General features: G+C 40.3%; 3 protein-coding genes across 5 annotated transcripts; 1 reads left to right on the top strand and 2 right to left on the bottom strand.

Moving 5' to 3' along the window:
- Positions 1–32,245: 32,245 nt before the first annotated feature.
- On the bottom strand, positions 32,246–44,051 carry CBLN4 (cerebellin 4 precursor). Of its 2 annotated transcripts, XM_074605388.1 has the most exons (4): positions 42,285–44,051; positions 40,503–40,619; positions 37,551–37,686; positions 32,246–37,459 (listed from the first exon to the last, which is right to left on the bottom strand). In XM_074605388.1, exons 1-4 carry the CDS (start codon positions 42,558–42,560, stop codon positions 37,251–37,253), a joined length of 738 nt encoding a protein of 245 aa, XP_074461489.1. In that variant the 5' UTR covers positions 42,561–44,051; the 3' UTR covers positions 32,246–37,250. The 2 variants fall into 2 exon arrangements, with proteins under 2 accessions (XP_074461489.1, XP_074461490.1); XM_074605389.1 differs by having other exon boundaries at positions 37,333–37,686.
- A 12,400-nt stretch (positions 44,052–56,451) lies between these two features.
- LOC141750189 (disheveled-associated activator of morphogenesis 2-like) lies at positions 56,452–100,743 on the bottom strand. 2 transcript variants are annotated; one of them, XM_074604882.1, is made up of 18 exons: positions 100,339–100,743; positions 87,904–88,008; positions 85,955–86,041; positions 83,824–83,997; positions 82,151–82,299; positions 79,788–79,964; positions 78,752–79,172; positions 78,406–78,568; positions 75,166–75,277; positions 71,434–71,524; positions 70,782–70,868; positions 68,437–68,589; positions 66,708–66,837; positions 66,552–66,584; positions 64,688–64,791; positions 63,280–63,363; positions 59,579–59,707; positions 56,452–58,417 (listed from the first exon to the last, which is right to left on the bottom strand). In XM_074604882.1, exons 1-17 carry the CDS (start codon positions 100,372–100,374, stop codon positions 59,603–59,605), a joined length of 2,211 nt encoding a protein of 736 aa, XP_074460983.1. In that variant the 5' UTR covers positions 100,375–100,743; the 3' UTR covers positions 56,452–58,417; positions 59,579–59,602. The 2 variants fall into 2 exon arrangements, with proteins under 2 accessions (XP_074460983.1, XP_074460982.1); XM_074604881.1 differs by having other exon boundaries at positions 56,452–59,707.
- Positions 100,744–118,504: 17,761 nt separating this feature from the next.
- On the top strand, positions 118,505–119,706 carry MC3R (melanocortin 3 receptor). The gene has a single exon (XM_074605018.1). The coding sequence runs from the start codon at positions 118,555–118,557 to the stop codon at positions 119,704–119,706; it is 1,152 nt and encodes a 383-aa protein (XP_074461119.1). The 5' UTR covers positions 118,505–118,554.
- Positions 119,707–144,179: the final 24,473 nt, after the last annotated feature.

The following is a 144,179-nucleotide window of genomic DNA, read 5'->3' as shown; positions in this document are numbered from 1 at the left end:
TGGGAAACTCCAGGTGAGTGCACAACTGACAGTATCTGGTGCTGACAAGTCAAGTAGATGAGCCCTAACCATCTGTATGAGCTGCAGAAGAGAAACTCTCCAGCTTCAGAAGCACTTTTCTGTAGGCACGGTCTCAGCAGGACCACCTTTAAGTTCTGGCAGAGATCCAGACTGTGTCTGAGTATGCAAAAGGCATTTGTGCACCTGGCATGTCAACTCAACCCATTCGCAACACGAAAAAAAGACTCTGGCTACACAATTTGAAACCAGTGTCTAAAACAGATTAGCACAGGGTAGGTTAATAAAAAGCGGAATATATATTTTTGCTGCTGACATTTGCTGAAGGATTGTTCTGCTCTCCAATGGCTTTTATAGCAGAAGTAGAAAAGCTCGTTCTCCCACAAATGCTTGAATGTTGTATTGAGCCGGATAACTACTACAAATTCCTTCCCTGTATGTTATACCTTTAAATCTCCAAGGAATCCTCTGGCTTTCAAGGTAGACATCCATTTTGTATTCAAGGCAGCACAGTTTCTTGCAGAGATATACAAACACTGGGAGTTTTCTTAGGGATATTTTCTCTCATTTTTAGCTTGGTTCCCTAAGGAAATCCTCATGTTTTGGGGGTGGATGGGAGGTTTATGCACGTACATCTGTCCTTCTGTTTTCCCTTCTAAAAATTCCCGTTGTATGATTTCAGGCAAACAAGTGAGAAAAGCTGCAGTGGGAGTTTGCAGCTTATTAGACACCAGAGAATCTACCCCAGCCAGCAGCATTATAAGCACTTAAAGATTCAAAATGCCAAAAAAGCTTTACTGGGGGCATGCAACTTCTTGAGCTCCAAAAATCCACATGAGGGAATTTGTGACCTGGGAGAAACCAGCTTTCAAACTCTAAACACACTAGGCATCAATCAGGAGATACACCTGAGGCTATAGGTAAGGTCTTAACCAGTGAGTCTGAGTTCAGAGCTTGGGGCTGGTGGGGTTGGAGGGAAGGAAGAGATGGTGGATTGCTTTAGTCCTTAGAATCCAGAAATCGCTATTGATAGGGACTTAGGAGAGGCTGGGTAAAGCCAGGCTGCTCAGGACTCCTCTGTAAGCGTAGCAGCACCAGGCTCCAGGGGTTTTTCTATGCTAGAAAATATTGCAGGGAATCATTATATATCAATGTAGCTAACTCGGGAGATGGTAACTGCACGCAAAAACTGGTAGATGCAGATGACAGGAAACCGTAGCAGAATTCAGGCAGAATTAGTTAATCAGGCAACACAAATCCATAGGAATCAGAACTCATTAGTTCTCGTGCTCAGCAACTTGCCTTTTTTTCCTCATTTTCTCTCGTTCAGGCTGGATTTAAGAAGCTGCTTCTCATGAAGGGAAAAACATAGACTGCCTATTCTGGATTTAGAGCACATCCCAAATCCTTTGAAGTTAGAATTTTGTTTGGCTCTTATAAAATGTACGTTCAGAGCTGCAGCATATTTCTCCGTCTTATTCCCTGATCTTTCAAGAGGCCAGGCAATAATTACTTTCAAGCAAGGTTCCTTACTATGTGATCATAGCAGGCTCTGAGTTTCTGTGCCAGCATCGGGAAGGATGAAATCTACAGGGTCTTTTTTTTTTTAACTTCATGAAGTCAGATTTTTTCATTAATACCTACAAGCAGATCTCCTTGTTGGTATCTGAGCTGCAACCTGCTGGGCTCCATGCGGCAGTCCTGCCTTGTGGCCTCCCCCTGTGGCGGTGTGCTCTCCCCTTTTCCCCTTCCCACCCACCCCCGCCCCGGCTCCTGCTCCTGCTCCTGCTCAAGCCATGGCCATCAGCGGGAGTTGTGATGAGTTGCACTTGAACTGTGGGAGATGGCTGGCAACATAACCAGAACACCGTCTGGAGTGGGGACCTAGGTATCTTGTTCCCATGAGAATATGACTATAGGTCAATTCTCTTACTCCATAAATAGTGGGCAGCCCAAGAGCCCTTTGAGCTCTCCTGCACGGCAGCGGGCTGCACGACAGGATCTCCCTTTGAGTGGGGACGCTCGCTTAAGGTTCTACTCCTTGAGGTTGAGAGATTCCTTGCCGCAACAGATTCTCGGTAAGTGACTAATAGCATGCTAAACTTTGAAATCTTAGCTAAGATACGGGATAAGGACTGATTGCGCATATATAATCCTTTAGACATAAACCGTTGACCAAGTCTGGGACTAGGATTGGATCCAGCCGCACCTAGACTCCTCTCTGAGAAGGAGTTTAGAAAGCCAGGGGGTCCTTTCTGAGCCTCGTGACTCAACGCGAGGGTCTCCCTGAGAGCTTGTCTGACCCTGGCCTCTATGCAGTAAATAATCAAGTGTACCCTGGCATCGAATCTCGTAAAACACTGTCGCATTCACTACTAACTTTGTTAAATCACTGTTTTATGTTAATAAACATTTCACTACTCTCTTACAAGTGAAGTTATTCACTCCGCCCACGACACCCCCATGCCAGGACGAGGAGAGGGAACCCAGGTTTCTGCAGTCCTTCCTCCCCTTGGGACAAAATCAAAGTGCAGGGAGGGAGCTTCGGTGTCCGGCAGTACCTGGATGACTTGGTAGAGCAGGAACACGGTGCACCTGGTGTGTAGTGTAGGAACCTTCTCGGGAGCAGAGCTGGGTCCTCAGCGTTAACCACAGGAGCTGCATGAAGCAAGGGCGAAGCAACACTTGACTGTTTATTCACAAAGCTGACAAAATGAATGGCTATTAGGGGCTTTTATAAAGTTTGTTAGGAGGAAAATTAATTGCAAATTGGTTTTTGCTATGTCTTTTCCCTAATGAAACAGAGTAAAAAGTCAATTCCTAAAGTGTCAGGTAGAGGAGGAGAAAGCCTTTTTTTATTTCTTTTTATGCCTCGTTTTATAGGTCTGACTTCACCTGCTATTCTGATTTCTTTTCTTAGTTTCTTTCATTGTCTTCATCCCAGGGCACCAATCCATGATTATTGGCAGATTGCAAGATAAAAACTCAATAATCTGTCTTGGTACTTTACCCTTCCTCTACCATCTGCTTCAGTATTAGTACTTTCTATCAAGAAAATACCAAATCCTCATCCTGTGCCTGTGAGGAGTTTCACTTGCAAGAGAGTCAATTGGAACTGCGTGCACGGCAGCATATAAAGGGATTTAGAAGGTGGTAGGCATTGATTGATGCTACCCAGGGCTTCATCCAGCCCTACTGAATCAGTGCTCACATTGGCCTCCTCGCTCTGACCTGAAGCGCTTTAGTATCTCCCTTAGTAAGAGCCTTCTGGCAAGCTCTGGTAAGGTAGTGGATACATACAAAAGAGTGTCTGAGCCACTCTTTAGGAGACTGGTGGATCACCTGATTTAGCAATCCTGCTAAGGGTCCACTCCTGGGTACGTAACTTTGGGGGAACTTCTATGCAGAGACTTGAGGGAAGGTCAAATAACCTGACACTAACACTAGTGCACTGGGTAAAAACTTTTTGTATCCTTCTTGGATTACCCATTTATGACCCTGGAAATAGAAGTAAGAAAGGTAGTTAGTATTAACTATCATAGATTAAGAGAATGCATGTAGAATTACCCTTGTTTGCTGTAAATGTGTTTGACTAAGCAGATATTTGTATTTATATATCTTTTTATTCTGGAGTCCAAGGCACAAAAGATATAAAAGCAGAACTCATACCCTACTCCCTGTTATCTGTAGAAGTTGGATTACAGGCTTCTCAGGAGTGAGGTGGTAGCAATATTTTAATTATTTTTTATAAAAACTGCACAATAACAAAAGCTGTTGTAGGCTGATGAATACCTTCAAACTAATTATCAATCTGAATATGATATGAAGAAAGGCTTTTCAGAGCTTAATCAGAATAAAAATGAATAAGACTGAAAATTAAAGGAAAAATATGAGAAAAGAGACTAAAACAATTTTTGGAAAAAGCCAGAAGAAAGAACTTAGGGAGGATTAAGGAGTCCTGAATTGCATTATAAGATTCTGAGTAATATCCAAGTATTCCTTTAACTGAAAGGGTATTCTGAAATCAAATACCACTCTTTACATACTGGGAAAAAAACACCGTAGTTTTGCTACCCAAACCAGGCCTGTGTTACCCTTCTGAACCCCTAAACTAGAAACCAGTACAGCTTGCGTGCACTTTCTGTGAATAAGAAGGTTGAGTGGTAAAACCCAAATAGTATTTTTGGACAGAGAACGTCAAGGACAGACACTAAGTGTATGGTGGCTGCCGACCAATGGTTCTGGGAGGGATTTGTTACCTGTTTATGGACCTTCATACCTGGGCTGGGTGGGCTGCTTCCCCCAGCATACTCCAAAGAGCCTCTGCCTTCTGCAAGATATATCCCATTAAACTTAATCCTGTAAGCTTGGAGTACAGGACTACAGCTCCTGGTCCTGTTTCTGGTTCTATTTCCCAGCCTAATCACATCATTTTAACCATCTTTAAGGAATGCCATCCTGTTCTAGCACCAAAAACCAATCGATAGGATGAACCAAACATCCACTTTAGCATATGTGATTCAGAGCTGGGGAACGTAGCGGTTGCTGCCGTGTGCTCTCCGAGCAGTGTGTGCACGTTGCTTGCAAAAGCATTGCTGAATTCGGTGCTCGTTGAACTTGGAGTGAGATTGGCAGTGAGATTGTGGGAAATCCTCTAATTTTGCAAAGCTGTGAATCACAGCCCTTAGGTGGTGGTAAAGTCCGTCTTTATCCAGAAAGCTGTGAATATGCACTTAGCACCCACTGAATGCAATGGGAGTTGAGCGTAGTCTTAAAATTAATCACATTGGAAATGAGCTTTTTTTAAAAACAGGAAATTTATTCACAGGGAGAAGAGCCATGCAGCTTTTGCTCCCACCGTTTTGGACCTAAAGAGACTGGTTTGTGGGCAAAGCAGGAGAAAGTTTGGTTCCTGTCTTTCAGTGCTGGTGTGTCAGAGCACAGCGATCACCGACTTCTAGTGTCCCCAGCACTGAAAACCAGCCAGGCACCAGTTTCTGGTACCTACTGGATCACAGACAAGGAAGTTTAATTGCCAGGCCAGTGTGAAAACTTTCATATAGACTTCAGAAAAGTGAAAAAATGTAGGGTTTGCTGACTGAATTACTTTCTGAATTAGCAGAAGATGAGGGAGGTCTAGATACTGTTCTGGGTCTTACGATCCTGAGCCGCTTCTCGGTTCTGCTTAATAGCCAGCTGAAACCAAGGGGAGAAAACAGTGTCAGGGGGATTTTTTGAGTTTCTTAAAACTTGATACTGGAAATAGCACCTCTGAAGTCAATAGCATTGCTCTTGGAGAAAATACCTATTCAGCAAGGATAAGGGTATGAGTCCATCCCAAGGTACTGGGAAAAGGCTGCTCAATACAGTATTTGTATCTAGTGTGTAATTTGAAAAATATCAGCATTTTAACAGTACCACAAGAGTGCAAATGTTTCAATAGACTTGTTATAATTGCCTGGAGTTGCAAAAGGCAGTTTTCACGCAGTCAAAATTGCATTTCCTGTTGATTAGCAACATTTTTTCTCTGTAGCTGAAAAAGTGAAAAAGGAAATCAGGCCTATAGCTGATTTGCTTTAACGTAACTTTTGCCTCTCTCTGCTTACATTGAATGCTGTGAGTTAGAAACGCAAAGTGGAAGAATCTATTGCAGCTCAGTTTGATTCCAGGAAAGAAAAAGTACAGCACCTTGATTTCAGATGGACTGAATTAATTGAATTAATCACCAAGTAATTCAAGTAATTAAGAATCTAGTAAATTGGCAGAGCTGCAGTCAGATTCCTCTCTGGATACTAACCAGGCGATTCTGTTTGGGTGCACGGTCTGGTCCCTTGTTCATTTAAACATCTGCTGGTCTAACGGGCTTTGCCTCTCCCATCTCTCTGTCCCACGTCCTGGAGAAAGACTGCGCCTGGTGCTCCCAGACCCACAACCGGCCTCTCTGACTCCCGCCTCCACCCAGCTGCACTCTCATCTCTCACCCATCGAGCCTGGTGGGAGCTCTGGTTGGGGTTTATCTCTCTGGGATACCTGGCAATGAGAGCACATATCAGAGACCTCAACAATGGGATCCCAGTGTACCCACATAACTCATAACGGATTTACTAGACAGGACTACACCGGTGCAATCAAAGCCATAAGATGCTAATACTAGTTCCCTGCTTCAGTAACTATCTGTGGCTTTATTTAGGCTTAGATCAAATGCTATCAAATCAAATGCTGTTGACTCCTCCTGTGCGAAATATTCACGAAGCAGTCAGACCCACCACGGGTGTGGGCAGTGTTCCTCCTCCTCCTGCGCTGGGGGCCAGGCTGAGCTGCGTGTGGTTTCTGAGCAATCCCTGAATGCTTGCGCAAGTGCGCCAGACTCATTGAACACCATCCGCTCAGGACGTTGTTGCTACTGAAGCGACAGCAGGCAAATACGGCAACGCCAAAGTCAGCAAAAAAGAATTTTCATGCATTTTTTCAATTAAAAAATTTGAGAACTTTTTTGGGGTACTTCTACAGTACTAGCATGGGAGACAGAACCCTCATAAATATTTTTAGATTATCAGGTAACAACTGCATGAGGTTTAAAAACAGCTTTTTGGATCATATTTGTCTAATGAAAAATATTAATTTAGGGCCTGGTCAGTACCTTTTGTGCATATTGAAAGGATTCCTATGTACGTTATTGAGAGTAGTGTTTTGCTTCAGGCTTATGAACACAGTGAAAGTCATTTTATTATAATACAAAATTCAGAGTTACTGAAGTCTTGTTTTATTTATATTAACCTCTCTTTGCACGAGGACCAGAAAAGTTTTAAGGTTTAGTAGTTTGATTTTTAAAAATCTTTTTTCTCTTCAGTCTGTTCCATGGAGTTGACAAAATGCGCGTAGACATTTAATCAAAGGAGGTTTCATACAAGTGTCTGTTTTGTGAGAAGCTGCTTTGTACTATGTAGGTATAATTTGGATCAGCTCTCGACTTCAGCGGGGACAGAATTTCATCCTAAAGATTTAGGACTCAGTGTGGAAAGCTTTTACTCATACGAGTGATATTTGCTTCTGTGTCCCAATGACTTACGCCAGCTTGTCACTAATTCTAATAGAAGTACTATTTTCTCTGCTTCTGTATATATAATCACAGTTGAGCCGTAAGGAGTTCTTAGGCTAAGTGATGGTTCATATCCAAACCAGAAAAGCAGTTATTACCACACATCATCTGGAATTTGCTGTGGTTGTTCAAGACATTAATAATAAAATTAGAAGAATCTCATTAGAATTATATTCTGTATTTGACATCACTGGTTAGTCTTGGTATATAATGATAGACTTAGCCATGAGAAAGGCACATTGTATTGCTGTCTACTGGAAAAATAAGATGCTGTAGATTTCTGTACCTTGGGAAATATATGAACCAGCCTAAATTCCTCATAATTACCGTAGGTAATAAAGATGCATTTTAATAGAAGAAACTAATAGTGGATGGCATTTTTACAGATGATATATGGCTATGTTCTGCATATTTTTCATAAAGTAGTAAGGTAAAGCATTTGATTTGAGGCACTAAATAAGTTATGAGAATGCAATAAAATACTGACTGTGGCTTTAAAAATATTGGTCCTTTTAAAATACCTCCTACAAATGATACAGAAATAAATGGGTTGTATAAGAGAAGAAATGCTGGCTCCCCACTCCAGCTGGCATTTCGTTCTCTTTCTTTCTTTAGTAGCCCAATGGAATGGAACCACATTTGAATTCTGGTTGCTCATAAAACAGTCAGTCTGATGCTCCCAGTTGTGTTATAACTTCCCTGGCAAGCAAACACGCAGTGCAGACTAGCAATAAAGCATGCTCCAAACAGTGAGTGTATCAAAGGTATGTTCATCTCATATTGCTGGAGACACAGAATCACAACCGCGGCCCTGGCAGGGCTCTGCTCATGAGGATCGCCAAAGGCATCAGAGGAAAAAGAACGTAAAAATTATTTACTATCTCTGCATATAAAATCTTGTAGCAAAGCTTATCTTTTAAGGGGGGACGGGGGGGGGGGGGAAGTAGGAGTTCCTTAAGGCTGTATTTTTTCCACAAAAAACCATAGATAATTATTAAAGCCCTATAAGGCGCCTAGCTGTACTCCGAATATCTATTGGTCTTGACGAAAAGCAGCCTCCGAGACTAGAGATGAGACAATTTGACTTGCAGGAGGAAGTGGCAGCATTCAGTACTGGCAGTGACACGTCCAGGGCTGTATTAGAAAGGCTGAGTTTGAAACTCCATTTATTTCTCCACATTTGACAAAGTCTTAGTCTGATCTGAACTTCATTCAAAGAGCTGGAGGTTGATAACATGTCACAGAATACAGAAATATTTCATCTGGAAGGAGCTAGCTCTCAACTTGGCAGGCTGTGGTAAGGCTCAATCAAATGTTTTATCCGGGAAAGTATTTCCTTCAGTGGCAATTGATGCTTCCAGGTGACATCAGTGTTTCAGAAGACCAAAATTTTTATTCTCTTTCAGCAGTGTCTGAATCAATTAACATTGACCACATTAATGATTTTAAGTTTGGAGAACTTTGAACGGGGAGAAATACATCTGAAAGGTCTGTGTAATTTGGACTTTGCAGTTTGGTATGGATAAATAAATTACAGTATCACATTTTCACCTAGAAGGGTATAATTAATATAGCAAAACAGCACAATTTCATTGGTTTGAAACTGTAGGCTGGACACCAAAGTTATTTTGCTGTCACATGTTTCAATAAGCCACCCAGAAATAGTTCAAGAGCAAACAAGGTGCAGGCTGAGCTGGGTGAATAGTTGTGTGGGTTGTGCCGTGTGCCTTTCTAACACTTTTCCTAAGGACTCCGGCCAGCAACTGTTGAGAAACCAGGAGAAAGAACAACCTATTTGAAACAGTGCATACTCTGGTGCTGGTCACTGGATCTGAAGCCTAGTGTCGCTCCTGTCACTTGTTCACATAAGGATTCTCCGCGGTGCAAAGGGATTGATAAGAAGTGGAAATTCATGTCAAGGGCTATGGCTTTGGAGAGAATTCAAGGCTGCTAGGAGTTATAAAGTCCCCTCTCCTCTTGCACTGGCTTGAGAGGTTTCCTCCTGTGGTTCATGAGGTTAATTTTGGATTAAGGAGGTTATTTTCAGTGAAACTGAACTTTTCAAGCTGTAAATGTTGTCCGTAGGAACTTTTCCGTCCAAAGAGCACTCAAAATGGCAGCTACTTTCAAAGATATGAAAGCTATTTTTGAGCAGTCTTAATTCTGTATGATTATGATATAATAAATCAACTTTTTTAAAAAAATTCTAAGTTCTTTTACCACAAAAGGCTACTTTCTCATTAAAATGGTGAGAAGATATGTGTATTTTTAACAAATCTAGAAACTAAGTTATGCTCTCGTACTAACTATATTTAATCTTACCTCTTGTTCTTATATAGAGACAGATTGCCTCAAGGAGTGAATTGGCACTACTCCATAGAAGTTAATGCAGATTTTGTCAGTTCATACCATCTAAGAGTTTAATCCATTAAAAATATAACATAATTTCAGAAATCATTAAAAAGTGAAAGACATTTCTGGCTCTGCATCCCAAACCATTGTAGTCAGGGGAGCTGCCAGCACTGTTCTTACCCAAAGCGATTTCTATGTTTAAGTGATGATTAACAGCACTGAATGTGTTTATTCCGCTATGCGTGCATGCTACTTCCATTAACACCAATGTGAACTTATGCATTTCCTATCTCAGAAATACAGACCCCTTTGAAGATGATGCAGTTTGTTTTTTCTATCCATATAGTCTGACTTGGTAAAATTAGAAATGTATAAAAGTCTCCTGCGGCTTTGACTGATGTTAGTTCAGAGTCTTGTGCATTAGGCTGACGATGGAAAGGGTGGGAACCTGACCCCTGCCTATGTGTATAAAGCTCAGTAACGCCTACAACACTTTTGGATCTCATATTGAATATTTTCCTAGAGGCCAGAAAACACAGTGTCATTTTTTTGTGCATCTTGAACTGCCTAAGTAATTTCAGAGAAAAGCAATTCTCCTTACTGCTTTTGAAAAGGCAAAAAACACCTACATCCACACTGGGCATTGGCACCACAAAGCATTGCAGCATCTGGGCTGTCAGTGCCTGTCCCCTGTGGATTTGGGTATGCATTCCTCTGCGATGCAGGGGAGATACAAAATGCCTCAGAATAAGTCTCACAAGGTGCAGTACGTTAGTAAGGAGGTTGCCAGTGCTGCCTGAGAAGGGAACGACCAGCACTTGTACATCTTACTTGTTACTCTGACATCACCTGAGGAATTGTCTCACAAAACTCCTTCCTTTTTTTTTCCTTAAAAGGCAGCAAGAGTTGGGTTTTTTGCTGCAATAAACAAGGAGGGCAGGTCAACAGTTCCTTTTGGATGGATGCCGCTCACCCAGCTCATTTCCACCCTCTGCCTGGGGAGCAGAGCCGGAGCCCCCAGGAATGTGCTCCTGTTCCCAGGCCAGTGCTCGTCTCACTCTCCCTGTTGAAGCTGTTCATGTTTCAAAAAGAGATAAAGATTTAGTGCCTATGTGGGATGGGGTACAACCTTACCTTGAGGAGAGGAGTTCTGCTTTCAAACCATGTTCCAAAAACACCTTCTCTTTTTTGTCTGCAAGCTGTTTGGGGCAGGTGCAGTTGAGGCCTTAGGTGATAAAGCAAACAGATAATTAATAATTAATTCAGTAAAAAAAGGGGAATCTGACAAATCCAATAAAAGAGTACAATAGAGGAAGAGAAGGTGATAGACATGAAAAGAATGAGAAACAAGGAAAGTTGTATTCTATTATTTTTCTATTAATTTCTTACATAAATATTCAATTTTCCTCAAAAACTTTATATTTTACTGTTATCAATAGTGGAGAAGTAACCAGATCAGTGTGTGTTCTTTTAGCTTTATTAATTACATGAGATGCTTATCTAAAACCCCTCCAGAAACTGTCTGATTCACTATCTCAGTTTACAGTGAAAAACTTACATTAGTTGTTCTGAACGAGGAATGGCCAACATCCACTTTAAATATAACAACGTGAAACGTATTACAAAAGTTAGGTAAGAAAAAGACCTAGAGGGTTGATTCTCAGACTGTTAGGATGCAAAATAATGTTCCTAGTTTCCATGCATGGTAATTGTATATGCCAATTGGGTGACAGAAAATATGCAAATAGATATTTAGGTCTGCAATTACCTGATTGGGATGCACAGACACGGGAATTGCTTAATCAGTTTAGGAAAGCAATTACACATGTATTTTATGAACTGCATAGCTTAACTTCACAGAAATCAGTCTCTTGAATTTTCTAATCTGGGGCCAGTGACTGTTCTGCGATATATGCAATATTAGTTCATACCCTTAAGATTCCTGCATTTTGTTTTATATATCTTATATCTTTCACCCTCAGAAAGTTTCCAGCTGTGCTTTTAAAGATGAAAGAACAAAGCTATGGGAAGATGATCATATCAACCATATTATTCTGTTTTATAAATCTGTAATATGTGATTATAAAATGGCTGGAGCTGTTCCTGGAGCAAAAACCCCATGGTGGTCATTTATTCAGGCAGTCGGAGTCAAGTCTATGTCTTGCGTTGCTCAACGTGCATCTAGGAGGACCTGGAGGACTGGACATTCATCGTCCATAGATCAGCTGCTCTCTCTAATTTGAGTGCTTTTGCTACCTTCTGATTTCTTCCAGCCCTGTTTTCTCTCTGAGATTAGAGGGATTTAGTGAACAGCATTGTTTATGTGAACTCAGCTGACATGGCTTCACGAGGTAACAGGGTGATTGTATCAATAAGTTATCAATCCAAGGGAAGACCATTTGTGCTCACAATAGGAAATACAAAGGACAGAGCTTTTTTCTTTGGAGCTTTTTAGAGTGGAAAGCATCGAAACTGTCTAAAGATGCAGGAGTTGAAATCTCTGCTTATATTCCATTGTCAAATGTGACTCACGTACAGAGGAAATTAGAGACCCACTGACTCATACCGACTTGCATCCTACCCGTTCAGATTTCACCTAGGAATATTTTATAATGCTGTTAGAATAACACTTCTATGTTTACTAATATGGCAGTGAATATTGGGTGTTACTACAGCTTTCTGAATATAGATGCTATGTAACAACAACATTTTTCCTGATGTAGGAGGCATGTATGTCTATTTACCAGCTGTTAATTCCTTGGCTATCTAGATTTGTGCAATGTTTTACATTCAAGTGAAATTATTAATAGAAAATAGTTGAGGCTACTGGAACATTTTCATCTCTCTCTATTTAGTATTTTTTTCAGAATACTTTTTCAGAATACTTAAGTTTTGCCATCAAATCACTACGATTATGAATAACTTAGTATTAATTAATGTGTCAATGTAAATAGATATAAAAACTGAGTGGGATGCCCATTTCGAAGATTTACATATTAGTCATTGAGGTTGATTTACCCTAGCTTAGTATGTTCATGAGTTCATTTTACTTCTATAAAATGCAAACGTATTCAACAGAGAGCATTTTCATTCAAAACTTAAAGATGTGTTCCCTGATTTATCCCAGTGGAATTTAGGAGCAATTCCAGCTCCGCTGTAGGAAGCCAAAGGATGTGTCTCTGTCTGGGGCCAGGATAATCATGCCTTTCATAGGTTGGATTAAAGAAAATTACAGAACTGTATCATCAGTATTAACCGTCTTGCCAAAGCAGAACTATGGTCGTACAACAATCTCTCCAAATACTTTGCTGGTACTTCAGCATGAGCACTCTGCAGCTCTCCAAAAATACTAAAATAGATCAACCACTGAGTTTTTGTAAGTTCATCTTCTCTGTGGACTCTAACAGTTTAATAAATTTTCTAGTGCCAGCCTGAACTCTCCTTCTAGCTACAGTTGATAGGACACTGAGAGCTCTTCTTATTTTTTTAATGGCTAAATCAATTTCTTTTAGTCTTTGCAATATTGTTAGATCACTCTGCATGACAGTTTAGAGAAGGAAACCTGAAGACCATATGCTACATGGAAACTCAGTCCTTCCCTTCTCCCTGCTGTTCTCTGCTTGCAAATATAATTGACTTGGCAACGTTTGTTGTCGCAGGTTACCTGGGTCTTCCCACAGAACTGAAGACACATCTGGGAGCCTCGCCAAATGCCTCTCCCAGCACAGCTGAACGTCTGGAAAGGCACAAGGAATTTCCCAGTGGTCTAGTGCAGCTCAGGTACCTCCTGACAGCCTTGCGCTGGCTGGCACAGCTCAGGGTCCTACCAAGGCCACTGGAGCTTCCAGAATTGTAGACCCCAATGTGGCAGCTTTAGGCAAAAGTCATCTGATTTTAAAACGTGCTCACAGATATCCCCAAACACTTAAACCTTTCTTTGTGAGAGCATGTCTTCCTCCTTTTCCCCAGAAAATACACCTCATACCATTTTCTAAAATTGTCCAAAGCTATTACCATATACACAGTAAAAAAATCAGAGACTTCTCGGGAAAGCCTGATGAGAAAAATCCGCATTCCACCTCCTCCCCTTTCTCTCAGTGAGCTAAAATGAGATAGTTTCCTCTGTCATATTGTCAAAGAGTCAATATGTAATCATAGGAAAGTCTTTACACAATATTATTCTTGCAGAGCTCACATGAAATGTCCTTTTCTACATATTGAATCCACCACGTTACCTATTTAACAACCATTTCTTGGAAACGGGCATGTAAAACAGGACCGTTGATCTTGGATCGAATAGTTTATATTATCGGATTACAAGTGAAACCTGCAAATGGCAAAAAATATGCTTAAACAACAGGAAAATTTATGTAGCAATTCCTGTATAATGAGGAAGCTCAATAGCAGATAATTGCATATAAAGTACTTTAATGCTAACTACCTACTTTAAAAAATTGTTGCAAAATTGGGTTCATAATTAAATTATAAGAAAACATGAAACTGATTTTTCTCAGAAACTTGGGTTTTATTTTCAAAGTTCTGTAGCTTCTTTTTTCTGTGTGACTCATCTTGGTGAGGGTTATTGTGCTCCTTGTTTTGTACCTCTTATATTGATTTATAATTTAGTGTTTACATAAAATAGTGTACATTTCTGCTGAACTATCATTCATGAATATGGATATTTTTAGCCACACCTCATTTGCGAGTGGAAAAAAAAAAGGATGGGAAAAAATCTATTCCCTTTACATGTGCGAAAAGTCAATGACCTCTGATTAGGGAAAATCAGGTTCAGATGTTTCATGGATGTAAAATGAGATGACTGTTAGAGCTGCGTACTCCAGCAATTATAAGCCTCTGCCTCTTTACCTCTGCATGAAATATTAGCTATTGGTATTGGTGCACCAGTTCCAGAAATAAAACTGTTTTGTTTGGAGTGGGTAGGTGGACAAAATTGCTCCCCTCAGAGGTGGAAGGATGCTGTATTTGATACTGAGGATGATGCTGAGCATCTGAGGAAGGCCCAGGAGAGGGGAAAGACAGTGTGTCTGATACTTTCTTCTATGCAGAGCAAAAATCCAGCTGACCCTGGAGCAAGATCACAAAGAAAAGCCTCTCTCCTTCCTCCTTGCCTTCTGATCAAAAGCCCCGGACAGTGTCTGGATCTGACCTATGCTGCTCAGCTTTTAGAGAAATAGCTGTTTTGTAACAAGCCATTTTTAACATTGTGACTCACAAGGTGCTTCTTCTTGTTGGGTTTGGCTTTTTAGTGGCAACTGAAAAGACAGAGAAAAATGATTGCTTCATATTGAGCTGTAAGAGACTTCCCACAAGGTTGTAGTTTGCTTGTTCGTCTGAACTGGCAAAACTCCGCCACTCCACTTCTCCCCCTCCCCTTCCAACAGTGCTTCTTTTGGGTCAAAACATTCCTGGAACTTCAAAGAAAATTCCCACTGAAAATGAAAGGCTGGATCCCCTCTGTTACTGGTTACTGGGGCACCAGGCTGCAGTCCTCTTCTTGTCATGTGGAGCACCAACATCTGCCACATCGTCCATGTGTACAGCAGATCCACATCCAACAGCCCCGAGTTTTATTCCTAATCCTTTCTGTTTCCCCGTGCTGACAATTTTATAAATGTTATTTAGATTAGTGTATTTTTTAAGCGTGGACTGTGCAATATTTGGAGTCTTGTTGTCTGCCAGCACACGATAGAAAGCTGCAATGCAGGAGATGAATAATCTGCTGTATAAAGGCTTGTTTCCTTCTATTTTCTTGTAGCCCTGTGCTCTTGTGTTGACACTTGCATAGGTACGTGCTTTCACAGTGGGGGAACTGCGGCTACAACTCCCTTCTTTTAAGAAGTCTGCAGTCCTCTCTCGGCTTTGGAGAGCTAATGCAGCACGTCATTGCTAACAGCACGCAGGAGTTGAAGGTTTCTGCTAAACTTAAAAGCTTCTCTCAGATTATTCATATTCCTCCAATAAGCTTCACCACTTTTACTCGGCTTAAACGAACCTCATCCCTTGAGCTGTGCTCAACATAAATCAAACCTATCACATTAATGTCAATAGGAGTTATTCACACCCATGAAGAGACAAATAGCCCTTTCAGTTCTTTTCATGCACACAGAAATCTTGAAGTACTATTTTAATGCTGCAATTTAATGACAGATCTCATTTGTGTCATCAGACCTGTTCCTCCATTCTCCCCTTTCAGATGATACAAAAACAACCCATATTTGCTTTTTTGAAGCAGTCACATAAGCAGCAATATATTACTAGATGTTTCCTTTTCCTTTTTCCTTCTCTTTTTTTCATACAAATACAATGTCACAGCAATTTCACTCCTTGTGGAAATAATGCATTTCTCATATTAATCTTATAAGGGAGTAAGTTGTAATTTAGGTACTTTCAGCTAACAGCTGCAGCTGCAAGGCTGAAGCCAAAAGGTAATGCACTTCTTTTTGACAAAACCAGAGGAGTTTTTCATAGATATGGTAGAGCGTGTGTCTAAGATAAGGTACGTTGGTTGCAGTAAGAGTGTGGGTCTGCTCTCCTGGACTCTGCCTCTGACAGTCATTTGCTGTCAAATCTAGAACTCATCTAACCTCATCAGTAACACTTTTTTCCTTTGGGTGTTATGCATCCTTTCTGGGTTATTCTGCATCACCAATCTCTCTAGGGCTCCAGATATCACAGATGGGAAATGCAAAGGGAAACAGCTTAGAGGACAAACCCCATCTTGGCCCAGGAGGGGAGAAATTTGCTGCCAGCGAAGATGCCTTTAGCTGTCCTGCCTGAGCCTCCTGATGGGGAGGTAAAGCATCGGTTCTGCAACTTCGGGGCCTCAAACCTAAAGCAAGTTTCTGTAGTCAGTAGCGATGTAAAAGCTCTTTCCCCTGGATGTCCTCAAACATAGAGGATAATATTTTATTTAATACATGTATCTACGTGTTCCAGTAGATAGAATTAATATTGTCTTTCTCCTGTTGAACACAGCTGGTATGCTTAGGTAGAAAATATTAAGAGCTCCAGGAGTGCATCGGCACTCTGTTACTGTGGGAAGTGTAAGCAGTCCTGATTGCTTTGTGCAAACTCCATCTGTTGGGAGGCAGGGTCCTCTATGGAGCCTGGAAAGTTCATCACATTAGCTGTCACTCTGTGAAAATACAAGTGAAAGCACCTGTTTCAGTCTTACGGTCCCTGACATTGCAGGGGCCCACTTCTGCCATAAAAACGGAAATGGGTAGCCCTGATATAAGTTACAACAATATTGGGTTTATTTATAGATAACCTGGTTTGTTCATTTATTATCCCCGTGTTTTTAAACATAAAGCATTTTTGGTTGTGAAAGTGAGCAAACACAATCCCTTGTGGAAGACAATATAATAAAATGAATCAGTGCGCAAGTAAAGCATCCTTTGGTTGGATGCTCTTTTATTTGGATCCTTGTGATATGAATCTTTGTCTTTCTGCTCTGATGAAAGATGATTTCATTTTCTTTATCTCTCTTTTTCCCTCTTCCTCCTGCACTCTCCATTAGCACCCTCCAAATCCTTCACATTGCATTAGGGGCTCATTTTATTTATAATTAAGTAGTGATGCAGTCATAGGTATTGTTGCATTTGAAAGATGGTCTCAGCTATGTTGGAAAGCTGGAGATTCTGAGCAAGGTGCGTTAAGGTTAATTACCTAATAATTTACAGTATAAAATGCATCTGCAGACACTTTGATTTTCACTAATTGTGTCATTGAACAAAGTAAATAAGAATTTGCTCATATTCCAGCACTGTGACTGTGAAAAAAAAAAACCTTTATGGCATTTCTGATGTCCTTTCTTTCTCCTTGGCTTCCGTGGCACATGAGCAGCGTTCAGTAGGGTATCATCCAGAGTACTGGTATCTCACCATATTCGTTTTATAATGATTTTCCTTTCTTAATACAATTCAGATGTCAAATGTACACCAGCTGACTTTTACTGCATTATAGGATATCAAACATGTTATGCCATAGAAGCAATACTAATGGAGTTTGATGGTGTTGGAAAGAAAATTTTGAGGGTCTCAGAATGGAGTGGAAAGACATGAAGCCACAAGCATGAATTGAGAGCTAGAGAAACTCCTAACTACAGGATCTTGGTCTCTTTTCTGAGACTGTACAACAGCATGTGGTCCCAGGTCTCCAGGTGGTAGCTTCACTGAATTCATAAAAATGGGCAGAATGCTAAGTGTGAAAGGAGACATGCTTAATTGTTCTAATATGTCTATGCCATTCATCCTGTAAGTCTGCTGTCATCACTGCATGTGTTTTGTGATAACTGGGAAAAGTGCAACCCTCACTCACGGTCATCCTCTTGAAGACATTCTCATATCAAGGAGTATGGAGAGCTAACATTTCCAACTCCCACTTCATGTCTTACCGACGGCTTCTTTTAGTGATTCTCAGATGAATGTAATCAGCTCAGCTCTACATAGGACAGTATGGAGCAAAGGGACTGGGAGAAAGCATACTGAGCAAAGGCAGATATCTGCAAGGGGGAGGATGGCAAGCTACGGACCAGACCCTGTACCCGTCCTGTCTTCTCTCCAGCAAAAATATGCAGTATTTTGTGTTGCCATGATAATTCGTTAATATCTTACTCTGACAGCAACAGATGTTTTGGTTCATTTGGGTTTTTTAATGTTAGAAGTATCATTTGGAGTTTAAATGTTCCATGACATTTAGCAGCATAATTTCCTACATATTAGTTCAAATCTTCATATAGTTTTCCTTTTAATTCTCCTATGATGAATTTTACCCCTTTACATAGCACCAGTACAAGGATTTTGTGTCTCTGAATCGCCAGTTAACCCATGGTTCTGTACAGGAGTGAGCTTCATTCAAGAGTGTTGGGAAGGGTCTTTTTGGTTTCTTATAGCTTCTTTTTTCTGATGCTGACTATGTAGAGTGGCTGAGGAAGAAATTAGGGTATTTTTGGATACTATAAATAAATGCATTTCACAAGTTGTAGCAAGCTAACGGATCTTTTCTATTAAGTGTAAATGATGTGTGAAAGAATTAATTGCATTTAATAAATATTAATGTTTTTAAGAATGAGCCTCACCAGCCTTCCAGATTTCTGAGCTCAGGTAAAAGCAGCACAGAGAAACAGTGAAAAGCAGAAACTGAGAAACACCTCTCCTCAGGAGACATCAACCTTTCTTTACAGAAAGGATAAAAAGATCAGACTTCAACATTTCATGCTGCAAATGGTCAAATGCTTCGCTTTCTTTTTCGTGTAATTCTTTTTGGTGTTCAAAATCCATTCAGAAATTCTCCATTAAAGGTTTCTCAAAAGTTTCAATACAGAATGAAATAGGCATTCTTCTTTCAGCTGGATTCCAGTCTAATAATTTGAATTAAAAACTTGGGTCCTTTCAATTTCTTACATAGGAAAATGGGAGTTATTTGGGGAACAAATTCCCCTCACCACTACCACTATCTAACATTTCTTAAATTCTTCTAAAGAAGGTTGTAACAAAGTGAAACAGGGAGAGTGTAAAGATATTTTTCTTTTCTTTTTCTATTTTTGCCTTCTTTTACTGCAGGAAAAACTTGGTGGAAAGCAAAAAAGGGACGAGGAACTTGGGCTGGCTAAGAATGCATTCTTACTTATTAATATTTTTAAATATTTTGAATGAAAACATAACATAATAAGAGGACGGGTTTCGACGTTTTTTGGAGCTTACTTGCTTTAGACCTTTTCCTCCAACATTTTCTATGGGAAAGACTTAGAAAAGTGAGACAAGGAGGAGCTCTTAGTTGTTCTTAGTTGTTCTTGGGTTCTTAATTGTTCGTAATGTCATCAAGAATAGGAAGAGGAAAAGAGGAAATATTTTAAAAGAACAGGAGAAGCAAATCCAAAGAAGCCCGGGAATTCCATATCGTAGCTTTTATAAAACAAAATAACAACAACAAGAAAAAAACCCAAAACCAAAAAACCAAGCAAGCTAAAACCTCACAACCAAATGCAATAGCTCTTTCTTTTGAATAGCCAGGAAAAGAGGGGATCAGAACAAAAGCTTCAAACACAGAATTTATTGTCCAAAAGCCGTTGTTTTAAGAGTGTTATTTTGTGTTCCAGCTGTGATCTCAACCCCATGCCCCCAGCAGCCTGAACCCCCAGCTTGACCCCCTGGGGCTCCGAGCTGCTCCCCAGGAGGATGCTGCCGGTGCCCCGGGACTTGGTCCAGCCTGGCCCAGCAGAACCACACTCCCTCAACCCAATCTCCGTTATTTACACACGGAGTAACGAGCTGGGTTCCATAACCCTTAATCACTCTGAGAAGTGCACACCCAGCAAGCCCAAGATGATGACAAACGCAACTCAGGGTAAAGAGGTGAAGATTAGGGCTTGCTGATATTCACACGAAATTAAATCTATACATTTTACATAAATAAATGTAATGAGAAAAAACTAATCCAGAATGTATAAAGAGAACCTTGAAAACTGACAAAACCTTTGCTTTAACATACAATAAAGCTTTCACTATTAAGGATCAAAAGCCATTAATTCGTGAAGATTCATTGTAAACAAAATTGTTAAACAAAGGGTGATATATTGAGAAGAGACCTTAACAAACCAGGCAGTCACTTCATCTTTAAAATACTGTTGTTGCATCCAGTGTTGAACTGTGCAATCTTTATATTTAAAGGGAAATCAATATCATTGATTAAACAAAATAAAAGCTGCTCCATAAGAAACTATTACTAAATCTAGCTGTTGGAAAAATACATTGTTTTTAAATCAAACTGATAAAAATCAGTGTGAGTTTCTTATAGCTAGACATGATGACTAAAATGCACAATGAGAAACAGAGAATTACATATTTTATCAAGAAAACAGATGCCACGAGTTTGCAAAAGCTTCTTATGCCCTTTCTGCTTTCTCATGCAAACAGCTCTCTGCGGCAAGCAATTTGCTGGGGGCTTGTATTTAAGTGTAACGTTTTAATGGATTTTTTTTCCTCTTACAGAAGATGCATACAGCAGTCAATCAAACTAGTGTCAAAATCCTAACCACAATAAAATAGCCAGTTTAGTACAATTCTTGAAGGCACGGCCCTCAGACTTACCTTTGTATGTCTTCATAATATGGTCGTGGGCTTCCATTCAGCAATACTTACACCAAACACCTCTTATATTGGAAAGAAATTTAGCGGTGCCAGTATTGCTGACAGAACTACAGGGCTATTTTTCAATTTTAGTAGCACCATTCCACCCTAGCACTGAATTTCTGGTTTAATAGTTTTATCAGTCTTACAGAAGCTGACATTAGATAATTAAACTGGCACCCAGATCACCAATGTAAATGTACAATGGTATATTTAAAGGCATAGAATAAAGTAAATTATGACCTAGGCTGACATAAACCAAAATTTTGTATGCAAAGTAGTATCTCATAAATTTGTTTAAGGATGCTCTTCATTAAAGCAACACAGTTCCTTAAAAAAAAAACCTGTCTGTCAAAGATACTTCAATTATCTTTATTTTACATTGTTTTTCTTCTAGAAATAATAGTCAAGAAGGTGCTCTGAATGCTTTTATCTGAAGCAATAAACCTCCAGGATGTTCAAGTATAATTAATTGCATTGCTTAAAAGTAAGGGCTTCTAGCAGAATATACGGGCCTTGGCATTTTTGTTATGCATAAACTCTACTAGGCTTATGCCATAATGAAGCATCAGGATTATATTTTCATTACATTCTTAAATTTTTCATTAAAACTAGAATAAGGAAAACTTACAACAAAAGCTAACACTTGAATAAAAGTGATGACACATTCCAAGAGTGAGGTATATAGGAACTGAGATGATAATATTATAAATACATTTCCTTCACATTTGTCAGAAGAGCTATTAACTTGAAATTTAAAAAAGACAGTAAATGCTCCAAAGAAGCAAACCAGGGGTTTGCACTTTGCAAAGAAATAATAGCAAAGCCTTCTTTTATAACACAGTTAAATCAACACAATTTGCTTCTGAGTTATAAAGCAATTAAATGTTATTAGGCAGCTGCATGGATGGACTTGGTTATGGCCCAGTTTACAGCACTGCAAGGCAAAAAAGATCTCGTCAGGTTTTCACAGGAGAGTTTACATGTTAACGAACTTCTCTCTGCATCTTACGGAAGGGTGAGATCGCACCACGTGAAAAACCTGCAACATAATACACGCCGGTGTCTCTTTTGCCAGATGTTGCTGCTGCTGCTCTGCTTCATAAAAGACAATAAGGCATGGTTTATTTTTACCCGAGTCGAGGCAGGCTGTGGCTTTGAACAGGGGGCTGAATCCTAAAGACCTAATGCAACCGAATTCCAAGGTGTTGGTGAGGACAGGGAGAAGACAGGGCAGAGCTTAAGCATTGAGCTGAGCAAAGGATTTCCAAAGGACTTAGATTTCCAGATTCTCGCCTGCTGATACTTTTCAAACACTGTCTTGAAGATTTCTAGCAATCTGGATTTCACCAGAGGTTCTTATAGAAACCACAAACAACCTTTAGCTGTTCTTAATAAAGGGGTTTAGCTGCTTACCCTGCAATGTTATTTTTCTACTTTTAGTCTTCTATTTTGTCCTTTAATCTGTCTGCTTAGGTCTGGACTTCGTACAGATTAGCATCTAACATTATGATTTCCATTGGAAGTAGGATATTTTTCCTAATGTTATATCAGTACCAACTTTCCTTGTCATATGAGGTCTCTCTCTGTTCATAGTCCTTATAGCACTTACAGTCCCTCTCAAATAAGAAAATATCTATTCCCTGAAGTAAGTAGAGTCATTTATAAGCTACCTTAGCCTCAATTACTTACTGTCAGGCATGTGGTAGTAGTTACGGCTCTGTCAAAGAGGTACCCATGTGCTTACCCATGGTTTTACTTTGGCCATTGAAGACACTGAGCGATGAGCTGATGGAAGTAGGGAACCGAGCTGGATTCCTAGTTGGAGCCGATTTTCTGTAACCCCTTTCCTGTCCTGTACAGCACGCTCTTTGCCTTCTCCTACTCTTTATCCCCACTCTTGCCTTCAGTGTGCAGCTCTGAAGGAAGGTGGCCTTAGAAAATAGACTAGAGATTATCACAGTAATCTGCTATTTATTTAAGACTGTATTATCTGTGCATACGCAACACATTCAGAAAACCTTGGCAGACAGCAGTGAGTAGAACTTTATGAGAGCAGTCAGCAGGATGCAAGGGGGATGCTGAGCCCATCAGTGACTCGATATATCTTTGTTAACAATCAGGGCTAATTTTATTCCTATGCTTTCTTCATGTTGGAGAATGAAGAATTACCAACTGAGTTCCATGAAGTGCGGCTTTTCTAAGCTGTGGCCATATACTGAATGCCTGAAGTATCCGAAAAGGACAAGGCAAACAAATTTCTTTATCAACATGTAATGAAAGCAAGCACCAGTCCCACTAGACAGAAGTGCCCTAGTAGAAGACAATTCTCTGTGTCCTTGTTTTTAAGTCTGTTAATTTGTCTTCCATTGCATAGACTCTGTAAGTCTTTCTCATTAAGAAAAGATATTACCTGTGATGCTGAAATGTCATCAAATCTAGGTTTGGAGAAAGTAAATACAGTTGAATTTCAGGTTAGAAATAGGCTGAGTCTATATAGGTTTCAGATCCAAATTCAATAGAAAGTATCTCACACTCTTCCTGAGAAATTGCAGACCCAGTAAATGAAAGGCTTTAGCCAAAGTCTCTTGGAAGCAGGTAAGACGATTTTAGCCATGTCAAATGTAAAGCAGAAATAAGCAGAGCTGGCCCAGTTCACAGGTCAGCAAGTTAGACTCTTGTGAATCTGCCTCTGTATTTGCAAATACATCTTGCATTTAAAAGGGTCGAACGGCTATCAGGAGCAAGCTAGCTGTGGGTCTGGAAAGGAGCCAAATCCCTGGTTCGGTCACAGCGTTCATGCTTTCCTGGCCGCATAACCACAGGGGCTGTTTGCTCTCTGCCCCTGACTGCTGCTCCCTAGAATAAGACTTGCTCAGCCTCCAGCTCTGCACACCCGGGGACCATCCTACACCCCTCTGCACAACAGGTTGATGCAAAATACACTAAGCTGTCCATTTGCATTGCTGCCGCTTGCTTAATGGCTTGCTTTTTTTTTTTTTTCCCAAAGAACCAGTCAAAAAGACACAACCAAATTTATAAAGTATATAAATTAGGAGTGCACTAAAAATGTTTAATGCATTTGCCCGAAGTATGGGATAGCATAAACCTCCCAGACACTCCTCTGAAATTCATCTACATTCATCTAAGGTTATTTTACCCCTAAACAGAGCATGCACACTGAGAGTTTAACATGCCGCTTCACAACAAAAACATGGGATTTGTAAGGTAGCGTAAATGGAGGTCCATGCCAGCGTCTCAAATACACGTAGTTGCTGACAGTTCCCACATTGTCCCACAAATCATCCAGTCCACCCTGAGAGTTTTGCAAAGTTGTAAATATACAGAATATGGAATAAGAATGAATCAAACTGAAGTCCCGGTATGAAATATGTATGACTTTTTTCACATAATTTCTGTAGAAGTAGTTCCATTATGGGTTTGGATATGACTTTTACTAAAATTGTAGGGGTGAATTAAGACTCTGTGTGTTGAATTTACTTCCCCCATGCCTAGAAATCTGAAATTCAAGATTGCAACTTAGAACTCTCTTCACACATCACTCTATAGTATGGACAACTTTCATAGAATCATAGAATCATTTAGAATCATAGAATACCAGATTGGAAGGAACTTCAAGGATCATCTGGCCCAACCTTCTTGGCAAAAGCATATTTATTTTGGAAAAGACCTTTAAGATCCTCAAGTCCAACTGCTAACCTAACTCTGCCAAGTCCACCAGAAAAATGCGTCACTCAGCACTACATCTACCTGTCTTTTAAATACCTCCAGGGATGATGACTCACCCACTTCCCTGAGCAGCCTGTTCCAAGCTTGATAACCCTTTCAGTGAAGAAATTTTTCCTAATAGCCAGTCTTTCTGGAGGGAGTTTCCTATATCAGAACACTTTTTTAAGGATCTGTTGGACGCATAGATCATCTGTTGATTAGATCAGTTCTGGCCAGACCCCTGCAATAAAGAGCAGGTTTCCTATTTTTGCGTGGTTGAGGCCATATTACAAAAAAAAAACCCAGTAGCAGAGGCTCTTGTCATCTCATTCACACACCTGCTTTATTTCCAATCCCAGACTCAGCAGTCAGCTGTGCTCCTTTGATAGCCAAAAATCCCCCAAGGCTTGCAAATTAAGTAAACAAGGTGAGTCTAAGTGTGTCTGGTCTCAGTTTGAACTGTCCCTTCTCCAGCCCCCCTCACACCGATAGCTTTTGTAGCCATCGGTCCCCTCCCTGTGAGATGATTTGGACTGAAGTAAAACCAGGTTTTAAGCACTTTGAGCTCAACCCTCACTTAGTGCATTAATTTATTTATGTGGCTTACAGGCATTTCTGTAGCCTACAGAACCATAGTAATGAGCACAGAGCTAAGAAAAACTTCGCTAAACTGCACTGTTGGATTCTGTAATGTTTTTGTAAAATATTAGCTGGGAAAAAAGCTGGGAGCAAAGAAACATCCCTGTGCTGTCTGGTTCTCACTTTCTCTGTGACCAACCCTAAAATTCTCCAACTTCAAAGAGAAAAAAATACATATTGTTGATGTGGTACATTTTTCATTGCCATTGAACACATTACTCCATGTTTAAAGGGCAGGCATTGTTTTACTAAAACTTTTACGGTCGTAGAGATTTGAGTTTAGAGTCTGGCCATAAATTAAGACGATTTAATCCTGTTTCATTTCAGGTCCTCAGTTCTGGTTTTTACTTATGTAGCTAAAAAGGATATCCAGCCTCCTCCCATCAAAAACTCATGTTGCAGGCGAATTAAATACAGTTGTATGACCAATACTGAAAGCCATTCCTAATTGTCTCTGAAGTACTGTTTTAACTACATTTTAACCACAGTTCAAGGCCAGTGACCTGGCAGCTCATGGCCACATAAATTAATCTTGCTTACAAAACAGTTCCTAGCAGTATAGCCATATTCTGCAGTATTACAACTTCACCCAGACTTACATTTATAAATCTAAATGGGGACTCCTTATCTGTTGGTAAAGAATAAGCATCTAGAAACCATGATGCATAAATACATAAATAATCCAGTTCCTAACCATTTCAAAGATAAATGCCGACCACTTGCCTCAATCTGTGTAGACAACATCAGACGGAATGCCAAAGGGAATTTGTGTATTCCCAATGCCAGTATGAATTTTGAGAAAGCATCTTTAATACATGAAAGGAGAATATATTTTGTAACCCGCTCCGTGCTGGTACTTCTGCACTGGCAATAACCTTGGTTATTTGGGGGGAATAAAAATATACAAACTGTTTAGAGATGATAAAACAAGTATAGATTTCCAAAACCTATATACTGACTCTGATGTATCAAATCTAGTGTGTCTCAATATAAAATACAGGACTAGACTGTACAGGAATGATTGAAATGTAGACTCCCACTCTTGCAGAGTCCAGTCAATCCCAGTATGTACATGACAATACTCTGCTCCATCACCTGAGTCATGCTCCATCCACAAAAGGTATTAAAAACCCGTCTTGGTGAATTTGCAGGAGGTCAGATTCAACTGGCCAGACAGACTTTGTGCTCCTATTTCTCTGGATGTTTTCTGGCATGCCCCTATGGGATATAAATACACTTTTTTCCCAAGCTGTGACCCTTGTCAGCTCTCAACTGCAGTTTTGCACCTACGTGACTGTGGTACTCCTGATGTAAGTTGAGCTTTCCCTTCTTTGTGGTTCCCTTCCCTTCACACCAAGCTATGCGAGATCACCGTGAAGATCATTGCTTAAAATTGTCTAATTACTAAAGATAAAGGAACTGGCTAGACGTGGGGGGCAGATTTTGGGAACCCAAGTTCTGCGTCCCTTTCTGACAGTCATTCCCTGGGTGACTGGGGACAAACCAAGCAAATAAATTGTCTATGACTTAGTTTCTCTACAACTGCAACAAGGACAGCTCTACAGTGTTAGACTATTTTCAGATAAGAGAGGTTCCACAGATGGAGAAAGCAGTATAAAATGTTATATTATTACTATGACTCATTCAAAGAATAGGAAGACTCTTTTGTAAAACTTCTCCATCTTTTTGCAATAATATGAGGGAAGAAATAATAGTAAATGCTGCTTGTAGGAAATCTTTCTGAATCTTTGCTTTCACCCTTTCTTTCTTTCTTTGAACAAAGTAGTTTGGCTTTTATAAATTTGTAGGAGTCCATTTCACAATGCTTTGCCAGAGCAAACTTTCTTGTCACAGACTGCACTGAGAAAAGCAGGGTGGCAGCCGTTAGCCTGGCAGCTCTCTGCCTACCCAGGCCAACGGGAGGAACATGCACCAGGATCAAACCCACCTTAGACCACCTAGAAACAGGTCTTTTCAAGAGCACCCAAAGTGATTTAGGAGCATCCCAGGGAAAGTCTCTACGCGTGGCACATCTAAGAGACAAGTGGTCTGGAAAAAGATTCTCACTGCGGTCTTCTTGAAAACTGAAAGAGGGATTAAATAGCCTCAAGATAAAGCAAAGAGACAGTCTTTGGGGCCCATCTTCCCACTGGGTAGGCAATGAGGAGTGCACCCAAATGAGAGAGGGCTCATCAACGCTGACTGGAAGACAGTGTCCTCTGGAGACCAGCTCCTTTGGTGCTCAAGAGAAAGAAGCTTTACCCTGTGAGAAAAGCCTTCGGAGAACTGACGTTATCTCTAGTCCTGCAAAAGGGCAGGGAACTGCCACGAGTCCCATCCTGGGCATTGCTCCTCGTCCCAGCCGAGAGCCCGGGTGGGGCTGGGAGGTGGGTGGCTGTGGCGTAGCAGCTAAAGCAACGTCTGCTCCCATAACCCCACCTGGGCTAGAGGGGGATGTGTTTTTAATATTTATTATCTTGTCATATCCCTTCCTTTGTTAGAAGACAGCAGATTTTTTATGAATACTAATGTGAGTCATCTTGACTTCGTCCTTCTCTGAAGGCGGGGTCTGGTGCCTAAATCCACCCACACTATTACAGTTCAGTCAGAGGCTCCTGAGAGAGGGGAGGAGATTTCATCTTTGAGCAATGTCCTTAGTTTAGCGCAGCAAGAGAAATTTCATTGGTTGCTTGCATGTCAAATTACTTTTTAAAGCATTACCTATCCCTGTAAAGTCTCGTCTGTTGCTGCAACAAAGAATTAAGCAGACGCGTAACTTCAGACGTGGAAGCAGGCATATCAAAATCTGTGAAATCGCTTCAGCTTTTAGCATGATACGTCTGCTGGATCTTGTCCTGCTTACGTGTGTAACGATTATGTAAAGACTATTCAAAATCTGACTTACAATTATAAATAGCTATGGGATCTTTTTTAGAGTCTTTATTTTTCCAGTACCGGAAAGATTGTGATACTCAAGAATTTCTCCAGTAGACTGGTTTGCCTTTCACAATTCAGAAGACATAAATAATGCCTATACTTTTCAAGTTAATTTTTAAGTTGGATTTGGTATACCATCGGTTTAAATCTCACTCCAGAATTGAATCAGTCTTTATTCAGCTTCAAAATGCGCTAAATTGTTCAGATATTCTAAAACTCTTCTTCCTTAAGGCTTCTGAGTGAAATTCTACATTTATTTAATAAAGCAGCCAGGATTTACTACACCAGTAGTGGTAAGCACTTTTTACTTTCCTCAAGATAGATTAGAGTTGACTGTATACTTTTTTTGCTACAACTGCACAAGTTTACAAGTCACAATTGAATTACCAAACTGAGGAAAAGAAAGATTATTCCTGTGGGTGCAATGCAGGTTGCAGACTTGTTTTCTTTTAAAGAAGGGTTTAAAGAATTAGCAATAAATGTTATCAACTGCAGCTAGAAAATGATGCTGACTTATTACTTTGTGGAGACCCTAAGGGGTATCATGAAAACCAAATTCCTTGGCTGAGCTTTTCGGAAGAAAACGGAAAAAAATCTAACAATGCCTTTTGAACGCCTTAAACTCAGATTTACTATAGAGAAAAAGACAAAGCTTATAGGCATCCCTAGCTTGCCCCTGAAGTTGCACGACTACTGCTTAAATGGTTACTGATTTATTTACTACGTAAACAATATGTTCCCATTGGCACTAACGATGTATGAGATGAGGACGTTTCTATTGACAATCATCCATAACAGGGGAAGGCAGCCAGCTCTCTCACCTTCAGCCGAAACCTCCGGCAAAGCTCTAATAGCCAAAAGGAGCACCAGGAAAGGCTGTAACTTTATTTCATATCACGCTGGGGTGAATGCTCCGCTGAGCTGGATGGACATTACTTCTCTGAAGATTTTCCCCTTGTAACCTACCACCAAATAACCCAGTGGCTTTAAGGTCTGGAAGACACAAACTCAGGGCAGAAACTTTGATCTGACTCTTCCATGTATCAGTTGTGCGGCCCTAACTTTAGGCAGTATTGTGATGTTCCAAGAGGCAGAAGCGTTTTCAAAAAGGCTTCTGGAATGTTATTTTTGCGATTTTTACAGGTGCTGTTGCACTTTAGGGTGTTTTTTTCCTGCATCTAAAGGAAAACAATATTGTAAGCCATCATTTTTTTCTCTATGAAATGTACTTGCTGCATTTTGTCCAGCTGTACTGAGCAGTCTTTAATCTTGAAACCCTTAGACTGTGTGCTCAGTAAAATTTCTCATCTCAGGGTGAGTTTTTGACAAATAATCAGAGTTTAGAAATGCTCACAATTGTTATCTTGCGTGCCATCATTACTGCAAAACCCATTTAAGCCAACTCTGTGTCTTAGCCAGGACTGACACTGACAAGCACAAAAAGCCTCCCAGCAGTTCCACCAGATGTATGTGCATAATATTGAATACAACTTATATAAATTGGGGACTTGGATTGCAGCCTGCAAGTCAGAATTTTAAACTCAACATATTTTCTGTTTCTAACATTGTTATCTGATCAAAGTTATATACCCTCAGCTGCCTCTCCAAGACCTGAAGAAGAGTCTCTTCCATCCTCATTCAGTTAAGTAATTCCTGTACAAAAAGTACACGACAGCTGAATCCTGCTCAGTGAATCACTGTTTACAACAGACTAAACCTAGACTATCTTACTTAACCTGTATTGAATTCAGGACAACTCAGATAGATGGTCTTGGAGTTATCTTCTTCAGAAGCCTTTTTTATTTTTGTAGGAATCCATTTAAACAGTCCACAAAAACTAAAACGCATGATGCCACTGCAGAATTCATTTCTCTTATACTGCAGCGACTGCCTTAATAATCCTGTGGGTTAGGTATTCATTCTTCAAGTCTTTTCATTATTTGGATCACAGTTTTGCTTTCTAGAAATGAACCAGAGCATATTTCTCCCAAAGAAATGAGAAATGAGGTGTCCTTAAACAGGTTACCTGTACATCAGATTATCCTCTGCCTTTCTAGCTATAAATCTGCCTTGCATGGGGTAGTTCCACCTGTATACTGATGACTACGGCCGCTCTGTGTGACTTTCTGCAGTTGCCAGGCCTGGGGTTGAATGCCTTCTCAGGCAGTTGGTTACTGTCTTTCTTCAGTGCCCACAGAAGCTTCTGGTTGTCTTACCTTATAAAAAAGAAAAATAAAAAAAAAATTGCCCAACAGGACCAAATCATGTAGTGACTGATTAACTGAGCTAACACCTGCACCAATATCTGTTGAACTAAGCCAACATGTTTATCAATCGTTTGATATTGATTTCAATATCAATATTTCTGGTTGGCCGCAAGTCCACAGAGAGGAAAGGCACGCAGGGAGTATGGTGCCTGGTGTTCCGAGGGGGAAAGGAAAAATGTCCCCCTTCCTAAGCTTTGCAGGGACTGATTACGCTTCTTGGCCAGACACTCAACCAGTTCTGAGCATCTGGCAAGATGACGAGAGTTTGAATCTATGAAAAAGGTTAAATAAACAAATAAAACGGACTGCCACCAACAGCATATTAGGAAATAATAGCTGAGGGTGAACGTACAGGCAGGTTGTAGGCACAAAGTGTCTCATGTGAAAGCTGGACCCCCTCTTCTACACCCTCACACTAAAGTGTCAAAGGTCTTCATGAAAATTTCACTGAACTTGAATAATAACAAGAGCCTCTAGTGAAATCGTTAAGACAGGTGTGCTTAATATGATTTGGTTTTTCTCAGCGGAGGAAATATGCAGTGTTTGATCCTCCCTGAAAACAGTGTTCCCCATGACATTAAAGATATATTGTGAAATAAAAAAACCCCACAGTTTATGAAATCTTCATGCAGACCTTTCAACAGACAGTTTTGTATGCTTTAGCAAATCAATTAATACGATGAAAGGGGAAAACCTTTGCTTTCTGTTAAAAAAATAAAGGAAAGAGAGAGTTTCGGTAATATGGTCATCCAAAAAGCCTGAATGAATTTCCAAAAATTGTATAATTATTATCCAAATGAAATTCTGGTGACAAATATCATTTTAGAGCAGCCTGAACATTTTATTTTCAAATGTTTCTTTCAAAAGTTAAAATGTTTTGTTTCAGTTTTGATTCTTTCCCTTTTCTATTTGAACCAATGTAATCTTTCAAAGAGTGAGTTTAAAATTAAATGCAGAAGCTTTTTGATCCGAAACAATTCTCTCCTCTTATTTGGAAAAAAAAATATATATTTCTTCTAATGTGTCTGCTTTTTCCAAACAGTAAGCAACAGGATTCAGATGGTGATTCCTAGTAAGGAATTGTTTCAAGTAAAATTATGCAACCTGCTGTAGGCAGGAGCACCGCAGAGGCTGCTGGGGTCTGCCGGGGTGCTTGAGAGGCTCTGGAAGAGCCACATCGAACCCGCATGTTCCAGGAAAATGCCCCGACACCAGCACTACCCTTCCTCCCGTGGAAACGCAGCTCGTTAGCAGCAGCCGTATCCGCGCGGCCGGGTGAGGCTGCCCAGTGGCTGCTTCTACCGCTGCACAGTGGGAACGGCCGGCGTAATGAGGTGTTACACGGTGGTACTGAGCTTCTGAGCTGTTTTGCAGGTACATGGGATAGACGCCAGAATCAATTTCGCTCCTTTATGTTTAGTTGTGTAGTAGAGCACAGATGTATCGTTATTTTCATTTGCTTTGCTACTTAATTGCATGCCTCCAACTTAAGAGAAATTTAGCCTTGCTATACACTTAGAATAACTTTTTTTAAAAATTTATTTTCAGACACTGGTTGTTTTAAAGACTGCCTTTGTTTGAGAATCCCATATGTTCACTGTAAATAGACCTTTGTTTGCAAAGAAAGGGATAAAATAAACCCCAAACCATTGATTTTTATATTGAGTAAAACTCCAGGACGGCTAACAGCGTGCCTGACTGTCAGAACACAGCTCTGACTTCGACAGAGGCCCCCAACGCTTGGGTCAATACAGACCCTCCACCTACGGGCAGGTCTGGGCCCCTCCGCGGAGCTCTGGTCACTCTGCCCAGGAGCCATGGAGATCTGCCTCCTTGCAGCATCTGGACCCTACAGCGCATTTAAATGTCCTCACAATGAGATTAGAGTACATTTTTTAACTCGTGTCAGCAGTAATTCAGAAATCTCCATACTCTCAGCTTGTTTTCGGGTGTGTCGATGTTCATAACACACATTTGCCCTTTGCAGCGCAATGCCCCAGGGATGACAGACCTGCTTTGTAGGAGTAAATCCAGGCACACGTGTAAGTACAGAGATAAAGCTGTTTTATTTGCCAGTCTCCAGTGCTCTGTGCTACACTTCTACATCTAGTTTCCTCCAGCAGGATTAAAATCCACCAGATCACAATACGGTGGCCTTAACAGGATGGGTCAGTATCATGCATTGTAGAAAAGTATTACGCATATAAGCAGAACATATTTAGGCAATTCACTGAACTGGATGACAGGTCAAGAATGTATTTAGGTTAAGTCAAGTTTGTCATTTTCCTCCACTTCACTTCTTGGGTTTTTTTCCCCCCGCATCAGATACCAGAAAAAAAACAAACAAACAAAAAAAACAAACAAACAAACAACTCTTCCCCATCCCTCTTCAGAAATGAACTTTTCTTAGATAATTTCTGCTCACATTATTTTTTTTGCAGCTAAGCTGAACCACAAGGCAGAAGGAAAAAAAGGAAAAAAAAAAATAAAAGGAATAGAACCTGTTAAAAAATGATGCAGCTGGCTTTTTCCCTTCCCCCAAACTGTGAAGATTAAAATAGTGATTGCTTCCATCAAACGCCTTAGATCACAGCTTTCACTAAACAGACTATTCAAGCCACATTTCCATTATTCTCATCATCGCTTATATAACGGTGACTGATTTTATCATTATTCTTTGTATGCGTTCCCCTTGGTGCTCTAGGGTAGGAAAGGGTTCCCCCCCCCTTAACCAGCAACAGATAAATAACTTCAGCTCAGTGTCTAAGACAATGTCTTTTCTCAAAGGAGCCTTTTCCATCTGGACAGCAGTAGTACAAAAAATATGTTGTTGTGGCGTGTGCCAGCCAATAAATTCTGTCACTGGGGATCTTCATTTATTTACATTGAGTCATCTGCTTAACATTGTCTTTAGAAGACAAAGAATTTGAATATTATAAAGAGCTCTTGCAATATGAAGGGCAACTGTAATGAATTGCTAAAGTAAAAGATGTTACCAACTCAGAAACCCTTATAAAAGGAGGAGAACATATATCTGCTTCTCTGCTTCAGCCCATATTTCACGTTAATGGTTCGGCTTCCTTGTTGTGATTATGACATACTGCTTCTTGCATTTATCTTCTCTATCCTAAAACCTGCTTGTAAAAACACTATACATACTGCAGATGTGTTCCTTTGGGAGCTTGCAAAAAGAAAAAAAAAGACAGAGTTGATGACAGCTAATTGTGAGTTTCTTGGGGCATTTAAAAACGTCCTGTTTCACTGCATTCATCTTTCTAGAAATAATATGGAAGAGGAAATACAGCAATATGCCATTCACTCCAAAAACATCCTTTGTTTTTTAAAAAAATGCCTTGTATCAGAAAAAGGAGCAACTTGGCAAAGTGAGCGGGACCAAGCTCCAGCAGTGGCTGAGGTGGCACTCTGCGTACGGCGCCGCTCATTTCCCAGGCCCCGGCTCCCTTTCCCCAGTCGTAACCCTGAGGCTGCAATATTTACTCTGCCATGACCTGGCCAAAGTAATTTAATTAACACTCAGAAAATGTTCCCATGCTACTTGAAAATGACATAACGCAAAACAAATACATAACGTTGCTTTTAAAAAAAAGAAATATCAGGTTTTCCTTCTCTATGCCTCAAAGTTAGTTTTTCCTTTTTATGTAAATACAAAACTGCTTGTGAAATGTTCAAAGCTACCTCAGCGCCTGCTCCAAAAACACTTTGGTTACCCAGGGTCTTTTAAACAGCATCTTTTTTGGCTCCACAGTCATTTGGCATATGTAGCCTAAGCCCTTCATGGCAAACAGGATTCAACAGAACTGAGCAGTTTCTACACAGGATGAATACAGGAGACCAGGGGATTCCTGGCTCTACCAAAAAATATTTACAGCACCTGAGGAGAACAATATGGTTCATTTTTTTCCCCATAGTTTTGTAATAAAATATGAATAAAATAGAAATATAAACGAAATATAGATTAAACAGTAAAAATACTAATCTCCTTTGTAAAGAGATCACTGATAATATATAAATTAATCTCCATGCGTGGCCAGCAAATTTTCTTGCACCCTCAGCCTTCCATATAAGCTACACAGTTGGCTGCAAAGTGGGTATATGTTGAAGGGTGTGGGTGTAGATCCTCGGCATGCTCTGTAGCAGGGACGCACACGGAGTGGGAAATTCTGCCCTCACCAGAATCAATAAGCCTCGTGTCATCAAATTCAACAGGATCAGAAATGCAGCTCTAACCTTTACAGTGCAGCTCGATGGAGTTTAAAGTTCTTTTTTTAAAAAAATCAAGCCTCTAATCTTAAATACCCTTTGAAATTTGAAGGGTCTCCTGAGCTGTTGCTTCTGAACAAGAAAACTACTGTAGCATTAACACAGAAAGACGGAAGGAAAAGGAATGGGGAAAGAGCGAGAAGAAAAGCGGGAGTTGCCAGACCCAGCTCCACCTCGGCTAGCGTTACCTCTTCGGGGAGAAACTCCTACTGACATAACTGAAGGGTGGGACGACGCAATGAAAATGAGCTCAAGATCTGGAAAGGAGCTCAAATTGTCATCTAAAAAACCCCACAGTTCATTCTTATTAAAATGTTCAAACGTGAGCTAAGAGACGGGGAGTGCCGTTCCCATCTCCAGAGGCCACCTCTGAGTGGAGTCGGTGCTCAGCGGTGTGAAGACAACACAAGCTGTTTTACAGGGATGTCTCTGAAACCTTTCTTTTTTCCTTTAACTAGCAAAATAATTAGTTAGTAATTCTGATTTTAGAGGCTGAGGAGAAAAATTTAGGACATTTCCATCAGAATGTATCTCCTTAATTGAATAACTTCCTCCACTCTAGTTAAAGTTTAAATAACCGTTAATGACTCTGAAGCAATCAGAAATGTTTTGCCAAGGGGAAATCAACAGTATATTAAGATAGTTCAGTATTATTGCTGAATGCTAAAGGCAGCTTTTAAGATCATATGTTTACAAACTAAAGAAGTTAGCTACATTTGATCATTCTGAAAAGTATACTGACACCTTTAATACCGTCTTTCTTCTGTCTGTGTAGGAACACATATACCAATGGGTAAGGTGAGCTTTCAGCTTTTACTGGTTTTACACAAAATACCGATGTTCTCCTCTGAAATAAACTCTTGTCACAAATAACCTTTGTATAACATCATGCATAGCACGTGCTGCAATCCCAGGGGTTTTTAGATATACAAGTATATACACATACTTTTGGGGTACAGTGGTGTTACATTTTGATTAGTCACAATGGAGAACTTTCTGTTTTTCAGCAATGGAAATCATTCGCCTTCGTGCCATGTCTTTGCACTTCCCAGCCTGCAGTGGTCTGTACAGAAACGATACCGTGTCTAACAAATCACCTCCTCATCTGACGTATCCCATAGGGGTGCAGATGTACCCACCTATCCTCCTGGAATTCCCCCAGAAATCCTGCATGTTGGGTCCAGAAAAATAAGGAATTTGGGCACAATTCTGTGCCGCTGATCCCCTGACATTTTTATCAGGAGCATCAACCAGCCATACATTAGACTTTATATCAGTGAAATATCCATTTAGAGCGCTTCGAGCAATATCCTACACTGCACTTGGCTAACAAGTGAAGAAATTGGAAACAGATTACCTAAAACAGCAAATCCAAGCCTAAAATGGCTTTTAGAGAAGGTCTCAGATTGCTGGATATGCCTCCATCCAGAACATTCTCAAGTATGTTTTTTAATTTAGAACCATATACTTTATGATATGCAAGGCACAAATATCCATCGAATTCAGTGTATAGTTTGGGCATGAGGGATGGAGGTCTCATTAGCAGTGCCTGTGAAAATCATTTTTAATTGATATTCAATTTGATGGCACTGGATTTTAATGCTGATGGCAAAACCTAAAGCACATGTCTCGTCCAAAATTCTTTGGAATCAATGTGATTCTTAACACTAACTTCAGCGAAGCCAGGATTTCTGCCTAAATGTTTTTTAAATAAAATGCATAGGTTATTTTTAGATCATTCTGATTACCTCTAGGATTCTGCCAGACTAAACTATAAGAGTTTGCCTGCTTCCCAGGACATTTTTGGTGAATCCCAAAAGCTTTCACTTTGCATATAATAATTCTATCCAATAAAAAAATAGCATGAAGTGACTTCCAAAATCCAAAGGTCAAAAATTCAGCTAACATATATTAATCTTTATTATGTAACAGTGATATAATAAATAATTTTATGAATTCATATGACCTGTACAAAAAGCCAAAAAGATATTGCACCAAGTTAGGTACCGGCTATTTGGATTTAATATCTGTTAAACATATGATCTAAAATCTTATACAGTTGTGGAGTTAAGGCAAAACCAGATGATACCTTTAACACAACAGAAGGTTTGAAAAATAGACATAATTACAAACAAGGGGATCTCATCTCCAGCTAATAAAGTGGTTGCGTCTAAGGAAGGAATCCCTTAGGTTTTTAATAAAGCAGTTATTATCAATCATGTTAATTAAAATTGAAGAACAAGTGTGAGATTTCCTGCAGGGCAAAGCTGTTCTGCAAAGTTGTGCCTGAATGATCACCTTTAACCCTGGTAAGAATATTTTTCTTAATGGTTATAAACTGCTCTTCTTTTTAGAAAACTGCACGTGGAAAAGAATATCCAACTGAAATACAACCGTAACCTCTTAGCTTTATGGAAGCTGGACTTGATTGTGACCGGTGACAGAGCATAAATATATGGGTGAACTGTCCAACACACTACACGCAGAGGAGAATTAAAGTCAACCACTTATCAATAATAATTACCTTTCTCAAGACAATGGAATAGATCATGTCAGTTAAGTCCCAGTGACAAAAACATGTATGACCGATATATCAATATACAGTTCTTTGGCAGCAACACACTAACTCTTGATTGAAGTCTGAACTCAAACTCTCCTAAATTATAGACCTGGTTGCCAGTCTTTTCATAATCAAAGAAAATCCACTTCTCCCATGAATCCAATAAGTCCAGTAAATGAAATCTGAATAAATCTTGCAGGCAGCTTTAGACTGTAACATTAAGCATAGATATTTATTGTCTGCTTTAGTCTCAATCCAAATATATCGTATTTAAACACACAAAATTCTGTGAAACTTCTGAGTAGTTCGGATGGGGCCAAAATCCATAAAGAGAATCCATATTCACCCATGAAAAACCAATAAAGAAACATCAATCCCGTGATGATAAAATGATCTTCATGTAACAGAGGCAATGATGAGTCCACACCTGGATGAATGTCACAGGAAAATTGACTTTTACAGGGGAAAGACCAGAAAGCCAGAAAACGTAGAATACTGCCATCCACCGACCAGATTACCTTTCTCCAATTTCAGATAAACCTTATCCTCCTTGTCTAGATAGAGCAGGACTCCATTAGTGGCGGCTTCACGTGTGACGTCCTTGTCCCCGGCAAAAGCAGAAATGACTGGCTTTCCATTTAGCATCAAATTAACCTACAAGAGAAAAACCGCTGAAAAGCTCTAATTAACAGAAAAACATCAAGAACTATCACTGAATATTAACTACAGTGTAAGAGGTCTGCTAAGGTCCCAGTCTTCACTGCTTTGTGGCTGTTGTTGTTGTTGTTTTAAACTAAGAATTACTTTTTTTTGGAGCGTGCAAGCGCATTCGTGTTTCATGGCTGCAGCTGAGCGAAGTCGGTGGAACGCTCTCCACTGCGTGCCATGGTCCGGGCCCAGCCGCTGTGAAAGGTAACGCGACACCGCTTTCATCTGTTGCCTGGGCACATTGGTGGTTGTAACTCTCCGGCGATGTGGAACTGTGAGGTATTACCATTTGTTTCACTTTGCCTAGCTCACGGGTTAGTCAGACATGCACTAGCAAAGAAGACGTTTTCAAGAGCCTTAGGCACCCAGAGCGGTGACAGAGGCACCTAATGAGCTGTCGGAGCTGCTGCAGTGGGCTGGGAGCTTCCACTGCACTGAGAGCGAACTGTGTGTCCCTCCCATTACCGACGGCAGCTTCGTTTTAAAGTCTAGAACAGACCTCTAGCTTTATGAACCACTGCGCCGTGTTTTGGTACCGAATCCATTTTCCTATAAAACACTTCTGAAAGTCAGTCTGCTCTGCAAGCAACGTCACACAGGCACTCTGTAAATAAAGATGGGCAGGGGCTGGGGGAACGGACAGATCCAGGCATTTTTCATTTCCCCAGTGGCAAACTATCAGCTTTCTTCTGCTTTTCTTTTTAAGCAGCTATAATGCAGTCATAGAGGGGTGAATTATGAAATGCTTATTCATATCAACTATGCTGGCCGTGCATATGCTCCCATTAATTTTAATGGGAGTCGCCACAGCATAAATTAGTGCTCAGCATAAGTCAGGGCAGCAGAATCTGGCCCTGATTTGGGATTCACCTATCTGGGAAATCCACTTAATCAGATGTCCCCAGGGAACCAATTTCAGTTTAATGATATTTAATGGCACTAACAGATGTTCCAGGGGGCAGGGTAACATCACTTATGTGGGAAGCCTCCAGGTGATTCAGTGGTGTTTAAGTCTGCGTGTGGCCGAGACTCGAGCTGGTTTGCTCCACTGCAATGGCTTTCAGTCCTCCCCCCTAGTTATCACACACACAAAAAAAGGGCATCAAGAGTTTACTCATTGCTTGGTTTTGGTTTATCTCACTCCTTCTGTACCATCTCTAGGTCAGGTTTCCCTGCAGATCATCTCACGGCTATTTTGAATCACAGCAGAAGACACATCACAGGTTTGCACCAGATGGTCTCACATTAACTATGCCAAAATAGAGCCAGCAAAACTTGTCCATCACTTTAGAAACTCTTGATCTATGAAAGATTTCAGGCCATGTCACCGGTTGTAACATGCCCTGTTACGAGCCCCAGCCTCCCAGGTTTGAGTACCTCGTATGTGAAACACCAAAGTCCGCACTGGACTTCCAGAATCCAAGCCTTGAGATCTTTCTTGGCAATATGTATTTTAAATCCAGTGTGGCTGGCTGACATATAGTTATTCTAGGCCATTTCAACCTTCAGCATTTAAGAGAGTGAAAGGAACAAAGTCTGAGCACAGTAAATCGCTTATGAGCTCATTACAGAGATTTTCAAGAGGTCAATATTTCATTTAAGACTTCTGTCATCGACCTGAATGAAACCATGATTTCCTATTGTAAACTGAAGGCAAATTTCACCAGGGATATGACTGTGTCTCGCGCTGCCTTTCTCTGCCGTCTCTACCATTTATGCTTTTCTCAGGAGCTTTACCGGCAACCCAAAGCCATAGCTGCCACAAAGAAATGGCTGATCATTCCTCCTGCAGAAAACAGTTTCATCTCAGCCTTCTACACTGAAAACCATATTCAGGAGCAAGACACATCAGGGGAAAAACATCAGATACTTCTATGAACCTGGTGGTCTCATGGGGGGAAACAAGGGGAGCCACAGATGTTATTCCAGATCTAGAAAGCCAGTATGTATGTCACAGAAATTGCATGACCTGGCATGAAGATTAAGGAATGTAGCTTAACAAATTTACTGTTGTCTCAGTGAGGGGTTGTTCAGGAACTTAAAGGCTTTTCCTCTAAGCTAGTACATACTTGTATTTAATTAGGTAGTTCAGCTGCTATTAGGCTACAGAAGAAAGTGCAGAATCACTCTTTTTTTTTTTTTAATATATGACACATCTTTTATGTATTATATGGTGAAAAAAAAGTTTAAACCGCTATAAATGTTCCCTAGAAGACATCCCTGTAGAGGTATAACATGTCGGTGTAGTATAGAACAAGTAGGCCACCTTAACTAACCTCGGTCCACAGCAGACTGGTGTCATAAACACGTACCTGGCATCACCAGCTGTCAGCCAGCTCACAAAGTGTTACAAAAATGATGAAATCTGGTACATATCCCTGGAACTCCTGTGTTCGAGGCAGTGAGTTTAACCAGTAGCAAAATATGACTCTGATATAGTATTTATGCAATTAAATGGATTTTAGAGCCCTCTTTTACTCTTGGGTGATTCATTCTACTTAATATTTTGTATCACCCCAGATAGTCAGTTACGGTGTAGAAGTGAAGCTACGGCAATTTATCCGAGGTGAGGATCTTGCCTTACTACAGCTGTTCAGTTTAAATGTATTCACTGTACTGTTAGGAACTCTGTGCCACAGCTTGCTTTAAACTAAGCTATTTTTCCTTGAAAGTATTTCAAATACTCTTGTGTTCAGGTAAGATCCTGTTCTAAATAAACAATTTAAGTTAAGAGAGTTTGTAGTCGTATTTGATCAACGTACCTGAATTGTTTGACTCTGGTAGACTTTAATTACGTGAAAACTGAAACTGTAAATTCCTTTTCTTGGTGCTACAAAGACGGACTCCAACGTGAAAAAATTGCCCACATTTACTAGGATCTACAAACAACAAAATACAGCATGGGAATTAGTACAGGTATTCAGTGCTAAATAAAAAATACAGACTAAAAACCATTCACCCATGGAAATTTTTTAATCTACATCTACGCTGTTTTATTCATTGTTCTCTCAATTAAGTTGCAATATTACTCATAAAAATGGATATTTAGTTATATTTATAGTACAACTTTATTATTAATAAAGTAGGGTGGAAAATACGTCTTACTTTGCTACCATATCATACCTGCTACTGTATCATACCTGCAGGACCTTTCTTCTATACATGTTTAGAGAAGATTAAGAAAAAACGGTTTTGCTCATCGTTCCCTAAAAATGACATCAAAACACTAATTCAGGGAGTGGCATATTGGTTTTGGCTAAAAACTAATGGTCAAGTCAACTCCATCTTCCTGAAAGTCTCAAGCTGTGAGAGGAAGATTGTATGTGAATGATATAATTCATTCACCAGTTTATAGTCAGACTGAGTTACTGGAATACCTGGCATCTGAGCAAAAACTGGCTGTGAGCCTTGGCTGCTTTATTTGTTTTGTAAGCACTAATAATAATTTGGGTTTGATTAAACAGAGACAAGTAACAGAGCGGAACATATTAAACGACTGCATCATCCATATGCTAAATATCTTCTTTAATGTCTACATTTTTCTTTCTTTCCACTTAGTTATGCTTTATTTTTAATTTGTATTTTCAGGCTCCTTTATGCCAGACACAGCCCTAGAAAGCTAGTAGGAATGTCCATGAAGTTAGGGTAATTTACATTGCTAGCATTAAGCTACGTGACATATCCGCCTTCAGTTGTCACGACAATTTACTGCTCATTATGATACGGTATAGGAAGCAAAATAACCACCAGCCTCAATTACCTGGGGCTTGCCCTAGGACAGGAGCTGGCATATGAGATGTGTGCTGGCATCTGTATTTTAATATTAGTGACTGAGCTGAGCGGGGCTGTACAATGAACCTGTGACTGTTACGGAAAAGTTAAATGATTTTTCCGTAACATTTGTTCCTCTTTCCCCTCTCAAAGGCCGCACAAGCCGTCTAAAACCTACGTAGGCTGCTTGCACCTGAGCAAACCCCGGGCCCCGTCCTCGCCCGCTGCCCAGCGAGGGCTGCCTCCGGGATGCTGGCACAGCCCGGCTGCTGCCCCCGCCTCTCCGGCCGCCCCTCACCGCGGCAAAGACCCGCGGAGGCCGCTCGGGGACCCGCTGGGCTCCGCTCCACCCCGATAACTCACTTGGACCCATCCACCGCGCAGCCGGCGGCCCCCGGGGAGCGCCCGGCCCCCGCGGCCCCGACGGCGGCCGCCCCGCGCCCCGCTCCGCCCCGGCCCCGGGGGGCAAGTGGCGAACTCCTGCGGGGCGTGACATGCCCTCCGCGGGGGCGGTGGCCCCGGCTATCCCCGAGCCTCCAGGTACCACCTGCCCGGCCCCTCCGTTTCTGCAGCTTCGGGGCGCGGGGGCTCCGCAGGGGCTCCCCGCAGGCAGCCGCCCCCCGCACCCCAACTTTTCTGCCGGAATTAAGGAAACGGGCGAAGTGGGGGGGGGCCCTCGGGGGGAGCGGGCGGCGGCACCTGTTGATCGCGTCCCGGAGGGGGGCACGGGCACCCCGGCCCCGCGGGGATCCCCCCCCGGCCCCGCCGCTCACCTGGTCGAAGTAGATGATGCGCGTCTTGTTGCTCATCTCGGAGGGTTCGTGGTTGGTGCTCCTGACGGCCGAGAAGGCGACCTTGGAGTTGGCCGCCCGCACGGAGATGCCCAGCGGGGAGGAGGACGAGCCCTTGGCGTCGGTGGCCGGGTTGGAGTCGCAGACCACCAGGCACTTGCCCTCCAGGACGATGGGCTCCGTGTCGTTCTGCGCCCGCGCCGCGGGGCCGCCCAGCGCCAGGGCCAGCAGGACGGCGGGCAGCAGCCGCCAGCCCATGGTCCGCACCCGCGGCCGCTCCGCGCCCCGCTCCGGCCACCGCGCCGCGCACCAGCGGGAGGCAGCGCCGGCAGCCGCTCCCCCCGCACACACACACACACCCGCACGCACACCCGCACACACACACACCCCCACACACACACCCGCGCACACACACCCGCACCTCCCGGCAACGCCGCGCTGAAAGTCTTCTTTCCTCCGGCTTCTTCCCTCTGTCTCTTTTTTTCTCTCCTTCTTCTCTTCTCCTCCTCCCCCCCGCCACCACTTCGTGGCTTTTTTTTTTTTCCCTTCTTTCTTGCTTTCTTTACACGGGTCCTTTCACGAGCTCTTTAAAACACGCCGCAAAAAGCTGCCGAACAAAATAAACACTTTCCAGTGCCCCCTTTTCTCCCCTCTCTCCACATCAAAAAAGAGAGTTAGGAGGGGGGTGAGGGTGGGGAAAAAAAGCCCTCAGGTGGATTATTGATGAGAGAGAGGAGAAGAGAGAGGTCATGAAGAAATAAAACCATTTGACGTTGCCATGATTGCCGCTGCTGGCTCGCTCTCCCCTTTGAGCTGGAGATCCAGGATGCTCTGAGCGGTGGAGCGGAGAGGTGGTAGCTTACCCCAAAGCTGCCAGATCCTGTGTCTGATATCACTGCCGGGGTGCTGCAGACACCAGTTTTCTCTCTCTCTCTTTCTCTCTCCACCTTTCTCTGCCACAACCCCCCCACACACAAAGAGTTATGTCATAACAAACCTGCCCAGCTCTCACCTAGCTGGGCAAATACGACGCTTCATTACTAGAGACCCTCCTCTTGGAATTGCCCCCTAACGCAGACACACACGCTTGTCTTCCCAGGCAACTTTTTAAGCAGCTAGAAAGCCAAAGGGAAATCAACAGAACATTGCCACGTCCCCCGTTTTCAAAAGGAGGAGGGGGAAAGAACTGCAGCCTGGTTGAAAGGCGGCATCTAAACCTGGAGGAACCTCCCAGGGCAGAGACCTCCTGTGTGTGTATTTGCAGCTTGCGTTTGGGCATGACACCCCGACCCCGTGCACGCTGCCACTGATTGCCCGTCACGCAGCCAGGAGGGAAGCAGCCCTCCTCAAAGCCAGTCACTTACACGCTTAGATCTCTGATAGGACTTTGCTGTCTGCTCTTTGAGAATTAACGTTGCCAGGTACCACCTCATGGTGCTGCCAAATGGCAGCTTCTGGTAGTATTCTGATTAGACATCTCTGTCTAGTGTTTCTTTTTTTGATGTGTGCTGAAAGGATTGGAAGAGTGAGCAGCTACCTTAGCCTAGTACTCCCACGTTTTTCAAGATTATTAAAAACGTGACTGGTATGGTGCTGCTGATGGCTTCTAGAGAACATCTCTTCTGCATCACCTGGTCCCATTTGAAATAGTCTCTTCAGGGGTTGGCAGAAATGATACAGTGCTCCCAGAAGCAGCACTGGCTAAACAGATTTCCATCCAAAACAACAACACAGTGCCAATAGTTTGTAAGAAATTGAGCATATGATTTTTAGATAGATACCTTTCAGTGCAACAATTTTTTTTTGCCTATAACTGCTTTGCAACAAATATGTCCAATGTCAACCATTAACCACCAGCACCGTTCATTCCCTTCTTGTCCAGAGCCATGTCTACCTGGGTGCAGCTTTTCTACCCTTCAAACCCAGCTGGGAAAGCTGCTGATCCGTTTTGGAGCAGTGGATACCAGCACATCTCAATGCCTCCCGTTCTGTAGAGGAGGAGGCTTGGGATACAGAAAGCTCACACAGCACCTCAGCTCCATGCACTGACAAATGCTGGCCATAAATCTGGACACTAGCAGCCAAAAGAAATTAAAAAAGCAATAGGATACTAAGAAGAGTAATAAAAAGCACTGAAACCCACTCTCTACTGAACGCCAAGGCTTTCTGTGGGCAAACGTGAGCTGGGACTGGTTTTCAGCTGATGTGGAGAACTGAGGGCGAAGCAGGAATTCTGCAGAACTCAGCAAAGTCTTCAAGAAGCCATAAAGCAGCCAACAGTCCTCTCAGCTAGCAACAAATACAATACTCTTCAAAATGCAGAAAGTCAGACTCAAGTTTTAAGGAAGCCCATTGGCCACACAAGAGGTAAAAAGGAATTTTACTGTTTTCTAGGAATGCATCAATATCCTCTTATTCAGCGACACCAACAAAGCTGGATAGAAGAGTCAAGCTGAGAAGTACCACTTGCTGTAAACAAGGGAAGGGAACAAGAAATAAAGCAAATACTTGCAGCACAACTTTGTCCCTTTTGTAGAAATTGCATCTGCAGATTAAAAGATTTAGGCCGATGCGCAGGCACACCTGTCTGGAGGACTCTTGCAGAACAAAGCGGTATGAAAACAGGAAAAGATTTTGTGCCGCAATGTTTTGTAAATAAATACAAATGTATAAATAATTCCACACTATTTCAACATCTCCTGCTTAAAAACTCTTCTGTACCTCACGCTGCTGAGTAGCCTTTTAACACTGCACAAACAACGGCAAATAGATTTATAACACGTACATAAATTTAGATTGGAATTCGAAACTGCTGGCAATTTTAAAAGATCAATCATTTTTTGGAGATTAAAAACTTTACAATGATTTCAGACAAGTTGTTTTAATTCCATTTTGTTGTGGACAATGACATCAACTGTCTCTGTAGTGGAGGAAAAATGGAAAAAGCAGAAAACAGCCAAAACTCAGATGAAGGAAGTGGGAAAAAAAGGAAAACAACATCAAAACCCCAACCGATCAGGGAGGCAAGGTACAAGCTGAATCAGATTTTTCTCAAGTTGACTTTCCTATTTCCTTGGCCGCAGGTGCAGGCACCCGCTAAGCCTGGCCTGGCCACGCCGCGTTCCCGTTCCCCTTCTCTCAGCCGAACACCCGGGGACCTGCTTTGCGCAGAGCAGGCGCCGAGGCGCAGACCAAGCCAGGCTGAGGAGCACCTCTCGCTCCGGTGCTGCTCTCCCGCAGCGGGGCACGCGTTTCTGTACGTGCAGGTTACTTTAGCTGCACGACCAAATTAGTGAGGAAGGATGCAGCTAACTAATTACAGCCATTCGTGAACACAGCTACCTCATTTCAGAGCTCAGCTGCCATAAAGTTAAATGCAAGTTTAGGAGCAAATTTGCACACACGTTTTGCATGCGGTTATAAACCTTCTTTTGAGATCACGGTCTGCAAAAGCTGAGTGCTCCTCATCTCATACAATCTATTCTGGAAAAACCTGAAAATATAACAGAAATTCTCTTAGAACTAACTGTCAGTCTGCACAGATAACATAAGACATACATTAATGATGAATACTTCTTATCACCTGGGAAAGGAGACTGAAGTGGACTCTGTCTGCGGTGTGGATTACATTTGCAGAAATATCAACAGTTTCAAAAAATGCTTTGGCAGATGGCATTTAATTTTCACATCAGTGGTACCCTAATCTGAAGGCAGCCCAATTAAATGAGGCTGCTAATAAAGATCACATGAAGAAGGGAGCAGATTCTGACCTGAAAATAAACATTGAATTCTTCCTAAAAATAAAATTAATAGAACCTACAATAAAGTTAGCATTCTCAGACATCCAAAAGAAAAGCATAACACTCAACGATGCTGTGGATAAGGTAATTTTTGACTGCTCAGACGTGGCTCCCAATCACGATTCAGAGAGTAATGGTGACAGTTAAAGCAAATGCTTGGAGGCAATGGATCAAGCCCTTAAATGGAGACCAGAGCCTGCTATCAATAATTTCCAAGCTGATAACCGGGCAGTTATGGCTGATCCCGCGGCCAGCTGCGTGCAGAAGGCAGGGCCTGGGCTTGGCCGGGGGGAGCCCACGCATCGACGGGCGCAGAGCTGCTGGCGCGGCCGCGAACTTTGTTCACATGAACAGAGAGATTGGATCTATAAATAACATACGTAATCCAGCCCCAAATCCACGCCTAAATAAACAGACTGAAGAGCCCCCGTCACCAAAATACCTGAACCGTATCATGAAATGCCTCCTCCTTTTTTTCCCACCCACACTGCAGGAAGAGAGCTTAAAGGTTATTAGTAGCAATGTTTGTTTGGGTGGTTGGGCTGGATTTTAATTGCTGAACAAAAGGAGGGAAGTTTGCTGGGGATGCTGGAGAGACGAGTTGAAAAGTGAAGTTTGCATTTAATTCATAAGCAGCAAGGTTAATGATTGTTCTTATTTCATCTGACAAAGAATTTCTTAGTATTGATCCAGCTCCCTCTAACAGGGATTTATTTTTTTTCTTCCTTTGAAAGAAGGATGAGTAAAATAAATAGCAACAATGCTCAAGAATGGAAAGTCAGTTAGATTAGGCTCAGAGTTTCTTTCCCTTTCTGGACACATACCATAGAAGCCTAAAACCATCTCCAGTTGGAAGTATTTTGCTCTTTCACAGGACCTTTCTGCAGGTGTTTTGGGCATCTTTCTGGCAAAGGGAAGAGTCTCAGGGAGAGTAAGGAGAAAACACCATGTTTACATTTACATTTTCTTTTACCTCTTGGCTTGTAAAGCTGCATTAAATACAATTTCTGTATCAATATCGCATGATACTTTTCAAATCTCTTTGGAAAAAAACCCCTTGCTTTGTATAATTAGTCATTTGCCTTACAAAAGGGAGAAATAATCTGCCTCAGACTTCCTCTCCTGCTTTTGAGCTTCTTGCTTGTGTCTAGAGGCCTTATGAATCCTCCGAACCCCTCGGTAACAGGAGCCCTCCTTCCTCTCCTTTGCTTTTTTCTTTATCCTAATTATATTTCCCTTCTGTCAGGCTGAGCTTTCTGTTTGCTGAAATGTGTAACACGGTTTGGTAGTGAGCAGGTGGAGCACCCATCAGCCTCCCCCTGGGATGAGACCCCGGCTCCGGTCCTGCGCTCCTTGGCTCTTTGCTGAACTCATCCTAACGAGGAGGCGCGGGGGGAACCGGCGGGGGGAGAGGGGGCAGAAAGGCTGGATTCAAAGGCAGAATACTGATGGTGATTCAAACCTGTGTTTATGGAGCTCGGTCATCAGACTTTTTACCATCTTTCCACATTCTTTCAGGCTAAATATTGTATTTCCTAAGTTGGCTGTCGTCTCCATCTGGCTGCTGGCTCCCATACAGACTAACTCGTCTCCTAGACAGCTGGCCCTGTGGCTCGCAGCTAGTTACACAGTGTGTTGGCCAAATCCAAAAACGAATTCACCTGGCTAATGAGCTTAATGGTTCTTAAGAAGATTCCGTAAATATTTTATGAAGTAAATTTCACTTCATTTATTTAGGCATAAAATGTAAAGAGATCCCATAGGAATATAACAAAATCTTCAGCCGTATGTATGCATATGGCTGGAACGACTAAAACGAACAAAAGTTTTGCTATTTAATTCAGACAGATGCAGAATCAGACCTAGATTTTCCTTGCTTTATTTTAATCTAAAAGACAACCTTGCTTGGCTTTTTAAGTAAGATTTTTCTGTATGTTTGCCTATTTTTAATGTACCTCTCTCCATTCCATTCCATTCCATCTTCAAGAATTTTTTTAAACTTTCTGCAGCGGCAAAGCAGAGAAACCAATGAAAAGACATTGTCTACTTATATTTGTTGGGCTTCTTTAATTTCCCTGACACTCTGCTATAACAAATTTGTGTTTCGATGGCCATCAGAATTTTAAAATTCTGTGTGAATTTTAGAGGCGATTAAGAAAATGAAGTCAGCAGGATGTCTGCATGTGTGTAAAGGTAAAACTGTTCAGAGATGCTGACAGCATTGGCATTTCAGGTCTTTAGTCAGCATTCCCTACGCAGCCAAACCTCCTATTTGGCCAGTACTGCAAACGCCAGCACACTTCAGGCCCAAGCACAAAGTGCAAATCAGGGTTTGAAATGCTCATGGCCGGATCCTGCGACTCCTTACGGCAGCGCGTTTCTGCTGTTACTCTTTGATAGATGTGGAAATATTCCATAGTTCTGCCGTTACACTGAGTCCAATAGACTTAGTCTGGATTTACATCGGTGTAAAACTGAGAGCAAAATTTGAACTGTAGGTTCTTTTTACTCTTTCATAGATCCTGGGTAACAGTCAATGGTTTGCAACATCAATATACCAGTAAACTTCCGCATTAATTTTGGCTGGGCTATCCACAAATAGTTTATTATTTCTTGTGTTTATTTTTTATTCAAAATATTTCCAGTAAATTTCTTTTACTTAGAGATTTAGCCCTCTTGTAAAAACAGGGCTTTGGTGGACTACGACCATAATATCAACTTACGTACATTAACTGCCTTTATAAGATGTACTTGCAGCTATATAACTTATTATAAAGGAAAATTTAATTCACATTTTAATATTGCATTTCAGTTCATGTCTAGCAAAAAAAAAAACAAACCTCTTTTTTTTCATGGTTTCAACTGATTTACCTGATCCATTTATGCAATTTTATGAAATAAATAATTTTGCGAAGAGCTGTGCTGACCTATGCAATGATCTTAGACTTTACAATTGCATTTTAATGAGGCAAGAAGTGTGGGGTTTTTTGCCCAAATGGAATAAAATCACATGACACAGTCGGAAAACCGGAAAAATAGCCTAGCAGGAAAATGTTTCCCTTTTAGCAGGAGGGAAGGGAAGCAATATGGTTTATTAGTTGCTCTGAGCTTCAGAACCATTTCACTGAGCAAGGTGTTTACAGTGAACTCAGGATGGAGTTAGCAAAGGCTTCAGCAATCTGCTGGCAGTCAATTTAGCTTAAACTGTTGAATACATTTTGTGGATATATTTTGCTAATTTATTGTCAAGGAAACCACAGAAAAATTAGGTCCTGAAGTGGTGTAATTTAGTGCATCTCCTTTGACATCAATCGAGGTACACAGATTACCTCCCCTCAGGAGAGTTCGTCCCAGATAAATTTCTCACTGAGTGGTTTTCATAGCAAGAACCAATGAAAAACTAAAAATAGTGTTGCTGCGGGAATACTTTCCGTTAAAAGAAGTGTCAAAGACAGTGAGTTAAGAGACTGTCCATTGGTTGTATTGCTTGTTTGATATTTAAAGGACTGGGTGGAAGACTTGTGGTGATATTCAGGGAGAAAGCCACAGGGAGTGGCTTCGCATTTGGATTTTTAGTGCCATCTATTGAGATGTGCCAACTCTAACAGAAGAAAAAAACCTGGTTTTTTATATATTACAGGTTTCGGGTTTTAACTTACCAATTTTCATTGCATCCATTTGCTGCTCAGAGTAGTTTCCAGCCTCCTTGCAGCACGGGTCATATCGGATGGTCCTGCTACATTCACACACTATTGAGAAACATATAGAAGTCACAATAGGGTACCTTCAAGTAGCTGGTTCCTCTCCTCTCATTTTAGAATAAATATCATAAGGGTCGATCTCTAAAGCTGGGCACGGACCTCCAAATCTCTAGAAACACCTTAGCAACTGGGACGGAACCGTGCCATGGCATTTTTTTTTACTACTTCTCCCCAGTATCGGGCTTCCAACAACTATTCTCCACTCCTCCAACAGGTTTTTTTTAACCTTTCTGCTGTGGTCAAGCTGCTGGCAGGGGCTGGTGTTGAGGCAAGCTGGGATGGCACAGTTGTGCAACAAGCACAGGAAAGCTCCAGATGGAGAGGCCTAAATGAGCAAAGCTGAGTGAATAAATTATTTCTTTAAAATGAATTAACCAAAGCAAAGGTGTAAAGGAACAAAACAACTCGGTGATCAACCCCCAAAAGTGAACTTTCCACTTTGAAGAAATAAATGGTCTTAGGCCAAATTAATCCCTTCTTTTAGAAAAGTAGAGAGGTTTGTTTTGTCTACAGACTTTTTATAATTAAATGTTGGATAGTTTCTGAAGAACAAGCTTCAAAAGAAGTATCTTGACATTTGTTTTGTTGTGGTATTTTCAACATTCCCACTTTCCTTCCATTTCCTCTTATTTTTCCTATTCTTTTTCATTTGTTTTGACAGGGATCAGCAGGGCTAGAAGAAGAGGAGAAAATTTGACCCAATTCTTCTAGAAACTTTCTCTAAAAATTTGACCTTTCCAGATATTATTTGTGACCGCGAATATGCAAAAGAACCTCAAAGTGTCTAAATTTAACTTCAGTCTTTCAGAGGCAGAACACAGTATCTCAAACGTTGTTTCTGCCGTTTTCCCAAAAGCACACATCTTTTCAAACCAATGTGTAACTTTCTTAACTTAATATTTTGGTTAATAGATCATTTGAATAGCAAATATTATAATCTCAATGTACATTTTCTTCTACAAATTGTGGGGCTAAATTAGGGAGTGCATGTAATTTACGTTACTTAAATCTGCAAAATATTTAACATCAAGCGTCTATTCAGTTCTAATATTTGCAGTTCACAATTGGTAGTGGGTTAGAAAATGAGTAAATGATTCTTTCAACCAAAGAAAAATAATACTATGTAACTTACCCAACTATTTGGGCAGTCTTTTACTATACCTGTGTCTCTTGGTTGCCTGCTTGAGGATTCAGGAACAAATTTCACTTTCTCTTACATTTATACCATTACCCGAAGTGGTCTGGAAGTAAAGCTTAATAGACAATTTTAGAAGGAAGGATGCTTGGGTTTCATTTTTTAATTTATCTCTGACTTCATTAGTTGGTGTAATAATTTTCAGCTATAAGATAGCAAAATATTTAGAGATAAACATAAAGTATGAGTAGCCTAACCTTTGTAGCAGATGGGAATTGATTAATCTGGTTAAATATTGTGATGATTTTTAATCAAAGCAAAGCAATGCAGGAGTTTCTTCCAAGGTTCGCTTGCCTCCAGCAAGACCAACTAGTGCTTTTCCTGCATCTCTCTAAAATGAATCCAAAGAGAAGAGCATTTTTTCCCTTGGTCAGGTATCTAAAACATCGTTTAAATGATTTCAAGTTTGAGCATTCTGTTTGTATGTCCCTATAAATGTTTAAAACTGCTCTTGTCACAGAAATTACATGTCAAGAAAAACAGAGGGGATTACAACGTTTTGCTTTGTTATTTTTTTGGGTTTTTTCATCTTTTGCAAGAGACAGCCATACATAAGCAGTCATTCCCCAGATGTTGATATTAGAGTCCTCCAAATATGCCTGTTGAGGTATCAGATATGGATAAGGACAAAAAAAAATCCCCAAGTCCTGAAGTTTGAATGAAATATTAAGATCGTGTTAGATACATCTTTATTTTTTCAGCGATCTCGAACCTCTGTAAAGCTTGACACCACATTTGCAGCATTCTTCTGTGCTGTGCATACATCACTACTGCAGTACAGAAGCATTAAATTAATTTTTCAATCTTCCATCCTTCCTTCTTTCCTTCTTTTATTAATCTGAAAATTGTGCCAGCAGTATGAAGGGTAAAACACATTCCCTGTGTGTCCTGCAAGGCTTGTCATTATTCCAAAAGGTAAATTCTCATAATCGCTCACGAATAGCACTTTTCACTATTATTTGTGGGACTTTACAAACCACGCCCACAGAAAGCATCCTGGAAACCATGCATTTACCATCGAGGGCCAAACATGACAATACCATTGAAGATGACCAGCCAGTGCACGGGAAACACACAGCACTGCAAGAGCTGGGTTGGAACTCCTCCTTCAAATCCCATCTAAACTTTCTAAGGAAAGCAAATTCATCCCAGAGGACACCAACATTGCATAATTAACTATAGGTAATCTAGAACTTCTTAGAGATGAACTGCAGCCACCTTTGGGATGGAAAAAGATCAAGTTTTTTAAAAGCATTTTTCCATTAAGATCGAATAATTTCCTGGACGTGTCACTGAGCCATTTTTAACCAGACCTTTCTGATTCTGTCCAAGCAAAGCTGTCAAGAACAATCTATTAGCTATCTTTGTGGTAGTGAATGCTTTAAAAAGATGCAGAGAAGAAAACAATACATATATTTTACAGCTAAGGAATCAAGGCCATCAAACTCACTAATTTCTCTCCCTTGGCTGGTAGGTGTCTTTCCCAAGTGACAATCAGTTATCATTTGTTTTTAACCCGCTTTCTTAAGGAAATGAGGCTCCTGAGCTCACATTCTGTCTTTCTTTTGGTCCTCAGCTAATAACTTCTAGAAATGTTAAACTCACCGAGAAATTGTGAAATCTCCATCTTCTCCATCATCAGAGATATTCAAAACTACACTGGACATGGTCTTGGGCACCCTGCTCTGGACTAAATGACCTCCAGAGGTACCTTCCACCATTCTGTGATTGTGCCAAAACTCCTTTTTTTTTAATATCTCCAATTAAGATACCAGAATATGTAAAAGAAATACTAGGCAACACAGGAATAAAATTAAACAAATGTCCAAACAGTGAGTACTTCTGAAGAGCTGATAGTATTCAGCAGTCACTCTGAGGTCAAAGTACTTGACAAGGGTGTCCTTCTCTAAGACTCCCATTCCAGAAGTCATTTCTCAACATGGCGCTCAGCGTAATGCCAACCCCAATCTATGGGATTTTCAGATTAAAACATTGGCTCGCTTTCAGCAAGTAACAAAATTTCACTGACTGCATTGTGTTGAGCTTTCTCTAAGGCTGCTCACAGTTTTCCTACGGGATAAGTTCATCAAGATGAATGCTAATAGGCAGTTATCTGAGTCTCAAAGGATTGAGATGAAAAAGTTTAACACAGAAGCTATTTTTTGCATGCACTCCAGCCCTTTGAGGGGGGTGTCAGGACAGCCTTCCTGCTTGCAGAAAGGGAGAGACAAATTGATAGAAAGGATTTACATGTCTAAACCACAAGCTCTGCATCACTTTTGTGCATTTCATCCCCAGAACTGGATCCAAAATCCAAGTCCAGTCACCACATTCACAGAAATTAGGCTCTAGGGGTTCTAGCTCTTCAGTCTATGGTCCTCAGCCTGAAAAGAGGTAGATGTGAAGTCTGGCCTCTGTACTAATGGAATTTCTATATAAAAATATACAAACATTTCTTGAAATAGCGACTGGCACTTAGGTTTCCTCCTTCCAACTGACTATCCCAATCTCGAGACAGTCATATTCTACGGGCGGCTCAATAACACTTGACTATTTTTGCACAGCTGCAAGGGGAAGAGGTGGGAGCGACTGAAATGAATCACAACTGTTTTCTAAATTTCATTCCCTGAAATGTCTATTTTGCACAGCACACCCGCGCGGATAGGGTACAATCAGTGCCTCTAAATGAGAAGTCGCAAGAGTCAGAGGAGCGCCCGACAGCTCAGCACACCGCAGGCTGGCGCCGCGGGGCTGTTTCATCAAATGCAGCCAGAGCTGTGCTTTAGCTTGGAGAGCGGAGTCATCACAGCCGGGTTGTCCTTTCGCAGGGCAAGTTCAGTAAATCCATAATCAAAAGGATTTCGGTTGTTTTTAATTTTCCTAATCAGCTTAATTCCTGACAACAAAGCGTGACATCAGATTGTTTTAAATGGCAGGATTCCAAATAACAAACTTCAATTTAAGCATTAATGACAGCAGCTTGGGATATTATCTGAGAATTATTTACTGGCTGAGAAAAGTTCCTGTTTTGAAATTGAGTCGAGCAAATTTCTATTTATAATTACATCATTTCAGGCCAAGTCCTATAGAGCTTGTTCAGGAGAGTTTTGGTATAAATATGCTCATCAGTACTTGATCTTTATAGACAATAACCTCTGGGGTTATTTTCTTTTTTTAGTTCAATAGCAAATGACGTCACCACAGCATACATCACTAGTTATTTATCCTTGTGCAAGCAAAAGAGTGACAGTTATTTATGTTTCAAAACACATTGTAGCCTTTTTAAATTGCATCCCGAGACTTAAAATCTGCATCTAAAACCTTTTGTTTCAAATGTCTTATTGTAAAATGAGCTTAAAGCAATGTTTACCTACTTTGTACTTTTCTGTTGTTTAATTACTGCTGACTGTCCTTGACAAAAATATTCTCAATGGGCAAAATTCATCCCTGGGTAAAGAGGCAGCAAGGGTAAGGCTTAAGCACATTTAGCAATCCCTGCAATCATTTCAATGTATACCCAAGAAAGCACAGTCTGCTTCTTGGACGTATCATACCTGCATAAATCTGAGTTAGAGTTTTCATTAAAGGGCACTCCCTTTCTTTGTTACTCTGGGAATAAAGTAGATGTTCAACTTTTGGTACATTCTACTTGGGTAGTGAGCAGCAACAGTGAAAAAAATGAATATTTGTATTCAGTTTGGTGAGAAAACTTAATAGTTGAGCATTTTTGGCGGTCTGAAAATATCTTCCGAATCAGGGATTGAAATCTTGGTTCTTGAATATCCACAGCAAAACGTCTGTGAGTGAGGCAGGGAAGGATCTCACCAAGAGCTTTTTGAGTCCCTGCTTGAGTCAGAGCACCCCAGCACTTCCTCAAAGCAGCCCTCGGTTTGAATTGTTTAATATATTCTTCTTTAAGGCAAGCAGCTTGAAATTTATTTGTGGTTCTTCTGAGTCATCATTAGCAGCAACTTCTTAAGGGTAGGAGTGAGAATTTTCTAAGAATACTTTCAGGCTTTAGTTGTCGTACAGTGAGTGCCCAACAGGTTCCCTTTTAGAGACCCCATGTTTTTATTCACTTTGTCTAACACAGGTTTTTTTCTTCTCCGACAATTGGTGTTTATATTTGAAAAGCATTAATTCAAACTAGGAGAGCAGCATACATAAGTGACTTCAAAGCTGTTATACATAGAAAACCTTCCAAGTGACCACAAGCTTTACTTTGCTTTACTGTTCATTTGTACAAATAGCAGGTGCACACTGCCTGTTGCCTGGTCATCTGCCAGTTCTAATAGGAAAGAAAAAAAAAAAAAAAAAAGGAAAACTGGACAGCAAAGCTCAGCCACTGTCCTACAATATCATTTTCCGTTTATGGAAGATAAATTTTCTCCACTCAGTCTAGTGTTGGATAATCTCAGCTCATTACATTTTTGGTTTGAGGTAAGGCTGGGAAAATTTCTGCCTCTGGGGGAAGATACTTGTATTTCAAACTGTGAATTCTTGGAAAACCCTTGTGAGTGCTGGCACACGTGTAACACTGGCCCCTCTGGGAGCTCAAGTCAGTTCCGCCACCTGTGCCTGTATGAGCTCCATTCCTTACCGCGTTTCTCGGGACAGATTTGAATACACAGAGACACTGGGCAGGTGGATGAAGTCAGAGATTTCTCTGTGGAGCTCCAGTCCCAGAGCACGGGGCTTCTCACCATCACACTTTTGCTGGAGAAAACTAATGTTTAATATGACATCCAGAAATCATCTGTTCTGTTCTTGCTGAAGTACTGCACATACTAGCAGAGGTGTGCATTTTAAGGAAAGAAACTTTCAAAAGAGATCTCTATTTCCTTCAGGGGCAAGCAGTCCTTACATAGCTGAGCTGCCATGAAAGAAAAGTCAGTACAGTATTTGACCCACAGCCTTACTTCACACAACTGAATATTGAGATGAATTTTACTGAGCAGAACTACTTATATAGCGTCATCATTAAGTTTTCATATTTCATAACATACCAAGTGTCAGCTTTGTGGGTTTTGTAAGGAGACAAATAACCCACATGTAAAAACACTACAGTTCTTGCAGGTTGCTTCTTGTCGGAGTGCTCCCAATTGTATTAATTTCCACAAACAGAAGGCTCACCTGATGCTTTGACTATTATAACTCCAGGTTTGCAGGATAAACTGTCAGCTGCTAAGGAAGGATTCCACAGACATTATCCACATGGAGACTTAGAGCTTGTAATTCCAAATAAATGTTGAGGCGTAGCAGCTATTATTCTTTATACCACTAAAACTTAGTAATAGAGTTGCCTTTAAGAGACTTGAAAAACCCAGTCTTAACGAATAACACTTGGGAAAAAAAGAATGAGTTAGGCAACAAGGTCTATTTATTTATTTTTACATATAATTCAGGAGGTCTCTGAAACTCACAGTCACTGAAGAAATAGCTTGTTTGAGAAAATTGAAACATGTCTCCTCAGTAAGCTCCCGCTCCATAGGAAAGCTTTGTGCTCTCTGAAGGGGCTAGAATTTCTTGCCAAGAAGGTATTTGGACATTAATTTTTTAAATTAATGCTCCAGGATATTCACACAAAGACACAGATATCGACTACTGTGTAGAATATATTTTTAATTGGAAGAGGCCATGCCAGCTGAGCTATAAAACAAGTACAAGCTGTTAGATATAATAATAGAGGAAAAAGACTAGGGGAAAAAGTGAGTCATGGAAAAAAAAAAGAGAGAGAAAATTATTTAGTTAAAAAATACTTCCCAGGACTCCTGAGCTAAGATAATGGTAGAAAAACATGAAACTTATCATGACCATCACGAATGCTGTTCAGGGATGCAGGGATCTTGATACCATGGAAATGGCACTTGTATGCAGGATTATCTTACATGATTCACATATAAATGAAGATGGTTCAGATTCTGGAGCAGTAACAATACACATCAAAATCTGCAAGTGTTGTTTTCAGTGCATGTACATGCACTGCATAGGGTATTGTGGTATAGACATGCAAGAAATTAAAAAGGAATTTAATTTTCCTCTTTCAATCAGAAATGAGCAACATAAAGCTGTAGCTCCTGATAGACGGATGCTACTGACTTCAGTGTCAAGCAAATATCACTGCTCTGATGCTGACTTGATGTAAATATAGCCAATATGTTTTCTGCAAAATTAAATCCCTTTATTTGCTTCTGTAAATAATTTTCTGTAAAATAAGTATCAGGGGTACTAATTTTGCTGCTTTTTTTTTTTATTATTATTATTCCTTTTTCCTCTGGGAAACATGGCTGCATGTTCCGAACTGGAAGCATAGTCCTGACAAGACTGTTGAGAAGCCAAAAAGATGCACTTTGTTAGTGCAGACATGCAAGAGCTTATGGATGGCAGCAACACGGGCGGTACAAAGCTGAGGGGACCCACTGGGTACTTTTCTGCTGCTTCAATGCAGAGCTCTAGTTCAGGCATCCTCTACCTGATGCGAGACAGTTTCTATGTATGATAGGTAGGTGCCTGGAAGATTATATTAAGCATATAAAATACATAGTCTGTTGAGCCTCTTCCTCAAAGATCTTTTTAGACATCCTCTAAGATGAGGGGTGGATTTAAGGCAGAGAAGTTAAGCTACGAAGCCCATCATTGGCAGTCACAGCTGGTGCCAGGTTTGCTTCACATGAAGCTGGAAGAGAAGTTGCTCCTTTGCTCTTCATCTTTGCTTAACACCTGATGCCTCCTGTTGAAGACATTTCCCTGAGCTATTGCTCGCTGGCCAGGAATGAGATGCTGCCTGCTCAGCACACCTTTTGACCAGAGCATGCCTTTAAGAGGAGGACTGTAAGGATTTGAGTCCTCAAAATAGAGGTGACAACTATCATTGTAAAAGAGCAGTTACGATCCCTTCCCACTTCTTTGAAACAGAAGATGTGTGTACCTGCCCTTGGGAGCAGATTTGGCTTCCAAGCAAGAGCACCCGTGGAGGGCAGGGGTTCAGCTGCATCCCCTTTCCTCAGTGGACTTATTGAGGTTGTTGTGAAATGAAGCCCTTGCCTTTGGTGATGGGCACATTAGCCTCAGGAACGCTTTTCTGCCTTTTCTCATGGGGGTGTGCTGCCAGTCATGGCACATTAGAAGCTATAAGCTCCCAGGAACTGCAGCCTGCGATGCCCTTTAAAGTACTGAGGCCAAGAAAAGAAAAAAAACCTTGGGCTTCTTTTAACTCTGCTTTCCAGACAGAGTCCAAGTGTCTCTGTATTCCTGGTGACCAGCACTAAGAATGTAGGTATAGCAGCAGCTAGCTGGTGGGTGCCCGGGCTCTTTACTGGACCTTTCTCTACATACCTAGATGTTCAGCAGTGGTCACACCTAGAACAGCAAATGAAATGCTGGATATAAAGAAATTGTAAATGCCAGCTGAGAGAGGGTTGTGATAATGCAATTTTAAGGTGTAAGTGCATCTAAGCCTTTCAGATGGTTGGCCCTAACTCCTTCTAGCACTGAAGTCAGGAAGAGTGTTCAGTGTTTCCATCAAAACCCAAACACTGTGTGACCTGGGCAGTCAGACCTAAAGTAAGTCAGGTAATACACTTTTTTTCAAACACTATTTGCAAAACGGCTAGAGAAAATGCCAAATTTTATCAATGACCTTTTAGAACTATTTCCTGCTTTCAGTGTTAAAGACGTCCATTTTGTCTTTGCATTTAAAGGCCTCCTTTTCTTCTCATACATTTGAGCTCCAGATAATTATTCTAATTAAAAATATGTAAAAACCAACAAATGCAACAGAAGCATTTTCTCTTTTGAAAACCATGCATAATTACCTCCAGTATCTATTACTTAGATGCTTCATGACGCATTTTTATTTTGCTTCTCTGATATTTTTCTCTTCCTGCTAATGCAAATCTCACATATTGATTGAATTCTATAGTATTTTACCTGAATACATGACATTAGCCATGAAAGGCACTACTTTATTGTGCTACTTCAGGAGAAAAAAAACCCCAACACCCAGCTAGATACTTTCTTCATTACATACTAAGGCAGCAGAAGGAAAAATAAGAATTTTTGCTAAATATTGTCCTCTGTGGGTAACAGCTCCCCATTTCATCAAAAACCTTGTGAAGTATTATTTAGAAAACTATGCCAAAAATAATTAAAAATTAGATCACCATACAGAAACTTATTCATTGAAAGTAATAGTTAAAACTCAGTCAGCAGACTGAGTATCAAAGGAAAAGATTAAAAAGAGAAATTATAAAATGTCAAAAGTATCTCATTTCTAAATATACGGGTATATCAAGGTACAACAGCACGTACATCGGAAAAAACGAGGGAGAGGCTCAGAACCGGTCTGTGATCGTACAGGTCAAATACCACTTACAAATTACATATTATAAACAGAATATCTCTTGAAAATCAAGGTATATTGCTGTACAGACTATACATGGTCTATGTGCTACTTATTAGTAGAGAAACTTTCAAACCAATTAACTTAAACATTGTTTCCTGGACTTCTCTTTCCCTCACCTCGTTATAAGATTTGTGTTGTCCTTACGGCATGACTTCAGCACAGGCATTCCTAAACTCACTAATGAATGAAGATATCCATCCAAATAATTCCTGAGAGTCTAGGTCTTGCGGCTCCCCAAATTTTACCTGTAATTTTGAAAGAGAAAAATATTTAATGTTAGTATATCCAAGTAATCTAAACCATGTCTAGGATCTTAATGAAATTAAAAAAGCAGGAGAAATGTTAAATACCTTTAATAATAATAATAATAAACAACTTAGAGCTGGCTAAAATCTCCAGTAAGCTGAGATCCAAAACGTCCCAAGCAAAAGTGGCCCCAAGGAGTTGTCATTGAGTTACCTCAGTAACCTGGGTTTCTGTATAACCCAGTCTTTCTGGCTGGACTATAGATCTCCAGCTGAAGAGGACAGATATCAGTAAATCATGAAGCTTCCTGGCTCTGCAGTTTGTTAGATGAACCCATTCATAAAAGAAATTGCGTACACTAGGGAAACAGTTTATATTCCATGGTGTGCATGGTAGCAGCATGTTCAAGCCAAAAAGTTTTCCTTTTTTTGACATTTTGCTTTGCAAACAAATATATTCATAGGGGAGCAGACATTTTTAGAAGAAAAAGTAATTTATCAGAGAGCCACCTTTCCCTGTTTTCTTCTTTCCTTCACCTGGAAAGGGTGAACAGATGGAAAGTTTTTGAAAAAGACGTGAACAGTATTGGCATCATGTCTGCTCTGCTGTAAAAGAGGAAGTGAAAGTCAGTCACACTACAAAGTCCAGTACTAGGAGAGGGATTCCTGCATTAGCTAAAATCAGTTCCACGTAGGTTCTCCAGTTCTAGGATAAGAAAGGATTTTTGATATTAAATCTGTTGCTAAGGTTTAATTCAAGAGGTTTGTCATCGTTTTCAAAGATTCCTCCTTAATGGGATCAATGAGTTAAAGAACATAACTCTGCCTGCAACAGCTTTCTAATTGAGCAGAACAAATCTAGAGAATATGCTCCAAAGGCTTCATCAAAAGGTTCAAAAGGCATCTCGTCTTGCTACAAGTTCTTATCTCGGCTATAATTGAGAGCTACTCTGTAATTGGGGGATACAGCTCTCCCAAGGCTGAACAGCAATGTAGTTGTATTTCAGTATTTCAGACTGCAACTGAAATATACGGAAAGGTTTGGACAGGCATCTGTCATTATCTAAGTGTGTTCACCTTGACATCATCTAACATGTTCTTAGGAGCAAACCCCCTGCCTGGAAATCAGAAACACAGTGAAAGAAACAACTCTCATAATCCAGTCACAAAAACTTTAACGTTAGCCAATGACACCTGATTAATAGTTTTGCCTGTTGTGTTCCTAATTGCACCTCCTGGGTGCTCCAAGCTCTTGATCTTTAGCATGCCTCGCCACTCACCCATGGTGTACCATCGGTTAAACAGTAATGAGAGAGGCATTTCCTGGAGCTAATGACCATCTGTGAGAAGTTGATAGCCCACAGCTATACCACAGGCAGTTATCCCCAATTTATTGTTCATTCCATAGAAGTGTCACATGCCAAGGTCATTATTGATTTTATAAGCAGAATATAAAATCATAAAGGTAGGCCTGTGGATTTTTGTTTTATGTGCAACATGATTTCCATGACTACCTACAACACATTTCCAGATCAGATATTCCCCCAGGTAAAATGGACTATTCCTTCCTAGTGCTGTTGAGATGATAGCCTGGTCTTTGATCACCCATCCTATTTTATATTTGCTTTACATTTTTCCTCCTTTATAAATATGCAAAAAAGATCTGCCTAGCAATAACATTATTCAGAAGGAAAAAAAAAAAAAAACATTCTAAGTGAGAGAAATATATCAAATGCCTAACTTTAGAGAATAACCGGGAAGGGAGGGCAAAAAGCAACTGAGTTAAAACTTGAGGAAACTTCCAGCTACATGGAAAATGAAATCCTCTTCAGATGCAAATAAGAGTTTCAGATGAGGGTTTCCAATACAAGGAAGGAAGCCAAAGAGCCTCACACATATCTCTGCAGCACGGCATCACACGCGTAACGCCTCCTGGCTGAATGGACACAGCTGGAGAGAAAGAGTGTCCGTGCAGAAGGATTACGACAGAGTATGCACGCGCAGGAGGGCGCATCCAGCACTCACAGGGCACGGCACAGCTCTCGGCCACATGACACTGACTCCTTCTGAAGGTGACTTTTAAGTCAAATTCTTACATACCCCATGCAAGAAGTGTCCCCCAAAGGTTTTACAGCAAAAGTCTCCCCACTTTTGGAATTTGGTGAATACTTTTCAACCATTTCCACTCATGTTACTCAATTGCTAATTCTCTCATTTACACTGTTTTTCCACTTTTTTTTTCTTCTTGCTTTATCCTGGTCCTTCAACCTTTTTTGTAGGCTTGGGACTGAGTTCTTTGTCTAATTCTTTTGCTACCATACAAATTCGGCTTGTTACCCTACACCAAATCATTTTTCCCATTTGTGAAAGGCTGCAAGAGACACAAAGAAACCCTTGCACATTCTTACAATGTTAATTTTAGTAAAACATTATTAATTAAGTTTCCTTGGTAAAATGTCTCACTAATCTTCAATGTCTGTTCAGATAGGTCCCCAAAGGTCTTCCTGGCTGTATCTTCTGTGTAACATTTGCCTATCATAAAACTTCTCGACTTCTAATCCCTCCCCCTTGTAAAAAAGGGGTAAAAAAAAAAAAAAACCAAACAAAAACCACCACCACCACTTAAAGCTGTGTGGTAATCCCAGGGCCAGCAAGTTATTCCAGTTTCAGAGATTAGCACTGCATTTCAGCAGATCTGTCCCTTTCCTTAAAACCTCCTAATGTGACTGTTCTGCCAACACCGTTACCATAGCAGAGACCTACTGAATTTCCATCACACTCCAAGAACATTGTCCTGAACAAGGAATCTACATGCTATGTTGTTAAAAATTGCAGCGTGGAGCTTCTATCATTCCTTCTGGTGTGACCTTCTGACACAAAAAACGTTTTCTAGTGTATTGGACCTAGACGGATTGCTTCTGTTCAGAAGAAAAAATGATGGAGAAAATTAGGTGCTTCTCCAGTGCAAGTGTGGGTGAGTATAATAGGAACAAACAAGAACAGACAATCTTTATCAGAAATCTTCTGCCCGTGGAGCTTCCTTTCTGCTCTGCTCATTTTTAGATCTGTGCTACTACTAACATCTTTATCCCTGTCTCTTTCACATTCGAATAACAGTAGCTAAATCAATGCCATGGACTATAAGTTTGTCACTAGAGAAAACCTTCAGCCCCAGTAACAAAAGATTTGCAGCTGCCTACCAGCCAAAAACACAATTACTGGTAGGCACCAGAAAAGCGTGCTGTTTTCCCTAGCGTGTTTTCTGTAACATGTTGAAAACATTCAACAGTTAAACTCGTTGAATTTATAACGTTGGTGAAAATCTACTTTTCTTTTTGACGCTTGGACTGTAGACCCTCTAAAATGTGGGCTGTAAGTCCTCAAGAAAAATAAAAGCCAGATTTTCATTCAAAATACTCCACTAATGTTAGGTGTGATTTTTTTTTTTTTGCTTTCTGCATAAGTATTAAGCATGTGGAAGTATGGGAATTTCTAGCACTTCTTTCTTCCCCCCCTTTTTTTTTTTAGAGAAATGTAGATTTCTTTTCATTGCACTTTAATATGATACGTACCAGTATGTTGGTATAAAGCTTCTTCATTTCATCACATCTTTTTGACAGCTGGGATAGATCCCCTTCATATTTCTGAATTAAATCCTGTAATAAAATAAAACTTCTTAATTTGGTATAGGAGCATAATATTAAAGCAGAAATTAAACAGCAGTGAAAACAAGATGATTCAAGTCAAAATTTTCATGTCACAAAAATTTCACATTTCACAAAAGATAAGCATACATTTCCTTGCAAGTATTAAGACATCAAAGATTAAAAAAAAAAAAAAAATCAGTGTTACAGAATTTTTTACTGTATCATCCAATGGCACTACCTAAATCTATTAAAATTGACAGGACTAGGTAAGCATCGTTTGGCATAGTCTAGCTTTTTTGCACATGAAGTAAACACTCCCAGTTGTTAGTTCTTGAGGAGTCATAAACAAGGCCTTAGAAACAAAACTTCTTAATCTCAGTTTCTTTGTAACATACACATTTATATATACCTTATACATATACAAGACAACTTAATATGTATTGAAGAAGCATAGCCTTGAGCTGTTCCAAGGGAGAAGGAAATGGCACTGGAACAGCCTGCCCAGGGAGGTGGTTGAGTCACCATCCCTAGAGGTATTTAAGAAACGTCTAGATGTGGCACTTCAGGGCATGCTCTAGTGGCAGAGATTGTAGGTTGTTTGGTTGGACTCAATGATCTTAGGGGTCCTTTCCAACCATGAAGATTCTGTGACTCTGTATGGGTTTAGCCAACACTACCCAGTGAAGCACAGCACGAAGATATCCAGGACAGCCGAGATGAGCACGTCCACACCGCGGCAGTGGGGAACACCCTCGCTGGAAGTAGCCCCATTCATAACTGGCACAACAGTGCTCTTGAGAGTTAATGAAGTTCTTTGCCCCTGAGCTAATAAGCCTTGTGTTTGGCTCTGGTGACTCCTGGCCAGAACTGGGCTCTCTCCAGCCTGCTCAGCTGCATTGTGACTTCCAGCCCACCTCGTTCTGCCTCTAGCATGGGCAGAACCATCCAACCTATACTCACAACATAGGCATGCCCTTGGATGATGTTTCTCTATGCTATTTTCTCTTCTGTCTAAGGGCAGAGAAAGTTATCGCAAATTCATATGTGCTCTAGAATTGCTATTATTGCAAAGTACTTATCATGAGCAACAGTGGGGCTACCTGTTCCTCATCCACTCCAGCCCATTTGCCTGTGAAGCAAAAGCAGGAGATGCAGAAACTCTGAAAAGCCCTTCCCATGCTGCAGCGAACACTATGAGACACTATCAGAGGGGAATAAAAGGCCGCTTTCCCTCAAATGCGCCTGACCCCCTTGCCAGGGCAGGACTCAGCAAAAATTAAGCGCGTTACTCATCTTTTACCTCCAGCCCACAATAGGGTCATGATAATGTTACCTTTAGTTCCCTGCAGAACTGTGACTCCTGGGGCGTTGCTTTGATTGTCTTGGGTTTAATAAGCCGCCTGCACTGAATAACATTTTCCAATTCTTTTTTTAAAACTAACAAAAGAGAAAGAAAATGAGAAATTTCACTAGCATGCAGTTGTGTCCAAAGGACTGCAAATGTTTAATTTAGGACACACGGAAAATTTAGGAGAATATGGGTCTACAATATGTTCATCTAGCAATATTAACTTTCTGTTTTGAAATAGAAATCCCAGAAGAGGCATGGATCTTATGGGAAAACGTAGTATGTGATCACTTCACAAGCAACTGCAGAATAATGAAGAGGTCGATAGTATGGTTATGCAGCAGCCGTAAATTTGACCTTTCCTAGCTTTGAGCATTGGGATTAGCAATGAAAATAACATTCTTCAAACCCACATTTTTGTGTAGAAAGTTCAGGGTTCCTTTAGAGATAAAAGAGCAAAAATTCAACTCTATGTAACAGTAAAAAATCTTGTCAGTTGGCACCGAGTGCTACATCAGACTGCTACCGTGGGACCTCTCGTGGTGTGAAATGGGGGGAGAAGCGAATACAGACTTGGCTCCAGGGGCTCAGTCCTGAACTGAGCCAGGCTGCAGTCCAGCATCTTCCTCCCCTTGTGCTCATGCGATACTTGCAGTAGATGAGCCCCAGGATGCGCACTGAACTACACGCTGAGAAAGGCTGGTTCAGTGGCATTTGGTGCATCTCTTTCCCTCTCTGCTCTGGAGAATGGGATTCAGAAAATAAAAGTGATCTACACTGGGCCCATCAGGAATCCATGGAGGGAAGAGGCCAGTCAATCTCCCCCAGTTCCCATAATTCATCTCCTTCAATAGCTCCCAACGGTTTCTGGTACTATGTCTATTTTACTATTTTACCCATGGCTTTCCAAAACAGTCTTTAAAATATTTAGTGATTTTGAATTGCTACCAACATATTCCCCACAAGTCACTGCAGGTAAATAGTGCTGGTTTTAGTTACGTATGTCTCCTAAGAGGTTGATTGGAATTTCTTGGAACAGAATAAAAACACACTTTGGTAGCCTCAAGCTACATGCCTGGCTGATTCCCAAAGGCCAGCAGAATAGGAGCAAGGGTTTTTCAAACCAAAAACTGAGAGCAACTAGCATTGAGGTACGTTATCAAAAGCTGAAATAGGATATATTGGTCTGTAGTTACAGTCAACATCCATGCCACATTTTCAAAAGACAGATTTATTTTTTTTTATAAACTTCCAACACAATACAAGTAATTTTCATCCACTCATACACCTTCTCTATCAGCTCTCAAAGGGTTCCATCTAAAATCCATTGACTTCACTGGTCACCACCTTGTGATACTGTTCAATGGTAATTTGTAAACGTCTCTCAAAGCCTATCTTACATTTGAACAACCTTATTCTGTTCCCTCCTGTTGACTTCACTCCTTTCTTGAGAAGGACACCAGTTTGGTTCAAAGAAATTCTTGAACTTCAGGACTGTACTGTAGGAAGTTTTCTCCTGCTGCATTGCCTGCTCTCGGAGACTCCGCTACAGCCGCAACTTTGACAGACACTTGTATCGCTTAACATTTGTAGTTTATGATAAACTCTATTTACCATGGGCAGTATATTTTTTATTTTTCTAAACCACCTGGACACACTTTAATATTTCTTTTTTAAAAATTCTTCACAGTAACATGGCAGGTTAAGTATCACCATAGCAACACTTTACCTCAATGTTTTGAACCTTTACCTCGCTTTACAAACTACAGAAGTGCAATGAAAAACTGTTCCAAATGACTGCACAGCGTATGAAAATCTTTCTCTGAATTTAGAAACCACATTTACATACCATCAACTTCAGCACTGAGGCCCTTCATGGAAGCTGGAAAGGAAGAGAAGGAAAATAATGCTAAGAATCATATTGTGAGGATGGGAGTTTCCACAATAGTTGAAGGACTTCATTTTTTTTATTTGTTGATTATTTTTTTCTCCTCAGTTCTCTTACCATCAGGAACAGCTTCAAATTCTGTCAACTCCTGAGAAAATTTAGCCAAATCAGGCTCATGTAAGAAGATCTGTTCCACAAGGGCATGAAGCAAGGTGAACGTCCTCTCCTTTCCCCGCAACAGAGGCAACTGCAAATAGCATAGAGCAATAATTGACAGACTGAGCTATTATACTTTAAGAAAAAAAAAAAGGAAAAAAAAAGAAACAGCAGGGATGTTGATAGCTCCCAGGTAAATTTGACAAGAATAGAAAACACAATGAAATTAAACTTCCCCTTTTCAATCTGCCATTTCACAGACATTCTTGATTAAGATCAGCTTTACACTTTCATATCCATTCACCTTCCTTGTTCTTTTGTGTCTTCTTATTCACAGGGGTCTTTTTTAACTTAAGGTACCCTAATTGATTGCAACTGATTTTGGATGTCCAAACACAGTAATTATTCCTTTCCATTTAAAAGCAGTGTGCTGTGTTTACGAAGATAGTAAAGTTCCTTAATTGAATCTGGGAAGATGCTCTGTGGCAGAAAATGATTTTGTAGGCATTTTTCATTATGATAGATGTGGTATTACAGCCATTATATATATTAAAAAAAAAAGAAAAGAATGCAAGTTTTGTCTCAGAATTGTCACGAGAGTTATAAATCACTCACTCATATATTAAAGCCTCCAGATGGGAATGATACCTCACAAAAACAAAATAAAAATCCTTCTCTCTTCTATTTACAGATCAGGCATAATCTTACGATAGTGTTAAAGGTAGGAGGCAGCTTAGGAAATCCGTATGTATTTCTTACTTTTGAGGATAAGAGTATGATGCTCTGCCGCTGTCAGGTGGAGAAGAAAAACCCTGTGCTCAGTGGCAGCATTTTCTGATGGCAAATTCAGGTGAAGAGGGGAAAGCAGTTTCCTTAAAACTAATGGAAAACTCAGACTAATGTCACGCAAGTGGTAGGTCAGTGAAGAGACAGTTAAAGAACTAAGAGCTAGATGGTGCTTCTTGTACAGCAGATCTCTGTCAGGAAAAAGGAAAGATCACAACTGCCGTCTTCGTCCGCTATTCAATCATCCAGCAGAGCAATGATGGGGGAGTTAAAACCATCACAGGCAAATTTCATTCCCTTTGAAATTATTCATTTATTTACATTCTACTTTTGAAACTTTACCTTAAAGTGGCATCGTACCACTTGCTGCAAAAGACCTTTGTATTGAAGTAAAACGGAGCGCTAAGAAATTACTCCAGCGCCATAAAAGTGCAGCTACCACTGAAGAAATGCCATAGTTACAGCTTCTGACCACAGAGAAATGAAGAGGATCCATACAACAGTGCTCTGCACAAAACCGCAGAATACAATTTATCTAAACTTGCATCTAACCAGGGGCCTGCAGCTTGGATGCCTCTTCTAGCCAGGGGTTCTTAATATCAGGGCAGTCGGCATTTTGATGTTCTACCTCATTAGAAACACAGTGTGTCCAACACCACAATGCCCCCATCTAGCCAGTGCTGCTGTCTGAAATGGGGAAATGCATCTTGTTATAACACACATTAAAGAACACATTGTTAAACGGGATTTTGTTTCTAGTGTGACCAAGAACAGATGTTAAAATGTTAGCTTCTCATTAAAAATGATTGCCTTTCCCCACATTCAGGGCAAAACTAAGTTAATATTAATGGCTAAAATACCTTATAATATGATGATTTTAATGATGACAAAAATATTTACTCACTTTGGTCAAAGATGACAGTCGAAATCCTTTAGCCTTGTCCTTTCCAGCCTTTTCATTTAAATGGTTCCCAATGGCTAAAATGTACTCCAAGACAGCAACAAACTTCTGGCTGGATTGCAGCTGCTTACTCGCTTGGATTTTCTGGTTTATTAGCTGAAACACACAAATCTTCCTTCAGTTCAAACTGAAAATGTGAATAAATCAATGGTGCCAATCAAACCTTCCCTTTGCCAAAAGCCTCGTTGTCCCTACCTGAAGCAAGTCACGCTTTAGCTGACGGATACCTTCTGATTCAATGTCCCTGGGGGAACAGGCCAGGGGTTTTCAGGAAGGACCAGTTAAAAGTCTCCCACCGAGATAAAGCTGGTGTTGGCACAGTTACCCTGCGCCCAATGGAGGTCATACCCTTTCTGGCTGCCAAACCAGCCCTGCCAAAACGACTTCAACCTCATCTCTTAAAAATGCTTCTGAAGAAAAAGTACTGTGCTGTTTGAATGCACCAGATTGCACCAAATGTCAGGCATCAGGGGAAGCAGATAGCCTGAAGTGCAGTATAAGGTTCTCCACCCTTCACCTCCCTCCCTTCTGTTTATACCAGCCTGAAGACTGTTATCTTATCAAAATTCTTAACACAGTTTCCCCACAAGGAAGAATAATAATTTCCTGTAATCAAACTCGGTATCAATTTTTGTTCTCCCGGGGAAGCCACCTCCCTTCTAGGGCTATAGACACAAGAGGTGGTTTTTGTTTAAATTAGGAAATATGTATTTTTTTAGCACCACACCTCTCTTCATCGGTCACCACAAATTTAAAACACACAAATTTAAAAACAGGGAAAAGATGAAATACACAGGAGAGTTGAAAGCCATTGTTAAAACTTTTATAGCACATCACAGAGCTGAAAGCCAATATTCAGATTGTCCCATAGAATTTTAGGTGTATAATCTATGTTTTACAAACATGCATTAACGTGTATAAGTAAGAAAATACTTAGACAACTAACCAGCTCTTCAATGAACATTAAATATCCTCCAAAGCAAACAGTATATACAATAGCTTCCAAATATTCAAATATTTGGTTTCGGTCGAGGACAGCAAAGGTGTAGCATTGTACCAGGCAGGGTCAGAAATCTGTGCATCTCCCAAGCGTTTTCCATCTGTTCCTCTTCTAAGTTTTGTTCCCTGTTACTATGCTTTTAATCACAGCCAGACAAAGGATAACAACTCGGAATTGCAGAACCTTCAAGTTTTGTTTTCATTCCCATGACAAATAAGAGCAAAACATTTGAAACATTATGAAATTTTCATAGAGACAGATTGTGTCGAAATACTTTGTTTTGAATCAAAGCATATACAAACCCTGGCAGGTAAGGCAGCAGTTTGGAACAGGAAGATCCAGTCCATGAGACTGGGACACTGTTTATTTGCATCCCCCCCACCCCTAGGTCATCCTGAAAAAAACAGAGGGACTTGAACTCTGGCCTGCAACATTTCAATTAGTTGCTGTAATCCTTAGGGTGAACAGCCTCCTTCAGTCTTCTGACAGTAGTAAATGTCTATGAGATGCTGGTCGAATAAACTTGCTCTAAGTATCTATGACTTTACATTGATTCTTTCAGCTTACGGGGCAAGAACCTCCCCACAAAAGGAATTGAATTTCAATGGCGAAATTCGCTTCTGTCTTATTACTGGACAAAGAAAGAGGAAAGTTTAACAACACCAAATAAAAATTTGAAAATCCTTTCCTGTTCTTTTCTCCCTGCTTTGTGGATGTCTATTCCACTGCCAGGCCCATTAGCAACTGCTTCTTGAACCTTAGTGGAATAAGTATATTAAATGCACATGCATGTATATACATGCATATCATAGCCGTCATTTATCCCAATATTTTTTTACTGTGCTTTGTTTTGAACCAGTACTGTGGAGTACCATCACTAACCAAACACAATAAAATGAATTGGATTCCAAAAAGTATTCCAAATACTTCAGCCGATAGTGCCACTGTATTTCAAATGCAGCCTGTCTCTAACAGTTTCATGTCACTTACAGTCTCTACATGACCTGTAGAGATTTTTTTTTTTTAAAGTTTTTTAACCTTTTTGCTTTTTACTTTTGAACAGTGCCATGAAATGTTTTTGTTATATACTAGACGGCCTGCATTTTTACACTAGGAATTGCTCACACTATGGACTGTGAGATGTTTCACTATAGGAAAAAAAAACAAACCAAACCAAAACCTCCCCAACTACACAACTTTGAAATCTGCACTGAGGCCGCTTGGCCCTCTACTATCTAACTGGCAGATGTTGATTACAAAAACACTATAAAGGAGGCGTGTTACTTACAGGCTCCAAATCTCTCATGCTCACAGGGAGCTCACGAACAGTAAGCAGGAGATCCAACCTCTGGCTTAAGTGAGGGATTTTACACATCTGTGTAGAATTGAACAGAAAAGGAATCAAAACTCATGTTTATACCAACACATGCATATATCTTTCATAATTTCTTGAGTAATTCAGCTGGACCATAGTTTTCCTAATTTCTGTGCCCATTCATTAAATTTATTCCAGGCCTTAATCTGTAGATATACTATGGCACATATCTGAATATGCATCATTTGCATATACAAATTCAATAAGACACTGTATGCTCATAGGGACAGATACTATTAAAATCAATGAGACTCATTTCTTGTGAACAAGAATGGTTAAATGCATACATTGTTGTGCTTACAGATTTTGGAAATCTAGCTCAGAATAAACCAACTCCTACTTTGGAAGAAGGGGAGGACACGTGACTTGGAGACGCTAAGGGATCTGTGCCGTTCTCTTCATAATATCTACCTGTCTCAACTCTTTATCAGATAAATCCTCTTATACTGATTCTGGCTGAGATTGTAAATTTCAGTTCCAAACAACAGCTTCTTGTAGTGGTTTTATGTCAAAGAGAGTGTGCTAGAAATAGCACGTGGTGTCTTTTAATGCGGTACCTTCTTACCTCTAACATAAACTGATCAACCACATGCAGCTCTGAAGGAGACCCCTTGAATGACTGATACCTTTCTGCATCTTTTGGTGTTGGCATGTATCTGTAAAACAGCAAATGAAAAGTAGACATCCTCTTCCTCTTCATTCAATACTGTTGTAACATAAAACAATCATTCCATTCCATGCATTGGAATGTCTTACTGTTTAGTGTGGTTTACGTATTGCATATTTATTCTTTAATCCCTGAAACATCATAGACATTTGAGCCGACTGTGTGATGGAAAGCAAAAACAATCTGCAGATACGCCTGCGTATCTGGAAATGCTTGTAAGTCAGTCGGTTGTGTTCAATTGCAGATCTACAATTTACAATGGCATGGGCTATGTTGGAAAAGGTAAAACCACACAACAGACAAGTTAAGGCCATAATTTCCAAAAAGGTTCGTTAATTCTGTGCTTGATGCATACGTGGCTTGTTGTCATTGATTGGATGAACGTACCTGACAATAACCTTTCCGATGCACCTAGAAACAATATACGCTTTCTGAGCGGTTACGGCCATGCCAGTTCCACTTCTGTCCAGCAATAACTTCTTTGGAAAATTAGCACAAAAGCAGAGCAGACTCATATTATGGTGTGATTAACCAGTGGGCCCCACGGTCTGACCAACTCCTACCTCTAAAACTTTTTTAATTGCCCATGAAACAAGAGTTCTGCATAAGGTAAGAGAATATTCTCTCACAGTACTCCAGAGCTGCAGATTTTTAGAAAACTGACATCTTTAAACATGCCTCCACTTGGAAAAATAAACACAACACCACAGTTCCCCTCCTTCGGAGATCTTCCTGCCTGTCTGACTGACACTCTGTGGGAATTCATAGCATATGTTAAGAAAAACAAATTCGATGTTATACCAAACACATGAGAAGGAGTGTTAAGACTCTGAAATAAGTATTCGGGTCTACTATCTTCTCTGCTTTCAATGCAAACAACCTACTAAAATTGTAGTAAGTATAACTTAACATTCGTGGGGATAGATATACATTTTCATTAAAAGTAAGGAAATTTATTCAAAGGTGTAAAAAATAAAGCAAAGATTTTAGCATGCTAAATACAGGACAAACAATAAGATTTATTTTTGTTACTGTTGTCAATAATTTAATATGATATTTCATTTGAATAATTACTGGAGTTTGAATTATTAAATCTACATTAAAGCAAATTACAAAATATTACATTCATCACCCTTCATCATCAAGAAAATAATAAATTCTCATTTAAAAATAACAGATATCTTTGGCAAATGAAAGGGGTTGTATTTATCATTAAAAATAATTTGATTTTTTAAGTAAATTCGAAGGACATTTTTTTAAAAACTGACAGCAAATATCTTGATTTAATCAGAAGTCTGATATCCCATCAAATTGTTTTAATGTATTATGTATAAGAAATGAAACTAGCGGTGTGTCTAGAAGGTTTAAAGCTTAAAGCATTAAACAATGTAAGCCATGGAAAAGGAAGCAGAACAATACGTGAATGCATTTCATAAATATCTTTTTACATGAACGCAACTCTAATGGAATTTATACAATAAAAAATCTCCCACTGTTCTGAAAAATTAAGTTTATAGAGACGAAGAGTGCTTTGCTATTGATTTTAAGACAACAGGATAAAGAATCATCCAGAGAACTATGGACACATGTTTCCATATCAAAATAAGACCTGAAGTTTCTAATAAAATTCCACCACCTGCACTACCCTTCACTGGATACATGAACAAAACATTCTGCTCCCTGGTCACAGTCTTGAAAATCTTGGGTTTGGCTTTAAATATTTTTCATTCTACAATAGCAGAATTTAGGCTTCCTGCTCAGGCTTAGACAGTGTGACAGGTATTTGCACAGAGAGGAATTTTCCAGCCCCTGACTATCCTGTTTGAACTTCTGTCTTAACCACAGGTTCTCAGTTAACTGGGGACCACAGTTTTCAATGGTAAAAATTTTCCACCACACCACCTAAATCAAGCGGAAAGGTCTTCAGAAGTGCTAAGTGTCCTGGTACTGGTGTCACGCCAAGGCCACTACAGTACAAGAGAAACTTCTGAGTGCTGGTGTTTCAAGAGAAGCGTCTGCTCCTTCGATGAGGTGTCTGAATGGGAGCCATAAGACCCTGAACTGCCATGAAAATGCCTCTCATCTATTTCAGTAACACTTTTAAAACTGTTGGGGTGGAAAAAATTAGCTTCCTTTCACTACAAGATTTGTACATGTATTCCTAGATTTTGGCAATAAATAAGAATCCCATGAACAGAATCCTTGATCCTAAATAGCATATAGCAATACAGCATCCAATATCTCTTACACATTTGATTGCTAGAAAAATTTCCTCAGCATTATTGCTATCAAAGGAGGACTCTGAAATCTTCAAGGAAAAAATAAAATCTTTCAAGCTTCCCTGCCATCATCATCATCATCATTATTATTGTCTGATGGCAAAGAGCCCAGATGCCATAAATCAGTGATCGCAGTACACCAACTTCAACAGCACGGAGACTCTGGACTGAATCTGCAGTGCTGTATCAGGGCTTGAACAAGAGAGCGTGTTCAGTGTTTTCCTTCAAACCGAGGTGTGAGCAGAGGCTGCCCTCAAAAACGGGGCTGGCCAGACCCCAGGCACTCTGCGGGGCTGGAGGCATTTCCTTTACTGCTGCCAGCTCCAACCGTTTGTTTCTGTGGAGTGTGTAACTGGAGAGCACTCTCGATGTCCAAGACATGTCACTGCAGTTGTCTGCTGACCAATTCCATCACTGCAATTAGAAACTGCAGTAAGATCTTTCTTTTTTGAATGACGCCTTTAAGGTCAGCTTTTGAAAGGCAACAGAGCTCTGCTACCTTGAGTGGGGCTCTACACATTTCACTAGCTCATAATCTGCTGTGCACCAGCGTGGAGTATAACTGGTAAAGCACTGGGGCAGCATGGAAACTTCCTCCAGAGCACTGGCACATATAACACATTTAAATATTCAGATTCTTGTCCACGTCCCTTCATGCTTCAGGCAAGCTCTGTACAAGCCATCTCACAGAATGACATTAATTCCATATGTTACTTGTCTGTTCTTCCTGTTCACATCACTTTCTGAGTACAGGCATGATTCTGCAGACTTTAAAATTACTGCTGATGTACTGATTAGGATCAGGATTTTAAGGCCAAAATTAAATTCATTCCACAAGAAGAAGAAAGATCAGTTATTGACTTCCTCACTTTCTTTGCCAGTGTCATCTTTTTTCAAGATTGCTTTAGTAAAACAGTAAAATTTTTTCTCATTTTGAATCAAGAAAAAATTTCACATCAAAAGTTTCTGATCTCCCAACAGACGGTAAGGCTGTAGTAAGAGACGTTGTAAAGTTTTCTCATCAAGTTACACCTGCTGACTGCCACAACTTATTCTTTTACTAACGCTGCTGCTTGTAACTACTTCACAAAATCATGTCAAATTTCCTGTCATTTCTTGCAATCCCATTTCCTATATAACATGGGGGAAAGTGATATTTTGGAGGCATGTTCTAACATCTCAGTTGCAAGGACTGAGATTTCAGTGCGCAACCCTAATATTCTATTCACAGTGAGGACAGATCCAATGTCTCAGTAGCACCTTTCCTGACCTTTGCGTTACTTGCAGAAGATTATGCCTTCTCCAAAAGGTAACGTATATTATAAACAAATAATTGAACCCCAAAGATTACCTTCTTAGTGTTGTAATCTGCTCATCTGTAAGTCCACCACTCTCTTCATGTATAATGTACAGTTTTTCTTTCAGCTCGCTTGGTTTTATACGAAAACTTTTAAGAAAAATGTCTGGAGGGAAATTATTCTTAGATTACTTTGAAGAAAATGCTCAAGGGAAGGAAAATCACCAAAACATTTCATATTTACTTTCCAGATTTAAAAAAAGAAAGAAAAAAAAACCACAGGAAAAAAACCCAAAACTGCTAAGGGTAACTGCTAATGCAAAAACTCAGTCTTCATATTTTCTTTAAATATACATAGCCGCAGTCAATCAAAATATATTTCTGCCAGAAAACAGTCAATGCTTACAACAGAACTACCAATATACTGTTACTGGAAGGTACTCAAGTACTTGTTTGTATATCTTTCTCTTGTACTCAGCTCAACAGTGAAAATATTCTTTTTCTAAATAACAATACAATTAATTGGCATATTATAATATTTTGAAGGATAAAGAAATTAAATTTTCAATTGATCTAGATTTTGTTTACTTGCTTTGCTTAACCTCCAGGGTTCAAAAGAGGGTAGTTAGAGTCCATGCAAGGAAAATTACTCCCAAAATGAAGGCAACCTGGGAAGTGCTCGCTTCTTCCATGCTGACTGATATTCTAAAATCTGATTAAGAGTTTTTGTAATGTTTAAGACTTCTGTGCTGACATGGGGCTGGATCATAATATGCATTGTGATAGGGAGATGGAAGTAAGATGCCTCTTCCCCAAACGGATGAAGAACCATTTGTAAAGCTGTTGCTCCCAAAAAGATTTCTTTGTCTTGCCAGTTATTCTTCAATTACTGTCTGTCTCCATCATCGTTACCAAAGGATTAAGGTAAAAAATGAAGCACAAGGAAGTGAACAGAGGGCATCAGCAGGGAAAGCAAAAAGGTTTAACTGTTTGTCAGTGTTGGCTTGAAACTTGTCCTAGAGTCTCTGCTACAACAGAACAAGAAGCAGAAGGGGATTGGGAAGGAGAATTCAGGAAGGAAGTGTAAGATTTACCTTTTTTTTTTTTTTCTCTCCAATTCTAAGAAGGAACAGAGTTTTTCAGGTTATAGGATCTTGCTGTGGCCCGAATCAGCTGTTAATGGTTCTCAGAAGACTGTTGGCCAATGGAGTATATACCATTTATTCTTCCTCTGACACACTTTCCACGTTTTTAGTTTTGTTATAAGATCTAGCTTTAGTGCTAAGCCTGGCAGAATCTTCCCTTTTTCCTTCTTATGCATTTTTATGCCTTATATATTTTGCTTCCCTTTGCCTTTTAAACCAAGTATCTCTTCAGGTGTGGTGATGTCTACGGACCGTAACAGAGTGAATAGCTCATAGTAAAATGTTGATTTTAAAATATTCACAACCTGTCTACAAAGTATTTAATACTTTCTTGAACATTTTCAGTAGTTGAAGTTAGCCGCTGAATAAATTTTAGTCATCAGACTGCCGAAGTATTTTGCTAGGCAAAATAAGGTTTATACGTATGGGAAACTGGGTGTCATACAGACAAACAGGCACCGATCAATTTTGACTCCTATATCGGTCTGTCACACACTAGATCCCACATTCTTGGATTAACATATACATTATAGTGTCTCCCAAAACTTTTTAATTGGAAATCTGAGGATGTTTTTCTTGTCTCTCTCTTTCTGATACCCATTCTCTGTATGGCAGAAATTTATTTTGTCTATCAGAATCCACTAGATGATAACTTAGATTTTATTTGCATTTTCTCAAACATTGAGCTTGAATTTAGTGTGCAGATCTTCTCTCAGAACTCTCATTTTTCTCTTGTGTTCAGAGACCCACTCAAATTCTCAAGAAATTTTAACCCACTGGCATTTTGAAGCTTCATATTTTTATTCGTTAATTTAAGAACTGTGGTTTGCAGCACTTGCAGGAAGATTAATCAGAATTCTCAGGATCAAATTAGCTTTTGATCTAAGTAATGTCCATTATAATAAGTATATGCCAAAAATCTCACTGATGGGACTTTAAGGATAAGATTAAGAAACGGATGTAGAATGTCTCAATGAAAAAAGTTGTAAGAGGAACAGGATCAAAAGGAAGAAGGGTGCTATTTGCAAACCAAAAGAAAGAAATTTCCTCAAAGAAACAGCAATAATTTTGTAGATAAAAGTGCTATTACAGAATCCTTTTTATCTACAACAGCACTTTCGTATCACTCACTTCCTTTTAACCCTTCAAATTGTTAGTCAGTGGATGCAATAATTCCAACAAGTTATCTCCGTTTACAGTTGCCAATTAAAACTTCACACAATCTCCAAAATATATTCTTTCTTATCAATATTCATAAAGATGAAATCATTAAAACTTCAAAATTAACTGCCCCAAATTCTTTACACATGTAATATTTCTTAAAACATCTCTAGGTTATAGAACTTTTTTGGAAAACCAGCTCTGTAATAGAAATCAGAGTAGTCTTTGAAGAACAATTACTCTTGCCCTTTTAATATCTACCACTTGTCATCAAAATAATTGAAAGGCCTTTACATCGTTTTATTAGTAAGACCAGAACTATGTGCTGAACTGCTTCATGAGCTGTGAAAGACTGTTCTAGGTCAGGCCTTTGGCAGAATCATATCTGGGATAGGAGAGGGAAGGATCCTGTTCGTGATCATTCAAGACAGCCATTCACAGCCTAAGCTATCTGCCAGGGAAACACCAAGAGAATTCCTGTGACCTGGCTTGTAGCTGCCTCAAAGGCTTCTTACATCAACCCATCTACACCTACATGATATTCTTGAACTCAATGTGGCAGAGAGACTGAGCACAGTACTCAAAATTCTAGCTACCAAGCTGTTTCTGTTCATTTGTTTCACCTGGGCAGCCCACAGAATTCGAGAAGCCTTTGAAGTCAGAGTCTTAACATTGACTTCACAGGTGTCACACGTGATTTTACATATCTGCCCTAAGACAATAGCATCACAGCTCAATGACACATCCACATGATTTGTACCAGAAGAGGAGAAGCTTGGTGTTTCTACTCTACAACATTAAGGACCACATTTAGAGCAACTGAGACATGAGGTCTATTTTTATAAATGAGCGGCACTGAATTAAAAGATGATTTAGAAACAAGCTTGTCTTATTGCCTATTGAATGGCAGAAAGTACAAACAGAAAATGCATGCAGTGCTCGCCCCAAGATTCCAGATAGAGTACACAGTTGTCAGTAATATACTTACTGAAGTTATGTGCAACTTTTTGATCTAACATGATGTGCTGATTCACTGAAGGTTCGTTGCCCAAAAATACTGCCGTGTCCTGGATCTGGAACTGATTGCAGAGTCTGGATACATCTATTTTTTTCTTGCATGGGTCACACGATCCCCAGATAGATTTCTGAATCTAAAAATATAGGAGTGACAGGGTAAACAAAAAGCCAAAAGAACAGAGGCACTTTGCTCCATCCAAACATAGGGAAAGGCATCCAGGTTGTTTTGTGGCACAACTGTACTTTTATAACTATACATGTAATACAGGCTACAGTATTATTTTTTTTTTAACAGCTACCATCAGTTTCGTCCTCACCTTATCACAAGGAACAACATCCCAGTGAAAGGCTTTGGTTCTCTTTGTCGATGGAGAGAGGCTGCAGGGCTGCGGTAACGCAGGTGGGGCTGGCGGTACCTCTGCCTTACTTCTGGGAAGTGGAAGAGATGGTGATGCTGGGGCCGCTTCCTCCTCTGCAGGCTGGGGGTCTGAAGACTTGTTCAGACTGGTTGTTGCAGCACTCACACCAAAGTGTAGGGCCTCCTCTTTCTGTTCATTCAGGGGTACGGTAACATCCTCATAATCTGCTTCGGAGGAGGTGCATCCTTGAGATCCCTCCTGAGGCAGTGAGGCACCCTTGCACAGCTGACAATACCTTTCTATGAGAGACACCCATTCGTTCTGGAGCTTGCTAACATCCTCTGTCCTATTCTTTTGGACAGTAAAGGGTATTCGAAACCTGAAATTTAAGAATGTCATATATAAACACTAGGAAGTGTAAATAACATGCTGCCTAATACAGCCAGAGATATTTCTTTTTTAAGCAGAATGATGTTCAGCAGCTTTACTTGTTGAAGGAGCCCAGTGCTGCTGACTCTGACCTTTTCAGACAGAGTTAATTTCTTATGTGTCTAAGGTTAGAGAGCTGAAGTTTTGCCATATATTGACTTTGTGGTGCAGTTACCTCGTAATTCCTCTTCTCCACCTTGGGGGAAGGTGAACAATGTGCTACGTCTTACTGTGCTTGTTGCACAAGCTACTCAGAGCCTGTTCACACATCTGTCCTATCAAGCTGAATGATGCATCTCTTCACTTGTTGCTGGCATGACAACTAGACAAGTCTTTGTGGGCAGTATTTCAATGTATCTTCTCAATTCCACAATGTGGTACTTTTGATTCCTCCTTAAAATACTCATCAAATCACTGCAGAGCAATAGGAAGGGTAATCTATATAATTCCGATGGCCTCATTTCTCCACTGTTGTATTTATTCTGGGACATTGAGAGTCTCTGTTGCTTGACCTTGTTTTCAGTAGTTCTGCTTTAACAAATTGTTAATTACCAACTATACTTACAAATAATTGTGTCCTTTGGTCTGAACTGAAAAAGTACTGCATCCATTCTCCTTGCTGACACTCACATTACCATCTGACAAATTAATTGTGTTTGTTACAGGGTCTGCAGTCTTGTTCTTTCCTCCCAGACCTATGCAATACAAAGCCAATTCTCCTTCACGTAGTTGTACCAAGTACCTGAAGGACAAGGAATGGAGATACAGTTCATTCTTCACTGACTACTTATTTACACAAGCCTTGCCTTTGTTAAAGCATTTTCTAATGTCAATAAGTCTCCACATTTTTATAGCATCCTCCATGGAACAGTCAAAAAGTATCAATAGTAAAGCATAAAACCTTGAGATGAGGGCTTCTTATTCTCATCTGACACGTAAATAAACTGTGACATCAAATATGAACTTCCAGCCTGCCGTGCCTATTGAGAGAGCTAAAACTAAGAAGATCTGACTATCAAGTAAAAATCACACAAGTCCTGTTAATATGTTAGCTACACTCTGTCCCTCCCCCTCTATTTATTCTTCTCATTTGTTTGGGATGGTGAGTCTCTTGGACTATGAGCTTTTAAAGGAAGTCACTATGTGACCAGGAAGCTCATAGGCTTCAGAGTTTGTGCCTTCCAGGTTTTACTGTCACCAAGCTATAAACAAATCACCATAATGTAAGTTAGTGCCCAAACTTATAGTCCAATAACTCTCCCTCTCTTAGAAATGCCTCTGCACATGCTCTTACTCCATGAGGACTGATCTTGGTGCCCCCCCATTCCCATGAGTCTTGGCAGGAAGGGGTCAAAGTATTCTACTCTCAAGGTCTTCCATCAGAAATGACTGTGCCAAAGTGTGGGTATTACCTATTTAAATTATAAATTAATCCTGGCACAAATTGCCTGCCCATAGACAGCTTCTATTAGAGCAAAATGTTCTGCTTCACTCTCTCTTCCAGGATTCTGCTCTGCTGATTATAACAAAGCCTCCACATTCAACAAGTGGGGCTTTACTGTAGGTGGGTTTTATTCTTATTTAAGCATTTGCATTCTCATTTTTCTTGAGTGTTACTGCATTTCTTTATCATTCTGACAGTTCTATCAGACCTTTCTTTTCCTCCACTCTCTCTTCAAGGTGTGGCTAGTTGATTAAGGTGTTCTATGAGGAATTTAAATAAGTTTAGCTGCTCTAGAAGAATTAAACATAAAATATAAATTGCATCTATTCCCACATAAACAGTCAAAGTGATAAGAATTGTTTAATGGAGCTGGCAGTTATATTGATCTCTCCTTTCTTTAAAGCAGGGACTTATAGTTTAATCGGATCTCCAGATGTTTCCACCATTATTTACTTTAACCGAAAAAAGAGAGGTTTAATATCAAGAAGAAAGCAACAAGGGCTTTGCTCCACAAGATAAATAAAAACCAATTTCTGTTTGTTAACAAACTTGTTAAATGTTGCAAAGTAACAAATCCTGGGACACGCTTGAGGATAGTGTTTACAAGACATACAGCGGTAGCCTTTTAAAAACAATTAAAATAATTTTCTGTGAACTGTGAAGTCTTTTGAGGTAATTGCCCTGTGCAGATAATTACAATGTTAATTTTTTTTATTAGTTTTTAGTAGAAGGGGTTTTTTTCTCCCCTTCTCTCCTTTGATAATATAAGCAATTTCCAGGTATTTTAGAAGCTGGCTCAGGGGAAGGGTGGGTTGTCTGTAGGATGGGTAGCAAACTATGTAAAATCATGGTGGCTGGTCCACTAGTTCAGGAATAGAATAAGCGTAAGCAGAAGTCAGGCTTCTCTCTGATGGTTTAGGGGCTGAATGAAATGATGGAGACAGTTCACTTTCTACTGAATAATGATTCCTGTCTCTGAAACCACCACCCCAATTAGGCCGCCACGGTTGGTCACCCCCACAGGAGGGAAGTTCAGAACATTACGAGAATTAATTATGAATTTTGGGGGAGCCATTTGGCAAGTGTGAGTCAATATTCCCTAGCAGGACTCCTATACCCCTTGTCTGCTTTGCTAGTCTTTTTTTCTTTTTCCTTATGGCCGAAAATGGAGTAAAAAGTAAAGAGGTAAACATAAAAAAGTCCAACCTTTAAAATCACTCTTACCACCATCACCGTTATATTTTTGTATAGGTAATGCACACAGCAGTCTCTAGCACACATCAGAACTTAATTTTGTTGCATACCACCAGTGCGCTAACAGTTAATTTCAATGTTTTCATCTCATGCAGATTTGGCATGTAAGTTTTAACTTTAAAAAGCAGTTAAATAATCAACTTGTTATCAGCAAATTAAAATCTCAAGGTATTTATCAGAAATTTTAATAAAATCCACAACCCAGAGGACTACAAAAGTGCCGTTCGTACTTGACCCATTCAGTGGATGTAAAAGTATTTTGCTGCAGATCCAACAGTCCTTCATGTATCACATCATCTTCCACAGGTCTTCCAGAGCAGGACTCTGCTGGTCTCTTGTACGAATTGCTCTGTATAACTCTGCTCAGAAGGTACATTATCTATATAATAAGTGGCAGCAGAGAGAGTATATTTTCCATGTTAATTCCCTTGAATAAGACATTAATAGGTGGATTTTTCAAGTATAAAAATGATAGACAACACTATAAGCAGCAGCCAAATAGGTGACATACATTAACATAAAATAAATAGGGTCTTTCTATGATGCTGAACTACTTAACTGCAATTTGGTTTTATGGCCACCATTCTAAACCTGTCAGTGGAAGGAGAATATAATTTTGTTCTGGAGAGGTTACTGTAAAACATCATTTTACTTTTTTTAATTCATATACAAAGCAAACTAGGACAGAGCTTCTGTTCAGCTCAGTTCAAGTTCAAGTAGTAATTGATTGCTTTAGCTTGAAATCTCAAACAAACCCCGCAGAAAAACAGAGGCCTACCTACAGTTGAAAATAACATGGATTAAGGTGGGTGTGAATTTAAAGCACTCTTTTTGTTATACAGGGCCATATTTGAGTATTCTTACTACAGAAGACATGTGCCTTTTTGAGCCCTTCTGCTAAATGTAATCTATTTTGCAAATTTATCTAATTAACTATACGGTACTGTTCATCTGGAATCAAAGTTTCTGCACATGGAGTGAACCGTTAAGTTTCACAAATCCCTCTTCAAAAATCCCCTTAAAGATGGGTTGAATCAGAAGTTTGGATGCAAACTCTTCCATGCTTTTTGAGAGTTTGTATCTCAACCTAAATTGTGCAGCTGGCTTCAGCGTCTCAGCAGTGGGATGACACAAACTCCAAGACTTGATCACACCTGAAAACATGGGATATTTGCATTCAGGTGAAAATCTATTGCTAATGTCACGACTCGAGTTTCACAATTAGGCTCTTCACAAGCGTAGAGCCTAATTACACTAACTACTTGGAATATTTAATTGAACCTAAACTCAAAAGGAGCTGAGACCTCAAAATCAAACGGCTCAGACAAAATCATGCAACACTGAATCATTCAATTAAACAAATATCTAGTTTTACCTAGGCTGTTTTCCTCTGATAATTTTATAATTTCAGTGTATTTTGATAGTAAAAGATGAACTACTCGGTCTTTTCCTTTTCATGCCATCAGGGTGGCCTCATTCATTCTTAAAAGCATGCATTTTAATAAATATCATATATATATAAAAAAAATAAGAAGCATAGAAAATTTCAATTAAGGTTCAACTGTGCATGTCATCAGTTTTGTTTGCTTGTTTTAATACAATCTCAGACGAGTTATATTCAAGGTGTGGCTGAAGAAATGCATCCACTTTCATATCATGTCTTGAGCTGGCTTTACATCTTCAGTCCTAGTGAACTGCAGCAAAATCCTAAGGCCAAACTTTATCCTGAACTCACATTCCCTTTGTTCTGTGTACAAACATACACAGAACAAAGACATACCTACTTCTTTGCTTGCACGGTGCACAGCATAACAATTCCCATTTATGATTGGGACCTGCTGGGTACTACCATAACATTATCTGTTATTTATAGCAATCTGTCTATGACATTGTAAAAACTTACCTTCCTTTTATCCTCAAGAGACACTGCTTCCAGCTCATAATCTTGTCGCCCATGAAACACAATGCTGAAGCGCCTCCTTTCAGTATCTTCACAGGCTTTGACTTGTGAGAAGGGGAACTGTTTCTTAATAATTCCTTTTTCAATGTTAAAAATGGTCTTTGTGTTGAAATCAATCTGGAATAGAAAGTTCTTCATTACTTGACTCCATTGCTCTCCTCGTTGAAAGGGAAAGGCAGCATCCCCAACATTACCATGCAAGGGCATTTAGATAAAGGACCAGCTTAGAATACGTATCTATCTTGCCGATGGATAGAATAAAAAATGACATTCCATCATCAAGATACTGTACTATATTTGTCATATTTACAAAACAAACAGATATTCATTGTAACTGTGTTTTCCTATCTCTTTTGATGAATAAGCATCAATTTATCACTCTGAAACATTATTTCTTTTTAAATTCTCCTTGTCTTATACAACCCAGTGAAAAAACTTCCCATTCAGCAGCACTGGTGGCACAAACTAATGGCACGACCATCTCAGCAGAGATTCAATTACTAACTGGTTCAACCTATGCCCCAGTACTAAAATGAAGTGAAGGTGGTTATTTTTATAAGTCACTTCTGTGTCAGGAAAAGAGGATACTATTGAGAGATACGTTTCTGATGTAAATATTACTGTGTTTTGGTTTAGATCTTATCTAACACAGATTTTTTTGTCTGTATGTATAGATACACAGATACATCGATGTATAGGTGAAGGGAGTGATGATAACAGACAATAAATTTATTTTATTGCTGTTTCACAGCTATAATAATTAAAAATTGTTTGCTTCAAAGCAAGATTATTCTGCCACTGCACAATCTATATTTGCAGTGTTAAAAACTGGTACAGACAGATTCCAGTATCTGTTCTATGTGTAAGTCCCTGCTGAGCAGAAACAGCTTTGTTGATACAATAAGATGTGAATATTATCTGACTGCCCAGCTTCAGTGAATGCGGCCCACAGAGAAGACAAACTCAGAAGAGCCTCAGATCTCACCTGAGTCAGATATTTACCTTTGGTCATAAATGATTCTTGGCATCTTTCATTCCTATAGTGCAGCCCACGCTAACCAAATGCTAACACCGTGGCCTTTCCCTCTGTTCTGTTTATAGTAGGAAAGCTCCAAGTCAGAACCATTCTCATTATTATCTCTGACTTTGAAGGGTGCTGGTAACTGCAGAACTGGATTTAAACTGCTCCAGATTCCCAAACACATCTAATAAAGCTTTCTCCATCTTTCCATCAGCTTTATGTCTAAACAAATAATCATTTAATTCCAAAAAACAGTGGATATTGAGGGAAACAAGGAGATTATACTTTCTACAATTGAGATATAGTAAACAAGAAGACACGCTCTAGCATGTGTGACTTTGACTTGCTCATTATCAAATTTTGTGCAAATGGCAGGAAAAATTCAGTGAAATCCAGGTTCCTAGAAACAGCATGAAACCTTTGTCACTGACTTCATGGAATCAGGAAATCACCATCAGCTATTATCGACAGAAGTTTGCTTTAATATCGTTCAAGTGTTGTCCCATTATGATACAGTGAGTCAATAAAGCCTTAAGTGTTCATAATGTCAAAAAAAAAGAATTCACAGGACAGAGTAATGAGGGATGAAATGCTTAGCCTGCCAAAGGAACCTTCTAAGTATCCCCAGGAACATTTCTTCCCAAAGTTTTAGAGAGTGCAGTTGAAGTGATGTCCTGTCAAAAGGGACAGGTATTTAAGTATGCCTCCGTCACTTGTATGCATTTACTGTTCCTAACTAATAAGAACAACTCCCAGGCAGAGCTTATTATAATCAGTCATCTTGGTGACGAATCATGTTTTTTAGAGGTGAATTAACCTCTTAGATCATCAAATCCATTTTGTATCCTTCCCAGAGCCTCAGTAGAGGGATTTTCAGATATTACCCCCAGAGTAATTTTGGTGTAAAAGGTAGAAGGTTGGTCAATATCTTGTACCTCTCTGATAGGTCGCTGAAGCACAGGGTGTATTAAGCTACCTCATAACATTTTTGGAGCAACATAAGCATCCTATATTTTTAACAAATTCTTCAAAAGTGAGAATTTTTAAAGTTACCTGCAAAATTCGTTTCTGCCACCGATAGTGTTTATATTTGTAGATACTGAAGTTAAATTGTGAGCCAGTTAGCAAATCCTGTGGATCCTAGAAAACAGAACAGAAATCAGCCATACGTCCACACTGTTATTTTTTGTCCACTCAAATCCAGTCCTGTTCTTGGGTGAAATCTCCCTCAGTGAACAGTGTTCAAACAGCACTGGAGGCTTTGCAGAAGACCTCCACATGGAGATACATGGAATCATCCTCCTGACTTGATTTTCACAAGCACAAAAGCTCCACAACTCCCGCGAATTAATGAAGGGATCACAGATTGCGATGGAAGCTGGAAGGGAGAGCAGAAAGCAGGAAGACAGGAAGGAGAAGAGCAGAGCCCATGGAATTGTACTAAACACATTTCAAAACACACGAGTACAAGCAGTCTATTAAATGGGCTAAGCAGCAAACAAGAATCATCATCAGTTAAAGAAAAATATTTACAGACTCTTGAATGTGGTGCAGTAAAATGGAAGATCTTTGTTCCCTTGTATTATATGAGGAAAATGCAGGGAAGGGAAAGGAAGATCCAGATATATTAAACTTGATTTGTTGCTAATAGTTAGCTGTCACAAAAACTTTAACACAGTAGAAGTAGAAACGGAACCCTTTCTCTTCTTATTCCAAGAATATATTTCCATGTTATCTTACACTGCTGAGTTTAAGATTTTTGTTGACAGCAGCCCTCCTGCAAGACTTGCCCTGCTTTTTTGTTAGTATGTATTTTTGCTTCTCCTTCTACTTCTTTCCAGCCAAGAAGTTAATAAGCAGTTCAGAAAGCTATTTTTAAAAATTCCAAAAAGCACCAGGTTTATCTCAAAAATCACTATCAGCTCCTGCGGTGCAAAAAAATTTCAGATTGTGTCATTAGCACTTCATAAGATTTCACTGTTTCCTGGAGATGCTCCCATAAGGAGGCTAGTTCAAAAATCCTGAGCAGAAGGAGAAATAGATAGTGAAAATTTCTCCAGAGAACTCTCTGCTGGCACTTCTGCGGTGACGATGGACAGAGGTTGCAATGAGAGAGATACCAGACAGGGATTACAGAGAGGAGTAACAAGGCTGTTGTACTAATGCACACAATTAATGTACTCCCCATTCTCAAACTATTTCCACTCACCGTTATGAACTTCTACTTTTCTCTACTTCCATGCTTTCTATAAAATGGAGAGATGCTAATGATTCACTTCTGACTGTCAGTGGAGAGATGAGGGCTTTAACAGCAGAAAAATAATTTCTTTGTGTCTCAATCTGATCCTGAAGAAACTTCTGGACTAGACCTCTTGGACTCTGACCTATGCTCAGCAAGGCTATGTTGTTGTAGGACCCAAAACCAGTTTTAAGCCACCTTTACAGTGATTCTACTTTCGCCTGGTGGAAGGTCAGAGCCAACCATTGGAAATGTTAGAACTGAGTCACACTTGCCCGGGCGTTGCACTTTGTAGCCAGTCATTCTTGCATAATGCTGAGTTGCCAGACCCTCTTATGGTGACCAGTCAGGCGCCAAGGACAACCCAACACTAGGAGACCCCTCAGAGATTAGATCCATCATTTTCCTGAGGTGCTTCATGGTATCAGCACAAGGATTTTGCCCTACGTTTATTGTTACAGTACTTGATGTTGCACTCAGAATAACAAAACTCATATCAACACAGTTGATCTAGATTTAAACTACTTAATGCAGTTAATGACATCAGTGTAGTTGCAGCATCTGCATGGGATATCCATTACATACAGGTAGCATTAGCCATTAGTACCTGACATATTCAGTTATAAACCGGAGTGTGTATGTTTGCACAATTTGGGACTGCATCTTTGAAAGCGATACAGACATACTAATGCTCAACCAGGCTTTCCAGAATATGCTCATACATTTGAATGTCTTGCAAAATAGATCAAAGGAGTGACCTTACCTTTTCAGCATATACCTCTTTCTGTGCCAAGTGCAAAGCTCCTTCAATGCTCACTTCTTTATTTTTCACCATGTTCATAATTTTGAGGATTTTTTCCTGGCTTAACTGGAAAAAAAAAGTCAATCAAATGTTTTTAGAGACTGTTTTTTTCATTTGGCTATTAACGATACAGGGTGCTTGTGACAGTTACAGCTACGGTATCTGCCACAGAATTACAATTTCTTTCATATTTTATGTTCTATCAACAACCTGCCCAGCAAATATAATCTCCCTTTGAAACCTGGTGAGAGTCCACAAGATATCAAATATACAGGGGCTTTTACAATTTTAGAAGATGGGATGGTAATATCTGGAGATAGAACTGCCAGGAGGAAATCTTTTTTAGTTAGAAAATCTGTCAAGAAGTGAAAACATCAATTTTGCATGCTTGCCTCTGTCTTACCCGTGGTGTAAAGTATTGCATACAGACAACATGAAAGAAAAATCGTGAGTTTTTGAGATTTTCAGGGTGAAGGGGGGAAAAATTGCTGTTGGTATGAGCAGGTGCCGCTGTCATGTGAACTTATCTGAACACGTTAACAAGCCGGCGTTACACTTCCCCTTTCTTTTACCAAAAAAAGGACATTGCACTGTCAATAAGCTTACTCATAAATTTATGTCGCTAGTGGACCAGGTGGGGATTGCAACGCCAAACAGGAATCAAGCAAAGAAAAAAAGGCAAGAGGAGTAACCAGGGACCCAGAACCACATCCACTTACCCTTCTGGCAAAGCTCTTTCACAGACTTTGTAGAAGGAATAAACCACCTCCCTTTGAGACAGACCAAAGAGTTCCCTTGTGTGATATCCATTCCTCGACAACAGCAGAACTGGGAATTTGGAAGGAGCATGTAGGTTTTACCACCAAAGCTCAGGAATTTGTGATTTCTTTTTACGCAGTAGCTTAGCTACAATACTCAGTTAGCGACGATATACAATGCTTCCTACCCCCCTGGAGAATGACCCCGTCACCAGGCGATAAATTACTACAATAAAATCTCTCGTTCAAATCTTTTGAAAGAGTTTTAAAACTCTTCCACGTGGATTCCCAGGTGAAGGGCCCTCCCCAGGAACATTACCCAGGCTGTGCAGGAGCAAGGGGCAGGGGAGACGCCTTGGGGAAGGGGACAGGGAGCTCCCCTACACCCCTATTGCCAGACCTGCTGCGGGGACCAACGCAGTCAGAGCAAGGCAGCTCAAAGCATCTCAGAATAGCAAGCAAACCTGAATTTGGCTACCCCAAAGGCGAGGCACCAAGACCTAGACCGGGTTTTGCTGTTCCTGCCAAAGGAAAAGGCGGCGAGGAGCAGGCAGAGCAGGCAGCAGGGCTGCAGCTGCTTTGCCACCCCAGCACCTTCCTGTCCTCACCAGCCGCTTGCTTTACCTACGCCTACAGCTCCCCACAGATACAGCAGCTTCTCTGCTAAAAACCCCAGCACCGCAGCCTTGCAGCAGAACAAGGTCCTCTCCACCCACCCAAGCACCACAGCCACCCGGCACAAGCCTGACGGGCAACATAAAAATACCCCTTCACACCACAGAGTTCGGGGACCAGTAAATCCACAGGTTCTCTCTTTGTCCAAGCTGCACTACACGACACACACTTTAGCTTACCAAATTTCTAACATCGCAACCATTTCCTGATCAACAGACGCATTGTATGTTTTTACAGCCTACAAATAAAACTGGGAGTAAAAGAAGAAGAAATATTTTGTTTTTAAAGCCTTGGAATTTTCAATGCTAATATAAAGGTAACTTATGGCATAGCTCCCAGCTGCAAATAGTAATGTGAACAGTGAGGAAAGTATGAAAGCAGCCTGATAATTCATTCACACTTGCTGAGGCACAGAAGTTTCCTACAATGACCTCCACATTCTGTATTTGAATTTTAAATGGCCGTATATTTACGCCACACATACACTGTATACGATTAGATCTCAACAAGATAATTCCCCACTGAACAGGCTCTGTGTAAGCAAATGAGAATATGGATATATTTGAATTGAAATATATAGTTTCCCCTAGGCTAAGGTCTGCCAGCTTTAGAGCGCAAGATCCTATTTATGCAGGATAGCAATTCTTGATAGGAAGTTGGACAGTATTTTTGCAACTGTTAGGCCCTTTTGTATGGAGACGGGTTCAAAGATTTTGCAGCAGGATGACAACGGTAACATAAGGATAACCTCGTAGCCTTATGTCAAAGGCACAGTCTGATTAACACAAACAGAAGTATGTATTTCCTTTGCTCCAGTACTGACATAACTCAATGAACAAGCTCAGTTCTCGTTTGAATCTCGTGGTGTTATCCAGCTACACAATATATGGCGCAAATCTGCAGGGATGCTTCCTAAGAGTGACCAAGAAAACAAGAGTTTCAACTTGAATAATATGAGGCTTTGATTATTTTTTTTCTGGGATATAGGTGACTTGGGTCACCATCCCTGTCCCTGTGCAAGCAGGCTCCATGCTCTGCAGTTCCCGAAGCGCTGGGTATCTTAAGGTCTGTCTGTCTGGCCAAATATTCTGTCTAGACCAAAAACCCTTGCCACAACATCTCTACCAAGACATTTTCCTGTAATTCACTGTTTCCCTTTTGCGTTGCTGAAAATTTTCAATTTTTTTTTTTTTTTTACTTTTACAAAAGAATTGCAGAAGAGGATGCATTTTTGGCTCTGTGAAGTATTCAACTCTTCATTCTGCTTACCTTCACCAAAGTCTCCTTTGAACTGGAATGAAATTCTGCCCAAGACATGAAAACAACAGGGAACATCTCTTAATTTGCTTAATAATGTATGAAGAAAAATGTTTGCAAAAGAGAAGCAAATCATTTTGTATATTGCAAATTCAGGAAGATTAGTTAGTAAGTTAGACTACTGACAGTTAATGCGTTCCCCAGAGAGCACACAAAAGACAGTGTTTGGTACAGGCTATTTTTAACAGCACCCTGTTGTTTTAGCGTCTCTGTTAACTCTCTTTCTCACTGCACATCTGTAAGCAGGAGGGAAACATTTCAAAAGACAAGAGAGGCAAAAAAAGGCACTTTCCAGCTTATGAGAACTGTCAAAATTATTTGTCAGAAGTCTGTCTGGCTTACTTAGGTTTTTGACAACCTCATGTTAGCATGGTATTTTTACTTGCAAACAAGACTTGAATAACAGATCCTGACCTTTATCATTTGGTGTCTGTAGGGCTTTTCTCTCAGCACATCACAATTTTTGTAATGCTCATTCTTGTGTTTCTTTTGGTTATATTTTTTTCTTAAAAAGAAACAATTTTTGTCATATTATCCACTGAAATGCCACTAAGTCAGATCGTGTTATATTGCCTAATAGAATTTGACTGGTGCGACAAAACAGAATGTTTTTGTATGAGGTTGGATAACAAAACTTAGAAAAAATTTAAATGCTTCTATTATAAAGCATGCACATTAAGGAAATACACGAGATTGTGTTAATAATGCATTCGTCTACCTGCCAGCTTAAAGAAGCTTGTTTAACACAGATTAAATTTTCATCACTCACCAAAATTCAGTATAGCCATGTAAGTGATTTGAAAGAAAAATCAACGCTCACAATTGACGGAAGAGCATAGAGCTCCAGGCATTCTCTGTATATCCATTACTCTGCAGGGTGAGGTTTTTATATTTTTGGCCTAGACATAGTATAAAATGTGTTTAGTGGCAAGATATGAGATTTCTGGCTTATTCTTGGGCAGCTGCCAACACAGTACTCTACAGGACTCCTTCCAGGGCTTCCTGCCACTCTCCATTTACCCAGCACAGTCTCACAGGAGGCCCTAAGAGGTATGGAAGGTTTTGCGTGTAGTCTCCACACTGTGGAAATATTACTCTAATGAACCCAGAAAAGTCCCCAGACCTTCTGAGCATCAACCAAGAAAGAGGGTTTAAAGCCACGTCATCTGAGTCATTTACAGTTGGTTGAGCAAGGCAGTGGAAGGCATGCAGAACATGGGTAAGCGTTCAGGGGTGAGACAGGCGAACATCTTCCTCTGTCTCTGCTTTCTGACTTGTCCTCTAGTACACACTGGTTCACATTCCCCACTCCACCACAGGATTGCTGTGACTCCCATGCAGTCAATGGAGCTCCCTGGAATTCTCTAGGTGACAATTCGCTGCATCTAAGACCTGTCTCATTATCTGGCACATCTTTCTCTCCATTACCTACAGAGGAATTTGAGCTACATGGCTTTTGCTCAGCTTATTCTTATTCTGTGGGCCATCTTACCTGAATCGTAATAATATGACAGCAATCTAATGCAAAAGGACTCCTGGAATGTGTGCACGTACACCCATGGAGACGTACAGCAAGAAATCTGGCTGCCAGTCAGCTATATATATGATCTTGATTATTACAAATACTGGCACGATTCAGTGAGACATTATTTCAGGTTTACTTAGGTGAAGATCATAGCTAATACGCACCAAGCTCTATCATTTCCTGTGACAACAAAACCAAGTCATGCAGAAATCCTGCTCCCTGTACAAATGAGGAGAATTTTTTATTCAAGTCTAGTCAAGCTTTTCACTGTTAAGCATTCCTTACACTTGTCCTTATTAAACATTAACAGTGTTAAGCACTCTCATCCGCTCGCTGCAAGGAGTGAGAGACAAACCTGTTCCTGGCTGCCACGGGACCCAGAAGGGAAGGCTGGACCAAGAGGGCTTCTTCCTCATCTTCTGCACTCCACGCTAGCATCTCCCTTCTAGCACTGCTGAGATCAACGCTCCAAGGGACAAGGGGGCTCAATGCAAGAGGGAAGAGCCAAGTAGTGCCCACATGTTGCTTTACAGAGATCTCATGAATTTCTGGGCATAAATCTGACTGAATGCTAGTGTTGTCCACACAAAAAGAAATATGCTGTTTTCACACACATGCCTGATATTTTTTATCCATAGTACAGTCATATTTTCATTCATTTTGGAGTCCACTTTTTTAAATACAGCTTTCAATATAAAAGATTTTGTTTTCTATCCAGAATAACAGGATAAAGCGACTTTGAGGTAAAGCCTTCTGGGGATTTTCTGTTGACTCAGTGCCTTCCAGCTACAGTGCAAAACACTTTCTGCAAAGCAAGTACAGTGTAGAAGCTTAAAAATCAGTGCCAGGATATAATGCGGTGATTGACCTGTGATGAAATTTCAAGTAGCAACTTCTTTTTCCAAGCTGTGCTTTTAAAGGAAACACTTTATTTTTTCTTCTTTTTTTTTTCTCCCCCCCCTTTTTTTTTTTTTGAAAATCAAAGGCACTGGCTTAGTTAACAATGGCTATTTGTCTTCCTCACAATATTATGCTGAACGGCACTCTGCCTACGTATTGAACATGTCATTTAAGTGATTTTAAAGATAGTGGACACAATCTGGGTTGCCTTAAAAGTTCCACACTGGTGTTATCAACTTTCATCTCCTAATGTATTCACTTTTCCCAGGTTTGAACTTGGCCCAAAGTGTACTGAGCACTCCCATATATTTGCAGGGGAGTGGCTGTCTTCTGTGATTGGGGTATCTGAAAAGCCTTCACTTGTAATTTACATGAAATATCAATAGAGATGACTGATGTGATATTTTTATGTGGCAATACCGTCTTTTGTAGCCAGTCATAGAGATAGACCAATATTATTTGTCAAACAGAGCTGCTATTCATCAAATAAATTATCCATCTGTAATAATGTTTTGCATTATTTGTTCAGTTCTATATCTGGCTGAAAAATATCTGTCAACATTTATTCAAAGAAGAAGGTATTTATCAAACAGTAGCTTGATTTCCTTGAAAACACTGGAAATTCTGCCACTTTCAGCAGGAGCTGGGGAGCCCAAAGATATTTTATTAGAATATTTTTTTTGTTGGTATCAAGGTATCTAGCAATCAAATACAACAACAAAAAAAATCTCAAAGGGCTAGTCTCACAAATATTTAGGAACCTAAAATATAAACTGGTGCCTAGTGACATGAATATAATACAGCATACAACACAAACTAGTCTACCTACTCCCAGTTTTGCAAATATCACCATACTGAGGAACCTCAATGCCTCAACAATTCTTAAAGATCCGTCTGAAAAACAGATGATGTGTAGGTCTCACATGAAGCAATTACTTTAGACTTTCCCTCGATCACCACTTACCGACCGGCATGTTCTCAGCAGGACCCTCCTGCTCTAACAGCGCTTGGAATTTGTCAGGAAACGACACTCACAAAGTAATTACTGGGGTTTTACTGTGAAAACTTAAAGGATAAATAGAATAGTGTTGCACAGGAGACTGACTTCATTTTTACTATTCAGTGTTTTCACTAATGATCTGGTGATGGACTAGAGATTTTGTCTGTTAAATTCGCAAACTTTGGCACAAAGGTGGAAAGAACTGCAAGCAGCTGGCAAGGGGGATTCAAATTCAAAACAAGCTTGATAAATGAGAGAAGCAATCATATACAATTCAACAAGTGGGGAAAAAATGTTGAAAAAGTTCAGCAGGAATCACCAGCTTCACGAGGACTGGCTGAGGAACCCATTTTCTTCACAAAAAGACCCAGAAGTTATAGCAGCTTGCAAACTGACACAAGGCAACAACGTCATGCTGGTGCAATAAAAGCAAATATCCCACTGGGAGGTTAAAGACAACAGCGTAGTCTGCAAAACACAGTACTCGGCACCAATAAAGACTTCTGCTGGAACAGTGTGTGAAATTTTCCATGTCTCCAGGAAATAGTTGGACAAGTTGGAGGAGTCCAGATCAGGACAATAAGAATAACCATCACTTTGGAAAAAAGCATGATTTACAAGGAAAGAGAGGAAGGACTGGGATTTCACAGCCTAGAGAAGGCTGGGGAGTCACAGACTTCAAGTACATAAATAAACGGCTGCTGCAAAAAAGGAAAGGAGCAGGTTGCTCCCTGTGTGGTAGGATAAGAAGAAATACATTTTAAATTACAACTCAAGAGGTTCGGCTTAGATGTTTGGAAAACAGTAAGGATAACAGTCACCACTGAGCTGTCGAGGGAAGGTTACGGAACCTCCCATTACTGAGCATCTTTAGGAAGAATGAAACAAAAAGCTTTATGGACACTGTGGGATGCAAAAGCCTTGGATGGTGCTTTGATAGATGCGTTACTGGGTTTGTGCCATACCTAACCTCCTCCTTATTTGACCCATATTTTGCACACTCGTTTTGCATTTTAATTAAGTCCAAGCCTGAATGCAAAGAACAGCTGCTTTCACTGCTTTTCAAAGCATCACTTTCAGGGAAAGTGGCAGTCAGAAATTTAAAAGATCGTAAAAAACTTCATCCAGCCTATGAGAGTTTATTTCCAATGCAGAGACGCTTCGTGAAAACCCCTCCTTTCAGGAGACCGTGCGCTGCTTTCTCAGAACTGACAGCGCTTGGTTGGGTATTACGCAGCCTCAGCACTACCGCTGTGACTAAGTACCAAAGAGCAAGACATGCAGAGAAACCTTGTGCAGCAAGCCTCCCCTCATAAGAAATACAGTGACGTTTTCCAAATCCTGCCTCACACATCCTAGGTCCTGTTTCAGCCAGGCTTGTACTAAGGGCCTGGGCAACCTAAGGCAGGAAAGGGGGTGCCCTCGGCTGTGCAGAGCCAAGCCTACCGTGCTCCAGTTCTTCAATACTGATCGAGACCAAATATGATCAGCAAATTAATGGTGATTCTTATTTCTACCCCACACCCATTTGGTGGCAGTTGTCTATTGAGTTTATTTAGTACTGACAACTAAAGCCAAGATGGATGTTTCCAAGGGGTGATCTTGGAGTACAGAGACACAGCTGTACACTTCTACATCTTCAAATAAAAATTCACAGCAGTTTCTGAATAGTATTTTTATGAGTTTTCCAGTCACACTTCCTTTATGTATTTGTAAGAAACTGGACTGAGATAAGTGAGAACTTTGGCTATCTAAAAGCATGATGTATTGCTAAACTTTACGGATTCTGTGATTTTGCTGCTTCACTTATTTCATCTTAAGCTGGTGCAATATTAAATTAAGTAATCTTAACATGGAATTTGAATTACCTGCTAGGGATTTTCTTCAAATACATACCAAAATATCTTTGCAGGCAGTACTCAAAACAGAAATTAAGATTGTAAAATTTTTAGTAGGTCCTCCATACCTGAAAAGTGCACAACTGAAGTGCTGGTGCGACTACAGTCACTTATGGACACCACAGGAGTTATTCCTGTATATGTATGTATGTGCGTACAGAGAGAGACCTCAGTGTACCAACCAGACAATGAACAGCGAAACCTTTCCATTTCTCCTATAGATTGCAATGATCAGAGGCCCCATGCATGCTAGAAGTACACCTGATCAGAATGCTGCAGTGAATGGGCAGGGAAAATATATTTTTTTGTTGTTTTGTCATTATAAAATGAGGTTTACATCCTCTTCCACTGTCACTTTCTTTTCCTCCAAATGTTGGCCTCCACAAAGACAAACTACATTAAAAACGTAAATAAAGTGAATCCTTTCTTTTAAAAAATGTAAGATTTTTATGTGATGAGATACTTATTTCTTGCTGAACATTGTTGCCAGCTGAAATTAAGTGGGTGCAATCTGAATTACCTAAATAGAAGCAGTTTGCCTTTGAAGTAACCACTATGGGAAGATTTTCAAAAGCATTCAGGGATAGTTTTACACTAGGCACGTTCAGTACGAGAGTAAAACTCCCATTGATTTCAGTGCCCTGTCACCACAGAGACATGCAGTATATGTCCTGAATATGCGAAATGATACTTGATTTCAAAACAATACTTAAGTGTGAATTTACCTAGTAATTTCTCGGTGTATTGAGGTATAACTTAAGTAATAAACTACAAAATGAACTAAAATAAAATAGAGGTGGTTCATATGGAAGTATTTCAGTTTGTTACTAAAATAATAATGTTCTATGCCTTTAGTTACAGTAATTAAAAAAATCCACTGTGATAAAAAATATCAAGGATTATCATATTTGCTTATTAATGTGATAGTCCAATTAATCTTGAGAAGAACCAAAGATTACCAGGCTATTTAACAGGGACATTAATTATTTTGGAGAAAAGCATGCATCTTTCTGTTCACAGGCTTACAGTCTCATCCTCTGCCCTAACATCTTGTAAAAGAAAGATACATATCAAGCAACAATTGGGCTGCTAAAATTATTAAAAGCTGAGCAAGACTCACTTCATTATACTTGAGGTTTATTAGATCATATTAGTTAACACCTGCTAAGCAAAAAGTATGAAGCGCAATATAGAGAACACGACACTGATTTCATGCATGTTTCACTGAGAATCCAGGGTCTCCATGAATTTTACATTAATTAGCTGGAACATTTAATGAACAAACTCTTCATTATGTTCTAATCAAAACAAACACTGAGAGCTTAAGGAAAAACCCCAACGAGCATCCATCTGCTGATGTATCATTTTTGACCTAACTTTTTTTTCCCCCCAGGATTGTGGTTTGTTAATAAATCATCCTAGCAAAATATTTAGGTTAAAAGAGGCTATTTCTTGTCACTCTCCTCCTAAACTCTGACAGTTTTAGCAGAATATAATCCTTGTCTGTATAAATGTTTTTGCTATGTTCTTAATAGAAGAAAGCACACTACCTTTCCCAAACAAGGTCAGCTTCCTCAGGATGGGTTGGTTGGACACCTATTTGTGCTGGGTCTTTAAGTCCTTTCTTAAACTCGGGAAATCATTTCCCTTCAAAAAGAGACTCGGCAATATTCATTGTGCTCACACTTTCAGGAGCTTGGACAATATTGAGAAAGAAAAAAGACAGATGGATCTCCACATGGCTCAGCAGCAGGAGGGATTTCACCTTTGTATGGGTGGGTGATGAGGAAGACAGACCTCAGGATGTACTTCATCCCTGTCCCACAGGCATTTCTGACCCTCTTGGTTTAATGGGCTACTTCCCGCTAAGTAGCAAATGCATGAAAATTCAGTACAGCCTCCCTGGATCTTTCAGTCTTGTTTTATACAAGAAACATATTCCCAAGGTTTGAGGTGGTTTTAGATGGAACAAGGAAAGGTGAGCTCCAATTCCCACGCAGATTGTTTCCATATTGAGGCTTTAGTCTGCCTACAAGTGATTCTGGCTTCAAGTACAGGTGCAGTCTGAGTGTAATGTGCACTGACATAGCATATATCATCCAGCAGTTCTGCAGAATCCACAAACACCCAGGTTCAAAACACCAGCAGGACCAAGGAAGCTGAACTGTCTCACAAGTCCTCTGCACTGCCTGACATTTGATGCTAACTGCAAGGAGGAGACTGTTCTGAATCCACATCTGTGCTGGACTGAGAACCCAATATGTATAGTCAGAAGCCCCAGTAGATCAGCAGGACATCATATTTCTGATTTGTAGTCTAACAACAATAGCCCGTGTAAGAGGCTACAAGAGCTGCTCCTGAGGCTGGATACATGTTCATGAATATACATACCAGAAGATATAGAATCAGCTGTCCTAATCTAAAGGGAATTGATCCCTGCTAAATATACAGTGAAAATCTGCTTTAAGCTACCTTGGAAAACACTGGGAGGGGGGAGGGAGAAAGAAAAAAAGAAAAAAAAAAAAAATCAGTCACTTCAGAGAGGTGTCCTTTAACAAAAAGTCTAAGGAAAATTGTATGGGAAAGGCATGGGGATAAAGTACCTTAAAATCTCTGATTAAAGTAAAGCAGAGTGGAAAAGCAAAAGGTCTGACAACTGTTCCACCTTGCAACATGATCTTATCAGCTCTCAGAAAACTTAGATGAAACTCAGATGAAAAGCCTTAGTCAAGTTTTAAAAGGAGTTCACAAAAAGTTTAAAAGACACATTTTCTCAGGTGCAGTTTAGCTTTGCAAATATTTTGGTGATTGTACAACCTGAGCTTTGTGCATATGTTTTATTGCAGGCCTTGGGGAGTGAAAGAAACTGAAAAGTGGCACCATCTGGTTATGGTTTCCTATTTTCTGATTCTCATTCGTGTAAGCACTTTCTGGTAGCAAGCGTTTGGTTATTTCCACATCTGTGCCACCCCTGACCTCCACAGCATTACCCAAAATAAGAAATAAGAGCAATGATTCATGAGCTGCAAACTCAAGCCTGTACATCAGCGCCAAGCAACAAACACACGAGCTGTAGACAGCAGAGAGAGGGAAAACGCTTCCAGACTGCATTTGTGCCTTTTCAACACCACTGTCATCAACAGCTTCTCCAAATAGATCCCAGCACCTCAGCATGTCGTTACACTGAATAGTGCCAGATGGGACCTGCAGTTTTATTACATTTCAGGTGCTATTACTTCAGCTGAAGCAATTAATATCTGTCAAGGTAAATTGACTCTGTCTTTGGATCACCTGTTACACTGCCCACCGCAAAGATCTTCAAAGGCCAAGGAGGCTGATGTCGTATGGATGTAGCCAAAAGCAGCAATTTGTCCTGTGCCCTTTTTCCTCTTTGAAAAACCAAAGAGCAAGACAAAGGTTTCATCCTGGTTTATGCAATTGCTCTGGGTTTGTCCAGAGCCTTGTTTAGCAAATCTTTTCAATGAACTCGTACTTCTCGGTGAAAAAGGGGAATCATGCAAAGAGGGCAGGATTGTCCCCAGCTCTCGTGTTTTGCTAGCCAAGCCACCCTTGGTAGCTGCCCAGGACTAACTCACCACTCCAGCACACTTCCTCAGCCTACACGTAACACAGTCATTCTTTCTTCTAATTGCTCTTTACTCCAAGTCACACACCTGGGAACCTCTGCCAATACATGCTATCAGCTATCCTAGTTAGAGAGGAGTTTTCCACTGGTTAATTCTCCAGGTAACAGACTTCCAAACACGCAAGTATCGAAACAAACAGAATGCTACGACGAATATATATCTGGCAGGCACTCTCAGACAAATTCAATAGTGCTGCAAGCTGATGTATATTCAATTCTGGCATATCAATCACTTCAGATTCCAGTATGATTATCAAAAGACTGTATTTGCCTATAATATAAACCCCTTTTTTCCCCACTCCAATTACCTTATGGAAATTTTTAGCGCAGATAATATATAGTATTAATAAATCCTCCCTAACATGGCAATAGAAAGACTGATTTTCTCTCTTTGTCCCTTTCTTTGTATCAGGAAAACCTCACGCATTTCAAGTTTCTTAAGAATAAAGCACAGAAAAATATTATTTCATACACATCATCTGCAAACACTTTCTGATATAGTAGACCAGTCTGAGCTCACATCACATAATCACAGAATAATCAATTACATTAAACAATCTACTGCAAATTCCTTGCTAATAAAATACAAAGTCATTTTCGGTTTCTGATATGCCATCTCTTCAGTTACGCACAACAAATAGCACTTCCACGCAAGCCATAACAGTTTCTGCCTTTACCTGTGAAAAAGTGTCTTGTGTTCTTGTATTATCCATGTCTGGGAAAATTCTATTTGTTTCATCAGTATCCCATAGGGTTGCAAACTATAGTTTATTCGTGAATCACACCTGCTTTTCCACAGCACTGTTCTCGTTCTTTCTCTCCACTTCTCTCTCTCTTATGAAATCTTGCAGCCAATGGCTTTTATTAAGTGTTACTTCCTTTTATGCTGAGAACTGAAAGAAACAATAATGATGCTTTGCTTCCTTATGGCAGCTCTGTGAAAAGACAAAAAAAAAAAAAAAAAAGGTAGTTGTTTGTTTGCTTTTCCTGAACTGATATTTCTGTTCTAGTGACTTCCTGAAATCACAGAGCCATGAATGCTGAAATTATGATTTATTACTGTACATTGGATCTATCTGAACACCCAACAAATTTCATGCTAAATGTAACAAAGTTTGCGTGAGGAATTACAAATACAATGCTCAATTTTCACAGCAATATTTTTATGCACAGCAGCAATCTTTAATATATATCTTCAAACTCCAGCATGAATACGTGCATAGTGGATGAAAGCACACAGGCACCTGCGGGTTAACGTACAAGATTCCTGTAAAGATAAACAGCATTTTAAAGTCTGCCTTTGCTATCTGTATCTGAGGAGAGAGTCTAGTGATTAGAAGAGGGAATTAACACTAAGGCATTCCTAAAATCTCACCCTGGGTCTGACAAAAATTGTTCAGCAGCAACAGAGAAATTATACCTCAGTTTCCCCACCTACAAATGGTGACTTCTATTATGACACAAAAAAGTATCGAAATTAATTCAGAGATTAAAAGTTCTGAATAGACATGGCTGGAAGCTGGACTCTTCATATTTTGACATTTCTTCTCCTCCAAACAGAGGCAAAAGGGAAAAATCAAAAGCCAGTAAGTATCTCCTGCAAAGTCAATTTTTTTAAAAGTGGCAGGAACTGAAACGTTTTGTTTTGATGACAGGTCTCCTTCCTCTACTCGCCTAGAAGCAATTTTTTAATAGAAGCAATGCAGGGAGAGGAAGTTGAGAAGTTCAGTGCAGAAGAGGTGTCAACAGACAAGTCCGGGCACGAGGGCAAGGCTCCCTGGCCCAGCCCCACGTACCCATGCATATAAATCCCACCTGCTCTTTCAGCTGACGTAGTTATAGACCTTCTGCTGAGGAGCTCAGCTTATTTATCTGCCAGAGCTCAGCCAAAAGACAGCACTGCAAAAGTAAGAGGCGAGCGCAGGCAGCCTGAATTCAGGCTGGAAGCCAGAGACGAGCTGTGGAGAGCGACATGGTGCAGAGTTGGCCAGCCCATTCACCTGGTGGGCAGGTCTTCAACATGCCAGAAACAAATCTGACGCTTGCACCTAAGAGCAGGCTCTGAGAGCCATACAGGATTCATCAGCCTCACAGTCGAGGGCCTTTAAGCTCACACGTGCTAAACACTGTAGATGGACCCAAGAAAGACCATAATAGCCGATGTGGGAGGGAAAGGATTAGCAATGAATTCTCCCAAGACTACTTAAGGCAATACACATGAAAAGTAAGGTCAATATATGCTAATATAAACATTTTTTAATCATTTGAACTGATTAAAAGTAAGTCCTACTCTTTGAAAGAATCTTAGCTTACAAGGCCTATAATGTAACAGGGCCTAAGTCCAGATCTTCTAAAGAAATATTTAATAAAAGATTGTCTTTCTTTCAATGCTCTCAATTCTGACTATTCTATGTCCAACATGACAAGATGGAAATTTTTCACTGAACTGGAAAAAGAAATCACAGGAAACATGTTTCTTTGACAGCTATCTTAAGTCATTTGGTTAAAATAAAAGAGCAACTAATTCACTCAAAATCAAATTTCTAGTATTGGCCTATTCCCCCTTAGAGTCCTCATCCCTTGAGGAACTATGATTTTCTTTTTAAATTAAAGAATAGCAAGGAACTTCTTTTTATAATGTGGTTATAGCACCACAGAATATTTTAAAATGGGAAAATTACAGGTTTCTTTTATAAAGGTTCTGCAGAGATATTAGATGGTCTTTTCCTCTCCACTGCCTGCTGAACATGTTCTGCAAGGTTACAAAGCCTGTGAGAAAGCAGTTCATCAGAATAGAACTCAATTGCCACTTTTAGAGCAAACATTTTCAATTAATCTGAAGTCGTTAATTACACCTTCCCTTAATAAAGGCTCTGGTATAATTTTCTTTTTTTTTTTTCCCCCCCTCAGTTGATCGATTCAAACATATGCCAGAGCCGTGCACTGGAGCAGACACATGGGGAAATTCAGTACTTAAGTAAACTACTCCCCAGTGAAGACAAAACCTATGGGGAAAAGGGCTTTGAACCAACACAGAAGTCCAAGAACACTCTGTGCATTGCCTGACTGATGCACAAGGCAAACGTGTTGTATCAGCAGTGTCTATTTACTTCAGAATAACACGAACAACTCTGCCAATAGGGAAAAAAGCTGCTGTCAAGGATGACTTTGTAACCACTTTTCCCTCTTCTTTAGTACTTGCACTGGGTGCGTTTGCTGCTGAGCAGGGAGGTCTTTTGCCTGGAGGAGCACTGTGTCCTGCCTTGCCACGACCTCTCGGAAAGCGCTGCTGCCCATCTCGCTCACATGCCATGCTTTCCTTAATGTTTTTTCAGCTACAAAGACTATTCAGGTATCTCAGATTTACTAACAGATATTCTGAACGGCTTTTTCCAAACTTCGTTCATTTCTGCATTCAACCACAAGGTGTGAACCTCCTTGTCAGCCTCCTGGTTTGAGTTATCTTTCTTCTCTTGTTCACCGGGGCCCTCATGGCCTTGGAAGTGACTGCACATGCCAGAAATCAGAGACTTCCCTGTTTTTTAAAATGTTAAATCCGCAGGATTTTTTCCCTTTCTTAAATATGTTATCCCAAAGGCACTACCACCATCACTGATGTGCTCAGCCTTGGCCGATGGCAGGTCTGTCTTGGAGCTGGCTGGCATTGGCTCTATCGGACCTTCTAGCAGCTTCTCATAGAAGCCACCCCTGTAATCCCCTGCTACCAAAACCTTGCAACGCCAATACAACTGGAAACTTGTTTCACCTCAAAATTACTGCCTAAATCTGTTTTATAAATGGGCTCTTTGTTTTTTCTGTGGAACGGCACTGAAAAAAAGAGGAAGCCAGAGCTCCTAATGACTCCACCATGTAACGCTGTGTTTTGACCTAGTATGACAGCAAGCATACCAGGAGTGTTAATCAGCAGAAAGTGATACGGGGACACGTGCTGAAGGAAAATCAAGAAAAAATAATTGGGGGAAAAGGATGAATGGCTGAAGAGAAAACAGTTAATTTTTCTAATGGAAAGAGGAAGAAAAGGCTGAAAGGAGAAGAAGGGGTAGAAGATGTACTCCAAAGGAAGCATATTGCAATTGTAAGCGTCATTTCTTAGACTAGGTTAATAGTTACATCAAGGAACTAACTGACATACTGTATAAAAAACATCCTGACATTAAAGGTTGGCACAAAAAAGGGCTTACACATGCTGCTCAGTGACCAAAGCAGAGAACGCTCCTTGAACTGCAAACACAGAAGAGAAAAATGATACTTTCAACACAACCTGAACCTCCACAGTGAGGAGAGATGGTAGGTTGAGAGACATTCCTGGGTGCAAAGGAGACCAGCAGAAAAATAACCAACCTGTAGGATGCTGGGCTTGCACTTCACGTTAAACGTAGCTGGCCAAGCACTGGCGTTCAGACATCCATCTGTCCATCCATCCCTCCTCCCTTGCGCTCACTAGCTCTCTCCTCCTGCTATGAAAATTTCATGGCTTGAGGGCTTTCAATAATTTTATTTTAGTTGGTATTTTAAAGCTACCGGTTTGGCAACCCTGGGGGACTGACACCTTCCATTTACGATGTGAGCTGCCCTGTGGCCCATGGCTGAGACACCCTCATCCAGATCCTCTGCACCTCCTTTGAAGTCAGTGATGCCAACAAGCAGAGCTGGGAATCACTGACAGGACTGGGGATAAGGGAGGAGTGGTCAGCCTGGTCCTTCTCACACCTGAAAGTGATAATTGTCTTACATGCACCTTTATTTTTAAAGAGACAGAGAACATTTGAGGCTGTATTCCAGTGACTATTTAGATTTTTCAGGATGAATAGAGCCCCTTCTTTCCTTCTCCCCCAAATGATTGCTGAGAGCAGCAGAAGGCCACTGATTAATAATTCAAGGCGTAAGGTCCTATAGACATCACACACATCTTTACAGCTCTATAAAGAAAGCCACAAAGGGCTCCTTATGCCTTGCATTTATGAATGGCTCATTCTTAAAAGTCCCAGTAAAACCGCAGGAAAACCCTCATACAGATAAGCCAGGTATCCCCGTTCCAGGTACCTGCACTGGGGAGGTTCAGCCCTGCTCTGGAGAGAAGCTGCTTCCCCGCCAGGAGGTGAAGGTCACTTTTTTCTGCCTCTACCAGCATCTAACAGGAGTCAGTCTGGGCTCCGAGCCTGTTTGGTAACCACTTGCTCCTGCCCTTACGGATTCACGCAGTGGGACTGTGGTGCAGGGAGCATTAGACATGTTAGAGACGCACAAGAGGCAGGATATGACCAGGAAATCATACACTGACTGCCCGTAAAAAGCAGAGTAAAAGTCACGAGAGCTGCCAGGACTCATGTGTCCCCCTGCGTCAGGAGCTCTGCCCCTCGGAGACTCAGCAGTGATACAAAGAGGGATACAAACAGCAGTAGTGGTCAGTCACATACGAGCACATTGGACTGGATACAAGGAAATAAAGGTATTTTCCAAAAGGCAAACGAGAACTTGCAAGAAATAGAGGAAGTGCAGGGAGGGGATTTTTTTTTCCCAAGTCATTCTACCTCCATAGGCACAGGTGAACCAACCAAGCTGAAATTGGCATTTCCCTCATCATTCTTTGAATTCATTGAAGAAATTTGGCTCAGGGAAGAAACCAAGAAGTATTAAAATAGGAACCTTTAGCAATTCAAAAGGAACATTATTAAATTAAATCACTTAAAACACATAAATATCACCTCTGCTTTTTAACATAAGCAAAAATACAGTATTTTCAGGCAAAGGAGATCTTTTGGGCTGAAACGGACGTGCTGCTCTTCATTTCACATGCTGCATAGCGTGACTGTGCCAACAAGTTATAATGAAACTAGAAAACCAACCAAACATGTTACAAGGAAACCCTGTTTCAGGGGGTTTTGCCTTTTCTATTTCCCCTGTGAATATCTAGCACAGAAATTAATGGTATTGCAAATTTTAGGTATTTCTATTTGACCTAATTTTGATCCTGGTTTTAAGCAAGAAAAATATTTATACACAACAGATTATGCTACACTGAACTGGAAGATCCCCTGTGCATTAAATACAAGGAAAAAAAAGGGGGGGAGGAGGATGAGCAGAAGATGAATAATTTAAAATTAAAACTTCTGACAAGCGAGTGACTTTATGAAACTAAATTCAGGTCGAGAGTGACATCTAGTGATGCTCAGCACACGATCCTCGCACAAATTCTGCCAGTTTTTGCAGTATTCTCACCCGTAAATGCTTCCCAAGGTACGTACCTTCATACATCTTAGCCTCTTTTACGTCTCTGTAAATTTCTTGTTAAACTGTAAGTAGAAATAATATATTTCAATATGAAAAATGAACTGTTTAGTTCAACTCTTCCTGTTGAAATCCAAAACCCGGTCCAGCCTTTCCTGGCAGGGCCAAGTGAGTGCACCAGAATGTATCAATTTCATCTTATTTTTATTTAGTTCATAACTGTGATTTTTGAAATAAATCCCAGGGGAGAGAGGAGAGAGCTGGGAGGGGTGACGTGGCTGGGACAGGACTGTCAGCGTGGCAGTATGTCCAACCCAGCAGTACGCTCGGATGCTCGGGGACAGTCAACCTGCACGGAGGCACCAGCGTTGTGCAGTGGAAGCCCGTGCCAGCCACACTGGCTGGACATGTGGCAAATTTAAACATTTCCCATATGTTTCACCAGAAATACCATAAAAGAAATATTTTCTTATGAAATGTGGGGGTTATTTTTTTTTCAAATAATTTGGGTTAGTTTTTTAATTAATTCAGTGTGCACATTTTGAATGACTAGTGGGAGAATATAGAAAAGAAAAGAAAAAAAAAAGAAGCTAGGAACTAGAAGACAGAGATAACACATCTATTCATTAAAATGAAGAAGTAGGGACACTGCCTAATTGATGGAGGTGTCAGGTTTTGGCTTCTTTTATAAAAGCAAATATTCCTTTCTCATTCTTCACTTTTTTGTACAATACATTCTGCAAAGCATAGTAGTGGTTTGATACATAAATAAAGCAAACCAGTAATTAGCAACGGAGCCATTAGTTGTTCCTTTGTGAGTTGGTAATATACAAACTACTTAGTTGCTGAATTTTGAACAGAAAAATGTTTCCAGCATTCTTCTGCCTTTGATAGTGGTTCATTGTCACCATCAAGAAAAGAAAAGAAAAAACCCACAGGTTTCTAAAAATAATGGTTCTTCATCTACTCGAACAATTTCCTTTGAGCTTCTCACTGTGTGCAACAAACATTAATAAAGGAAATGTCAGAGCAGCGCTCCTGGTGCATCCCTGCAGTGCCCCAGTCCTTCTGGAGGGGAGGGGGGGACCTGCTCTCCCCGCTGGCTGCTCAGATCCACGGGATGATGACACCAATCCCATAGTCTGCACCTGAGGAGAGCAGAGGCCAACGGCTGCCCCTGTCCCAGCAGCAGCCACCACATCCGCGTCCCCTCTGCCTCCCGCAGCCGAGGGGCCATCGCAGGATGGAGGCAAAATCACTTTGCCTGAAAGAGGTGAGCTCACCCTGATAAGGACAACTTCGTAGAATTGTGATGAATTAACATAAAACCAAGCCATGCTTGCCATGGAAAGTTCCTCTCAAGTTTAGTTGGAGCTCGACGGCCTTTAGCCAGCACTGCTCACACCTGCTTGCCTCACAGTCTACGTTTTAGAGTCAAGAAAGCTTTGCTGAAGTTGATGACACTACACCGATTCATATTTTAACTCATTTTTCAAATGGTTACAATATATTTCATGCAAACTTATAGACCTCCGAACGTCAGTGGCGATCTCGCCTTGTTAATACTGATGCTGCATCCAGTGACGCCCCCTAAAGCTAAGCAAGTTAAAAGCCCACATTATTTCAAGTTAAAAAGTGACAGCTCTATATAGTTACTCCCTAGTGACACAAGATGGCACCAGACACTACCTTAATTTCAGGCTATCAAAAAAGTGAACCATCAAAGCAGTTTAAAATTGAAGAGCCAGGGTTAAAATGAGATGAGTCAGAATACACTGGACTCTCCAGCGATGGTGTCCAGGGTGTCCCACCACTCGTGGGAATGGCTGCGGCACAGCAGGGACAAGCAGTAAATGCTGAAGGGTTTGAAATAGCAAGAAATCGGCTGTGGAATCAAAGAGAAAGCTAAAGCAATCCTGGCTCTTGAAAGTGTCTGAGGGCAACAGTCGGATCACTCTTCTGAAAGCTGTGAAACACGACCGCACCACCCCTTTAACGAGGTGCAGAGCGGGTAGAGGGGTCAGGGTCCTCCGTACGCCAGGATAGCCTTTTCATCCTGAAAAGAGCTCTATGACAAAAGGATGCCTCTTCTCCCATAACCTCCTTTTGAGACTTCAGTCCTTTCATCAATCAAAACAGGTATTTTGTTTTTGACTAAAGCAAATATTAAAAAAAAAAAAAAAAATGACAGCAGATTGCAGCTGCCTCCTCACCTTCACCCCATTTCATTCTGGCCACTGCACCATGTACTTCAACAGCTCTGATACAGTCACCACCTCCGTTTTCAGTCTCGGTCAGCAAATGACAGGGTAAGAATAAAGCAAGAGGCACACACAACCACTATGTCTCAGGTAAGTGATATTTTTGGCTGAATCTGCGCATGCAGTTGTCCATCTGTGCTGTGCACACATGTAATCCCGTCGCAGGCCTTAGACAGGAGCGTTGCAAACATAACGACCAAGCGTTCACTAAAATCCTCACCTTTCTTCATACGCACAGTGGTGTAATTTTAAGCTCAAGCAAGGCAGTGAATCACCAAAACTTTAGCAAGTACATTTGCAAGCCCAGCTTTTCTGAAGAGGGGGCCATTACACATCACTAAACTAAGCTAACACAAGCCAGATTCCTAGATGTTGGCTTTAAAAATGATTGACAAAATTGGTGTTTGAATGAGGAGTTTCATTGAAATAAAACTTGCCTTTGGACAGCCTCTTTCGGCACAGTCTCTGAAAGAGCATCCCCAAGAAAACAGGGCTGCAGGCAGAGTCCTGGGCGGCAGCAGCAACAGAAAACTGAAATGGGCTAAATTGAGACCCTGCCCTGCCAATTTTCCCTCCAGGAAGCATTCATCATTATCCTCTATTTTACAATGTAGGGAGCACTCAGCTGCACTCTCTTCTTTATTTTTAGCCGTGGATGTTATTTAGAAACCTTACCCACCAATGTTTGCCAGTGGCAGGTTATTACTAAGAGCTTTTTGAAATTCCAACCTTAGTGTCACCGAGTTATCCATCATCAGGCTATTTGCTGGGCAATGGAAAGAGCAAGAGGAAGTCTGCAGAGCTGGGCCGTATTCAGTCATCACTTCCCACTTAATACGGAAAGTGAAGGAAGAGATTTCAAGAAAAATGCCTGCCCAGCTATAGAGGGGAAGACATGAAGCTCAGACTCACAGACTGAATGAGCTTACTTCTCTGCTTTTCATGGAGTGAGAGGGAAAGGAGAACTACAGTTGGGGGAAAAAAAAAGGTATCTTGTGGTTAAGATATAGGAGTGAGGTACCCTGGCATTTAATCTCGTACCTCCACTGCAAAATGGTAAAAGCAGTATTTTATTCCCCTTCCTGCTCTGACATTTAATTAGCCAGGTCAGGAACAATAACCCACTAGGCAGGGGGGTGTATTTACAGCAGTGACAGATCTCTGGACACCCTGTTAGCACAGTCTTGGCAGAGAGTCCGCACAAGCCCTTCTAGCTGACATTGCTCGGAGGAGGAAAGGCAGCTTTGGCTCGCATAAAGAAAATCCTTAGTAATATTATGCCTATAAAGTGTTAATACGTTGTATTTAGATACATTTTTAATGTGGATATATATAAATTATAACAACAGGTCCAGAAGACAAAGGGAATAATAGAGCACAGATTCGAAGTGACAACTCAGGGCAAGCAGGAGGGGTTTGACGGTTCACTCTGCCCCTCTGCAGAAGTTTGTTGGGCAGTGACACAATACCCTTCAGGTAACGAGGAAGGAGGGAGCTCATACGGTCAGGCTTCACTGGTTTAGGGTTCTGGCACCTGCGTCCTCTGAGGTGCTGGCCTGGAAGAGTACAGTTACAAAATGTTTCGGGAAGTTTCTAAGCAGTCAACAAAAGTGCCCTTGGTGAATTCAGTTGAAATTTAATTCTTTCTGCCATCAGAAGTTATGCAAGGTGAGCAATAGATGTAACCTTTTCTTGACACCACCTTTTCTCATCAAGACAATATTCAGTGCAAACAAAAGCTTAAACACCAGCTTGTTTTCTTGCATTAACTGGGAAAATGTGCTGTTCAGAAACACCTAGCCATACATTATTATTACCTACAAAGATAGATGTGTACATAACCTTGTGCAAAAAAAAAGGAACAAGAAATGGTATGAAACTAACTAGTTGTCCCTTCTGTTTTCCATAATAAATGGTACAAGGTTCCATGAGTCATATTTGCTTTCCAAATACATTTTGCTTTCCAAATCAAGATGATTCTGTCTCTAACAGAAAATATTCCATAGTCACACTCTGTAGTTTGATATTACTCAAAAAAATTGGCTCATATTGCAAATTTCAGATTCTAGAAAAAGGAATATCTCTAACCCTGAAGAGCATTCAACGTCCCTTTTTGTTGAAGGGCAACATCCCCGAGGGCAGCAGTAGGACCATGCACATGTGGCTGGTTTAATAGATGGACACAGGCCTTTGCTATTCCTAGTTATCCCTAAACCATAAGAAGTAAAGATTGCCACACTCTGTTCTAGAAGTCATTTGCAAAAAGCAAGGCAGATAAAAGCACTGAAGCTGATTTTTTTTTTTTTTTTTTACAACCATATTGAGGTCATATCTTCCAAACACAAAAAAAGAGAAGAACAGGAAATCCTTGGACCAAAGTTAGGTCTAACTGGTAATTAAAACTAAGTGATAGGTTCTGATAGCTCTTATCACAGTCTTTGAGAGGGAAGCAGCCTTACAGGAGTGCTCTTCTGCAGCTACAAAGAGGAAACCACACATCTCATGGTCTTTCCCACTGATTTCAGGAAAATCCCTTATGCTGAAATGTGAACTGAAAACCAATTAAACCCTTACAGGAAGACGCGAGATGGCTTAGTCAGCCAAAGATGTTTCTTTTGCAGTCTTCTCATGGGCCCACACACAAACAGGCAGACACTCAAGTACACATCATTTTAAACGGCCTGAAACTAGTACTTCTGCAGGTCTAGGAGTGGCTGGGGACAGGCACAGCATGCAGTCCATCTCTAGCATGAAAGGAGCGGCAGCATCAGGGGGACAAAAATTTTCTGGTTGGGGGGGGGAAGGGGTGAGGTGTCTGTCCTTCACCTACGAGTATTTTGTCAGTACAGCAACAAATTGAGGTGCCCTAAGCATCAGTAGAAAAATCTCTCCCCGAATCCATCCACTCACAGCATCTGACAGTGCCAGGAGTGAGGTCAGTCGGCAGCATTAGGTTATTAGGCTTTAAAAGGCCAAATGCACCCACTGCTCAGCCCCAGCACCACAGAGCAATACGATTTACGAAGACAAGGGCTTCCAGGGAGATGAGGAAGATATTCCAGGGATTCCTGGCACTGACAAAGCTGAATAGCAGAATGCAGCTGGCTCAATCACGTCTGCTTGTCTCTCACTCTGTAAATGAGAGGACAAGACTGATACTGAGTATTATTAGCCTAAAGCACTTAAAATCCCTTGAATAAGACAAAGCACCTGCAGGTGCTATTAAGTGTTTTGCAATCAGGTCTGCTTTGTCTCCTTTTACGCTTGGATGAGAAGGAGAATTGTATATAATGTCCAAAAGTTGAGTCTGTTTAAATTAACCTGTTAACTGGCTGAAATTATGGAAACACTCATCTGAAAACCACCTCATCGCAATCACTATTGCATGTTCTTTTTCCTCACTAAACGTAAAGGTTGGCAGGCCACCTCTTCATTTGTAGCACTGGTGTTTTGTGCTCCAGCCAGGGATGAAAGAAAATCCAGTGTGCCAGACCCCAAATGATGCAAACTGCTAGTGGTCTGCTTCAACAGGGTTTCAGCTGCTTGTATCAGGTGAGGATCTACTCTTCCAATTTGAAAATCTCTTCCATTAATCTGGTACAGACATATGCAACTTCCACTGACCTCAGCTGATGCCAGATTCATTCTTGCCTTAGGTCATAGTGAGCCTTAGACTATAAAGTAACATTATTAGCTACGGACATGACTGTGAAGTGTATGAACTACAACTTCTTTGAAAAATACAACTGAAATCTTTCCAATATTGCATTTCATATCTAATATTGCAAGTGATTCTGCAGTCTGTGAATCTGACTACTAAAAATGCTCTTAGAAAGCTGCTACCCTAAGACATTAAAGAAAAAGACAGTGCTTAATCATCTGATTGTTTACAACACGGTCGTTGTATGTCCTCTTTGACAGATTCTTGTGAGGCTCCTACTTCCAGTTTTGTTGGATTTTGATAATCTCCAAGTAAAAACAGCCCAAACCATACTTCCACAATTTATTATAACTAGTGATATCTTCATGATTTCAGATAAAAATACTAAGTCAATACTCAAGAGGTTCATGATTTACAAGTCACTTACTTAGTGAATAAGATCTAAAGTTTAATTTGTTGCATTTGTCAAATATTCTATTATCAAAAACTAAAACTCTACTAAGGCAGCTCTTCAGCATCAAATAACTGTACGTCAATAGAGAGCTGAGTAACCATCATGATGAAGTGTCCAGGTGATGAATTCAAGCACATGTTTACAGATATTTCCAAGTCAAAGCCTCTAAAATAACGTGCACAGAATTCAAAAACAGCGTACTTTGCTTTTGCTTTGCTAAGATAAAACATTTTATCTGCTAAGTCCTTTCCTAAAATGAATAAAGCTGAGGAGAGGTCTTCAAGAGTATTTCACTATTTCAGGTACTTGGAACTGCAGGAGAGTAGTAGGTACCTGGCTGCATGGGAGCAACCGACTGTTTATTATCCTCCAACTTCCTTTACAATTTCCAATTTCACCTGGCACAAACTATTGTTGAAAAAGGGTGAAAATAAAGCAAAGTTATATGCATTTATCAGCTATTATCAGCTTGAATCTCATGATGAGTGTTAAACAAGGTTTTTCATTCAACAACCTCACAAGGGAATTCTCTCTAGAAAACTACATTATCCACACTTAGCAACAGATGTTACTTTCTCTTTGCCTTTCCCTGAAGATTAAATAGTTTAACTAGTGAAGAAACAAGCAAGAAATAACAACATACAAAGAAAAGAAACCTTATAATATTAACTGCTTTCTAAAACATGACTAAGTTTTTTAACAAAGAAAACCATTTGTTTTTCTTTAATTTCATCACAGCCAATATTTCATTAGTTCTGCTGTCATCATCTTATTTACAGCTTTTTTTCTTGGAAAGGGAGTTCTTTTGGGGGCCAAATGATGAGAAAAAGGACATGAATGAAAGCCTCCTTGGTAAGAAACATCCTGACAGATCTAATCTCCACATTTTACCCATTTCATCTTTGTGGGTTTGGGGTGGGTTGCCCTGACATTTTAGAATCAAGGCTTATGCTGGCAATATGTGAAAATATGAGCTTAAACTGTCTCATCTTTTCAGGCATAGAAAGGAATGAAGATCAGGTCTTGCATATCCTATGCTCTAATCAGTAGCCCAGAATAGAAAACAGCAAAGATGCATTTTCCTCTGAGGCCATTCTAAAAAAAGAGGAGGTTGCCACTGCTAAATATCGTCAAATCTGGTCACAGGTAGTCACTCTAATGTAGTGAGGAGAGAGTACTTGCAGCTGCCTACCCTGCCGGTGGGCAGATTCTGGTCAGGATTAGACACAAGAAGCTCTACCAGCCAAACCCGAGACGTGCACAGGCTGAGACACAGAAATCTTTAGTATTTAGAAAACTTTAAGGCTCAAAATGCTGGTGCTGATTGAGTTCAAATGCTTCCACAGTTAGGGACATATTTGCATAATGAAATTCAATGTTCCTTTTTGCAATCTGGCCTTCAAGCTGATAAAAGTTTTCTTTTTTATGTGTTTTTAAACTATTATTTATAGAAGCACAGGTCACTTCCCTCAGTAAAAACTGTCTAAGTTAGATCACACTTGTTTAAAGAACTGATTTTAACTGTAGCAGTCTACCCAAATGATGATATTTGTATACAGAACTAATGCAAGGTTTGAGCTCTAGGTGCATTTTGAAAGATTTCTAAGTGAGACCCTGAAGACCATCTCCACAATCCACCTCCGGTAAATCACTCTAGAGGCTGAAGAGTGGTGCTGTATTCAGAATCAGAGTACAGGCCGTTAAGTCCCCGTAGTAAAACAAGCATAAAAATCACCCCTTGCCTCTATAAACTTTTGGGTGTGTGAAGGCTCATCATAAGAAATATAATAACAAAAAAAATCAGAAAAGGAGAAGGGTAATTCTAGAGGCGAAAACCACAGATATTTCTATCTGCTTAACTGAATCAAAGTCACATCAAATTTGTGAAATACACAGATTCCTCTCCACCTGCAAGGAACAACACGTTTTGGGAATTTGGGACTGGGAGTTGAAAGAATAAAATATGAGAAGGTGGCGATAGAATTGTCAGTGATAACTGATACAACAGGGGACTGAACTTAATGCTGCAAGAGGTGCTTTCCCTTCTCATGCACCTATTCTCCTCTGACCTATGGCCCCCGCTGCTGTCTGACTTAAACATGGCACCACATCACAAAGAGTAGACGACAGTTGCATAGCAACTGCAGGGACAGAACCCAAGGACTTCTCTCATTCAGCACACCAGATGATTAAAAACCAACGTCAATAATTTCAACAGTGAGTTTGTTTTTGAGTGCGGGGAATAAACAGGAACACAGCAGAAAGACAACACTGCTCCCTGGGTGCCAAATAGACATCCTCTCAGGATCCCTGGAGAGAAGGCTATGAAATGTAACATTAATCACGGACTGCAGAGCCCAAGACAAGAGGTGAGAAGGGTATTTTATTCACTGATTTAAAATAGATGACACTTTCTATAAATTAACAGAGTTGCAACGAAACATTCAGATGTATTGTGAGCAAATCCCAAACATCCAAAACCTTGACTGGTCCCACTCAACCTGCATGACTTCCACACTGGATCTTCTCTGAAGAACAGTCCTGAGGGCATCCCAGGCAGCAGTTTTAAGTTTTCCCTTGAGGCCTTGCGTATAATAGGTTTGAAGAGCTATGCATAAGGCAATATTTGGGGAGTACACACAGATGCCTCATCTGTCTAACTTTCCAATCTTCTCTTCACCAGGTTTTGGTGGAGGGAGGACCTAAACCAAGTATTATTTCATTTTATATGCCCTGGGCTGCAACAATTGCCATGGCTCTGCTCCCCTACCCAAGTGGACTTCACTATCTAGAAGACTGAGGATATTAAAACTTACTAAAATGACAGTAGACATTCATAAGTGTCACTCCTCAGATGTAATGTAGCAAATGCCAGGATGCAAATGCACCACAACGCTGCAGTGGATGTCAGAGCAACCTGTCTATTTTGCACTGCAATGGATATGATCACCAACCATATCTCTGGAAATGAAGCAGGAGCTGACAGCTAAGGGGCAGCAACTTATTATAATATGTTATTGTAAAATATATTGGAAAATTTCAGATCACGTAGGTTTTCCAATGCTGAGCAGAGAAATCCCCTTACACCTTTTGACAATAAGGCCTTACATGTCGCTGCCTTTTATGCAAACACAGCTTCTTCCCATTTTTGCAAGGACCTTAGAATCAGTTTGAGCTTGTAATCAGATACATGAGGCTCTAGCCCACTATTTTTGGCACTTAATAGCAAAGCTAATAGTGCCATTAATCCACTTTGTTATATAACATTTACTTTCCACTTCGAACTGCATCTCAGTGCAAATGGTAGCTTGATTCTTGCTGTCAGGTCCATTCAGAAATTCATGATGAAATCTATTTAATGACTTATTCTCAGATTTAGCTGAAAGGCAGGGAAATCTGTAGCAGTCTTTTGAAAGAGTGTGGCAACGAGGGATGAAGCGCTCTGGAGTCGATATTTACAGGACTAATGCAGTATATTGCTGAGACTAACCAGATGGGGAAGACAGGACTACAATGTAAATGGCAAAGATCTCCCATGAATTGGTTGACATGTGGGTGCCCAAAACATAAGTGCCCCTCCATCAGCAGGTAAAGCAGAGCCAAGCCCAGAAGGATGCTGCTTCTCCAGGGTGAGCTCTCCTCCATGAATGGGAGCTCTGCCTTCCATCCTGTCCTCACCCTGGGAGGATACAACCTCCACCTGCCACTTCAGAAGACAGTACCCAAGGACGGAGCTGGCGGGGAGGGACATCTGTCCAGTCTTGCAGATGGGCTCCTGCTCGTTGGGAAAACAATGCTTAGGCCAGTGATAGTCATTATGTCTTGACATCACGATCTTCAGTGCAATATATCAGGTCAAGGCAAGTGGCAGGAAGCAACTAGGGCTCACTGCACAAAATAAAGATAGCTGCTCTAGGCATAAATCCATAACTGCTACACTTGAACAGAGGGAATATCTTTTCCCTGCCATGGGATTAGATGCATGGGAGAGAGTGGGTTTTTTTAAGCTATCTGCTTTGAAATACATCACTGTGAATTTAGGGACAAACTGATTAAGATCTTTAAAATGTTAACTGGACAACCTGGTGGGTATCATCTGGAGATGGAATTTGAGATTTCTTGCCTCTTGGTATTGAATTATGGGTGAATAATAATAATAATTCTGTGGGCTCGAAATAAATCTGGAAAAGATTTGTGACTTTTGGAGCTAACAAACCTATAATAGAAATCCCATACATCAGTATAGGTGATGTTGTGTTGCTTTGCTTTGATTCTAAAGTACTTCTGCGAAAACACGAGTCATGAAATATATAGACATCAGTGAGCACTTTCAAAAAAAATCAAAACTAACAAAATTCACTACAGAGATATAGTGAGTGAATAATGTGCAAGGAAAATCTACCTTACGTTTGCCTGCTAACATATGATAACTTACAATCTTCCTGGTTCTTCATCGGCTTAAAGTCAGTACAATTCCAGTGAAGATCAGTTATGGCGGGCTCCTGTGAGAAAAGGCAGCTTCTGGGGCAAAGGATTACTTTTGAAAGAGTAAAGAAAGGAAAGGGCACATGGAAGCTTGTTTAATTTCTCCATCAGAGATGTCTAGCTGGGCAGCACTTCTAGTACAGGTGCCCAAGGGTGTATGGGCCTGCCAAAATACTGGAGACAGACCCAGCAACTCAGTATCACACTGGGTCAGACCAACACATCTCATAGCTCTGTGTTCACATGAGCTGCCCATGAAGGTCACTAAAAGAACCTTCGCTAGAAGTGGTCTGATATCAGAGCAGTCCCACATAGCCAGCATTTACACTAATGAATAAAGGACTTTATAGAGATTTAAGGGATGATGAGAACATTCGAGAGCAGTTAGGTCAGAACGCTTCAGGCTGTTGGAGATGAAGGAAACCAGACCAACAATAAGTGTCCATTCTCACGAACTGGGCAATAGTATTAAAAAGAAAAGAAAATAAAATCTAAAAAAAAATGTTTAACTGAGGCAATTGAACTTTAACAACTCTGTCCTTGTTCAGCTACAAATTAACTTCCATGTAACTGGTTTAATAACGAGCTGAGCCTCTGGCCCTCCTGGGATGACCCTTCTCTGCCAGTACAACATAGCACACTTCTGCAGACAGGGAGAAGGAAAGGAAAAAAAAAAAACAGAAAAAAAAGGAAAGAAAAAAGAAAAATCAAATCACAAAAGCTGGTTAAGCCTTTAGGCTGTCTGAGATCCTTCGGCAGAGCTGGAGAGTCATGACAGAGAGAGCACAGTGTGGAGACTCGCACCTGTGCTTCACTTGTGAGCAAGGAATTTAGGAACCAAAGTAAACAAACAAAACCCAAACAATTTGTGGCAAGGAATGAAATCCCTGGGAGCTTGTCTCTGATGAAACCAACATTATCTAGCTAATGACAGCCTTTGCAGCACCTCAGCAACTATATCATGGGCATATGATTTGTACCCACATCCCATCTGCGCTACAGCTCACCCTCAGGTTGTTCTCTTTAACCACACGGTCCAAAACCCAAGTGATCCCGGACACCCTCAAGTGAGGTGTTGTCTCTACTCAGCTCAGGGCTCAAAGAGCTCATTCGAATCAGGCAAGAGGAGCTCTGGCTCCAGGCAGGAGAGGAGCGGAGGCCAGGACAGCGTATGGGCATCCTGCCTGCCCCTGAACCCCTGCCACCTCCAGCTGCCCACCCCTGCTCACTTCCACGGGCAGGACCCGGCTGCCGAAAGCAGGCATAAAGTTTTGCTGGATGAAAATCCCATTTTTTCAGACGGAATTTAAGGCAAATCCATTCTATCCGCTATCTGCAGAGGGCGCCAGACAGTTTCAGATCTGCTGGTGGAGCCAGCGGTGGGGATGCTGTACCTGGTGTTCGCAGCTGTCAGTCAGAAAGGTGCCTGCTCTCTAATGGCCAATGTTCTGCACGGAGGGTTAAGTAGGAGTTGTTTTTTCTTTCATGCATGTATAAATCCCTTAGTTCCCTTTTCCTTTCTTGCCACTGAAATAGCAAGAGATACTTCACCGAGCCTGCAACATACTGGCAACAAACCTGCACCGGCCCCAGCAGATGATGCCAGATGAGAAAACTCCCTGCTTTTAATCATCAGGAGAGCTAGAACCAGCAGTGTGCTGCTGCCGATTTTTCCCTCCAGAGAAAACTCTTTGATGCCTGCAAGATTCAAAGCTGACTTTCTTATAAAGGAGAAGAGCAGCCTGTGACTGACATAAAACTCCCTGTAAATGCAGATATTTCTATGTTTCTACTTGTGAAAGCGACCTCAGAAAACTCTTGTTTGATTCCATTCCATGAGCACAGCAACAACTTGGAAGGACTTCTTTTCCTTTTTCTTTTCTTTCTCCCCTTCTTTTTTCTTTTTAGCCTGTGCTCTGTCAGGTCCATAATCACTTGTGAATTCAACTCCTTTGCGACAATGAATACCACACACTTTGCATTTTCATTTCAGCCTGTGCTTAATGTCACCGAAGACTTCAATGACTCAATTCTGAACAACAGAAGTGGTGATGGATTTTGTGAGCAGGTCTTCATAAAAGCTGAGGTCTTCTTGACTTTAGGGATCATCAGCCTCCTGGAAAACATCCTTGTCATTCTTGCAGTGCTGAAGAATGGAAACCTACATTCTCCCATGTATTTCTTCCTCTGTAGCTTGGCTGTGGCAGATATGCTAGTGAGCATGTCAAATGCCTTGGAGACTATCATGATTGCAATCCTGAGCAACGGCTATTTGATCATTGATGACCACTTTATCCAGCATATGGACAATGTTTTTGACTCAATGATTTGTATTTCTTTGGTAGCCTCAATTTGCAACCTCTTGGTTATAGCCATTGACAGGTACATAACTATTTTCTATGCTCTCCGTTACCACAGTATCATGACTGTGAAGAAAGCTTTAACCCTGATTGTGGTCATTTGGATTGCTTGTATCATCTGTGGCATCATATTCATTGCCTACTCAGAAAGCAAAACTGTCATTGTCTGTCTCATCACCATGTTCTTTACCATGCTCTTTCTCATGGCCTCCCTTTACGTTCACATGTTCTTGTTTGCACGCCTGCATGTTAAGCGGATTGCAGCCCTCCCCGTGGATGGGGTGCCCTACCAGCGTACCTGCATGAAAGGCGCTGTCACCATCACTATATTACTTGGTGTCTTCATTGTTTGCTGGGCACCTTTCTTCCTTCACCTCATTCTCATCATTTCTTGCCCAATGAATCCTTACTGCATCTGTTACACTTCACACTTCAATACCTATCTGGTCTTGATAATGTGCAACTCAGTAATTGATCCACTCATTTATGCTTTCCGGAGCCTGGAGATGAGAAAGACTTTCAAAGAAATAGTGTGTTGCTGTTATGGCATGAGTGTGGGACAGTGCATGCTGTAAACATCTGGCTTTGTGCTGAGATTAGAGAGAGGATACACACAACAGGTATATGAATATATATATATATGTATCTAGATACATAGCAGCTCCGCTTTAAAAGCGGTGCTCAAAGGAAGTGCACAGGAAAGAAAGAATTACCTTCTACTTGATGCCTTGTTTCATACTTTTCAAAATTAAAATCAGATTCAACTAAATTATTTGAAATTATTTAAATAGCTATAACAGAGGGAAATCCAGAGTGGCTTACAAAACAGCTGAAGAAACTTACTGGAAAAATGAATCCTGAAAGGGATTCTCTACCTTCTAGAGAATGAAATAATATTATCTCTACCATTTATTTGTACCGGTTGCTTTACCTCTGTGCCGTTATCAACAAGTCAGTGTTTTCTAAAAGCTTTCATTAGTAACCTCTATGGAAAGCTATTCACTTGCAAGACAAATCAAAACATCAACAGGTAACAGCATTGCTCTACACTTACTCCCATGCCTCTGCCTTTTATTAAAAGAATAGATTGACATTTATGCTGCTTGCTATAAAGCAACCTGGATAAAATCTTCAAAGGGTGAAAGTAAACATTCCTCTTGCACTGAAATATTCTTTCAGTAGAAATCAGTTAAATAAAAAGGAACAGAATCAGTTAAATAAAAAAGAACTATCAGTGATAGTGTGACTTAAACAGCTGCCTGGTAGAAGTGACTCACATGAAGAAGGCATTTACATTACTTATTGTGATATAGGTGTATTATATCCTTGAATTTTTAATTTTATTTTTTTTTAACCGGAATGCACTGATCAGTGTAGTATTTGGTATGTTAATAAGTCACAGAAATCTCCTTTTGATAAATTGTCAGCAATGAGACCCATCCCTCAAAAATTTTTAAGACTACACAGATCTGAACATAAAGAATAGCTAAAATGCAAAATAGTTTGAATTTAGCTTTGTGTAAAAGCTCCATGGAGTCTTTAGAGACATCCATTTGGCTAAGTTATGCACCTGGGGGAAATAAGATGTGTATGGGAGATATGACCTCTATGCATTGAGAAATATACATCATGGGTCAGTCTCTTTTTACTTAGAGTTTTACACTGCGTTTGGTGGATGGACACTGCTGCATTGGAAACAAGAAAGCAACATGCTGTTTGCAATCATTTTCAAACTCTGTGTGCAAGTTGGTGGCATGTAAATCATGCAACTTCAGCTACAATAATTTAGTCTTTGCCTGAATAAACCATGTAAGTGGCCTTCAAATAGCACATTGTAACTGAGCAAAGGCTGATGCGATTTGTATATAATGCAGCGTACAGACAGTATCACGGACAATGCCAGACTAAGAAAACTATAAGCCATCCTAAAGTCTGCTTAGCACCTTTCTTGTATCTCGCTTTTAAGAGGGGCAGTAACCCTCGGGGTGTTCTATTGCTTTCAAACACTTAAATGTTCTCGTTTGACTTAACACTATTTTTTTAATTATTTTTTTTTTTTCTTTGAGTGGAGTTGCTAGCTTGTTATTTCTGGGGATCCCCTCTGTCGGTTTAGGAACAGTTATCCAGACCAGAGCTTCCCAGTTTACTCTGCCTCCAGATGTGCTTTCACACACTAGTCCTGGTACAACCCAGGCTGATGGTGTTTCACTGCTGCTGACCCCAGAACCCAGCTCTGTCCATGGAGAAAATACATCCCACAGTTTGCAAATACTGGCCTGTGTTTGTATTTTATTCTCAGCATCCTACAACCTACACAGGGAGCAACCTAACTTCCCCGTCCTATGGAGCATATAATTTTCATGGCGCCAAGACCCATCTCTCCCTGTGCTCTACCCACACTCTGCCTATCAGCCCAAACCAACCTCATGCTCCCTATTTCCCTTGCCCTCTGATCGCATCCTAAACTCCCTAATTGAGTTCTCATTTCCTCCCATAATCCCATCCTCCAGACTTCCACCTTCTCAACACTCCCCTGTTCCAACACTTACCTAGTTTCATAACCCCTAATTAAAAAAAAAAAACCACTAAACTAAAAAAACCACCAAGGTCACTGCAGAGCATGTGGCAGAACAGGCACAGATGAAAATTCTCCCACGATTCAGGTAGAGACCAGAGAAAACCCCACCAACTGGCAAGTAAGCTAAACCTGAATGCTTTCAGCCTTATCTCCGTCTCACAAATTACAGTTCAGCAGTACTAAGATCTGTTCTGTTAGCTCAGCCTGTCTGATGTTGCTACATCTGATGTGGCACATCAAGATGAACTGAAACAAATCGGCATAGGAAACAACACAACTGGCCTTTTCTGGTGTGGAAAGACTGTACCTACTTGTTGTAAAAAACACTACCCGTTGTCAGTGTTACGTACCTCTTTACTCTGGAGCATGGTTTGCCATGATATTCTGCCTCAGGTTATTGTCTATTTAGCATTTATCGTACCTAATGTCCTACTTATTTCTCTTTTTAAAAGTGATTTTAGATGAGACTGATTCATACTGTGCTTTGCCTTTAAGCAAAACATACATCTGTTGAATAAAACAATCTGAAGACATCACTTAGAATCCTGTTTGCTTCTATCAGGGCACCATGCCATGTCACACTGCAGTCCTGGTGGTCTGGGTCACAACACTAGAAATAGTGGCAACAGTGGGCAAAACCATCCTAATTTTACATGCTGACTACAGAGCTACACAAAAAGGAGCAAAAAAAAAAAAAAAAGCCAAATGCCTCTATCCTACATGCAAACACAATGGGAAGAGAATCCATAAAAATCCCTCAAAGGTATCTCACACTTTCTGGCACCAGCTGGTGAAGGCGCAGCTCCTCCCCACAGGTTATCCAGAGATGGATGGTGGGTTTGTCCAGCCCCAGTTCCAGATTCCCAACTCTAACTCATACTTTGAAAATTCAGGGTGCAATCTTCTGCATGGAGCCAGGATAGCAGCCACAACACAGCAGCCTGTCATTGATGGGAAGGGAAAGAAACAGTCTCCATGGGACGGAACCCCACAATAGGAGGTAGTGAAAGAATACTAACAGCTACAGCTCCAGGTATGAAGTGAAAGGGACGGGAAGAACAGGACTGCACTCTAAGGAAATACCACCGCAATCAGCTGCTGTGGGCCAGATCTTAACACTTCACTGAAAAGGGAATCCTGGAACTGGTGTTCAGCCATCCTCAGTCCGCAGGGACAGAGCTGAGGCTCAAGTCGGGACTCACCTAAGAGACACACAAGGACTGGAACATCGCCAGAAGCCCACCAAAACAGTATAATTTCCCAGCATTGCACCCTATAGGTGTGTACATACAGCAGAACAAAGACATCACAGCAACGCATGCTAGTACGGGGCAGCAGCCCTTTAACGTATGCTAGTAACCAGAGCAACATCTCTGTCTGCTGAGAATCTGCCCCTGTTTACAATCGCAGTGAAACGTGAACACTTCCAGAGTTGTTACTATTAAGCGAATGTATAATCTGTTCATAAGAAGAAATGTTTCTTCCTTGGTAAGTGCGCTGGGCTGAACAAGATAATATGCAGTTTCCCCCTAGATAGTATGAGAAATGGCAGACTGAGATAATATCCTTTTCATCTAAAGGTGCCGTTCACATGGATTTATTGATTCAGTTTTTCTGCAAGAAAATCAGGCACTTCACAAGCACTGTCGGATTACTATTTGCTCGAAGACTTGTTAGAAAACCCTCATATATTCAGACAAATATTTGAATTAGCAGGAACACGAGTTATCCTCCTAAGCCAACTCAACATATATTCTGCAAATTACAACCAGATTTGCCTCTTTCATATAAAATTCAGCACTATGCATGCAATTTTCCCATTGATAAGTGTCCAAATATTTTATAATTGAAAGCATTTCTCCTAGTGGATAAATAACAAAGTCCAGGCATAGAATTCTGCAGTCAACTAAGGTCATCATTAGGGTAATCAGTACAAATACCTTGATTACCTCTTCACTGAAGTAAGATACCTCTCTGTGTTCAAGCCTAGTTCGGGACCAGGGTTAGCTGTTTGGTTTCATAGCTACACCTAAACCCTGAAGGTTATTTTGAAGCTCACTCACAAAGGAATCCTGCTTCACAGCATACGCTGCAAGCCCCTCTGCTGGGCAACCCATCCCAATCTCAGTTCCACACCTCTGAGACACTATGAGAGAAACCAGGTAACCTGGGCACCGAACCGAGACACCCAGCATTGGTACAGCAGAGGCAACAGTTCCAGAACAGCCTGTTCCTTCCTGTCTCCACCAACCTAAGAGTAGAGACAAGCTGCACCAATTGATATAAGATGATCCCTTCTGAATAAGGCGCAGGCATCTGGACAACATTCAGTGGGCTACAGGGTGCAGGGCAGGGGGGCTCACATAGCTTGTATTAGCAATCTGAAGGTCAACTCCAGATACCACTGTAAATTTTGCTACCAAGTTATAACAGGGGTCCCTGGTGTTCCCTCTTCAGAAGAGGTCTGGGTACAGGCATGGATCTAATTCCTCATCACGACTCTAACACAATACCTGTGTTCAATAGGCTTTCACGTGGAAGGCGGATGAAAGAAACAGCTTTCAAACTAAAAACACTACAAATACTAATAAAAATTCCTGCCCATATATGTCTCTGTGAAGAACATTCACATGGTGCTGTTCTGATCAATTTTGAAAGTTAAAAATTAAAAGCTTAAAATACAGCCTTCTTTTTAAGTGGTTCAATTAATAATGTACATTAAGTGGACAGAGGCACTGAGGAAGGAAGATAAAGCAGAGTCTTAAGGCCAGAGCTATGAGTGAAGCCCATTTGCACAGGGGAAGCTCACTGCACTGGGAGCTTCGCAGCATCACAGCTGCACATTTCATTGTGTTCTCTCCTAGGCTGCCGTGTAATGGGGTCACAGCTCAAGTCAGACTTTACACTGATGAATGAAAATAAGCCCTATCAGATTCACTCCAAAGAGAAAAACATAGCTTTTGATGCTTTAAATCTGCTTGGAAAACAAGCATTTTTTATTCTTCTTGTTTAAAATTAATTTTTCCAGAAATAACATGCATAGGGAAGCTTGCTCCAAATCCGCTTTTCATAACCATTCACCATCTCAACATCATCACAGTCATTATATTTTTCATATGCAATTTAAATTGTAGTACAGGCATATGCTCATTCATCACTCTTCTAATATACACCTGTTAGAGTCAACCTAAAATCACTGGGTAAGGCAGCAGCACAGGACTTTGCTACTGACACCAGCACTGATTTGAGCAAAAGGCGTATTTCCATCACACTCACTGATGCAGTGCTACGCAAAGTAGCCCTAAACCTGCCTGATAAGGGGAGACCAGTATATCGCAGGTGAATTAGAAATGTCTCCGAAACAGAAACTATAAATACTGGAACACAGTTCCAGATTTGGTGTTTGTGCAGTGCTGTATTGGTCAATGTGGCAGAAGCCCAGAAGTATATACTTCAACAGTAAGAACTGAACCATGACTTCTAAGAGTTAAGATATAAATTTATAACATTCATGTCATTCTGAAAACACTAATGACAAAAGTAGATGTACTTACTATTTTTACCCATTTAAATGACTGTGCAGAAGGACACACCTCCTTGTTCTGAGATGGTGATGAAAATCTATTTATTATCTACTATTTTGCTGGTATGACTGTTCATAGTGCCACAATTAAGCATCTGCCCTAAGCAGTTATGAATTTCCAACTTTTTTTCTTTCTTGTTTTACACTTTCTTTGTTTATGAAAAAACACACTATTCCTCTCTTGTGAATACAAAGAAGGCACTGCTGAACTGAGATTTACTTAGAAAAACCATAAATCCATGATTCTACTGCTCAAACTCTCTCCATTAGTAACAAACACAGTCAGTATTCACCTTCAAGCCTAACTGATACAATTATGGTTTGTTATACATGTATTAGTGATTCAAGGTCAGAAATGAACATTCTAGAAAAAAATTAAAATATATAGAGCAGTCCTCATTGACTGTAATGGGTATAATAAGCTGCACAATTTCAACACATTACTGATATAATCACTACAGTTTTAAGGATACACACTGGGGGTAAACTGCAACTGAACTACAACATCAGAGGCCAAACATGATGGACTTGAGACCACTCTGTATTAACATATAAATATTACAACAAAGTATTAATTGATGTAACAATGAATACAATTTAAATTAACAGGATAAAGGCTTGTGGGGTTTTTTTTAACTAAATGCCCACACAATGAATCAGAAACACTTCCAGTTACATAAATTCACTAACTTAACTTGAATTAACACTTAAGCACAAGTAAACCAACATACATCCTAAGAAATGAATGTTTCTTGAGACTTACATATTTGCAGAGGTACAAGAAACTGTAGGTGAGGCAGAACAACGAGAGACCTCCCGCCTGTATGCACCTGCTGTTACACATGTTCCCAGTCAAGTTTGTTCACTCCACACTATCCCATTTTATACAAGCAGTTGGGTAGCAATTGCAGTACCTCTCTACCTTCAAAAGCTGTGCTACTGAAATAACCTACCCCAAAGGGGCCGTTATACTGAGTGAGTTGATAATCACAGCAGTGAAAAGGTGCAGCTGGGAGAATCAGCCCAAACAGTTATTTCCTGGGATGCGAAAAAGCAGTGAGGGCCTATTAGCACTCATTTCATTAGAGGTTCATATTACACCTTAACAGAGTTTTTGCATCAGTGTTGGTGTGTATGACTTCAAGCTGCTCCAGTGCAGGCTGAGAAAAGTATCCAAGTGTGATTCAGAATAAGCGCGTTAAGAAACACAGTATTTCCTCTGCCATTAGCATACAGCTGTGAGGGTCATCTCAGGACTTTTTCAGCTCTTAAGTGTATTTAACTCTTTTTCTCTTTTTATAATACCTTATTGCATGGTGGTGAGTATTCCCAAAGGAGGTTCCTCTCCAGCAGTCGCTGAAGAGGATGAGACTCTTATTAACTGTCTGGAAAAGTCAAATTAGGCCACCGCTTCACCATATCTATGTCAGGAAGAATTTTCCTCTTCAGCTAGAGAGACCTGACAGGGACTCTAAAACTTAGCATGCTAAATGTTTTTACCTAATTGCTAGTTTTTTCAAGGTAAGTGGTCACACAAAATTCTATATTCAGGAAAAAATACAGAAGGAGCACGATTTTTTGAAATAACTTGCCTGTGAAACTAAGGATTGTTTTTATCTCTACCTCAGTGAAAGACAGTGAATTTCTGTCCAACCTGATAGATTTTAAGCTTCCCAAATTTGAAATTGAATCGTGAAAAATTTACGAAGTTTCATTTTTATGAAATGTGTATATGACAGAAAGGGTCAGGCAGAGGCATCTCTATCCCTTCCAGTTATGCCATCACCTCTGAGATGATAGAGAAAATCTGGTTCTGAGATTGTCCAAACACTGAGAGACGTGGAGCTATAGCACTGCCCACAGGCAGGAGTCCCAACATACAATGAGCTAGTTCCACGAGTCGTTCCAATTCAGATTTTTGTCACCACGAGGATCAACATCTCTAAGAGAATTTTGGGCAAAAAAGAGAGGCAAGAGAAAGCTGGTTGGGAAATTGAAGTCTGAACAGCTGTGCAAAACAGCTACTGGAGGCACGTAGTGACGTTTGAGACATGGGAGAGGATCTGAGGATGGATATCTTTAGTGGCTATCAGCTGTGAAACTGTGAAATCAAGAGTCTGCAGCTAATTAGTGCAGACTTCATCTGTATCATTGTTGCTGTCTCATTTCACAAAGCCTACATGCTACTCCTGTCTTCATCCTTTAAGAACAAAGCACCTCTTCACAAAACACTTGTCTCTCAAAATGAGGCAGAACTTATTCTTCATTTTGCCAAACACCAGACCAATCCTTGCAGCCTTTTATTGTCTGCCTCTTCTTCGCAGTCAATTATGTGATGCCGGTGAAAAGATTTGCCTTTAGTAATCTTAAAATTGTACAGCATGTACCTGGAAATGCGCTCTAAATCAAGGACTCATAATTTAAAGTTCTTAAGTGGTATATGGACAGTAAATAAAGATAATCTTTTGTTTTCAGATTTCTCTGCATGAAAGCAATTTAGGTAGACTTGGGAATTCAAAACTTCATGTAAATCAAATCAAGAGGCAGGACCAAACACAAGGCATGCAGTAAACGTATCTTCATACATATGAAAGCAATTAATGGATTTGCATATACAGCTTGATGTACAAAAATTAAACCAAACACCATACTACTGTCATAATAAAGTGTACTGCATTGTATTTTTATGTTTGTGTAATAGACCATCTATTTAATCAGAAAGGCACATTATATAACACAAAGGTTGTTCTTTAACGTATAAAGATACTCCCAAACTTAAAAGAAATTGTTGTTAAGTAGTCTCTGTTACTACATTTCCAGGTTTGCAGCCACGTATGAGGTGGGGGGCCTTAGTTCTCGCCTTTGTGACTATATAGCTTTTCATTTCCTTCTGAGTCAAGAATGTGTAATCAGTAGCTGTGATCATGCATTCCACAAAAGCTATCAGTGGCACCATTAACCACCTTCATATCCCTCATTTGAGAAACCAGCTATCAGAACTCTAGTACAATTCCAGTAATGAAAAGCATTTGCATAGAGTTATGAAAGTCTAATGCTTAAACAAGCTTTAAAGCCTATTAATCATCCAGTTTTTCTAAGAGATCATGGGCAAAGTAAATCAACATATGATTTAATTTATGGTGATAAATTATCACCAATATCAATCATTAAATTAAATTTATGGAAATTGCATAAATTTGGAAGGGTGCAAAGAAGAAAATTCGTGTAGGCTTGGCACAAGCTTTTGAATGTCAAAATAAATCAGGTATATGAGTATTTTTTTTGGAGGGAGAGGTGTTAGGGTTTTTTTGTTGGTGGTGGTTAGTTTTATTTTGATTCACAAGCAAAAACTGTTTAGCCTAGGAAAAGACGGGGAGTTTAAGAAAAAGGTATTCCCCAACCAGGTTGGTCCTGGCATTTTTCATTCAGGAGTCAGGGCATACTAGCCTTGCGACAGAGTCCAGAGGTCTTCCCATTTTAAAGAGATACCCATGAGCCCAGCCTGTTTCTTCTGAAAGACACAAGTGCCTTTCCGGTACCAAAATCATGAAAGCAGGTGCTACTTAAAAGCACAAAACAAGGGAGAATACCAACTCCTGCATTATGCAATGACCTGAACATTCAGTTCCAGGGGAGAGGAATAGCAAAGAGGGGCAGAGCGTCCACCAGCGGACTTAAGCAGTCTTAAAATACATTTTTCTTAAGCAGAATCAACTAAAATTCTCTAAAATCCACTTTCCTCTCTCAAGTTTGTTTAAGCTTATGAGGACAGCACGCTGCTCCCTGTGGCACCTGTCGCAGCAGGCAGTCACAAACAAAATCTGACTAGAAGATGCTCTTTTGGTCATTTGATCGCTATTCTGTGCCTCCTTGCCAGCCATGCCACTGTGTTTTCAACCCTATGCATCAAATGCAGTCTCTCAGCTATTACCCATCTCCTCTATACTGATGGCTATTGTTACTCAAATGATAGCCGAACAGACAAATAATTCACCCCATTTCCTACGTACTGTTTGACACTACTTCCCTGTTTAATGTCATGCACAGCAAATGAGAACTTCACAGGATGAGGTCTAAGCAAGAAAAAAAACAATAATCCATGTATACAACTGGCACAAACCTGCCATTTCTCTACATAAATCTACGACTCTGTGACTCAAGTTCATATGCTGGTGTGTCATTACTATTTGTGCAAAAAAAGCAGGTGTGTGCACAGGAGTAACTCTGAGGAACTTCATATAGGCTAATATACTTTGGAGAGTACAGAAGTAAACATTTAAAATCTACTCAGGTAAATGCAATTAGTCAATAAGACACCATATTGGATTATTTATGAAATCAAAAAAGTTCCCCTTGACTAAAATCAGACTAGATGAAGCAGAAAAAAGTGAACCGAGAATGTTAAATTTGGAAGCATGTGTGTATATGTATACCAAATAACAGTTGCATATTTCAATAATAAAAAGCTTTTACTAATGAGCAATCGTTCTCTGCTGCTAACTGCATTTAGATCAGAAAGCACGGGCTTTTTTCTTTCCATTAAGCAAGCAAGCGAAGTTGAAACTGAAATCCTATACAAGCATATACCACTGAGAGCATACCCAAGTTGACTGGTGGGTGTAACAACAATACAAACATTGTTTCCAGCACTGATTCATATAATTTAGCCTCATTATGGATGATCTGGCATGCAATTTGATAATTCTATCATATTGTTATTACCCAAAATGCGTATATTCTTTTGTTATTAAAAGACTTACCTTAAAAATTATAAACCAGATAGGTCATAAATTCTGTTACAAAGTTAGTAACTACAAAAACCCAAATTTTAAATCAAAAGCTAGAAGAAATGGGAATGACATTGGAAACAAAAGCAAACTTTCATAGGGCAGTGACTTTCTATGAAGAGAAAAAAGATTGTATTTCTCTTTTTTTTTTTTCAGAATTTCTGCAACTAGGTAGTAATTAGGTACAAAATCTATTGAAATGAAATCACACATACGTGGTATCAGGTGGTGCACACATAAGTTACTAAATATTCTTTTTAAAAATGAATTCACCAAGTGGAAAAACATGATGTTCTCAGAGTTTCGATTCATCATTTTCTTCTCTCATCTCATATAATATTAATTTAAACTGGTTTAGGTTAGATTTTTACCACCTCTGATCATTTGTTGTGTAGTGTCACTAGGAGCTGACATGTCACTATGACTTCGCGTTGTAAAGATTTTTTTTCTTTTGCATTAAAATACCACCTTTGCTGTCTGACAAAAAAAACTATGCCAGATGCACTTACCGGGCTTATACATTTCCAAAGGCAATCACACAAATGAGACACAGGAACACTTGCCTCTGCTCAGTTCTGCTAGCAAGAAGACTCTGTATTATTTTATCCAGGAACAACAGCTTCCATCTGGCTTGATGGGAATTAGTCCTAACCTCTGCTTACTCCCAAAGAGACAGAAACAGAAAACCTCCAAGGGATGTGTGAAAATTTTGCCCTGTAGCTTTGGCCTCTACATTTAGGTATTCTTAATTTGTGCTAGCTAAATACACACTGTACTTTTAAGGGTTAAATGACAAGCCAATAATATCCTTTAAAACTTAAAGCCTACAAAATACAGACATTTAAGGCAAAAAAAACCAAGTAACAATGTTACTTAGAGTGAAATATCCACAAGCTGAATTCCGTATGATAACACAAGTACAGTGAAAATCAATGTTGTCTCTGTTAATGAGACAGAGTAATCAAAATGGAACTAATTATTTCTCAGATATGCTGGATTTTAAATATCATTTTTTGACCTAAGTGCATCTCCTTACCAGAATCTAAGGGTAGTGAAATTACTGACAGTCCGAATGTACGAGAAATTCAAAACCTGCTCAATTATTATCTACAAAGCAATATGGGAAGAGATATTGAATATTGTACTGGAGACTTTTGGTTTGTTTTGCTTAAGGAAAACTAGAGTACAAGGCTTTGTTTTTCCCTTGTTGCTGCCTTACAGACCAGAATACCACTTAATTGGTACCGTGGGCAGAAGCATCTTCCACGTACTTTCCTGCTGTTACCCCCTCCTAAACGACAGGATTTCTTATTTAGCCACCAAAACATGCTGCTTATAAGTGTTCATCTTTGAAGGTTCTGCGAAGCTTAGCAAAGAGATTGGAAAAGATGTGGGGGACCATTTCTTAATTGATGTCAAACACAGAAGCTAGTAAAGTTGGCAGGGAGGATATTTAGTTCAGGGAACAGTATTTTCCAGATTGTAACAGCCAAGAGACAGCTCAGGGAACAGAATTTTTTGGGATAGCTGGAGCTATGTGACAGTTTTGTGTTTTGTTTTCTTAAATACTGTCCCTTTGGTAGTTCTCCTTAATGAAAAATTATTCTGATATACTGAAGTAATACTTTACTTCTAATGTGACAGTTACTCCCAATTTGTTGTATAATTACTAATAAGAAAAGGCAAATAGCTTCCTAGGCATATGCACAAATATTGCTATTTAGAAAATTAATTCACTGATACACTACCCACTTTCTTTTTTTATTGGAAGCTGGTAAGAGCACAACACGTAACAGAAGGTTTTAACATTACTTTTCCTGAAGAGATAAGTACATTAAGACAGCTCTGTAAACGGTGCGTGAAAGCTCTCCATGATCAAAATCACCACATCAAAGAACTCTGAGCAATTAGATTTTCTGAATAAAGGAAAAGATGGAATTAACTAAGAATACAGTCCCCATATTGATATAGCAATGAATACAAGATCATTAAGCCATCTGCATAATGAGCGAGCATGTGTTAAAAGCAAAAATTTCTGTAGAGGAGGAAAAGTCTAGAAACAAGCCATATCATAATGAGAAACTGTCATTGCAAAATATGTATTTGTTTGGAAAATATTGCTTAGCATGACCATGTTAATGTTGCGATAAATTCATTTTCAAAAATCTTTTTGTTTACATTGTGAATCCAACAGCGTCTTGCCCATTGTGTAAGGACCTATGTAATCAGACCGACATGGTGTCTAAGTAGCTAAAATGTGTACTTTCACATCCGACAATTAGTAGCTCACAGTAAAAAATAGCAGTTTGTTACGAATTTTCCCATCATCGTGAGTTATATAATATGTATATTTACGTATATATCTGTCCACTTACATATGTATACGTACAAGCCATATATTCATTTTCCTTATGAAGGCACACTTTGAACCAACCACTGACGATTCATAGACAATCTGGATTTAACTGGTTTTTGCAGTCACATTTGCTCTTTGCATGTATGAGTGTTATTCGTTTGTGTTCTTTTAGTAAGAATTTAAGCATCCTCTGTTCTGCTGCCTGCCTTACATCTAGCTGCTTTGAATTAAAATGTGAAAAAGAAATGAGATCCACAGATTTAAAATGGTCATTTTAAGACAAACTGTCACAAAGCAACCTACAATTTACTTAGAAAGATTAAGACTACCTACTTCTTGTGGCAAGCTTAAATCTCAATGGTTCTTGTCTAGAGCCTCTAACAACTTAATCCAACTGCTGTTTCAACTTTTATCATCTTGTTTTGTGGAACTACAAAATACAACTGTTCTATGGGAGAAATTAGAAAACAAAAGCAATTCTTTTTTTTTTTCCCCCTTTTATTTCCTCTGTATATTTAAAGGCATGCTGGGGCCAAATTTCTTCAGAAAGCTGGGAACATTGAGTTCTGGAAGAGTATAGAATCTTGACCATAAGCACCACAAAATGTGAACTGCTGAGCATCCCTTGTGTAAATCCAGACAAAGTTTGATTGCAAATCTAATTCAGCAGGTCAGCGTTTCTGAAGAGCTCAACATCCTATTTTGGAATAACAAAAATGTGACAAGCCTTTCCAGCAGCTTGGCGCTGCTCCACGGCAGAGCGCAAATCTGCAGTTCAAACTCAGCGGGACGACTTGTGCAAGCCAGAGAAGGATGATCTGGCCTTCAGTACGAACTGCGTCTGCAGAAGGTTTGCACATCTTTTCCCCAGATTGCCACAAATCAGGCCATTCACAGATGGCCACCACGAACAGGCTGATGCTGCGAGCAGCTTGCTGTGCCACACCACGAGCAGGATCAGAGGCGCTCAGCAAAGGCACTGTCTTGCAGGAGTGCCTGAATTCAAACAGATCTAATCAGCAGCTCAGATAGGGCTGCCTTCTCCACCTGGCCATAAGTGTTTATAGACAAAACCAATATGCTAGTGTTTTCCTGACAGTCATGCTAATAAACTGTGGAAGGAAATCAGCATTAGGAAGCAAAACAACATATAATTGCCATAGACAAGTACTGTGAAACAGCCAATTTGTCTGTGATTCAAATGAAAAATTACTATTACTCTGCCTTCATTTGCTCCCTTCTGTAGCAGAACCTGTTATTAATCATATTCCTAGTCCAGACTCCAGGAATAATACGGTTTAATACCCAGCAGGAAGTGGGTATGTTGGTATAATAACCGAAGTAAATATATTTTGGTTGAATAATTACTTTCTTTTAAGGGAGGAAGGTTATGGAGCCACTGTGAATCTAGTTTGACAAAAAACTCAGTTTTAAACGGAGTTAGACAACACAATGGGAAGAATCACTCAAGTGGAAAAAGATAATCATTGGATGCAACAGTGTACATTAAATGACAATTAAAGAAGTTTCTTATTAAAAAAAAAAAACACACACAAACCACAAACCCAAGACAAATTACAAATCAATTACCTCTTACTGTCAAGCACATGAAGATTAAGGCTTTCTTGGCACCATACTGTGAGATACTGGCAGGTTTTTTTTCTATTCTGTATAAGCAAATGCTTCAAGCCCTGACTCATTACACCGGCCAGCTTCAGATCAGAACCTTCAACAACAGTAACGAAAATGCTTCAGAATGTCACCTAATCTCAATAGGGGAAAATCCTAATGATCAAAAAACCTCTCCAGAAAAATTGTCATGGTCAGTGCCCTTGTACTTCGCTGTCAGGGGCCTCTCCATCCCATTGCCAAAGAATCTTGTTCACTGAAAAGTCAATGCATGGCTGCTCATTTGCCTGAATTTGGGATCATCCTGCACTGCTAGAGAGCGAGGCAGTCAGCCGCCCGCCTTCTCACTCTGCCCGCATGGAGCAGCACAGCAACTTCCACGAAGAAAAGGAAACTACCCACAAATTAGGCTTCAGCAGTGACATGGACTCACATGGTTTAACCACCTGCAACTGTCAAACCAAGAGAGCAAAGGGCAGGAGCAAGAGTTTAGAGAGACAGACATAAAACTAGGGTGGCATGATTCAAACCTGGTGACACTATGGTATCAGCAGTCTTGCCATTTAGACTTCGCTGAGCCAGATTTTTCAAAAGAGATCAGCTCAGCTCCCACCTAAGCATCTAAACAGCAAGTTCACCCCTGAAAATGTCACCACTCCCAAAAAATGTCAGTATGCATTCCAGAGGGCTCCGTCTGCTGACTGCTTCTGGAAGCCTCACTGGGAGAAGAGCCCTCCCAGAAACACTGACCAGTGGGAATGGGACCAGCTAGAAGACACAAGAGCAGTGCAGGTGGCCCATTTCCCTATAGAGTCGTTTGAATTCGGTTGATGAAATGCAAGTATCTACTACTGCTTTCTCAGAAGAAAACTAAACTGCCTGCAGTTGATTGACAAGTATGTTGAAGGAAGTGTCCATGGAGAAGGAAGGAGAGCAAAGGCATTTTCAATGCATCAGTATTTCTCACACTCATCAGTAATTTCTTTTCGTGCAGCTTTTATTCTCTTGGTTGATACCAATTGTACCTTTCCTGTACTTTCTTCAGGAAGCAAAGATTTGTGCATTGGTTGCCTCCTGGCTACTCTCATTTATAACATGCTGCCATAATTCCAGGTTCGTGATTCTAATTCTACTGTTCTTGTTAGAAAAGGTGTTACTTTTTGACAATACATGATCATCTTCTCTCTGGGGTGCTCCTGCAAAGCAAAAAACCAGATGCTGTGAGGCTCGCAGTGTTGTTTCTGAGCAACAGGAAGAAGTCATCCAAGCTCACTCCAATTTACTCAGACTGCGCCAACATGGTAACACTCTCATCTCAGAGATGCTGCCACTTAAAGGTTTGCCATGAGGCACTTGAAAGGGAATTTTTTTCCCCAGATAATTAAAGGAAGAAAGACTGGAAAGATACTGCCATTTCCGTAGAAAAAAAAAGCAGACTTTGTACATTGTTTCCGAAATTGCATGACACTTTTTAAAATAAAGAATGCAGAAGGACTTTGTGATTACTGCTACCAACCAGTAATGTCTGAGAACAGCGTAGACTAGGGAGGGAGACCAGCAGAACTGTCAAGTGGATGTGCAGGATCTTACCTTCAGGACACTAGTAATCTAAAAAAGGAAGGCCTGTGTCATAGAAGCTGAATATTTCATGCCAAATTTGTTCTAAGAAAGAGACCTGTTTTCCTCAATATCTTGTTCTAACTGCCATTGCAGAACAAAGGCAAGAATACAACGCATTCGGGGGTTTGGAGGGGGAGGTGGTTTTTTGTGTTTTTTGTAGTTTTTGTTGGTTGGTTGGTTGGTTCGTTGGTTGATTGGGTGGGTGGATATTTTGCAACACTCCTAATGACATCATTCGGTAGAGTGATCAGTTAAAAATCATCCCAATTTGATTATCAGTTTTCCATAAACTCTCTTCAAGAGGAGCTGCAGGAGAGTTCCTGTTGCAGTAATTAGAGCAAGTAGAGAGGCACAAAGCAACAGGCCTCTCTAGCCTCTTCCGATACTGGAGAATTAACCATTTTATTGCCCCTTCCCAAGGCTTTTGATTGTCTTTGACATCATGAACTCCTGACAGCTGTGTTTCCAAAGGGTTATGTTCTATTTGGAAAGCATGACTGTACCCAGTCTATCATGGATGGTGCAGCTCATGTCGAAGACACAACTCATGTCAAAGCTCATGGCATGCCATGATGCAGCTCATGTCAAAGACCAGCAGTTTCATATCAGGACTGGATACAGTTATAATACAGGTAGGGACACTTGCAGGCCATAGATCATGAGTGAGCATGAAAAGCACATACTCTTTCTTGTAGTAGACTTCTTAATGCTTCCTGTTTCCTTCTCACCCAGGAGATAAATTCATGTTTTATGAAGATATTTCTGCTATACAGGGATAAGGACATAACCGCAGAGTAGAATAATCAGGTGAGACCAAAAATTCAAAGAACCATGAAGACTTGGTTCCCTTCTTTTCTAGGACTTACTGAAGCAAAATCCTGGAGTGCACGTTCAATTTTAACACCTCTGTTATCAGTGGCAAAGATCTTTCTCCCAGCAGTTTCAGCAGTAGGATGTAATTGGAGGACACAATATAGCACAGTGTTTTCAAGGAAAACTTATTTTCAGATACCTGCTGAGCACCATAAATACATTCATTCTGGTTATGCTGACGCAGTCAGTCAAGCACAGACCTCCAACAGGGTCTGTTCTGATCACTGACAGGTGCTGAGGATGCTTTTATCATCTTTGAATGTAACACACTAGCAAACATTTCTGGTTTGCTGTAGTCCCATAAAAACTTGGCTTGGAGTGTCCACCTGGTGCCAGATTACGCAGTTCATTACCAGCATGTAGGAAATAGAAATAAGCAATGAAAAATCATTTGTGTAGACTGTTTTTCATTATGGTGAAAACATGATTCTTCATGGCAGCTTCAAGTCAAGCACTACTTCAGTACTCATGGAAAAACTAAAGATGGGTAAATATTTGCAGCCATTTAGTTCTGTTGCACACCACAATTAATTGACCTCCACAACAAGAAAATCAGATGGGTACTCACAGTGCCAGGTGCAAGTAAAATGTATTGAAGACATTCCAGCCTGACCAACTCTGGATGACCTCTTTCACACTGTGCCAGAGCTGAGGTTTGGTGGAGCTTTGGAATGTGTCTGGACCTATTTTGCAGAGTGCATCTAGGTAGTACGTGCATCATTCTTTCCTGAAGAAAAGGAGAGGTGGTTACACGTTTCCTATTGCTCTGAAAACCTTCCAGCGTCTCTTGCATCAGCAGAGGCCTCAACAAAAATAGCTTTGTGGCCTTGCCACTTATGTAAGTCCCCTCCTCTGAGGACTTAGAGAAGGAACAGGGAGGAGTCCTTGTCCTTGTTCTCTTCCAGTGACAAGCCCTCCCACCATAAAGTGACACTGTGGTATATCGCTTTATTGTATCAAGACATGGTACCTAAAATGTTAGCCACCAAAACTGAGGAATTTCTGTTATTTTGCTCAGGCTTTTTACTATCTAATCTGCAATTCTTTAGTACAGCTTTCTGCTATCTTTCAGAATCACAAATACATCCTAAGAAAACACCCTTTTACTGTTTTGTAGTATCTAAAGAAAAAGAATTGTTCATGTAAAATCAAGTGCTAGGCCTTCCCAATGTCTTTTAGATGAATGGAAATGTTCCAGACAATAACACTTCTTGTTTCCTGTGCAGATGACGTAGATGTTATGGCTGACTGCAATCTAAGCCACTTGCAGCAACCATTTAATGTTTTAAATTTTTCCATTATATGTAATTTGGGACTCCTAGGCAGGGAAGTAGGGAGTGCATGGACAACCAACATAGCTAAAAGCTTTGCAATTAGCCCAGTAGGTAGTTCAGTGCAATTAACATTGGAATGAGTTTGGATTTATAGTTTTTTAAGCCAGCTCCTGAAACTGCATGCAATACTTCACTTTTAAAATAATTTAAGCATCACAATAGTCTCAAAATTCCCAATGCAATGGGGAAACTTGGAAGTAGGTATCTTGCCACTAGCGTCAGTGCAATTATAGTTGCCCTGATACTGCCACAGCAAGTGTGGGGAGGAGAATGTGGACCTTTGAATTTCTGTCTATTTGAAACCAGAGTCAAGTTATGAGGCCCCTTCTCCCTCTAAAAGCCTCGGGGAATTAGGAAGTTTTATGAGAGAAGTGAAGTAATAAAATGGAGACTTGTCAATCCCCTGACCCACTAGCCTGTGCCACACACAGAGATAAAAGTCTTAAGAAAAAAAGAGATGAATACATGCCAAGGTGGAACATACGTACACTTCTTCTGGGTGTTCTTACCTGAGGTTTCCTTCAAGATGGCTCTGCATCCAGATACATCATGTGGGAAAATCAGGTCCCAAAACAGGACTGTAGATTCTTCTACAGGAGCCCTGCAGTTTCTAAACTCATTGGAATGACCACACTATCCTGTTACTGAGGCTAAACAGTCCTGCCAAGAGCAACGGAAGTTATCAGCAAAGCCTCTAAAAGCAATGCTAGATACTGTTTAAATATTTTGCATTATTAGTGAGGGGGGAAAAAAAACACAGTTTCATTAAATGTCATGGCCCAGTTAGGAAAAAGAAGCAATACACAAAGATACAACACTCACACTGCCTGCTGCAATAGCTCATAAAAGAATGTGCTGTGTCCTTGTCCTGAGCATGACATGGGATCCATGTGAGTTCATATAAACTGACATTTTGCCAACTTGTCACAGTATCCGTTATTCTTTTTGCAAGACAATTGATCCGTTAGCTGCAGCTGATGCTCTGCTTTTATGTGCTGTCCCCTGGTTGCCGCAGCCTTCTCTTTTCCCCACAGAGTATCCTTAATTATATTACTCTGCATTGTATCCAGACTGCAAAAGGATGGGGAGATAGAGCTAGTGCACAGCTTGCATTCAAGCAAGGAGAAAGCAAGAAACAAAGACTGGCTTGTCTGGGGAATGGGGCAACCTCCATGCAGTAGGCACGGGTCCTCCTGTGGGAGAAGACAGCCACAGAGTACTTGGCTATAACTAACCTAGGAGCAGGACTAGGCTTAACATATCCAGCCAAAACCAAAAAACCCTTTGTTTATCTGAAGTATTTTTTTTTCATATACAGGCGATGCAGTATTTAATCCATTTATTGGTTTATTTAACATGTTATTGTTGCTGATAGTTAACCCTTAAGCTAGCCATCGAGAACGGAGAAGTTAATTGCTAAACAAGTTTTCCCTCCTTTTTTCCTACTGCATGTGCAAAGGTCAGACATGGAGCGTGGAAGGAAAAGCCAGTGTAGCTGTGTCACTTTTCTGTAGTATGTTGCTAGTGGGTGCTCCAGACATCACAGCTGGAAAGAAGAGAGCTCTGGCAAAGCTCAGAAGCCATCAGCAATGTTTGAAGCGTTTAGTTGGTGTTACAAAGCAGAGTAGCACCAACCCAGTATGACAACAGTAACAGGCAAAGCCGCTGCCCTTTAGATCCGCAGCGCTATCACAGGTAGACCACCCAGCATCATGTCTGGTAACCTGCCTCCAGTTAATAGCACATGAAGCTCTACATGGCCCAAACAGCAGTTATGTACAAGAGCTGTCCTTTACCTATAACCATGTCTGCAAAGCTTTAGCTTAACAAGTACAATTATAGTTACTTACAATCTAACTAGAAGATGTGCAACATGAGGAGGTGATTGGGTACGGTCCAAGCAAGTGACCACGTGAGCGTTAATGGTCAGACGCAATTCCCATAATTTCTAACTTGTTCTTTTGATTGCTGTACTTCTATTTTTTTATTATTACTTAATAAAAAAGGTGTTAATGAGCTTTATAAAAGGATGTGGAAAGGAAGAGCTGAGTCACCTCTTTAGATAAGGCAAACACACTATGAGTTGGATTGGAGAGTCTTCTGGCACTCAGCTTCGTTCTTTGTTCCCTACCGACCACATGGAACCCTTATTCATATGATGGGGAGAGGATAAGAACTAGCAGGACTGCCTTGTCAGTCCCACCATTTCTGTGGCAAGAGCCCACCCTGAGAGCTCCAGTTAATTCTGAAAGAACTTGTGCAATCTTTCCTATTATTTAGGAAATTAAAATTAGCAAATTAGAACTTCTCTAGTCTTAGTAAGGACCTGCTGGGAAAAAGGAGCTAACTAGGGTGACTGTCAGCACAAGCAAGTTCCAGTCTGTTAGTTCAACCCATTTATTTGATTTCTGGATGCAAAGCTGAACTAATTTCCATTGATTTCCATTAACTTATACTTCTCGAGTAATTCCCAAATTCACTCAGGAAGTTCAGTCCTAAGACTTAAAATATCCTATCCCATTCTCGTCTTCCTCCCAGTTTCCAATAGCTCTGCCCTCATGAAGAATAGCACTGTATTGCTTGAACTTTAGTGGGAGGCTTTTCAGAGTGGGACGTCTATGCAGATTTTAAAAGTTTCTGAATGAAATCAATCAGAATGAAGGAGATAAATGGAGAAAAATGAGAATTAACTCATCAACTTAATCAAAATAATAATTTAGCCACATTACAACTCAGACAGAAATAACGCCCAATATGTGAAGCAGTATCTAATTATACCTACTTTCAAGTAATATTGATCTTTTTAACAATCTGGTTAACATAACTGCTTAGTCATTGATGTATGTAAATTTGATAGGTATATTCTCTTCAATGAATTTTCACAGGAAATGACAAAACACAAAGTAAAATACAAAATACAAGGCAAAACACATAGCACTGACTGCACTTTTACTAGCCTAAATTAGAGCAGACACACGGATTCAAGCGAGATCAGTCAACTCTTGCACATCTCACTTTAGGACTCTTGCCTAACCTAGGAAAATGAATGGGATTTGGCCCTCATTTGCACTGAGTGGAGACTGACCTACCTGATAATGGTTTAAGACTCCTGCTGTATCCTGAATATGGTCAGGATCTCACTTCAAACATCCATTGCTGGTTTTCAGGGGAAAATGGGATTAGATCTACAGAATATGATGTTTACAAAGGGTGTTCCAAAAAGAAATACAAGAAATCCTGCATATTTTTAAAGAGCACGGGAGAGCAGAGGAGAAATAAGTTCATAAGACCTAAGACGACTTTACCATGCACATAAAATAAATTTCACAATCTGATCATCACATAGAATCATCACAATGGAAAAAAACCTCAAAAATAATTAAGCCAATGCACATATCAGATTCTGAATCAAGCAATTTTGCTGGACTAAGCTTAGAATTGAAATGATCTTGTCTGTGTATGACTAAAGGTTACTGCTCTCACAATTCAAATGGAAAAATGTATTCATCAAAAACATATCTATTAGCTTCACAATAGTAAGCACTCTGTGAATCCAAAGAAGTTTCTTAGGAATAAATAGTATTGAAGGTTTACCCAGAAACTAGATAGCTGCCAATTTTTAGAAACAATTACTCAATTTGCTAGCAAATATTTCTTCCCTCAGTGCTTTGGAAGGAGAGGCTTGGTTGTACTCACACACTAATGTCAATGTTTGCGGCTCTATATACTTAAGTATTTTTAATTTTCTGGTAACTTGTTTTGATGTAATTTTAGAGAGTCTATTAAATATTTCATATAGCATCCCGTTGTAAGTCAATCTCCAACATAATATACTGTTATTTCATATATATCTTTTTCTTCAGCTCAAAAGCATTTCAATAAAGCTCTAAAAGCCCTGGCAATGACAATATGCTATGTTGTGCATCACCATGGTAATGCTTCAGAAAATAGCTTTGATATTGGGTCAGAAAGATCAAACATTATAACAGATTGAAAGTACAGAGTTCATCTTGATACAACCTAAAACCATCATGCTCTAACTGTCATGTTCTCCATTCTTGAGATTTGCGCAGAAGGTGAGATTCAGACAAGAAGAGCGATGATAGATGCTAAAGGGATTCAGACCTTCAGTAAACAGGACACATTCAGAAAGTCTGGGAGTAGGGTTAAGGTCCAGTTTCCCAGAGCTAGGCTTTCAAAGTTTGAGCCAACCAACATCAAAAGGCAGGATTATACTTCAAAAGAAGAAATTCTTACAGATCATCTGTTGCTTATGTATCCTTTAATCCTTCACTTAATCCTTAAACTAGCCAGCTGGACTACTCTAAGTGGTTATAGTAAAATCTATCCTACGGCTAAGTAAACTGAGATAACTGAGGTCAAACATTTCTCTCAAGACAGTGAAACCTGGAAGAGAACTTTGATTCATAAACCTATAAGCTCCCTGTGTTGAGCACTGCCCTGAGCCCTGAGGATCTGCCATACTGCAAGTGGATAGCTTCCAGAGATGCCCTATGTACGGAGCTGGCACAGCACTCTCACTAGCTTCATGCTGTATTTTAGCTATAAGCCCTGACCCTGGGCTAGGATAGCTAGATCCTGCCAGCTCAGAAGAGCCTGGCGCAAATGATCCCACAAGTTGCAGTTGGAGTGTTAACATAACCAGAGATAACTCATGTCTGTCTGCTCCTGCCAATGTTGATATGTCTTCAATCCAGCATCCAGAATCCCATACTTGTACATTCAGAATAGCTTTGGGATTGGAACTTCTGTAGGTCTACCCTGCTCAACATCCAATCTCAACAACAAAGCCAAGCCTTTATCTCTTAATTTTGATAAGCCCCCAGCCCCGACCTGTTTTATCAGACAACATGGTACAGTTTTCAAAGGGCATTCTTTCAGTGGACATTTCAAAGGATATTCTCTGCCCACAATTCAAATGGAAAAAGCAAATAGTGTGCTGTCACCTAACTGGGGATCAAATTAGGCATCTCAGTTTGAGAAGTGCTCATGATACATGTTTCCACTCACTGTAAAGCTATGCAGGATTATGATTTATTTTGTCAGTTTTCCTGTGCTGGTGCTCCTAGTCTCATTAGGTGTAACTCGAAATTGGATGATTCACTGTCTTTACTACAAATCTATAGCGTATCTCAAAAAAGATGCTTAGCCTTTACTTGCTTCTCCCCCTATAGAAGAGGGTTAATGATTTTACCCATCTTTAAAAAGTACTTTCAGCATTATAGGTGCAAAAGGCTACTAAGTGATGGCAATAAGCAATATTAGTTTGGGTGAGGGCTTTGGATGTGAAAGTCTTCTTCCTCCCTTAGAAAATAAGATGTTATATTTGACACTTTTGTTGATCAGTTCATTTTTCTTAAAAAAATAGGACGTTTGGGCTCACAATAAAACAAAAGGTTTCTTGGTCTGGAGCAGTCTTGTTTTGCAAGGCTTGCTTAGGATTTATCTCCCTTTCTTCTTAGTCACACTGGTGAGCCTCTCCACCTGGTGGAACAGAAGAGAGTGACAACTATGTCTGGCCGCAGTACAGGAAAGCCGGGCTTTTTCTTTCTAACACTCGAAATTTGACAGAGAACAAGAACACCATTATTATCACAAGCTGTTTATCTGGCTACCTTCCAGATTAATTGAGGGAAATCCAACAGAAAAGACTAGTGTATCTTGCAAACCTCTACACTAAGGAATTAATTTAGTCTTGCTACCAAATTACCTATGCAATTATACAGTAATACATCATATCATTAGGGGACTGCCGAGTTATTTGTATGACTGAGATGACATGTTGCCCGATGTTCTGTGCATATACTGACTGCAGCACTGAGTCATTTAGCAGCTATGTTTTCATTCTCTTCTCCCACTCTTGTCACCTCTTGACTCGGTCCTCTCTGCATAGTCTCTGGCTGCTGTAAACAGCCCTGGTGTGGCCTGGGCAGAGCCTGGATGTGGTTTCTGGTCCCTTGGGTGCATTCTCCTGAATAGTTGCCTGTCTGAATGCTTCTGCAATTCAGCCCTCCAAACTCCCAAACTGACACAAGGTCTCCCCCAAGTTTTCAGCTGCACTGTTAATCACAGTCCTAGAAAGGTGGAACAGCACAAAGGAGGTGTTTTAGTAAAGGGGGTTAGTTGAGAAGTTTTGTATGGTGTTTTGTTGTTGCCTTTTTTTAAATCACTGTTTCCTTTCTAAAAAGGAAAGTATAAAAAAAAAAAAAAAAAAGCCCTGTTGGTAAAGTCAGGGTGGATGGAAGAAGTCCGGAGATTATTTCTTTC

The sequence above is a fragment of the Larus michahellis genome, chromosome 12 (assembly GCF_964199755.1).
Source record: "Larus michahellis chromosome 12, bLarMic1.1, whole genome shotgun sequence".
Classification (NCBI taxonomy): domain Eukaryota; kingdom Metazoa; phylum Chordata; class Aves; order Charadriiformes; family Laridae; genus Larus; species Larus michahellis.
Note: the sequence above shows the minus strand (reverse complement) of the source record. Positions and strands in the feature narration are given on the sequence as shown.

What these genes read in the sequence shown, in the direction of transcription:
- CBLN4 (XM_074605388.1), bottom strand. Translation starts at nt 42,560, where the DNA reads ATGGGCTGGCGGCTGCTGCCCGCCGTCCTGCTGGCCCTGGCGCTGGGC. An exon ending in GCATCATCTACTTCGACCAG is followed by an intron (nt 40,620 to 42,284) that starts GTGAGCGGCGGG and finishes TGTTGTTTGTAG; the next exon opens with ATCCTAGTAAATGTGGGCAA. An exon ending in ACCAGAGTCAAACAATTCAG is followed by an intron (nt 37,687 to 40,502) that starts GTACGTTGATCA and finishes TTTCTCTTGTAG; the next exon opens with GTTAATTTGATGCTAAATGG.
- LOC141750189 (XM_074604881.1), bottom strand. Translation starts at nt 100,374, where the DNA reads ATGGATAATACAAGAACACAAGACACTTTTTCACAG. An exon ending in GGCAGAAACGAATTTTGCAG is followed by an intron (nt 83,998 to 85,954) that starts GTAACTTTAAAA and finishes TTTCTATTCCAG; the next exon opens with ATTGATTTCAACACAAAGAC. An exon ending in GACTGTCATCTTTGACCAAA is followed by an intron (nt 66,838 to 68,436) that starts GTGAGTAAATAT and finishes TGCTATTTGCAG; the next exon opens with TTGCCTCTGTTGCGGGGAAA.
- MC3R (XM_074605018.1), top strand. Translation starts at nt 118,555, where the DNA reads ATGTTTCTACTTGTGAAAGCGACCTCAGAAAACTCTTGTTTGATTCCA.